The sequence below is a fragment of the Ranitomeya imitator genome, chromosome 5 (genome assembly GCF_032444005.1).
Source record: "Ranitomeya imitator isolate aRanImi1 chromosome 5, aRanImi1.pri, whole genome shotgun sequence".
In the NCBI taxonomy this organism is placed as follows: domain Eukaryota; kingdom Metazoa; phylum Chordata; class Amphibia; order Anura; family Dendrobatidae; genus Ranitomeya; species Ranitomeya imitator.
Window position 1 is genome coordinate 659,529,761 of NC_091286.1, and position 123,442 is coordinate 659,653,202.

General features: G+C 46.2%; 1 protein-coding gene across 5 annotated transcripts; it reads left to right on the forward strand.

Annotated features, from left to right (window-relative positions):
• Positions 1-9,502: 9,502 nt before the first annotated feature.
• Positions 9,503-83,317, forward strand: PLA2G7 (phospholipase A2 group VII). Of its 5 annotated transcripts, none has more exons than XM_069728198.1 (12): positions 9,702-9,813; positions 43,619-43,696; positions 50,080-50,232; positions 55,186-55,336; positions 58,717-58,810; positions 59,406-59,474; positions 61,210-61,363; positions 61,530-61,643; positions 64,132-64,223; positions 65,557-65,727; positions 76,405-76,553; positions 80,910-83,317. In XM_069728198.1, exons 2-12 carry the CDS (start codon positions 43,661-43,663, stop codon positions 81,020-81,022), a joined length of 1,296 nt encoding a protein of 431 aa, XP_069584299.1. In that variant the 5' UTR covers positions 9,702-9,813; positions 43,619-43,660; the 3' UTR covers positions 81,023-83,317. The 5 variants fall into 5 exon arrangements, with proteins under 5 accessions (XP_069584302.1, XP_069584299.1, XP_069584298.1 ...); XM_069728197.1 differs by lacking the exon at positions 43,619-43,696 and adding an exon at positions 49,068-49,194 and having other exon boundaries at positions 9,717-9,813; positions 80,910-81,830; XM_069728201.1 differs by lacking the exon at positions 43,619-43,696 and having other exon boundaries at positions 9,503-9,813.
• The last annotated feature ends 40,125 nt before the right edge of the window (positions 83,318-123,442 follow it).

The window sequence follows — 123,442 nt, forward strand, 5'->3', positions numbered from 1 at the left end:
CTAACTGTGTCCTTGTGGGTCCGGGGTGCGCATGCGCCGCCTCTGTGGCTTCGGACCATTATGTTTGGGCGGCACCCGGCGCGCGGCACACAGACTCCGTCTCTCTGACGGCTCTGCCTACTTGCGTTCCACGGCCGCTCCCGTGATGGTTCTTCGGTGGCCGTGGCGACGACGCATGCGCCGTTGATACCGGATACCGCTGGACACCAATGCGAGGAGATCTGCATGTGTGGGCGCAATTAGCAATTAAGTTTCTTTGAGTTGTCATTGGCCAGACATTGTATAAATAGTTGGAACCCCCCCCCCCAATGCACGCCTCCTGAGGAAGTCTCGACGAAACGTGCGTTGGGGCGGCAGGGACCAACCTGTTACTGGCACTTCGCTCTCCATTTACTTTGTAAGTATATCATGTCTCCATTTGCAGCTTTGCATCGCATTGCATGACCTATTTAGGTCTTTATATCTGAGGCACTATGCACTTTGTCCTTTGATGCTATGTTCCTAGCTGTTAGAACATGCATATTGACACATTTCGTCTTGCTACACTATATTGACATTTTATGGAGCATTGAATTCCTACTTATTGTCTGTCAAGGGCATTAGGTGCTGGTCAGTTTGTGTTCTGTTACTGGTTTCCAGTGGTTCTTATTTTAATGTGTGTATTTTTTAAAATATATTTTTGTGTGTATTATCATTAACAGTAAACAGTTTAGCAAATGTGGCATATCTGGCTAAGTGAACCTCTTTCTCTCCACAGTTAAGGACACGTACTGGGACCCTCCCCTTGCGGACATCAACCACCCCTCTGGCTGTCAGGATTGTGGGCCTACTATCTGAATACACAGGTTCCACCAGGGCCTGGTAGTCTTTACCTCTGAGGCCTATTGCTGCCCGACACCAAATTAACATTTCACTCCTGGGGGGTATTGCAATGGGGATCGGATAACTCACTGTGACACGTCCAACTTCCTCACCAGACAATTCTACCTGTTTTCTCTGCACCAGGGCTCTGATTTCTTTTTGCAGAACACGTTGCTCACTGGATCCAGCAGTTTCAGCCACCTGTTGTAACAAGACAATAACCTCGGCAAGACAGTTTTCTATGACATTAGTACCTAAGGTCATCATGGGGTTACATTCTCGTCGGTCAATATGAACGATTACCATTCCTTGGGCCTTCAATTCTACCCGCCTCTACTTAATGGTTACCTCCTTGTACCCCACATGTGGCAAAGGCTGACCATTACTGGCTACTATTGTCAAATTACTATCTGGACCATGGGTAATGTCTGAGTCAGCCCAATACCATTTGTAGAGAATGTAAGGCATAGTTGTCACCTGAGAGGCGGTGTCCAGTAAAGCGTTCATTGGGATACCGTCGATCACAATGGGGAAGACTGGTCGTCCTCCTACGTACTTGGCTCGCCTGTTTTGTGGGCCTGCTGGTCATCCTACTCCTGGGTGTTGGCCCTCTGCCCCAGGGGTCGCTCGTTTAAATGGCAGTACCTTGCGATGTGTCCTGCCTGGTTACAGCGGCGGCAGATGGTTTGTCCGTCCTGATCATAGCGGTCACTGTCTCTTCCTCTGATCAGTGGGATCCTCTTCTGTCGTCGCCAGGGGACATCATCCGGACTGGAAGCCAGCTTGATTTTCTCCTTTGGGGATTCCTGCAGGGACTGCACGGTCCTGGCTTGTGCAGCGATGTTTTTAGTCAGTTCCTGGACCTGGAGGCACAGTTCTGCGGAGGGATCATCATCCAGGATCTGTGCGTCGGCCTCAACGGGGACCTGAGGAACGGATGCCACCTCCTGGCTGTATATAAGGGCTGGATGCCTAGGGGGCACTGTGCGGCTGGGCTGAGGTTCATGCAGCACCCGGAGGGCCTGGTCTTTAAATTGTGCAAAGTCCAGGTCAGGGTTTTGCAAGGCCAGAATGCGCAGCTGTGTCCTGTGGGTGTTAGACAGGAGTCCCTCAATGAATTGCTCTTTTATTAGTTTTTCCCCATCCTGCACGCTGTTGCGGTCAACCTGTTTGATGGCCCGTAGTGCCTCCTAGAGATTAAGGGCATAGCCCGTATGCTATCCTGTCTTTGTTTGCACCCAAAAAACCTCATTTTGATTTCTGCAGCGGTGCCGGTGTCAAAAGTGGTTTCAAGTTTGGCAAATATTATTATTGTTTATTTATACAGTGGGGCAAAAAAGTATTTAGTCAGTCAGCAATAGTGCAAGTTCCACCACTTAAAAAGATGAGAGGCGTCTGTAATTTACATCATAGGTAGACCTCAACTATGGGAGACAAACTGAGAAAAAAAAATCCAGAAAATCACATTGTCTGTTTTTTTATCATTTTTTTGCATATTATGGTGGAAAATAAGTATTTGGTCAGAAACAAACAATCAAGATTTCTGGCTCTCACAGACCTGTAACTTCTTCTTTAAGAGTCTCCTCTTTCCTCCACTCATTACCTGTAGTAATGGCACCTGTTTAAACTTGTTATCAGTATAAAAAAACACCTGTGCACACCCTCAAACAGTCTGACTCCAAACTCCACTATGGTGAAGACCAAAGAGCTGTCAAAGGACACCAGAAACAAAATTGTAGCCCTGCACCAGGCTGGGAAGACTGAATCTGCAATAGCCAACTAGCTTGGAGTGAAGAAATCAACAGTGGGAGCAATAATTAGAAAATGGAAGACATACAAGACCACTGATAATCTCCCTCGATCTGGGGCTCCACGCAAAATCCCACCCCGTGGGGTCAGAATGATCACAAGAACGGTGAGCAAAAATCCCAGAACCACGCGGGGGGACCTAGTGAATGAATTGCAGAGAGCTGGGACCAATGTAACAAGGCCTACCATAAGTAACACACTACGCCACCATGGACTCAGATCCTGCAGTGCCAGACGTGTCCCACTGCTTAAGCCAGTACATGTCCGGGCCCGTCTGAAGTTTGCTAGAGAGCATTTGGATGATCCAGAGGAGTTTTGGGAGAATGTCCTATGGTCTTATGAAACCAAACTGGAACTGTTTGGTAGAAACACAACTTGTCGTGTTTGGAGGAAAAAGAATACTGAGTTGCATCCATCAAACACCATACCTACTGTAAAGCATGGTGGTGGAAACATCATGCTTTGGGGCTGTTTCTCTGCAAAGGGGCAAGGACGACTGATCCGGGTACATGAAAGAATGAATGGGGCCATGTATCGTGAGATTTTGAGTGCAAACCTCCTTCCATCAGCAAGGGCATTGAAGATGAAACGTGGCTGGGTCTTTCAACATGACAATGATCCAAAGCACACCGCCAGGGCAACGAAGGAGTGGCTTCGTAAGAAGCATTTCAAGGTCCTGGAGTGGCCTAGCCAGTCTCCAGATCTCAACCCTATAGAAAACCTTTGGAGGGAGTTGAAAGTCCGTGTTGCCAAGCGAAAAGCCAAAAACATCACTGCTCTAGAGGAGATCTGCATGGAGGAATGGGCCAACATACCAACAACAGTGTGTGGCAACCTTGTGAAGACTTACAGAAAACGTTTGACCTCTGTCATTGCCAACAAAGGATATATTACAAAGTATTGAGATGAAATTTTGTTTCTGACCAAATACTTATTTTCCACAATAATATGCAAATAAAATGTTAAAAAAACAGACAATGTGATTTTCTGGATTTTTTTTTCTCAGTTTGTCTCCCATAGTTGAGGTCTACCTATGATGTAAATTACAGACGCCTCTCATCTTTTTAAGTGGTGGAACTTACACTATTGCTGACTGACTAAATACTTTTTTGCCCCACTGTATAGCACCATTGATTCCATGGTGCTGTACATGAGAAGGGGTTACATACAAATTACAGATATCACTTACAGTAAGCAAACTAACAATTACAGACTGATACAGAGGGGCGAGGACCCTGCCCTTGTGGGCTTACATTCTACATTCTAAATATCTGCTTAACAGTTCTTTTTTTCCATATCCGGCCAGGACTTCACTTCTCTTAGAGCTGAGCCAATTACCGTATATACTCGAGTATAAGCCGAGATTTTCAGGCCAAAATTTTGGGCTGAAAGTGCCCCTCTCGGTTTATACTCGAGTCACGGTGGGCGGCAGGGTCGGCGGGTGAGGGGGAGAGGGCGCTGAGGCATACTCACCTAGTCCCGGCGGTCCTGACGCTCCCTCTGCCCGTCCCACGGTCTTTGGTGCTGCAGCTCTTCCCCTGTTCAGCGGTCACGTGGGACCGCTGATTAGAGAAATGAATATGCGGCTCCACCTCCCATAGGGGTGGAGCCGCATATTCATTTCTCTAATCAGCGGTGCCGGTGACCGCTGATAGAGGAAGAGGCTGCAGCACCGAAGACCGTGTGACAGGCAGAGGGAGCGGGACGCCGGGAGTAGGTAAGTATGTAATATTCACCTGTCCGCGTCCCACCCGCCGGGCGCCGCTCTGTCTTCGCGTCCTCTTGCTCTGACTGTTCAGGTCAGAGGGCGCGATGACGCATATAGTGTGCGCGGCGCCCTCTGCCTGATCAGTCAGTGCGGAGAGACGCCGGGACGAGACGCTGGGAGCTGCAAGCAAGAGAGGTGAGTATGGCTTTTTTTTTTTTTAATTGCAGCAGCAATGGCACAGCTTTATATGGCACAGCTATGGGGCAATAATGAACGGCGCAGAGCACTATATGGCAGAGCTATGGGGCAATAATGAACGGCGCAGAGCACTATATGGCACAGCTATGGGGCAATAATGAACGGTGCAGAGCACTATATGGCACAGCTATGGGGCAATAATGAATGACGCAGAGCACTATATGGCACAGCTATGGGGCAATAATGAACGGCGCAGAGCACTATATGGAACAGTTATGGGGCAACAATGAACGGTGCAGAGCACTATATGGCACAGCTATGGGGCAATAATGAACGGTGCAGAGCACTATAAGGCAGCTATGGGGCAATAATGAACGGCGCAGAGCACTATATGGCACAGCTATGGGGCAATAATGAACGGCGCAGAGTACTATATGGCAGCTATGGGGCAATAATGAACGGCGCAGAGCACTATATGGCAGCTATGGGGCAATAATGGACGGTGCAAGCACTATATGGCACAGCTATGGGGCAACAATGAACTGTGCAGAGTACTATATGGCACAGCTATGGGGCAATAATGAACGGCGTAGAGCACTATATGGCACAGCTATGGGGCAACAATGAACGGTGCAGAGCACTATATGGCACAGCTATGGGGCAATAATGAACGGCGCAGAGCACTATATGGCACATCTATGGGGCAATAATGAACGGCGCAGAACACTATATGGCACAGCTATGGGACAAAAATGAACGGTGCAGAGCACTATATGGCACAGCTATGGGGCAATAATGAACGGCGCAGAGCACTATATGGCACAGCTATGGGGCAATAATGAACAACGCAGAGTACTATATGGCACAGCTATGGGGCAATAATGAACGGCGCAGAGCACTATATGGCACAGCTATGGGGCAATAATGTACGGTGCAGAGCACTATATGGCACAGCTATGGGGCAATAATGTACGGTGCAGAGCACTATATGGCACAGCTATGGGGCAATAATGAACGGTGCAGAGCACTATATGGCACAGCTATGGGGCAATACTGAACGGTGCAGAGCACTATATGGCAGATCTATGGGGCAATAATGAACGGCACAGAGCACTATATGGCACAGCTATGGGGCAATAATGAACGGTGCAGAGCACTATATGGCACAGCTATGGGGCAATAATGAACGGTGCAGAGCACTATATGACACAGCTATGGGGCAATAATGAACGGTGCAGAGCACTATATGGCACAGCTATGGGGCAAGAATGAACGGTGCAGAGCACTATATGGCACAGCTTTCTATGGTACATCTATGGGGAAATAATGAACGGTGCATAGCACTATATGGCACAGCTATGGGGCCATAATGAACAGTATGGAGCATCTATTTTTATTTTTGAAATTCACCGGTAGCTGCTGCATTTTCCACCCTAGGCTTATACTCGAGTCAATAAGTTTTCCCAGTTTTTTGTGGCAAAATTAGGCTGGTCGGCTTATACTCGGGTCGGCTTATACTCGAGTATATACGGTAATTGACCAGTTAAAATGTTGACCTTTTTATGTTCTGTCAGGGGATATACTTCAAATAGGCTGTAGAACCTTTCTTTAAAGTCACTTAGCGTATGGGACTCACCTGAATATTGTGGCAGCCAGGCCGCTCCAGGTATATAGGGCATGGATAGCGGCATTATAGGAGCTGTTACTGCGGTGGGGTCTAGCCTGTTTGCAAGAGCTGCTGGCACTGCGGGGCCTGGTGGCATTATGGGACCTGCGGCTGCGACCGCCGCCAATTCTCCTCCTGGGTCAGACATGTCCCTTCCCCCTTGCAGAGGCCCGACATCTCTCCGGCGCGCGGTCTGCAGTGGTTCCTCCTGTGCGCTGTCAGTTGCTTCTCCTGGTCCTCCTTCGGGGGCTTCCCGGCGTCCTCACTTGCGGCTCTCCTCTGCACGGCGTCCTCACTTGCGGCTCTCCTCTCAGCATGGCACCCGCTTCCTCTTTGCACTCTTTTGCTGGCTCCACCCACGAAGGTATGCCTCCTTCTTCCCCTCACGCTCCACGCGGCGCTGGATTGGTGGCTTACAGGCAAATTGTCACAGTCTATGGCACACAGTACCTGACAATGCCAGGGCACGAAATCCTGTTTGTGACACCAAAATGAGTCGCCCGCAAGGGACTGGGGTACTCGGTATCGGGTCTGGTACTTAAAGGGGAATGTCACGGTGGCGGCGACCCAGTCCGTGGCCCTGGGCTCCCATGTTAAAGGGTAGGTCTTTAAAGGGATTTCGAATAAAGTTTGTGTTCGTGACGCCACCTGTGGTATTCGGTCAGTGGAGACCGACGCTGCTTAAAGGGGTCCACTGGGGTGATGTTAAGACAGCTAAGATGGTATAACTTCCCACAGGTGAAGTATGTCCCCAGGGCTCCCAGTGTATAGATGAGGATAGTGAGTGGTGCAGTAAAGAACGGAGGATACAGGTGTGCAGTCTCTTTACCTGGTTTACTGTATTCTTCAGGCAGCCACAGTCCAGGGCACCAGATCACAGGTACAGGCAGGGTCCGGCCGGCTTGGAAGCTAATTCAGAGTCCCCTTTACCAGGTGTAGATGAAAGCCTTCCTTTTAGCGCGGTGGTGTTGTAGTCCCTTACTGTCTATGGCTTCTGGCAAGGTCCTCACAGTTCTCTCTGTCCTTCATAGAAGTGGGACACAAACCCGTATGACAGGTGGCTCGAGTCTTTTTATAAGGTCTCTATCACGACCCGGGCTCTATGCGCCACTGTGTCTCCTGGGTGTTATGGCAGACAGGTTATATGTAGTCTGCTGTCCTGCCGGTTTCTGCTGTGCCACTTAGAGTCCGACACAACCTCGGTCTGCCGGCTACCGGTATCTGCGCTCTGAAAGGGAGGTAGCCCAATGGCAGCTGTCCTCCCCTGTTGTTACTCGCCTGTGTTTCTCTCTCCTGCACACTCACAAAATGATGTCCTTTCCTTCTGTATATCACTATCCAGGAGCTGCAGCACTTTTTCGTGGCTGCACGGCCCCTCTGCTTCCTTCCCCTCTGTCTCTCTGACAAGAACTAACTCCTTTCCCTCAAAACCAGAATTTATATATAGGGAAGCCATCCATAAACTGGATCAGGGCTTCCCCTTCTGGCCTGGAGTATGAACATGCTATATGCTTTGTGGTTACCTGATAAAAGAGATCTTCCAAGCATGACATCACTCTCCCCGTGAGGAAAGCAACGCCACTGTGACAACCAGGACCCTGGGGTGTCACAATTGCATGGTAAACTGAAATGTCATTCCAAACTGAAACTCATCCTGGAAAAAAACAAGCCCTCATACGGCTATATAGAAAGAAAAAATAAAAAGTTATGGCTCTTGGAAAAATTGAAAGAAAAATAAAAGTGCACAAATTACAAATTCCTAGGTTGCTAAGAAGTTAAAAGCAGTATTAGGAGGCTTAAAAACTCTCTTAATACGGTACCTGTTGGTTCAAATTCATAGTACATAGGTTGAAAAAAGACCTAGGTCCCTCAAATTGAACCTTTCTCCACCAATTGTAAACTCTATTGTCACAAAATTTTCTTTAACCCCGGACAGGATAGTACGTCTGAGGTCAGAACCCCCGCTTTGATGTGGACTCCGGCGTTGAGCCTGCATCAAAGCTAGGACATGTCAGCTGTTTTGAACAACCGACATGTGCCCACAATAGCGGCGGGTGGAATCGCGAACGACCCGCCACTATTAACTAGTTAAATGCTGCTGACAGCGGCATTTAACTAGAGCATCTGGCCATCGGCAGAAATGAGCTCATCGCTGACCTCCGTCATGTGATCGGGGGTCAGCGATGCGTCGGCATGACAACCAAAGGTCTATTGAAGACCTCTATGGTTGTTGATGCTGGCATGCTGTGAGCGCCACCCGGTGGTCGGCGCTCATAGCAAGCCTGTAATTCTGCTACATAGGGGCAATCTATTCTTCGCTCCTATGTAGCAGAGCCGATCCAGTTGTGCCAGCTTCTAGTCTCCCATGGAGGCTATTGAAGCATGGCAAAAGTAAAAATCAAAATGTTTTAAAAAATAAGAAAAAAAATATATATATAAAAGTTTAAATCACCCCCCTTTTGCCCCATGCACCCATTCAAGATAAAACAATTAAAAAAAAAAATCAAACCTACACATATTTGGTATCGCCGTGTTCAGAATTGCCCAATCTATCACTAAAAAATTTAACCTGATCGCTAAACGGCGTAGCGAGAAAATAATTAAAAATGCCAGAATTACTTTTTTGGGATAAAATGCAATAACGGGCAATCAAAAGAACATATATACACCAATATGGTATCAATAAAAACGCCAGCTCAGCACACAAAAAATAAGCCCTCATCTGACCCCAGATCACGAAAAATGGAGATGCTACGGGTATCGGAAAATTGTGCACATTTTTTTTTTTTTTAGTGAAGTTTGGAATTCTTTTTGCCACTTAGATAAAAAAGAACCTATACATATTTGGTGTCTATGAACTCGTAATGACCTGGAGAATCACAATGGCAGGTCAGTTTTAGCATATAGTGAACCTAGCAAAAAAGCCAAACAAAAAATAAGTGTGTGATTGCACTTTTTTTTTTGCAATTTCACCGCACTTGGAATTTTTTCCCCGTTTCCTACTACATGACATGCTAAAACCAATGATGTCGTTCAAAAGTAGAACTTGTCCCGCAAAAAATAAGCCCTCACACGGCCATATTGACGGAAAAATAAAAACGTTATGGCTCTGGGAAGGAGGGGAGTGAAAAACGAAAACGAAAAAAAGCTAGGGGTCATGAAGGGGTTAATAAGTGTTACACATCCATGACGTGTAGTTTCACCACACTTCCTGATAGGTGCAGCAAATTTTTTTTATCAGGGTGTATTTGGAAATGAGTGAGTTCATTATGTGCGTTCATAGCTGTAGGTGTTCAGAGAGTTTACAGACATGACTTATGCCCCAGTAATTCGCACCATGATCTAATCTGTGAACTTCAAGGAAAGAAAAGTTCAGTCCCTCCCCCAGTCACCAATGAAAAACTTCAGGAAAGAACTTGCACCCTCCCCTCTGATGCACAGTCCAAGCCCTGCCTGAGTCAGCTGGAGGCAGTCACAACACAATATATCACAATGGTGCTGCAGCAGTGAGAGCCAGGCCAGGATTACAGCTACAGCTGGGAGGACAGTCCCTGCCAAGTCTGCTCTCAAGGTTTGTAAAAAACTTTTTTCATATACTTCTATACATACAGCAGATCAGGAACCTACTCACTGCCGTGCTGTGTAACTGCAGACCCTTTATTAGTCCTGAACTTGTGGCTATCCTGATGTTCTTGAACTATGCTCCAACTCCTGACTGCCTGCAGTGGAATGTAGATGTATCAGTGGCAGCTATGCTACATTTTACTTTGGAGGAGTAGGGAAGGGTAGTAGTATTTATTTTTTTAGTGTCACTACATTAACTTTCCTCCAATGGCTACAACACCACTGATCTGAGGATATCCTGCATGTGCCATGAAACGCTTTTGATCACTTTTATTCTTTTCTTATCAATTAGACTGGTCACAATAATACGAAGGGTGTGATCTAATTACTAAAACATTTTTCATAGTTGGCATAGTTGAAAAGAGAGACTTGTGCACAGTGTCCAACCTATAAACCTGATGTGTTGATCCGAAAGAAGGCAAAAATCCCATGAGGTAGATGCTAATTACTAGAGTTGGTGCAAATCGATTTGCAGGACCAGGTCCATTGCCCTCATCAGTAATCTGTGGCTGCTAGATGGGAGCCCTGAGAACCACCTCCTGCCTTACATGCATTTGTCGCTCTTCCTTAGACTACTCGAATTGGTGCTACATCATCGTTGTGGCGTAATGCTCATTTGACATCGTGCCAAGACACTTAATCAAAAGAAGGGCCGCAGATTCTGTCAGGTAGACAGTGACCCCTTTAGGCTATGTGCACACGTTCAGGAATTCATGCAGAAAATTCCTGTGAAAAACCGGACATTTTCTGCATGAAATCCGCAAGAAAACCGCATGCGTTTTTTTCCGCGGTTTTGACGCGTTTTTGCCGCGGTTTTGACGCGTTTTTGCCGCGGTTTTTTTCGGACACTTCCCAATGCATTTTGGAGTGGGAAATCCGCAGAAAAACCGCAAAAAGATAGAGCATGTTCGGATTTTGTGCCTGATGCGTTTTTTTTGCGGAAAAAAACGCATCATGTGCACAAAACATGCGGAATTCATTCTAAATGATGGGATGCTTATTGTATGCGGTTTTTTTGCGGTTTTATAGCGTTTTTATCGGGGAAAAACCGCGAAAAAACCATGAAAAAAACGGAACGTGTGAACACAGCCTAAGGCTTTTGTCAAGCAGTCAGAGATTACTGACATAGCGGAGTCAATTAACAGCCACTCTACTGATTGCTCAATATTATCATTCTTCTTCTTATTATTATTATTATTATAGCGCCATTTATTCAATGGCGCTTTACATGTGAGGAGGGGTATACATAATAAAAACAGGTACAATAATCTTGAACAATACAAGTCACAACTGGTACAGGAGGAGTGAGGACCCTATTAAGATAATAAGAAAAAATAGGAATTTATAATATATCTCACTGTATGATTCCATCATAGACTCTGTTACTCATAACCTGTACTATTAGATTTATTGAGAGGCATCCAGGCCCTGCTCAAACTTTAGAAACTCAGCCATTGCATGTTGTGGCAGAGAGTTCAATAGTCTCATTTCTTGCATTGTAAAGAATCGTCATCTGTGATGATGATTAAACTTTCTTTCCTATAGAGGATTCCGTCTTGTCGTCAATGCAGTAAAAATATCTTTAAAAAGATCTCTATACTGTCCTGTCATATATAAGTATACTGTAATTAGATTAACCCTAAACTGAATATCCCAAAGTTTCATAACCTGTCTCCTGCTGTTTACCCTTTCCCTTAGTAACCCTGGTTGCTCTTCTCTGAACAAGCTCTAGTTCAGTTATGTCCTCAGGCTGAGTGCACACGATCCGGAAGTAGCAGCGTTTTGGACACAGGTGAATCCACATATGTTCACTGAACCATCGGATTCACCGCAAGACAAATTGACATGCTGCGGTCTGAAAAGACGCACTGCATGTCGGTCTCCGCAGGTGAGCCACGGGGGTCTGTGGACATGGGATTCCTAGAAATCCAATCCGTCATGCTGTAACATCTGGCTGCTGCAGGTTTGATGCTGCATAAATACATAGTGTCAAACCCAACTGATCATGTGCACATACCCTTATACACTGTAGACCAAAACTCTACAAAAAAACTGTGGTCGCACGTGTGACTTGTCTGAAAGCAAAACTATGTCCTTGTCATCTATGCCTCTTTATCACATATCTTGGCAGAAGCTGCCTGGTACTGGTCACTAAAGTAGAATTTGCTGTCTACCAATACCCCCAATTTTTTTTCAGTGATGGGTTTTGCCAATGTTTTTTAACATTTAATACATAATTTAGTATTGACCTCATACTTCTCTACATTAAACCTGATTACAGTTTCTTAGCCCAAGCCCACAGCTACCCTATACTTCTCTGTAAGGCTAGGGTCATATTAGCGGGTCAATTATGATAAACACGGTTGAGAAGACAGAAAAAAAACTCTCCGTCTTCTCCATTCTGTCAATCTGTGGAAATAGTACTGCACTGAGATGTCATCTGAGTGCAATCCAGTGGTTTACACTGACTTATTGATTTGCATAGTGGAGTATGATCCGAGTATCAGATCCTTCTTAGGCTTGCCGCAATTTTTTCTTCTGACTCGGAGAAAAAAATCGGAGTTTTGCACGACAACGTAGAATATCATTAGTCTGAGTGCACTGCGATATTTTGTCAGATAGCACTCGTGCTGGTAATGCAGTCGTCTACACAAGCCCTAATAATAAACTATTACTGTGGGTACTGGAAAGTATTCATACCCCTTTAAATTTTTCACTCTTTGTTTCATTGCAGCCATTTGGTAAATTCAAAAAAGTACATTTTTTTTTTCCTAATTAATGTACACTCTGCACCCCATTTTGACTGAAAAAAAACAGAAATGTGGCCATTTTTGCAAATTTATTAAAAAAGAAACCCTGAAATATCACAAGGTCATAAGTATTCAGACCCTTTGCTCAGACACTCATATTTAAGTCACATGCTGTCCATTTCCTTGTGATCCTTGAGATCTACTCCTTCATTTGAGTTCAGCTGTGTTTAATTAAACTGATAGGACTTGATTTGGAAATGTGTGTGTGTGTGTGTATCTAGATATAGATATATATAGATATATATATATATATATATATATATATAGATCTATCTATCTATCTATATATATCCTATATAAGACCTCACAGTGCATGTCAGACCAAAGGAGAATCATGAGGTCAAAGGAACTGGCCAAGGAGCTCAGAGACAGAATTGTGGCAAGGCACAGTCTCTGGCCAAGGTTACAAAATAATTTCTGCAGTACTCAAGGTTCCTAACAGCACAGTGGCCTCCATAATCCTTAAATGGAACAGGTTTGGTAACACCAGGAGTCCTCCTAGACCTGGCCGTCCAGCCAAACTGAGCAATTGTGGGAGAAGAGCCTTGGTGAGAGAGGTAAAGAAGAACCCCAAGATCACTGTGGCTGAGCTCCTGAAATGCAGTAGGGAGATGGGAGAAAGTTCCATAAAGTCAACTATCACTGCAGCCCTTCACCAGTCGGGCCTTTATGGCAGAGTAGCCAAACGGAAGCCTCTCCTCAGTGCGAGACATATGAAAGTCCCCATAGAGTTTGCTAAAAAAACACATGAAGGACTCCCAGACTATATGAGAAATAAGATTCTCTGGTCTGATGAGACGAACATAGACCTTTCTGGTGATAACGCTTAGAATTATGTCTGGAGAAAACCTGGCACTGCTCATCACCTGCTCAATACAATCCCAACAGTAAAACATGGTGGTAGCAGCATCATGCTATGGGGGTGTTTTTCAGCTACAGGGACAGGACGACAGGTTGTCATTGAAGGAAAAATGAATGAGGCCAAGTACAGAGATATCTTGGATTAAAACCTCTCTCTGAACCTCACATAGACGAAGGTTTATCTTCCAGCAAGACAATGACCCTAACCACACAGCTAAAATAACAAAGCAGTGGCTTCAGAACAACTCCTTGACCATTCTTGACTGGCCCAGCCAGAGCCCTGACCTAAACCCAATTGAGCATCTCTGGAGAGACCTGAAAATGGCTGTCCACCAACGTTCACCATACAACCTGACGGAACTGGAGAGGATCTGCAAGGAAGAATAGAATGGCAGAGGATCCCCAAATCCAGGGGTGAAAACTCATGGCTGTATTAGCTCATGGCTGTATTAGCTCAAAAGGATGCTTCTACTCAATACTGAGCAAAGGGTCTGAATACTTATGAACATGTGATATCGCAGTTTTTCTTTTTTAATAAATTTGCAACAATTTCTACTTTTTTTTTTTTTTTTTTTTTTCAGTGCAGAGTGTACACTAATGAAAAAAATGGATTTTTTTTTTATTTGCCAAATGGATGCAACGAAACAGAGTGAAAAATCTAAAGGGGTTTGAATACTTTCCTAACCAACTGTATTATTAGTAGTGATGACCTTACAGAACTTAGTATCCTCTAATGATTTTTGACAGTCCTATTATTTACTTTAGCCGAGAACAATAACGTGGAGTTCTAATCTATAATTGGCTTAAAATGTTCTCTGGGAGTTAAATATTGAAGCCTATTTTGGGGGGCGTGACAAATCTTGGGGGGAAGGGGGATTCATATAAAATTATTTTATACAGCTTCCCCAGACCACACATCCTTTTTCCAAGAGAGCAGGGTGCAACCACGTGGTCTGCTCTGTCAATCAGTAAAAGAGGTCTTTGATTTTGTGTATTACTTCTGGAACCCAACAGCAGCTCCTACGGTGGCTCTGTACTCTGATCGATGGCTGCAATAGCACACACTTATATATTGGGAATATTTCAGAGTTGGTATTATAACTGCTAAACCCAGAACCTTAACCAAATGTTTTGTGAGCCTGAAATCCCTATTATGAACATAAAACTTCAAGGAAAGCAAGTAGGATGGTGATGTTGGAGTATCTGTGTGATTAATGACATTGCTTAGAGTAATACAATCTTCCTTGTATAGATGTCATTTCCATGTATCATCATCATCGTCTCCGTGATTCACAGCATTACACAATTCATCCTTTGGGATACGTAAATGGAATTACATAAACAGTCTGCAGATTTCAGTGCTTGGTTGCTTTAGTTGCAGGACAGGATTTCATATTAACCCCTTTCTGACATCGGACGTACTATCCCGTCGAGGTGGGGTGGGCCCCTATGACCACCGACGCGATAGTACATCCAGCGCGATCGGCGGCGCTTACGGGGGAAGCGCGGCCGATTGCGGCCGGGTGTCAGCTGCCTATCGCACTATGTGCCAGGAGCAGTCACGGACCGCCCCCGGCACATTAACCCCTGGCACACCACGATCAAAGATGATCGCGATGTGCCGGCGGTGCAGGGAAGCATCGCGCAGGGAGGGGGCTCCCTGCGGGCTTCCCTGAGCCGCCCCCCGCAGCAACGCGATGTGATCGCGTTGCTGCGAGGGTCTTACCTCCCTCCCTGCCTGCTCCAGACCCGGATCCAAGATGGCCGCGGATCCGGGTCCTGCAGGGAGGGAGGTGGCTTCACAGAGCCTGCTCAGAGCAGGCACTGTGAAGGCTGTACTGCTCTAAGTGAGATCAGTGATCTGACAGAGTGCTGTGCACACTGTCAGATCACCGATCTGTGATGTCCCCCCCTGGGACAAAGTAAAAAAAAATTTTTCCAAATGTGTAAAAAAAAAAAAAAAAAAAAAAAAAAAAAAATTCCTAAATAATGAAAAAAAAAATATATAATATTCCCATAAATACATTTCTTTATCTAAATAAAAAAAAAAAAACAATAAAAGTACACATATTTAGTATCGCCGCGTCCGTAACGGCCCGACCTATAAAACTGGCCCACTAGCTAACCCCTTCAGTAAACACCGTAAGAAAAAAAAAAAAGAGGCAAAAAACAACGCTTTATTATCATACCGCTGAACAAAAAGTGGAATAACACGCGATCAAAAAGACAGATATAAATAACCATGGTACCGCTGAAAGCGTCATCTTGTCCCGCAAAAAACGAGACGCCATACAGCATCATCAGCAAAAAAATAAAAAAGTTATAGTCTTGAGAATAAAGCGATGCAAAAATAATAATTTTTTCTATAAAATAGTTACTGTATGTAAACCATGTCTCAAATCATGTCGGGTTTAGGAAGGAGAAAGAAAAAGCCGGTAATTGAATTACCGGCTTTCAAGCTGTATAGCGCTGGAATAAATATTAATATATATACATATATGTGTCATATATGTGTCATATATATATATATATATATATGTATATATATGTATATATATATATATATATGTATATATATATATATATATATATATATATATATATATATATATATATATATATATATATATATATATATTTGTGTCCACATTTATTCTACCTATTCTACTGGAAGCTGTCAGTGTGATTTTACTGTACACCGCACTGAATTACCGGCTTTTCTCTCTAACACCGCTGCGTATTTCTCGCAAGTCACACTGCTTGTCCGTGTGTAATCCGTATTTTTCACACTTCCATAGACTTTCATTGGCGTATTTCTTGCGCAGTACGGTGACAAACGCAGCATGCTGCGATTTTGTACGGCCGTAGAAAGCCGTATTATACGGATCAGTTTAATACGGCAGATAGGAGCATGGGCATAGAGAATAATTGTGCCGTATGTTTTGCGAGTTTTACGGACGTAGTTTCTGCGCTCTTATGTCCGTAAAACTCGCAAGTGTGACGCCGGCCTTAGGGTTTAGATTACATTTACAGTTGGGAATAGGGTTGGGATTAGGGTTAGGGGTGTGTCAGGGTTAGAGGTGTGGTTAGGGTTACCGTTGGAATTAGGGTTAGGGGTGTGTTTGGATTAGGGTTTCAGTTATAATTGGGGGGTTTCCACTGTTTAGGCACATCAGGGGCTCTCCAAACGCGACATGGCGTCCGATCTCAATTTCAGTTAATTCTGCGTTGGAAAAAGTAAAACAGTGCTTCTTCCCTTCCGAGCTCTCCCGTGTGCCCAAACAGGGGTTTACCCCAACATATGGGGTATCAGCGTACTCAGGACAAATAGGACAACAACTTTTGGGGTCCAATTTCTCCTGTTACCCTTGGGAAAATACAAAACTGGGGGCTAAAAAATAATTTTTGTGGGAAAAAAAAAGATTTTTTATTTTTACGGCTCTGCGTCATAAACTGTAGTGAAACACTTGGGGGTTCAAAGTTCTCACAACACATCTAGATAAGTTCCCGGGGGGTCTAGTTTCCAATATGGGGTCACTTGTGGGGGGTTTCTACTGTTTAGGTACATTAGGGGTTCTGCAAACGCTATGTGACGCCTGCAGACCATTCCATCTAAGTCTGCATTCCAAATGGCACTCCTTCCCTTCCGAGCCCTCCCATGCGCCCAAACGGTTGTTCCCCCCAACATATGGGGTATCAGCGTACTCAGGACAAATTGGACAACAACTTTTGGGGTCCAATTTCTCCTGTTACCCTCGGGAAAATACAAAACTGGGGGCTAAAAAAATAATTTTTGTGAAAAAATGATTTTTTATTTTTACGGTTCTACATTATAAACTTCTGTGAAGCACTTGGTGGGTCAAAGTGCTCACCACACATCTAGATAAGTTCCTTTGGAGGTCTACTTTCCAAAATGGTGTCACTTGTGGGGGGTTTCAATGTTTAGGCACATCAGGGGCTCTCCAAACGAAACATGGCGTCCCATCTTAATTCCAGTCAATTTTGCATTGAAAAGTCAAATGGCGCTCCTTCGCTTCCGAGCTGTGCCATGCGCCCAAACAGTGGTTTACTCCCAAATGTGGGGTATTGGCGTACTCAGGACAAATTGTACAACAATGTTTGGGGTCCATTTTCTCCTGTTACCCTTGGTAAAAAAAAACAAATTGGAGCTGAATTAAATTTTATTGTGAAAAAAAGTTAAATGTTCATTTTTATTAAAAAAACATTCAAAAAATTCCTGTGATGCACCAGAAGGGTTAATAAACTTCTTGAATATGGTTTTGAGCACCTTGAGGGGTGTAGTTTTTAGAATGGTGTCACACTTGGGTATTTTCTATCATTTAGACCCCACAAAATGACTTCAAATGAGATGTGGTCCCTAAAAAAAAAAATGGTGTTGTAGAAATGAGAAATTGCTGGTCAACTTTTCACCCTTATAACTCCCTAACAAAAAAAAATTTTGGTTCTGAAATTGTGCTGATGTAAAGTAGACATGTGGGAAATGTTACTTATTAAGTATTTTCTCTATCCCCATGATGGCACCACGGAGAGAGGGGTCCGCCCCCAGGGACAGGAAACCTACAGATGAAAAAGGGCGTACCTCTCTCCCACATCAGTTGGTTTCCTGTCCCTGACGGGGAACCTACAGCACGTACCTGAAGGATTATTCGTGGGATTCCAGGGAGCTGGCCGGTCGGTTCCTGACAGGGGGCGCCCTGTCACGGCTGGGTCCAGCAGGTTTTCGCCCCCCTTTTCATCCAACCCTGAAGCACCACCACGGGGGTCGGCGGGCCCTATGGGTGAGTGTTGCTGGGGGAGGCAGTGAAGAGGATCGAGCCTGCCTTCCCCAGGGAAAAAAAAAAAAAAGGGGGAGGAGAGAGGCAGGTGACGGCGGTCACCGATACAGCCTCTGTACCGCTATTCGGTACATGGAGGTAGCGGCGGCTACGCTACCATAGCAGGCGCAGGAGCGCTAGATCGCGCAAAAGCGCCTCATGTCACCGCTGGACACCGCCGCCCAAACCGGAAGTGCGGGCCAGGGCGGAACGATAGAACGCGCGCACAGGCGTCCCCGATAATATCTTCCCTATAGGGCGCCTGTGCCGCGAACCGGAAGTGACGCGCGCGCATGCGCAGATGACCGCTTCTGCCGGCGGCAAGTTTAAAAATCAGCGTTCTCTAAGGAGGAAGCGTGGGAAACCCTCTCTTTGCGGAAACCACTATGAGCGATAAAGAGCAGCAAGAGGCACAGGAATGTGCACAATCATCACCTGAGCAAGTACTGCGGCATCCGCGTTCACAGCATCAGCGCAAGGGAAACGCTTCCTCCCAGCAGCGCAGCAGCAGCGGACGCTCAGGGTCACAACGCAGCCGAGTCTCTGGGAAAAGTACGCGGCCGGCGACGAATCCAGTGGATATAGTCCCGAGGCCAGAGACGGTATCTCTTAGTCGTAAGGGGTGAGTGATCTGCGTGAAAGTAATAATGTAATACGAGATTACTTTTTTCTCCTAGGGAAAAAAATGTACAGGCAAATCAAAGCACAAACAGTGTGCGATATGTTCGGAAGAACTACCGTCCTCATGGGAAAAAAAGCTATGCGGGTCCTGCATAGAAAAAACCATTCAGGAGGAATCTCCGGCGTTCGCATCAGACCTGAAAACACTAATAAAGAATCAAGTTGAGAGTGCCCTCAAAGGCATTAAAATTCCGAGGAAAAAACATAGATCCGGTCATAAGTCTCCCGAATCCAGTGTAGAAGAATCAGAAAATGAAACATCTGACTCTAATGACTCATCGACATCCGAGACCTCTTCACTATCATCAGAGGGGGGACGCAGTTGCTTCCCCATCGAGGAGACAGACGCACTGGTAAAGGCCATCAGAACAACTATGGGTCTGGTAGACGAACGTCCTAAAAGAACAGCACAGGACATAATGTTCAGCGGACTAGAACAAAAGAAAAGAAGAGTATTTCCAATAAATGAGAAAATTCATTCTTTGATCAAAAAAGAATGGAAGAGACCGGATAAAAAAGTTCTATTGACCCCCAAAAGGAAGTACCCGTTCGATGACCCAGCCTGCTCATCCTGGAGCAAGGCACCCAAACTGGATGTGGCCATAGCAAAGGCCTCTAAAAAATTCGCCCTGCCCTTCGAGGACATGGGCACACTAAAGGATCCAATGGACAAAAAGGCAGACACCTTTTTAAAAAACTCCTGGGAAGCAGCAGGAGGGGGTCTAAAACCAGCCATCTCAGCCACCTGCACGGCCCGTGCTCTAATGGTATGGCTTGAGCATTTGGATTCGCAACTAAAAGAGAAAGTCCCAAGAGAGACAATACAAAAGTCAGTGTCCATGATGAAAGGGGCAGCAGCTTTTCTGGCGGACGCTTCGGTGGACTCAGCAAGATTATCAGCCAGGTCGGCTTCTTTCTCAAACGCCGCAAGACGCGCCCTGTGGCTAAAGTGCTGGCCGTGGGACCTGCAGACAAAGACCAAGCTTTGCTCAATACCTTGCGAAGGTGAATTCCTGTTTGGGTCAACGTTGGATGACATCCTCGACAAAGCAGGAGATAAAAAGAAATCTTTTCCCGGGTTCCCCAACCAGTCATATAGGCGCTCCTTTCGGAACAGAAAGTTCATGCGCAGAAGACCTCCAAAAGGAAATAAAGACGGATGGGAAGACAGAAGAAACAAAAACAGGGGCTTCTTGTTCAACAAACCCCCCCCCTCCAGATAATAAAAAATCCCAATGAAGGTACTCCCCGGGTCGGAGGGAGACTAGCCGAGTTTCTTCCAGCCTGGGAAAGAATTTCAAACAGTCCTTGGATTCTAGGTATTATACGAGAAGGCCTCAAATTCAAATTTCGTGTTCCTCCCGGCAACTCCTTCATGGTAACGCCTCAAAAACAATCACTCGAACAGTCAGCTCTCCAGAAGGAGATTCTGAGCCTAATCCAGAAAGATGTATTGCAAGAAGTTCCATACCAGGAAAGAGGCACGGGTTTCTATTCTCCTCTCTTCCTCCGCAAAAAACCGGACGGATCGTACAGAACGATCATAAATCTCAAAAAACTAAACAGTTTCCTGGAGATACAACATTTCAAAATGGAGACAATAAAATCTTGCGTGAGAATACTCTTTCCTTTGTGTTTCATGACTGTTCTAGATTTACGAGACGCATATTACCATGTGCCCATCCACAGAGATTACCAAAAATATCTCAGACTGGCAGTGAATATCCAGGGGGAAGTAAAACACTTCCAATTCCGGGCTCTCCCCTTCGGGATAGCTATCGCTCCTCGGGTATTCACGAAAATAATGTCAGAGGTAATGGCCCACATACGGGAACAGAATATCCTGATAGTTCCCTATCTGGACGACCTCCTCGTGGTAGGGAACTCATTTCAACACTGCGAACAACAGTTGAATCTGGTCATTGCTTCTCTGTCGAGTCTAGGGTGGCTGCTAAACATACCCAAGTCCAAAATGGTTCCATCCCGGGTACAGGAGTATTTGGGGATAGTCCTAGACTCGATCACGCAGACATGCTATCTTCCTCAGGAGAAGGTACAAAAAATGACACAGGCAGTGTTACAGCTGACGGTATCCCCAGTCACCACTCTGAGGAGAGCAATGTCCCTCCTGGGCTCTATGACTGCCTGCATTCCGGCAGTTCAGTGGGCACAACTTCACTCCCGGGATCTACAATGGGAGACTTTAAATTTAGGCATATCTCTGCACGGAAATTTAGACGGCAGTTAGGTATTTCTCCAAACACGATACACTCCCTAGCATGGTGGGCAGACCCAGGGAATCTAACCAAAGGGGTTCCTTGGGCGCTACCGACGGAGAAGATTCTAACGACGGATGCAAGCCCCTGGGGCTGGGGAGCACATATAGGCGATCAAGTGGCACAGGGGAGTTGGAACAAAAGTCAAGAGCTAGACTCTTCCAACATGAAAGAACTGCTAGCGGTAAAACTGGCCCTAACACACTTCCTATATCTCCTTCACGGTCATCATGTAAAAGTCTTTTCGGACAACCAGGTAGTGGTTGCATATCTAAACCACCAAGGGGGAACCAGGTGTCGAGCTCTGATGGAGGTAACCCAATCCATCTTCCACATAGCGGAACACAGTCTAAAGTCCTTGACAGCTCTCCATTTAAAAGGCTCAGAAAACCAGACTGCAGACTTCCTGAGCAGAACATGCTTAAAGCAGGGAGAGTGGGAGCTAAACCAATCGGTCTTCGATCAAATCGTGAATCTCTGGGGCCTACCGGTAATAGACCTATTCGCGAACAGTCAAAACCGCAAAGTAAAAACATTCTGCTCAATCGATCCCCGGGGGAACCCTGTAGCTCTAGACGCATTGACAATTCCTTGGAACTATCACCTTGCTTATGCGTTCCCTCCAATGTCACTCATCCCCTTAGTGCTGAGGAAAATTCGGGAGGAGGGGACTACAGTGATACTAATAGCGCCATTCTGGCCCCGCAGAATATGGTTTTCTTGGCTAAGAAAAATGTCCATATCAAGTCCATGAGTTCTACCAGACACGCCGAAACTTCTGTCCCAGGGTCCAGTATTTCACTCCAATGTAAAAAATTTACACATGACAGCGTGGCTTTTGAAAGGAGGTTGCTAAGGGACAAAGGGTTCTCTCCTAACTTGGTGTCCACTCTATTACAGAGTAGAAAACCCGTAACCACTAGAATATATGGGAAAGTGTGGAAAAAATTCACGTCAGTATCAGGGGCAGACCCGTCTGGGGAAATTCCTATAGGGAAAGTCCTTGAATTTTTACAGAAAGGCCTGGAAAGAGGTTTGGCTACAAGCACCCTAAAGGTTCAGGTAGCGGCCTTGGCAGCACTGTATAATTATGATCTGGCCAGAAATCGTTGGGTCATGCGATTTATTAAAGCCTCATCTAGGTCCAGACCCATTCCCCTCCACAACTCTCCCCCATGGGATCTAAACCTCGTACTAAACGCTCTAACCAAACCTCCCTTTGAGCCCCTGACAGAAATTCCTTTAAAGATCTTATCTCTAAAAACCACACTCCTAGTGGCCCTAACCTCAGCTCGTCGTGTCAGCGATATACAAGCATTATCTTCATGCCCGCCCTTTACTCAAATACTTGATGACAGAGTCATTCTAAAAACTGACCCGGCTTATCTCCCGAAAATAGCGTCACAGTTTCATAGAACGCAAGAAATTTCTTTACCCTCCTTTTGTCCCAACCCAAAAAATGAGGGGGAAAAGACACTGCATACCTTAGATGTAAAAAGATGTCTGGTCCAATATCTATCAGCCACTAGGGAGTGCAGGAAGGATAGGGCTCTGTTTGTCTGCTTCCAGGGTCCTCGGAAGGGACAAAAAGCATCGAAAGCCACCTTAGCGAGATGGATAAGAGACGCCATCGCCCTATCTTACTCATCCTGTGGGACAGCTATCCCAGAGAATATAAAGGCTCATTCGACCAGAGCAGTGGCATCATCCTGGGCGGAGAGAGCTGGCGCTTCAATACAACAGATATGTAGAGCGGCCACTTGGTCTTCCCAGTCTACATTTTTCAAGCATTACCGCTTAGACTTGACCTCCTCTGATCCTACCTTTGGGCGAAGGGTTCTAGAGGCAGTGGTCCCTCCCTAATAGCTCTATCTATTCAAATCTCTCCGTGGTGCCAACATGGGGATAGAGAAAATGGTAGTTACCTGCCGATAACGGTATTTCTCTGATCCCATGATGGCACCCGTATATTCCCTCCCTTTTCACACACAGGTGTGCACATTATAATGTACTAGTAATTAATTTTAGTCACGGTGCCTCTGTTAAGTTAGATTGGTTGTTTAATTTGTGCAAATATTGAGTTGCAGCTGAAGTTCTGTATAAGGCTCTGTAATCCAACTGATGTGGGAGAGAGGTAAGCCCTTTTTCATCTGTAGGTTTCCTGTCCCTGGGGGCGGACCCCTCTCTCCGTGGTGCCATCATGGGATCAGAGAAATACCGTTATCGGCAGGTAACTACCATTTTTGTGTGATATATCTCTGTGATTTAATTGCATAAAAATTCAAAGTTGGAAAATTGCGAAATTTTCATAATTTTCGCCAAATTTCCGTTTTTTTCACAAATAAACGCAGGTACTATCAAAGAATTTTTACCATTGTCATGAAGTACAATATGTCACGAGAAAACAATGTCAGATTCACTGGGATCCGTTGAAGCGTTCCAGAGTTATAACCTCATAAAGGGACAGTGGTCAGAATTGTAAAAATTGGCCCGGTCATTAACGTGCAAACCACCCTTGGGGGTAAAGGGGTTAAAAGGAAAGGGATTGCCTAATTCTTTTGAATTTAATTTATCCTCTTCAAGACCTCTGACGTAAATGTATGTCAAAGGTCATGTCCCTGTCTTTGATGCAGGCTCAGATGCTCAGTCATCTTTCCCTGCATGCATTGCCATTTTGAGGTCTGGCCAGAGATTTTCAACAATGCTCAGATTTGGAGACTGTGAGGGTCATTGTAAAACCTTCAGCTTGCACCTTTGAGGTCGTCAGTTGTGGATTTTTGTGTGTTTATGATCAGTATCCATTTGTAGAAGCCATCTTCTTTTCAACTACAGCTTTTTTTGTTTTGACAGATGGTGTTTTGTTTGCATCAAGAATTTGTTGAAATTTCTTTGAATCTATTCTTCCTTCTACTTGTGAAACGTTTCCTGTGCCATTGGCTGCAACACAACCCCAAAGCATGATTGATCCATTCCCATGCTTAATGGTTGTCGAGATGTTCTTTTACTGAAATTTTGTGCCCTTTTTATCTCAACACATACCTTTGATCATTGTGGCCAAATAGTTCTATTTTAACCTCATCGGTCCAGAGAACTTGTTTCCAAAATACATAAAGCATGTTTAGTTGTTTTGCATATTTCTTATGCTGAATTCTATGGTCAGGAGAGGTTTTCTTCTGATGATTTTTCCATATTTGTGTAGGTGTCTCTGAACAGTAGAACTATGTACCACAACTTCAGAGTCTGCTAAATCTTTCTGAAGGTCATTTTCAGTCAAGGGGGGGGGGTCTGATTTGCCTCCAGCAATCCTACGAGCAGCTCTCAATGAAATTCTACTTGGTCTTACAGAGCTTATGTTCACCTCCACTGTTCCTGTTAACTGCCATTTCTTAATTACATTTTGAACTGAGGAAAGGACAGCTTGAAATTGCCTTGCAAGTTTCTTATAGCCTTCTCCTGCTTTGAGGGGCTCCACAATTTTCATTTTTTGAGTGCTAGGCAGCTGCTTAGAGGTTGGGTTTGTATAAAGCTGTGAAACTTGCATCATCTGGCCTTTCCTAATGCTGAAAGTGAACAAGCCATAACCCTAAGTGGTTCATTAAGGTCTGTAACCTTGGTCAATTATCTGAGCACACAAATCTCCAAGGGTTCCCAAACTTCTGCATCAGCCCATTTTTCTTTTAGTATCTTTAACTCCTTCACGACCTAGGACGTACTCGGTACATCTTAGTTAGGAATTGCTTTTTGGCCTTGGATGTACTGAGTATGTTCAGGCGATAGGGGTGGAGCCGCATATTCATCACTGTAATGAGCGGCACCCTGTGACCGCTCATACAGGAAGAGCTGCGACGCTGAGAGGATGGAAGCGCCGAGGGAGCTGGGTAAGTATTTTAATGCCAGCGGGCGGGCGCACAGGGGGTGGGAAGGGGGAGATTACCGGGAACTTTATTTTAACAAAAAAAAAAATTTAAAAAAATGATTTTTCATTCCTTCTCTCCAGCGAACGCTGCTTGGAAGGAATGAATTCTGGATTCGGCGCCCAAAGCAGGGGACAGCGCTAAGGCTAGGGTCACATTGCGTTAGCGCAACCCGCTAGCGCTAAACGGGTTGCACTAACGCAATGTTTTTAATGTGGCCGCGTCCCGGTAACGTCCCCGCTCTCGCAGATCCCCGATCTGCGAGAGCGGGGAACGGACCGCGGGCGCGCCTCGGACGCTGCAAGCAGCGTCCGCGGCGCGCCAGGAAACACCGGCGCGTCGCTAGCGCGTGCCGAACATGGCACGCGCTAGTGCTGCGCATTCCCATTGCCGTGAATGGGCGCGCTAACGGACGTGTTGCACGGCGTTAATTTCGCCGTCCGTTAGCGCGTTCCCATTAACGCAATGGGAACCAAGCCTTAACTCTAGCGCTGTCTCCTGCATGGTGCGTGTGGTACCCAGTCGGCACACGGCTGCCGCACGTGTGCCACACTGATGTGCCATGTGAGCACATGGACACGGATAACTCCGGTACTGATTTTTCCGGTACCGGAATTATCTGGACGTGTGGGACAAGCCTGAGGGGTCTAGTTTCAAAAATGGTGTCACATGTGGAGGACTTCCACTGTTTAGGCAAACCAGGGGCACTCCAAATGCAACATGGCATCTAATTATTCCAGCAAATTTTGCATTCAAAAAGTCAACTGGCGCTCCATCCTTCCAAGCCCTGCTGTGTGCCCAAACAGTAGCTTTGGCTACGTTCACATTTGCGTTGTGCGGCGCTGCGTCGGCGACACAACGCAAATATGAACGCATGCACAAACGCTGCGTTTTGCAACGCATGCGTCGCTTTTTGCATGGTTTTGGGCGCAGGAAAAACTGCATCATGCAGCGTTCCCTGCGCCCTGACGCATGCGCTGCAGCGACGCATGCGTCGCAAAACGCAAATGCAACGCATGTCTATGCGCCCCCATGTTAAATATAGGGGCGCATGGCGCGTGCGTCGCCCTGGCTGCGCAAATGTGAACGCAGCCTTTCCTACACATATTGGGCATTGGAGTGCTCAAGAGAAATCGCACAACAAATTTTGGGGTCCATTTTTTTCCTGTTACCCTTCCAAAAATAAAAAAAAAATTGGGTCTAAAGTAAAATTTTAGTGAAACTAAAGTTCCTTCCACATTCCAAAAATTCCTGTAAACCACCTGAAGGGGTTAATAAACTTCTTGAATGAGATTTTGAGCACCTTGAGGCTGTGTGCACACATGAAAAACAGGAGTGGAAAAAAAAAAAAACTCGCTATGGTAGGAAGGACTTAAGACGGGGCACACTACATTATATGGCTTCATGGCTGTGGTACTATTACACCAAATGGAAAAATAAATGGTGGAAGTGTGGAGAGATCTGTACAGCTCATAACTGCTTATACTCTGAGGTAACTTGTGTCATTACTGCAGCCATTGCCTCATACTGGGCCCCTCAGGATGCTCCCTCCCTCATAGCCCCCACACTGTACATCGGGCTGAGGGTCGCTCTGGCTTCCTGCCTGTGGTTACCTAATGGCTGCTCTGCTCTGACACTGCACAGGAAGCCCCGTCACACACTTCCTATCTCCCGCCCTGTGTCAGCCCTGTCTCTGTGTGCGGGGGTCTCTGTGCTGCTCAGCGCCCAGTGCGCCCGCCCTGATGCCCCCGCTGTGAGGTAACGGTAATTATAGTAATCACCAGGGCGAGTAGTGACAGGATTGGGCGGGAAATATATAGTGACGTCATGGTCGTGTGTAAACGGGGCTCCCCACAGCGGTCCGCAGGGACTAGTGTGTGATATACGATGATATTATATATACAATGCACAGTGTGTATACACACTGCTCTATAATATCTGTAATGTGCTGTATGTAATATATATCACACGCTGTATAGTATTATACACAGTACACTGCAGACATAATATATGTGTAATGTGCTGTAATTATATAGTCATATGTAATGTATCACACGCTGTATAGTATACACAGTACACTGCAGTATAATATGTGTAATGTGCTGTAATAGTGTGTATATAGTCATATGTAATATATCACACACTGTAGAATATACACAGTACACTTCAGGATATGTGTAATGTGCTTGGTGTGTTCCTAAGTAATATATCACTATACACAGTACACTAGTATATGTGTAATGTGCTGTATGTAATAGTGTATATTCCTATGTAATATATCACACGCTGTATAGTATACACAGTACACTACAGTATAATATGTCTAATGTGCTGTAACAGTGTGTATATAGTCTGTACAGTATACACAGTGCACTACAGTATATGTGTAATGTGCTGTATGTAATAGTGTGTATATTCCTATGTAATATAGCACACTGTACAGTACACAGTGCACTACAGTATATGTGTAATGTGCTGTATGTAATAGTGTGTATATTCCTATGTCACACACTACACTATACACAGTGCACTACAGTATGTGTATTGTATATGTCATGTGCTGTATGTAATATTGTGTGTATATTCCTGTGTATGTGATATATCACACTGTACACTACAGTATAATATGTGCTGTATACACATGTGTATGTAATGAGGGGCTGTGTGTAAGGTCCTGTATGTAATATAGTGTATAATGTGCTATGTGTGATATACTGTATAGTGTATAAATTACGTTGTGTAATGTATTGTGTATTACATAATCTCTACATTATATGGGTGCGCTGGTTGAATTGTATATAGGTTTCATGTACTATATGTGGTATATAGAGAAATCTCCGCTATCTAAAGTCTGAGGACAGCTGTACTCTGCAGTTTTTCTCTATAGTCTTCTTCTGAAAAAAGCGCATGGGGAAAAAAAAAACGCTGTTGCATTTTTAATCCCAGAATCAAAGCTTTTCTGTATCTGTACTATTAAAATGCATTATTATATGGTGTGCTGGATGTGCAATATATAGCGTGTTGTATTCTGTGTGTGCATTGTCGTGTTCTCTGTGTGCGCTATCTAGCACGTTGTGCGCTGTGTGTATTATGGTGTATAACATTGTACTGTATGGTTTCATATACTATATAATGTATGTTGTGCATATTATATAGTGTGATGTTTTGAATAATTATAGTGCTTTTGTAAAAAGCACTATATTGTTATTCCACCGTAGTCAACTTATTCTTCTTCTTATTATTATTCAGTCCGCAATTAATGCGGCCCGAACCGCTGCACGCACAGACTCCAGTGAGGTGTCATTTCGAAGCCAGCGTTCCTGGCAGGTGTGCTAAGTATTTTTCGTGTTGATCGGATTTGTAGTTTTGGCGCAATTTGCGTTTGAAAATGTTGTCTCAATGCATTTCAATAGGGAAATCTTGCCATAAGCTTATAATGGCAGTTATTTTGAAATTGCCTCAGAAATCAGCCCAACTGCCACCTGGCTGATTAGCTCATTGATATGCGAAGTCAGACCCAGTTACTATGCCAACGCCTATGAACTCTACATGACCCCACTAGGACACAGGTTTGTCAGATAATATCAGCTCTTAGGCTACGTTCACATTAGCGTTGCGCCGCTGTTGCGTCTGCGACGCAGCGGCGACGCAGCGGCGACGCAGCGGCGACGCGCCCCTATGTTTAACATAGGGGACGCGTGCGTTTTTTGGGTGGCGTTTTTCGCCACGTGCGTCGTTTCCGACGCTAGCGTCGGACGCAAGAAAATGCAACAAGTTGCATTTTCTGTGCGTCCGATTTTTGTCAAAAACGACGCACGCGTCGCAAAACGCGCGCGTTTTTGCGCGCGTTTGCGCGCGTTTTAACATGCGTCGCGCGTTGCGTCGCCGACGCAGGGCGGCGCAACGCTAATGTGAACGTAGCCTTAAAGTGACCCGCGCACCAAATCGGACCCTGAGGTGCCAGCCCACCAAATTGTTACCTGAGGTGTCCAGCCCACCAAATAGGAGGCCGAGGGGCCCCAACCACCACATCGGAGGCCGAGGGGACCCAACCACCACATCGGAGGCCGAGGGGCCCCGACCTCCAAATCGGAGGCCGAGGGGCCCCGACCTCCAAATCGGACCCTGAGGAGCCCCGACCACCAAATCGGACCCTGAGGGGCCCCGACCACCAAATCGGACCCTGAGGTGCCCCGACCTCCAAATCGGACCCTGAGGGGCCCCGACCACCAAATCGGGCCCTGAGGGGCCCCGACCACCAAATCGGACGCTGAGGGGCCCCGACCACCAAATCGGACGCTGAGGGGCCCCGACCACCAAATCGGACCCTGAGGGGCCCCGACCACCAAATCGGACCATGAGGGGCCCCGACCTCCAAATCGGACCCTGAGGGGCCCCGACCTCCAAATCGGGCCCTGAGGGGCCCCGACCACCAAATCGGACCCTGAGGGGCCCCGACCACCAAATCGGACCCTGAGGGGCCCCGACCACCAAATCGGACCCTGAGGGGCCCCGACCACCAAATCGGACCCTGAGGGGCCCCGACCTCCAAATCGGACCCTGAGGGGCCCCGACCTCCAAATCGGACCCTGAGGGGCCCCGACCTCCAAATCGGACCCTGAGGGGCCCCGACCACCAAATCGGACCCTGAGGGGCCCCGACCACCAAATCGGACCCTGAGGGGCCCCGACCACCAAATCGGACCCTGAGGGGCCCCGACCACCAAATCGGACCCTGAGGGGCCCCGACCACCAAATCGGACCCTGAGGGGCCCCGACCACCAAATCGGACCCTGAGGGGCACCGACCACCAAATCGGACCCTGAGGGGCCCCGACCTCCAAATCGGACCCTGAGGGGCCCCGACCTCCAAATCGGACCCTGAGGGGCCCCGACCACCAAATCGGACCCTGAGGGGCCCCGACCACCAAATCGGACCCTGAGGGGCCCCGACCACCAAATCGGACCCTGAGGGGACCCGACCACCAAATCGGACCCTGAGGGGACCCGACCACCAAATCGGACCCTGAGGGGACCCGACCACCAAATCGGACCCTGAGGGGCCCCGACCACCAAATCGGACCCTGAGGGGCCCCGACCACCAAATCGGACCCTGAGGGGCCCCGACCACCAAATCGGACCCTGAGGGGCCCCGACCACCAAATCGGACCCTGAGGGGCCCCGACCACCAAATCGGACCCTGAGGGGCCCCGCCCACCAAATCGGACCCGGAGTGACCCCGCCCACCAAATCGGACCCGGAGTGGCCCCGCCCACCAAATCGGACCCGGAGTGACCCCGCCCACCAAATCGGACCCGGAGTGGCCCCGCCCACCAAATCGGACCCGGAGTGACCCCGCCCACCAAATGTGACCCGGAGTGACCCCGCCCACCAAATGTGACCCGGAGTGACCCCGCCCACCAAATGTGACCCGGAGTGACCCCGCCCACCAAATGTGACCCGGAGTGACCCCGCCCACCAAATGTGACCCGGAGTGACCCCGCCCACCAAATGTGACCCGGAGTGACCCCGCCCACCAAATGTGACCCGGAGTGACCCCGCCCACCAAATGTGACCCGGAGTGACCCCGCCCACCAAATGTGACCCGGAGTGACCCCGCCCACCAAATGTGACCCAGAGTGACCCCGCCCACCAAATGTGACCCAGAGTGACCCCGCCCACCAAATGTGACCCAGAGTGACCCCGCCCACCAAATGTGACCCAGAGTGACCCCGCCCACCAAATGTGACCCAGAGTGACCCCGCCCACCAAATGTGACCCAGAGTGACCCCGCCCACCAAATGTGACCCAGAGTGACCCCGCCCACCAAATGTGACCCAGAGTGACCCCGCCCACCAAATGTGACCCAGAGTGACCCCGCCCACCAAATGTGACCCAGAGTGACCCCGCCCACCAAATGTGACCCAGAGTGACCCCGCCCACCAAATGTGACCCAGAGTGACCCCGCCCACCAAATGTGACCCAGAGTGACCCCGCCCACCAAATGTGACCCAGAGTGACCCCGCCCACCAAATGTGACCCAGAGTGACCCCGCCCACCAAATGTGACCCAGAGTGACCCCGCCCACCAAATGTGACCCAGAGTGACCCCGCCCACCAAATGTGACCCAGAGTGACCCCGCCCACCAAATGTGACCCAGAGTGACCCCGCCCACCAAATGTGACCCAGAGTGACCCCGCCCACCAAATGTGACCCAGAGTGACCCCGCCCACCAAATGTGACCCAGAGTGACCCCGCCCACCAAATGTGACCCAGAGTGACCCCGCCCACCAAATGTGACCCAGAGTGACCCCGCCCACCAAATGTGACCCAGAGTGACCCCGCCCACCAAATGTGACCCAGAGTGACCCCGCCCACCAAATGTGACCCAGAGTGACCCCGCCCACCAAATGTGACCCAGAGTGACCCCGCCCACCAAATGTGACCCAGAGTGACCCCGCCCACCAAATGTGACCCAGAGTGACCCCGCCCACCAAATGTGACCCAGAGTGACCCCGCCCACCAAATGTGACCCAGAGTGACCCCGCCCACCAAATGTGACCCAGAGTGACCCCGCCCACCAAATGTGACCCAGAGTGACCCCGCCCACCAAATGTGACCCCGCCCACCAAATGTGACCCCGCCCACCAAATGTGACCCAGAGTGACCCCGCCCACCAAATGTGACCCAGAGTGACCCCGCCCACCAAATGTGACCCAGAGTGACCCCGCCCACCAAATGTGACCCAGAGTGACCCCGCCCACCAAATGTGACCCAGAGTGACCCCGCCCACCAAATGTGACCCAGAGTGACCCCGCCCACCAAATGTGACCCAGAGTGACCCCGCCCACCAAATGTGACCCAGAGTGACCCCGCCCACCAAATGTGACCCAGAGTGACCCCGCCCACCAAATGTGACCCAGAGTGACCCCGCCCACCAAATGTGACCCAGAGTGACCCCGCCCACCAAATGTGACCCAGAGTGACCCCGCCCACCAAATGTGACCCAGAGTGACCCCGCCCACCAAATGTGACCCAGAGTGACCCCGCCCACCAAATGTGACCCAGAGTGACCCCGCCCACCAAATGTGACCCAGAGTGACCCCGCCCACCAAATGTGACCCAGAGTGACCCCGCCCACCAAATGTGACCCAGAGTGACCCCGCCCACCAAATGTGACCCAGAGTGACCCCGCCCACCAAATGTGACCCAGAGTGACCCCGCCCACCAAATGTGACCCAGAGTGACCCCGCCCACCAAATGTGACCCAGAGTGACCCCGCCCACCAAATGTGACCCAGAGTGACCCCGCCCACCAAATGTGACCCAGAGTGACCCCGCCCACCAAATGTGACCCAGAGTGACCCCGCCCACCAAATGTGACCCAGAGTGACCCCGCCCACCAAATGTGACCCAGAGTGACCCCGCCCACCAAATGTGACCCAGAGTGACCCCGCCCACCAAATGTGACCCAGAGTGACCCCTCCCACCAAATGTGACCCAGAGTGACCCCGCCCACCAAATGTGACCCAGAGTGACCCCGCCCACCAAATGTGACCCCGCCCACCAAATGTGACCCCGCCCACCAAATGTGACCCCGCCCACCAAATGTGACCCAGAGTGACCCCGCCCACCAAATGTGACCCAGAGTGACCCCGCCCACCAAATGTGACCCAGAGTGACCCCGCCCACCAAATGTGACCCAGAGTGACCCCGCCCACCAAATGTGACCCAGAGTGACCCCGCCCACCAAATGTGACCCAGAGTGACCCCGCCCACCAAATGTGACCCAGAGTGACCCCGCCCACCAAATGTGACCCAGAGTGACCCCGCCCACCAAATGTGACCCAGAGTGACCCCGCCCACCAAATGTGACCCAGAGTGACCCCGCCCACCAAATGTGACCCAGAGTGACCCCGCCCACCAAATGTGACCCAGAGTGACCCCGCCCACCAAATGTGACCCAGAGTGACCCCGCCCACCAAATGTGACCCAGAGTGACCCCGCCCACCAAATGTGACCCAGAGTGACCCCGCCCACCAAATGTGACCCAGAGTGACCCCGCCCACCAAATGTGACCCAGAGTGACCCCGCCCACCAAATGTGACCCAGAGTGACCCCGCCCACCAAATGTGACCCAGAGTGACCCCGCCCACCAAATGTGACCCAGAGTGACCCCGCCCACCAAATGTGACCCAGAGTGACCCCGCCCACCAAATGTGACCCAGAGTGACCCCGCCCACCAAATGTGACCCAGAGTGACCCCGCCCACCAAATGTGACCCAGAGTGACCCCGCCCACCAAATGTGACCCAGAGTGACCCCGCCCACCAAATGTGACCCAGAGTGACCCCGCCCACCAAATGTGACCCAGAGTGACCCCGCCCACCAAATGTGACCCAGAGTGACCCCGCCCACCAAATGTGACCCAGAGTGACCCCGCCCACCAAATGTGACCCAGAGTGACCCCGCCCACCAAATGTGACCCAGAGTGACCCCGCCCACCAAATGTGACCCAGAGTGACCCCGCCCACCAAATGTGACCCAGAGTGACCCCGCCCACCAAATGTGACCCAGAGTGACCCCGCCCACCAAATGTGACCCAGAGTGACCCAGCCCACCAAATGTGACCCAGAGTGACCCCGCCCACCAAATGTGACCCAGAGTGACCCCGCCCACCAAATGTGACCCAGAGTGACCCCGCCCACCAAATGTGACCCAGAGTGACCCCGCCCACCAAATGTGACCCAGAGTGACCCCGCCCACCAGATCGGACCCTGAGGGGCCCCGCCCACCAAATCAGCACCTGAGGGGCACCCAAGTGTGAAAGTCTTGCAGGGGCAGCCCGGGCACCATTCCAAAGCACTATCTGTAGTTCCTTCAGGAAATACCCATCTAGTACATAGGTGTAATGTTCTTTGTTAAATAGTGTGGTGTATTGTGCACTGTGTATATTTTATTAATGTATCGTATTCTGTGTTAAGTCTGTTTTGTACTGTTGTGTGTGTATATTATATAGTGTGTGTGTATTATGTAGCGTGGTGTGTGTGTGTGTGTGTAAATCTAATAATATATACAATGTGTTGCGTGTAGTTTTTTGCATTATATAGATATGATGATCGTGGTGTATTACATATATTATACATATTATATAGTGTGCTTGGTGTGTAATATATAGCACTCTGTGTTGTGTGTGTGTGTATTGTATTAGTGTGTGCTATTCAGTATATGTGTATTATATAGTGTTATGTTTTGTGTATACCGGTATATTAGTGTGATGTCACATACCTGGTCTAGCCATGATTTCCTCGGACAGAACATGTACCCAGCATAATCTATGACGCTATACGCTTTTTTCTTTTTTTTTTTATGTGGACCATTTGGCCATAAAAAAAAATCAGAGACATGTCTTGTTTTTGACATGAGTTATGGATCAAAATTTCTCATACAAGTCTATGGATCTGTGAAAATGACAGACAGCACCCTGATGACATCTTTGTGATGTCCGTAATGTATAGGAGGAACATTGTAATTATTATTTTTTTTTTTCATACATGAAAATTATTAATGAATCACGGATGGTAAAATGTGACACGCTGATTAGTCAGACTGTTTTTTGCCGCCATGAAAAATCACTGATGCCTGAATGATGCTTTATGGTGAATAACATCTACTGTATGGTTTTATGTAATGCACAATTCCTTGTGTGACGTGCATTACATAACGTGACCTTCTGTTTACTACACATTATACCACTTCACTTCTCTCTCCATCGCTTATAGTGTGGCTACCCATCTTCTCTTGTGGGAGTTGCTCTGTGCTTCTGCTTTTGATTTTAACCATTTTAAAGGGAATCTGTCAGTTGGATCAATCCTTCTAAGCTTTGTATATGTGCACGTAGGTCATAGATAACTGAATAAAATGGTACCTTGATATCTGCTATCCGATGTAAATGAGCTATTAAGACCTATGGGCGGGACACAGATCTCCCTCCAGAGCTTATTATAAACGAAAGGTGGCGTTACCGGTGTGTGACATGTAATGACTGACAGTCTGCTCTCCTGAACTACATGTCTCTCATTGGTAATGTAACTGTTCATTTAATACAAGCTCTGGAGGCAGATTCTCAGGGAGATCTATTCTTCGCCCATCAGGGCCGCCATCAGGGCATGACAGCCGTGACTGGCGTATGGGGCCCGGTGAGCAGAGGGGGCCCGCATCGGGCCCCGTCTCATCTGGTCACCGGGCCCCCCCTGCAGGCGCTGCGACAGCTGCACACTATTGACGTGCGGGCCCGCACCCGCACGTCAATAGTTAACAGCCGCCACCCAGTCTGAGGCTGGCAGCTGAATAGGGCAGCAGTGCGCACTCGCCGGCGTCTGACGTCATTGTCAGCCGCCGGGCCCGGCGAGTGCGTCTGCGTGGAGCCTGGGGGGATCTTCGCCCGGCGCAGGAGCATGGCCAGGTAAGAAGTCGTGGTTTTTATTTTTTTCTTTGAGAGCTGCGATCCAGGGGGGCCCGGGGGGCAGGATGATGGACACACAGGGGCAGAAATGCTGGACACAGTGGGGCAGAAATGCTGGACACAGTGTGGCAGGATGAAGGACACACAGGGGCAGAAATGCTGGACACAGTGGGGCAGAGCCGCAGAAATGCTGGACACAGTGGGGCAGAATGGTGGACACACAGGGGCAGAAATGCTGGACACAGTGGGACAGAATGGTGGACACACAGTGGGGCAGAATGCTGGACACACAGGGGCAGAAATGCTGGACACAGTGGGGCAGAAATGCTGGACACAGTGGGGCAGAAATGCTGGACACAGTGGGGCAGAAATGCTGGACACAGTGGGGCAGAAATGCTGGACACAGTGGGGCAGAATGGTGGACACAGTGGGGCAGAATGCTGGACACAGTGGGGCAGAAATGCTGGACACAGTGGGGCAGAATGGTGGACACAGTGGGGCAGAATGCTGGACACAGTGGGGCAGAAATGCTGGACACAGTGGGGCAGAATGGTGGACACACGGGCAGAAATGCTGGACACAGTGGGACAGAATGGTGGACACAGTGGGGCAGAATGGTGGACACAGTGGGGCAGAATGCTGGACACAGTGGGGCAGAAATGGTGGACACAGTGGGGCAGAAATGGTGGACACAGTGGGGCAGAAATGGTGGACACAGTGGGGCAGAATGGTGGACACAGTGGGGCAGAATGGTGGACACAGTGGGGCAGAATGCTGGACACAGTGGGGCAGAATGGTGGACACACGGGCAGAAATGCTGGACACAGTGGGACAGAATGCTGGACACAGTGGGGCAGAAATGCTGGACACAGTGGGGCAGAATGCTGGACACAGTGGGGCAGAATGCTGGACACAGTGGGGCAGAAATGCTGGAGACAGTGGGGCAGAATGCTGGAGACAGTGGGGCAGAATGCTGGAGACAGTGGGGCAGAATGCTGGAGACAGTGGGGCAGAATGCTGGAGACAGTGGGGCAGAATGCTGGAGACAGTGGGGCAGAATGCTGGAGACAGTGGGGCAGAATGCTGGAGACAGTGGGGCAGAATGCTGGAGACAGTGACAGGGGCAGAATGCTGGAGACAGTGACAGGGGCAGAATGCTGGAGACAGTGACAGGGGCAGAATGCTGGAGACAGTGACAGGGGCAGAATGCTGGAGACAGTGACAGGGGCAGAATGCTGGAGACAGTGACAGGGGCAGAATGCTGGAGACAGTGACAGGGGCAGAATGCTGGAGACAGTGACAGGGGCAGAATGCTGGAGACAGTGACAGGGGCAGAATGCTGGAGACAGTGACAGGGGCAGAATGCTGGAGACAGTGACAGGGGCAGAATGCTGGAGACAGTGACAGGGGCAGAATGCTGGAGACAGTGACAGGGGCAGAATGCTGGAGACAGTGACAGGGGCAGAATGCTGGAGACAGTGACAGGGGCAGAATGCTGGAGACAGTGACAGGGGCAGAATGCTGGAGACAGTGACAGGGGCAGAATGCTGGAGACAGTGACAGGGGCAGAATGCTGGAGACAGTGACAGGGGCAGAATGCTGGAGACAGTGACAGGGGCAGACTGAGACCCAGGGCAGAATGCTGGACACAGGGGCAGACTGAGACCCAGGGCAGAATGGAGATACGGGGCATGATTGGAGACACGGGGCAGGATGAAAGACATGGGGGCATGACTGGAGACAGATGGGGCAGTGTTGTGAATTCTGTGGCTGAATTCACTCCTGTGGTCACAAGTGGTACTGCAGCTTCTGGGCTTCCTCCCTCAGGTGTTCTGGTGAGCTCGTTGGCTGCCTTGTTATTTAACTCCACCTGATTCTGTCTTCCTTGCTCCTTGTCAATGTTCCAGTGTTGGATCTGAGCTTCTGGATCTTTCCTGTGGCCTGCTGCTCTGCTTAGATAAGTGCTTCTTTGCTTTTGGTGCTGTTTTTTCTGTCCAGCTTGTCTATTCGTTTTTGCTGGTAGCTCTGAGACGCAAAGGGTGTACCGCCGTGCCGTTAGTTCGGCACGGTGGGTCTTTTTGCCCCCTTTGCGTGGTTTTTTGCTTTAGGGTTTTTTGTAGACTGCAAAGTTCTCTTTGCTATCCTCGCTCTATCTAGAATATCGGGCCTCACTTTGCTGAATCTATTTCATCCCTACGTTTTGTCTTTTCATCTTGCTAACAGTCATATGTGGGGGGCTGCCTTTTCCTTTGGGGTATTTCTCTGAGGCAAGTCAGGCTTGTATTTCTATCTTCAGGCTAGTCAGTTCCTCAGGCTGTGCCGAGTTGCATAGGTAGTGTCAGGCGCAATCCACAGCTGCCTTTAGTTGTTTAGGATAGGTTCAGGTATTGCGGTCTACAGAGATTCCACGTCTCAGAGCTCGTTCTATTGTTTTTGGGTTATTGTCAGATCACTGTATGTGCTCTGATTACTGCACACTGTGTTACTGGATTGCCTTCATAACAGTACAAGGAGCCAGACTAATGATTCTCAATAGAGGGAAAAAAGAAGTTCCGACATCATTTTTTTTTCTCAGCTCTGTGTTCAGTCTTTTTTTTTCCCCTAGACATTAGGGTTCTTCAGGACACAGCTGTGGACATGGATATTCAGGCCCTGTGCTCTTCAATAGATAATCTCGTTATAAATGTACAAAAGATTCAAGATACAATTGATCAGAAATCTATGCTAGAACCAAGAATTCCTATTCCTGATTTGTTTTTTGGTGATAGAACTAAGTTTCTGAGCTTCAAAAATAATTGTAAGCTATTTCTGGCCTTGAAACCTCATTCTTCTGGTAATTCAGTTCAACAGGTTTTGATTATTATTTCTTTTTTGCGCGGCGACCCTCAGGACTGGGCATTTTCTCTTGCGCCAGGAGACCCTGCATTGAGTGGTGTCGATGCGTTTTTCCTGGCGCTCGGATTGCTGTACGATGAGCCTAATTCAGTGGATCAGGCTGAGAAAAATTTGCTGGCTTTGTGCCAGGGTCAGGATGATATAGAAGTATATTGTCAGAAATTTAGGAAGTGGTCAGTACTCACTCTGTGGAATGAATCTGCGCTGGCAGCTTTGTTCAGAAAGGGTCTCTCTGAGGCTCTTAAGGATGTCATGGTGGGTTTTCCTATGACTGCTGGTTTGAATGAGTCTATGTCTTTGGCCATTCAGATCGGTCGTCGCTTGCGTAAGCGTAAATCTGTGCACCATCTGGCGGTATTGTCTGAGATTAAACCTGAGCCTATGCAGTGCGATAGGACTATGACCAGAGTTGAACGGCAAGAACACAGACGTTTGAATGGACTGTGTTTCTACTGTGGTGATTCCACTCATGCTATTTCTGATTGTCCTAAGCGCACTAAGCGGTTCGATAGGTCTGCCGTCATTGGTACTGTACAGTCCAAATTCCTTCTGTCCATTACCTTGATATGCTCTTTGTCATCGTATTCTGTCATGGCGTTTGTGGATTCAGGCGCTGCCCTGAATCTGATGGATTTGGATTATGCTAAACGTTGTGGGTTATTCTTGGAGCCTTTGCGGTGTCCTATTCCGTTGAGAGGAATTGATGCTACACCTTTGGCCAAGAATAAACCTCAGTACTGGGCCCAGCTGACCATGTGCATGGCTCCTGCACATCAGGAAGTTATTCGCTTTCTGGTGCTACATAATCTGCATGATGTGGTCGTGTTGGGGTTGCCATGGCTACAAACTCATAATCCAGTATTGGATTGGAACTCTATGTCGGTATCCAGCTGGGGTTGTCAGGGGGTACATGGTGATGTTCCATTTTTGTCTATTTCGTCATCCACTCCTTCTGAGGTCCCAGAGTTCTTGTCTGATTATCAGGATGTATTTGAAGAGCCCAAGTCCGATGCCCTACCTCCGCATAGGGATTGTGATTGTGCAATCAATTTGATTCCTGGTAGTAAATTCCCTAAAGGTCGATTATTTAATTTATCCGTGCCTGAACACACCGCTATGCGCAGTTATGTGAAGGAATCCCGGGAGAAGGGACATATTCGCCCATCGTCATCACCACTGGGAGCAGGGTTCTTTTTTGTAGCCAAGAAGGATGGTTCGCTGAGACCGTGTATTGATTACCACCGCCTTAATAAGATCACTGTGAAATTTCAGTATCCCTTGCCATTGTTATCTGACTTGTTTGCTCGGATTAAGGGGGCTAGTTGGTTCACTAAGATAGATCTTCGTGGTGCGTATAATCTGGTGAGAATCAGGCAAGGAGATGAATGGAAAACGGCATTTAATACGCCCGAGGGTCATTTTGAGTATCTAGTGATGCCGTTCGGACTTGCCAATGCTCCATCTGTTTTTCAGTCTTTTATGCATGACATCTTCCGTGAGTATCTAGATAAATTCCTGATTGTTTACTTGGATGACATTTTGATCTTCTCAGATGATTGGGAGTCTCATGTGAAGCAGGTCAGAATGGTTTTCCAGGTCCTGCGTGCTAATTCTTTGTTCGTGAAGGGATCAAAGTGTCTCTTCGGTGTGCAGAAAGTTTCATTTTTGGGGTTCATCATTTCCCCTTCTACTATCGAGATGGATCCGGTTAAGGTCCAAGCCATCCATGATTGGACTCAGCCGACATCTCTGAAAAGTCTGCAAAAGTTCCTGGGCTTTGCTAATTTTTATCGTCGCTTCATCTGTAATTTTTCTAGCATTGCCAAACCATTGACCGATTTGACCAAGAAGGGTGCTGATTTGGTTAATTGGTCTTCTGCTGCCGTGGAAGCTTTTCAGGAGTTGAAGCGTCGTTTTTGTTCTGCCCCTGTGTTGTCAACCAGATGTTTCTCTTCCGTTCCAGGTCGAGGTTGATGCTTCTGAGATTGGAGCAGGGGCGGTTTTGTCACAGAGAGGTTCTGGTTGCTCAGTGTTGAAACCATGTGCTTTCTTTTCCAGGAAGTTTTCTGCTGCTGAGCGTAATTATGATGTGGGCAACCGAGAGTTGCTGGCCATGAAGTGGGCATTCGAGGAGTGGCGTCATTGGCTTGAGGGTGCTAAGCATCGCGTGGTGGTATTGACTGATCATAAGAACCTTACTTATCTCGAGTCTGCCAAGCGCTTGAATCCTAGACAGGCCCGTTGGTCGTTATTTTTTGCTCGCTTCGATTTTGTGATTTCGTACCTTCCGGGCTCTAAAAATGTGAAGGCGGATGCTCTGTCTAGGAGTTTTGTGCCCGACTCTCCGGGTTTATCTGAGCCGGCGAGTATCCTCAAGGTAGGAGTCATTGTGTCTGCCATCTCCCCTGATTTGCGGCGAGTGTTGCAAAAATTTCAGGCTAATAAACCTGATCGTTGTTCGGCCGAGAAACTGTTCGTCCCTGATAGGTGGACTAGTAAAGTTATCTCTGAACTTCATTGTTCGGTGTTGGCTGGTCATCTAGGAATCTTTGGTACCAGAGAGTTAGTGGCTAGATCCTTCTGGTGGCCATCTCTGTCACGGGATGTACGTACTTTTGTGCAGTCCTGTGGGATTTGTGCTAGGGCTAAGCCCTGCTGTTCACGTGCCAGTGGGTTGCTTTTGCCCTTGCCGGTCCCGAAGAGGCCTTGGACACATATTTCGATGGATTTCATTTCTGACCTTCCCGTTTCTCAAAAGATGTCAGTCATTTGGGTGGTCTGTGATCGCTTTTCTAAAATGGTCCATCTGGTGCCCTTGGCTAAATTGCCTTCCTCCTCTGATTTGGTGCCTTTGTTCTTCCAGCATGTGGTTCGTTTGCATGGCATTCCTGAGAATATTGTTTCTGACAGAGGTTCCCAGTTTGTTTCAAGGTTCTGGCGAGCCTTTTGTGGTAGGATGGGCATTGACCTATCTTTTTCCTCGGCTTTCCATCCTCAGACTAATGGCCAGACCGAACGAACCAATCAGACCTTGGAAACATACCTGAGATGTTTTGTTTCTGCAGACCAGGATGATTGGGTGTCCTTTTTGCCGTTGGCTGAGTTCGCCCTTAATAATCGGGCCAGCTCGGCTACCTTGGTCTCTCCATTTTTCTGCAATTCTGGGTTCCATCCTCGTTTCTCTTCAGGACAGGTTGAGTCTTCGGACTGTCCTGGTGTGGATTCTGTGGTGGACAGGTTGCAGCAGATCTGGACTCAGGTAGTGGACAATTTGACCTTGTCCCAGGAGAAGGCTCAACTTTTCGCTAATCGCAGACGCCGTGTGGGTCCCCGACTTCGTGTTGGGGATTTGGTTTGGTTATCTTCTCGTCATATTCCTATGAAGGTTTCCTCTCCTAAATTTAAACCTCGTTTTATTGGTCCGTATAGGATTTCTGAGATTCTCAATCCTGTGTCCTTTCGTCTGACCCTCCCGGACTCCTTTTCCATACATAATGTATTCCATAGGTCGTTGTTGCGGAGATACGTGGCACCTATGGTTCCATCTGTTGAGCCTCCTGCCCCTGTTTTGGTGGAGGGGGAATTGGAGTATATTGTGGAGAAAATTTTGGATTCTCGTGTCTCTAGACGGAAACTCCAGTATCTGGTTAAATGTAAGGGTTATGCTCAGGAAGATAATTCCTGGGTTTTTGCCTCTGATGTCCATGCTCCAGATCTTGTTCGTGCCTTTCATGTGGCTCATCCTGGTCGGCCTGGGGGCTCTGGTGAGGGTTCGGTGACCCCTCCTCAAGGGGGGGGTACTGTTGTGAATTCTGTGGCTGAATTCACTCCTGTGGTCACAAGTGGTACTGCAGCTTCTGGGCTTCCTCCTTCAGGTGTTCTGGTGAGCTCGTTGGCTGCCTTGTTATTTAACTCCACCTGATTCTGTCTTCCTTGCTCCTTGTCAATGTTCCAGTGTTGGATCTGAGCTTCTGGATCTTTCCTGTGGCCTGCTGCTCTGCTTAGATAAGTGCTTCTTTGCTTTTGTTGCAGTTTTTTCTGTCCAGCTTGTCTATTCGTTTTTGCTGGTAGCTCTGAGACGCAAAGGGTGTACCGCCGTGCCGTTAGTTCGGCACGGTGGGTCTTTTTGCCCCCTTTGCGTGGTTTTTTGCTTTAGGGTTTTTTGTAGACTGCAAAGTTCTCTTTGCTATCCTCGCTCTATCTAGAATATCGGGCCTCACTTTGCTGAATCTATTTCATCCCTACGTTTTGTCTTTTCATCTTGCTAACAGTCATTATATGTGGGGGGCTGCCTTTTCCTTTGGGGTATTTCTCTGAGGCAAGTCAGGCTTGTATTTCTATCTTCAGGCTAGTCAGTTCCTCAGGCTGTGCCGAGTTGCATAGGTAGTGTCAGGCGCAATCCACAGCTGCCTTTAGTTGTGTTTAGGATAGGTTCAGGTATTGCGGTCTACAGAGATTCCACGTCTCAGAGCTCGTTCTATTGTTTTTGGGTTATTGTCAGATCACTGTATGTGCTCTGATTACTGCACACTGTGTTACTGGATTGCCTTCATAACAGGGCAGGATTGGAGACAGATGGGGCAGAATGGAGACACAGGGGGCATTATTGGAGACACTGGGGGCAGAATTGGAGACAGATCGTGCAGGATCATGGGGCAGGATGGATACGATGGAGACAGATGGGGCAGGATGGAGAGATCACATGGGGAGATCGTATGGGGCAGAATGGATACTCATGAGGGCAGGATGGGAGAACATCTGGCTGACGCCAGGAATGAGACACACGGGGCCAGGCTGGGGGATATTATTAATACCATAGGGGCTAATTTAGGGATATTATTACTGCAGTGATGCATTTATTTTATTTTTTGAGTATACTGTTTTAAATGGGGGGCGGTCCTGTTACTGTATAGAGTGATACTATGTTGCCTTCTTCATGTGGTGTAATGTAGAAGTTGTGAAAAATTAAGTAATGTGTTCTGCAAGCGGAGCTCGAGATAACTGTGTTATTTCCTGCAGAGAGAAGTCCTGGCTGGATGAAATGATGGCGGTCTGTGCTGGATGAAAGATGAAGGACTTCACCTAGAGACGTCACTGGTGAGTCAGTGTGTTACCTATACACTGACACTATACACTGTATACAGAGCTCCTGTGTATAATTTCACTAGTGATCACTATATTATCTGTACACAGACACTGCATACTAAGTACAGATCTCCTGTGTATAATGGCACTTATGGTGATAGTATGGTGCTTTTTTTTAAATTACTGATCAGAATTGTAGTATTCAGTCACTATGTGGTGGTAGTATGTGGTCTGGACATGGTGTTGTGGTATTTGTTCCTTGTATGTGATATTATTCGATCACTGTGGTGGTAATATGTCATCTGGTCATGGTGTTGTGGTATTTGTTTCTTTTATGTGATATTATTGGTCATTTTAAAAATTGAAAAATAAATAAAAATATACCTAAATTGTATTGCATATTTTAACAAATATTTAATAGGTTACAGTAGAGTAGGGCCCGGCCAAAAGTGTCTACCGTGTTATGGTGGCGGCTTAAAAAATCTTTTGGCCAAAACAAAAGCTGCCAGCTATGTATGTGATCTGATGATGGGAACTGTTAATGTGTGATTGGTGAGAAGTGGAGATTTTCCAAGAGAGAGCGGTGGGACTGTGGACAGTTCGAGGGGTGGAGCCTGGAGGCGGGGCTGGGGTGGAGCCTGGGCGGAGTCTCAAGGGGGCCCCGAAAATTTTGCCAGTATGGGGCCCCGAAATTTCTAGTGGCAGCCCTGTCGCCCGTAGATCTTAACAGCTGATTTACATATAAGAAAAAGTGTGGTTTTCGCTGGAAAAAGACATCTGATCTCAGATATCAAGCTATCATTTTATTCAGCTTCCCGTGACCTGCATGCCCATAAAAACGGCTTAAAAGGGTTGATCTTAGGCTACTTTCACACATTAGGTTTTCAGTGTCAGGCTAAATCCGGGTTTTTTGAAAATTAGCCGGATCAGGCGAATGTTGCCGCCGGGTCAGGTTTTTTTCCCCATAGACTTGTATTAGTGCTGGATTGCACCGGATGACATTGCGTTTCATCCGGTTTTTGCTTCTTCCGGTTTTTTGAAAAAACATCCATAGCAACGTTTTTTGTCTCCGGCGAAAAAGCCTGAAGCGCCGGATCCGGCGCTTCCGGCTGTTTGCTAGAATGGGAGCCTATGGGATCCGGAAAGAGGCGGATCCGGCGGCCTGATCAGTTTTTTTAAAACTGAGCATGCTCCAAATTTTTTTTTTTTTTTTTTTTTGATCCAATAATCTGGATATGCTAGCCGGATCCATAAAAAAAAAACGGATCTGTCGCATCAGTTTTTCACAATCTGCGCCGGATCCAGTTTTTCCAACATTCACCGGATTTAGCCTGACACTGAAAACCTGATGTGTGAAAGTAGCCTTACTGATATATTCCTACTAGGGGTCTCTTCAGTACTACCATATAATGCCACAATATGGCTTCAAGGCTTCATGTGTATATCATGAGCATGGGCGGACAAATCATTGGTGCAACCTGTGCTTCCGTACAAGGGCCCAAGATGTAAGGGGACCTATTTCTATTTCCAGAGAAGAAAGAATTGTGAATTATAATGAGCTATTGGAGGTCAAAGGGCCCATGCATTGTTCCTTCTCAGTGGCCCTTTTCTGTCTTTGTCCGCCCGTCATGAGAGCACAATTAGTTGTCACATTGCCAGCGCTATGTTCTCTTGTGTTTTGTTTCTTGTGGTCTCTGAATGCCAAGATGGACTCCGAGGACGTAATAAGCACTGAGCTGTGTACACTAATGATAGTCTTTATCGAGTCTCGTGAGAGCAGTCCGCAAGATTACAAGCCGTTCAGTGTATTCAAAACTAGTTACAGGCCTTGCGTAATCTTCTGATATCGAGAAAGAAGAGGCGCTGCTGCCTGCTAGGTTGTCAGGTATCGGGGCAATCACCTGATGCCAGGCAAATATTGTGTTCTTGTTCAATTAATATCCTGGCAACTGCATGCCACAGTGTCTCCCACCTTTGGAAGTCAATTCGTGACCAAAAACCAGATCACAAAATTGCTGCATTTTGCCGTAAAATGGGCGGTCTCACTATGCGGCACAAAATAGTGCCCATTAGCAGGTGTAGAAGCGCCCACAGTGACCTCACAAAAAGTCTACATGTAGCCCGGTCTAGAGACAGATGTCCTTTTCAGACCTCATATACCTGCCTAATTTCAAGGTCAGGAAAGATGGACAAGTGCTGCAGCTCCCCTCCACATCGTATGAGGCGACATAATGGCCCCACACACACACGCATTATGATGACCCCCAGACACGTAGCACAATGCCCCACAGTACTCACTGTGGCCCTCATACATTTTAATGCTCCCACAGTGCTTCTCGTAGAACATGATCACTCCACAATGGGCATAGCTGTCCCACGCTGCTCTATGGCATGGTGGTGAGCCTATGTGCAGCACCATTTAATGATTTCATTGCGTCTTTTCTGGTTAGGTCGGATCGTGGAGCAGGGAGTTGACGTCTCCCTGCTCCACCATCGCATTCAAGTGTATTATTATTATTATTATACATTTTTATAGCGCCATTTATTCCATGGCGCTTTACATGTGAACGGGGCAAATATAGACAAGTGCAATAAACAGGAGTAAAACAAGGCACACACAAGTACAGGAGGAGAGAGGACCCTGCCCACGAGGGCTCACAGTCTACAGGGGATGGGTGAGGATACACTAGGTGAGGGTAGAGCTGGTCATGCGGCGGTTCAGTAGGTTGAGGATCACTGTTGAAATCAAGTCATAGTGCCAACCTTGCAGAACCGCTCCCCTAATCTGGGCATGTCCCACTGGATCCGGGAACCTTAAGAGTGATTATAATTTTACTGTTCACCCAGATAGGACTTAGAAATGGCTGAGTGAGGTTTTTTTTTAAATTTCCTGAACATAATGTTTTCTGGACCCTGCCTGGTATGATGGCTCTGTGCACACAGCTGCTGATGTGTAAGGTCCGGTCTACGCTCTCCATGTTACTGGCAGATTAAGCTTTTTTTTTTTTTACTGTTCAGCTTTATGTTGTGTTTTGTTCAATATGAATGCACAGGCCGGGCCCTTTAAACCTCACACCATTGTGTTCACGATCTATAATGTTCTTTTCCTGACAAAGCACATTTACATTGATGTAGGCTACATTTAGCTGTCTAGTACGTGAAACAAGCCATGGATATAGAAGTACCCAAAATCAGAAAACCATATGTATTAACACAAGACGTTTCATCAGAAACTCTCCTGAGTATATATTTATTTCCCTGACCAAAAACGCATTGACTTTTTTTTAAATGAACGAAAATGAATGGATCCCGTTAAAGGATATGGACACACAGGATAGGTCAAAACATCGTTATCGGTGGAGTTACCAACCGATCGGCAGAATGGGGGATTATTACTCGCCTTAAGGTGCAGACAGACCGCCTCATAAATCGGGCAGAGATCAGAACGCTATTTGTGAACTGGTCAGCAGCTCTACTAACCTGAGAATCGCAGCTACACAGAAATACATGAAGCTTCCACGCTCTGGTAGGGCGAGCCGCCGGCCAGTCCATGCACTGTGTTCCGATCTCCGGCCAATTTATACAGCCTTTAGAATGTAGAGTGTAGGGGTTGCTGATTTATTTTTTATTTTTTTTCTGGCAGGACCATGAAGCGGCAGTTGGACGTCCAACTTGCCATGCCATTATGTAACTTGATAAACCTTTCCCAATCGATGCAGATTCCATTGTTGGGACAGCAAGTTATCGCCGATCCTACGGTGACTATGGTGTGTCAGATGTTCAGCATACACATACATGGAATCTACATATAAAACCAAAAAGTTGTTCATTGCCCGCCTGATGTGAATAAACAGGAATTTGCAGTTACTTTTAGTAAGCTTCCGAACAATGTAACGGAAGAACAGAACATTCCTGGATTATGAGTTTATTATTACGGTATTTTTTAAGTTTTCTACATGGACTGATAAGTTTTAATAACACAGGATTTGCAAATAAAACCAGTTCGGCGGCATTACCCAGCATGGCTCATCTTCCACGACTGCATTCCTTAGATGTGTATTATATAATTATTATATAATGTCAAGATTTTTTTTTTTCTACTGAACGTTTCAAAATTAGCAGATGAATTTACAGCCATAATTATTGGTCTATCTGACCTATATAGAAGCCGGTCATTTCTTCTGTTCCGGATCGGCCTCCTACACTAGTCTATGGGGAGAAAGGAAAATTGTGCACTGAGATTGAAAGTACGGTATTTGGCCTCCTTTCTGCTGCAAATGGGACTCCAATGGATTAATTACTGATTTAGCATCATAGAAAAGGTGGTTGCGGGCGGCTTGTATACAGTAAGCCCTGTATGTAATCTCAGTGTGTGATACAGTCTGCATATTTAATCCCAGAGCAAGATACCAACTAACAGAATTGGTGCTGCCGGCCTTCCCCGGTGACGCTTTCCACATGTATCACTTTGTAGTCATCATCAAAATGTTTCCGCACTGTGATCCTAAACTTCATCCTCCCTTATCTGTGTGCAAACACCTAGAAAATGGGTAAAGGAGCGACATCAAACATGTGACCAGATCACACCCACATTTATTGCAGTCGCAATGTGAGCTAGCAGTACATTAAGTATTCCAAAGCTGCTCCCCCTCCTGGAAAATGGAAAATATCAAACCTTTTTAAAATTATTTGATATACCATTAAAAAAAGTTTTTTTTTGTTTTTTTTTAAATGTAAACATTACTTCTTTACTTTTTTTTTTTTTTTATTTTATTTTTTTAATTATTGACATGGGCCGTATAATATATGGCACCATGATCGCGCAGGCTCATGCTGAGAGCAGTCACTATTGAGTGCATGTGACGGCTCTATGTGAGAGCTGACACCCTGCAGTGACGCCCACGATCGGTATTAGTAGCCCTGTGATACCGCTGTCAATAGTGACAGCGACATTACGGGGCATCGCAGAGGGAGGGCGCTTCCACTTTGCCCATAATAATAGATAAAATCATCCAGGGGGTGGCAGATTCCCTTTAAGGATAAAAAAGACTTTCAGACTGAGATTTTGAGCCCCTTAAAAATAGTATAGCTGACAAGAAGTAGCTTCAACAAACAGATGATCAGTCCAGAAAGATTGCACAGAAATTATGGAAAATTGCTCTTGTAAAATATATATATTTTTTTACTGTGGCTAGTAGAAGGGGGTTTTAAGCAGGAGCATATGAGACAACCCTTTTTTATCCCCTGGAGGTATCCTAACTAAATTGTGAAACTCTATGCTCTGCGTTGCAATATGAATGCTTGGTGATGATGTAGCTGTTTTTTGCAATCAAGGGCTCATACCCATGTCATGGTAATTGGCACATGTCATGTTGCATTATAGGAGCACCTGTCATGCTAGCCTTGTACATGAACTGATACAGTAGACTGGGTGAAGAGTGTGTTTTGGGATGGTCCATATCACAAGGTTCTCGCGACCTTTGATCAGTGTCTTCCGAATCATTCATTGGGTGAGAATTTGTGTTTTTCATAATTACTATTTAACATTTATCTGCCTTTTAAAACAAAATCTGTAGAAAAGCATGGTCTTGCTTGGTTTTGCTGCACTAAACTCCCACATTAAATTAAAACCTCTTTTGTGGGTTTACTCTTTTTCAGTGGTCGGATCCTCTTTATCCACATTCTGTCAGTACTATAGGAGCTGGAACCTCCCAGCATGTGCTACGCTTGCCATTGTCCAATGGCTTTCCTGTCCTAAACTGAAAGCCTGCCTCTTTGTTATGTGTGTATGCAGTTTGACAGACAGGAAAGTGACAGACTCCCATTCACTATTTCCTGTAGAGAGATAAAGACCTGCCCCCGCTTCCTGTAGAGGGGCAAAGACCCGCTTCCTGTAGAGGGGCAAAGACCCGCTTCCTGTAGAGGGGCAAAGACCCGCTTCCTGTAGAGGGGCAAAGACCCGCTTCCTGTAGAGGGGCAAAGACCCGCTTCCTGTAGAGGGGCAAAGACCCGCTTCCTGTAGAGGGGCAAAGACCCGCTTCCTGTAGAGGGGCAAAGACCCGCTTCCTGTAGAGGGGCAAAGACCCGCTTCCTGTAGAGGGGCAAAGACCCGCTTCCTGTAGAGGGGCAAAGACCAGCCCCCTGTCGAGGGGCAAAGACCCGCCCCGCTTCCTGTAGAGGGGCAAAGACCAGCCCCCTGTCGAGGGGCAAAGACCCGCCCCGCTTCCTGTAGAGGGGCAAAGACCCGCCCCCTGTAGAGGGGCATTTCCTGCCCCCGCTTCCTGTAGTATATTCATTGTCTTGCACCAACTTCTAAATCTTTCTGTAAGGAAATAACTTTGTGTAAGTAAAGGCATATTTTCTAAAACGGCGTAATATTTTTTTTTTTTTACCAGGCTCGGGAGAAATCTCCAGCCACCAGCTTTGTGACGCACCAGACAGCACAAGCGATGGGGAGTTACAGTAGCGTCCAGTTCTGCGGGATACCCCAAGGAAAAGGACCCCATACTGTAGGCTGCACTGACCTTATGACCGACCACACCATTCAGGTAAAACATATAACCTTTTGCGTTCCTTTTATGGAATTATTACAAACTACTAGTAGCGTAACTACCGGAGGGGGCGGAGGGGGTGTTACCCCAGGACCCATCACATGAAAGGGCCCACCCAGAGCCACGGATGCTTTTTCTTCATAAGGAAGGTGGCCCTCTGAGGTGTCGGGGAGCGAGCAGCAAAATGCCTCATCCCCTGAGAGAGACCCTGCACATGGGCTAGCATAGTCTGTCTGTGTAGTACAGGGCTATGCTCTGGTTCACGCACACAGGACCCCCCCTTGGTTCCTAGTGCCCACTATAGATTTACCATAGACACTGCCAGTCCCTGACCTTATCTTATGCTCTTCGCTTGCCCCAGCAAGTTGGATGACAAAATTGCCAGTGCTACTTATTAACTACCTGCCTGCAACCTTCAGCTGAGGGTGACCCGAATTTATTGGGTTAATTAACTTCAGGTAATCCATGTAAATGTGAGAGGATGGGGGTATCGTGCAAGCTGAAGGGGTGATGGAGGGAGGACCGGGAGCTGGGGGCCTTATTATACTTATTATTACGGGGAGAAGTCACCGGGAACCCAGCTGTACGACTAGTCTACAGCGCAGCTTAGTCCCCGGTAGATATTAAGTTATTTGTTTTTTTTTCTGAAATGCCACAGCGTTATAAAGGCAACCTCAAAAAAAAAAAAAAAAAGGCAGCACACTGTAGCGCCATAGCATATATCAAAATATAACATTAACCTGTATAGTAAGTGCCATAAAAACAAACAAAAAAAAGCAACAAAAAGGCAATCAAAACGTTGTATGTACCAAAAATGGTATCGATAAGAACGCGGGCTCGCCACGCAAAAATCAAGTCCTTGCACTGTTCTATCCTAAAACTAAAAAAGAAATGGATCCCAAAAAATGGCGACACAGATCAAATTATAATTCATTTTTTTAAATTTGAAAATAGCCTATTTAAAAGGGAAGAGTTCCCCCCTTAGGCCACATTCAAATGTTCAGAGTTTGGTCAGTATTTTACCTCAGTATTTGTAAGCCAAAACCAGGAGTGGAACAGAGTGAAAAGTATAATAGACACATATGCACCACTTCTGTATTTATTATTATTATTTATTGTTATAGCGCCATTTATTCCATGGCGCTTTACCTGTGATTTATCACCCACTCCTGGTTTTGGCTTACAAATACTGATATAAAATACTGATCAATGACTGAACTTGTGAACGTGGCCTTAGGGTACCGTCACACTATACGATTTACCTACGATCACGACCAGCGATATGACCTGGCCGTGATCGTAGGTAAATCGTAGTGTGGTCGCTGGGGAGCTGTCACACAGACAGCTCTCCAGCGACCAACGATGCCGAGGTCCCTGGGTAACCAGGGTAAACATCGGGTAACTAAGCGCAGGACCGCGCTTAGTTACCCGATGTTTACCCTGGTTACAAGCGTTAAACTAAAAAAAAACAAACAGCACATACTTACATTCTGGTGTCCGTCAGGTCCCTTGCAGTCTGCTTCCCGCACTCAGTGACTGCCGGCCGTAAAGTGAAAGTGAAAGCACAGCCGCTGTGCTCTGCTTTCACTTTACGGCCGGCAGTCACAGTGCAGGAAGCAGACGGCAAGGGACCTGACGGACACCAGAATGTAAGTATGTGCTGTTTGTTTTTTTTTAGTTTAACGCTTGTAACCAGGGTAAACATCGGGTAACTAAGCGCGGTCCTGCGCTTAGTTACCCGATGTTTACCCTGGTTACAAGCGAACGCATCGCTGGATCACATCGCTAGATCGCTAGATCGGTGTCACACACACCGATCTAGCGATGACAGCGGGAGATCCAGCGATGAAAGAAAGTTCTAAACGATCTGCTACGACGTACGATTCTCAGCAGGATCCCTGATCGCTGCTGCGTGTCAGACACAGCGATATCGTAACGATATCGCTGGAACGTCACGAATCGTACCGTCGTAGCGATCGAAATGTTATAGTGTGACGGTACCCTTAGACTCCCTATCAGAGACCTCTCACACAACCAAATTGGTTCTCCTCCTTCTTTGCACTGATGAGGAGAAAACACCCCGGAACATGTGTCTGCAAATGGAGTTTCTAGTTTGCCTTCTTGTCCTAAGTCAAAGTGATTAAGTTACCAGGTCTTTGTTGCTGCACAATAAAGAACATAAAAACAAAAATAAATAAAATGATTGCAGATTCTTTTGGAATTTGTTTTCACGGAAGAATAAAAAGTTTTCATTCTTGACAGAAGAGAAAGGAAAAATTAAAAATTTACGAGTGAAGAATTTGTGTCACATGGCCTCTTCTCCTCTATGCACGCTTTTTCACATACACTATGTTCTTACCATTGTGTAGTCCTATGTTTTACTTACATAATCTTGTTGCTCAATTATTAGGTAATTCATTTACAACCAATTATAAAAGAACGAGGTAGAGAATGACAACAAAGGCCACATGCCAATGAAAAAAAACATTATTACCTGAACTTAAAACATCAGTGAATGTACATATCCTTACATACCCAATGTGTAGTACATTGTGTACTACCCATTGTGTAGCTTTTCCTTTATAAAACACTTTTTTTTTTTTTTTTTTTTTTATATACAATGGATGGACGCCAAAAGCCACAATTGCAGGCATTTAAGTAAAAGAAAAAATTTCACCAGAGGTCAACAACACCTTTTTATAGACTGCTTAAAAAAAATCAATTTATGAGAAATCCACACTTCTGTTCATGAGGTGAAATGTTTTCCTTTTTTTTTTTTTTTCTTTTCTTCAAGAAGTTTTGAAAAACTTCTGGTGGAAAAACAATGGTTTGCCACATATTTGATGCAGAGTCAATGTTCGATTAAACGTCTGCAAAGAATGATTCGGGAAAAGAGACCTTTTTCAAAAACTCTGAAAAAGAAAACGTCCACGAAAAGGAGCGTTTTCTTGAAAAATTGTATGAAAAAACACTTGTGGGTTTCACAACCTATATACCGTATATACTCGAGTATAAGCCGACCCGAGTATAAGCCGACCCCCCTAATTTTGCCACAAAAAACTGGGAAAACTTATTGACTCGAGTATAAGCCTAGGGTGGAAATGTAGCATTTACCGGTGAATTTCAAAAATAAAAATAGATCATTATTTCCCCATAGCTGTGCCATATAGTGCTCTGCACCGTTCATATTGCCCCATAGATGCTGCACAGATGCCCCATATAGTGCTGTGTGCCGTTCATACTGCCCCATAGATGCTGCACAGATGCCCCATATAGTGCTGTGTGCCGTTCATACTGCCCCCATATAGTGCTGTGTGCCGTTCATACTGCCCCCATAGATGCTGCACAGATGCCTCATATAGTGCTGTGTGCCGTTCATACTGCCCCCATATAGTGCTGTGTGCCGTTCATACTGCCCCCATATAGTGCTGTGTGCCGTTCATACTGCCCCCATATAGTGCTGTGTGCCGTTCATACTGCCCCCATATAGTGCTGTGTGCCGTTCATACTGCCCCCATATAGTGCTGTGTGCCGTTCATACTGCCCCCATAGATGCTGCACATAAATCTGTGCTGCCGCTGCTGCTGCTGCAATAAAAAAAAAAAACACATACTCGCCTCCCTTGATTGCAGCTCCCAGCGTCCGGTCCCGGCGCCTCCATCTTCCCGGCGTCTCTGCTCTGACTGATCAGGCAGAGGGCGCCGCGCACACTATATGCGTCATCGCGCCCTCTGCCTGAACAGTCAGAGCGCAGACGCCGGGAAGATGGAGGCGCCGGGAAGATGGAGCGACGCCCGGCGGCTGAAACGCGGACAGGTGAATATAACATACTTACCTAGTCCCAGCGATCCTCGCGCTGTCCCTGCCTTCCTCCCCGTCTTCTGTGCTGCAGCATCTTCCTGTCAGCGGTCACCGGCACCGCTGATTAGAGAAATGAATAGGCGGCTCCGCCCCTATGGGAGGTGGAGCCGCTTATTCATATCTCTAATGAGCGGTCCCACGTGACCGCTGAAGAGGGGAAGACGCTGCAGCACAGAAGACGGGGAGGAAGGCAGGGACAGCGCGAGGATCGCTGGGACTAGGTAAGTATACCTCAGCGCCCTCACCCCCTCACCCGCCGACCCCACCACTACCGTGACTCGAGTATAAGCCGAGGGGGGCACTTTCAGCCCAAAAATTTGGGCTGAAAATCTCGGCTTATACTCGAGTATATACGGTAGTTAAAAACTGGGGGTTCCTGTGATTATTTTCTTGGGACGCTAATAGCAGAAGGGTATTTTAATGAGCACGCAGTACTTTTTTATTTACCCATTCCCACTAAGCCAATTTTTTGGTTTTTGCCTTTTTTTTTTTTCTCACTTTCTATCAAAAGCCACTATTTTTTTTTCCCATTATCATTGTCGTATACAGACTTGTTTTAGTTGTAGTGTTGTATAACGCTCCTAACTTTACCATAAAGCACTGAAAAAAAAAATCCAGTTGGGGTGAAATCGTGAAAAACAAGCCAAATCGACCTTTGTGTTTTGTTTTGTTTTTTCTTGTGTTTAGTTTGCTTCATTTTTCAGCAAGACCGGGCAGCATGATTCTCCAAATCCGTACGATAAGAGAGATCCCAAACTTTTATTACTGGTCATTAACATGTAAAAAATGTTTACACATTTACTACCACTGTGTTCGTAAATGGCCGATCTGTCAAAACATAAAGTAAATGAATCCCATCTGTAGATGTCGTATGGAGAACAAAAGTTAAAGTGCCAGAATTGTTTTGTTTCAGCCGCCGCAACAACACAAAAAAATGTAATAAAAGACGATCAAACCATCGTAACTACACCCCAAATAAAGTCAATATAAACATCAGCTTGGGGCACACAAAAAACCCAAGCCCCCACACAGCTCAATGTCTTGATATATATATATTTATTGTTGGTGCGTCTGCTTCTTCATCCGCAGGGAAGCTTCCTCCGGTTATTTTACCCATGTGTGGACAGTGATGAGTATGAGGAGGCCGTGTGGATCCCGAGGAGAGAGTACTACCTTGGAATAGCGGACATGCTAAAACTCAACCGTACGGTGATGGATGCTATCTTCAGCTACTATTTTGGTAGGTTTTACTAGATGGCATTTATTGTTTGTGTCACTTCTTATTTTGTCTTATAGGTTAAGGGTCTGTTCTTCACTAAACACTAGGATACGTATAATATAGCAATTTTCTAATATTCGTATCACAGACAAGTGCCTATAAATAATTATTAAAGATCTCGGTGTCCTGAGACCTCAAGGCAGACCTCTTATTTTTCTGGAGAAAGATGTGTAATATTATAAGGCTGCTATCCAGATGAATGACCATCCGCCTAACGCATACACGGCACACATCCCCCAGTGCTTACTAGCGGCCCTTCCCCCTGGTACATAAAAAAAGGTTCCAGGTGGGGGATCCACCTCTATAATGTCCATAGAGGTGTATCTGACCCATGTGGACGTTCCCCAGTGGTGACCTTCCTCTTGGAGATCTTCACCCTTTCTATATAAGCTTTTACGTAAAGTAAATGAAAAGTTAATGAAAAGTTGCAAACTTTTTGCACAACGCGGAGTTAAGGAAATAAGTTGCTCCACTCGCTGTTTTAACATCAGTTTGAGGCAGCTCTGCCACACTGGGTGTAGAGGAGGAGGTGGGGAGATGGGGCGTAACTAAGCTCGCCCACCAAATTCAGCAAAAGTGCTACTCACCCCTATAGATTTTCTCTGCATATCCACCGTACACTGTTTCATGTGTGATGCTGTTATGCTACTGAGAATAAAAACCTCGTTTTAGTTTTTAATCAGTTGATGGCTAAGCACATTTTTTTTCCGGTACATACATCTCAAAGAGTTTTTTTTTTTATTTTTTTTATTTTTTTTTCGGTCATTCAATTAACTTTTCTCCATGGCCATTTTTTTTATTTTTCACTAATATTTTGGGGATGAAGAGATGCAAGATCTCGTCCCGAGATACCAGGAGACGAGATCTCTGTGCCAAGATCTCAATCTGAGCATGCACTGCCCCTGATGGCCATTTTTTCGGAGGCCACCACATCAGAGCAATGGATGTGCGGGGGCCACCGGGCTTTCACAAAATGCTGGCGGAGCCCCCCCTCCCTGTACCAGAGAACACTGTCGAACCAGACTGGGATGGGATTTCCCAGAGGCCATCGCATCGCAGCAATGGATGTGCGGGGGCCTCCAGGCTTTCACAAAATGCTGGCGCAGCTCCCCCGCACCACAGAGCACCGCCGAACCAGCCTGGGATGGGAGTCATATCACCGGACCACCGAACACACCCTGTGACCACACTCCACCAGCGCTGCCGATTTCCCCCCCCCTCCACCCGTAAGCTGTATTTGGACTGTAAGACAGACCCCCATTTGACACATGAACTTTTTTTCGCTATTTTCCTTCTGAAAATTAGGGGTGCGTCCACTCTGTAACGTTACGGGGTCTACACTTCGTGGCTGAATTGCAGCAGTTCTTTCCACTTCTCAATAATATCACTTACAGGCAATGAGGGAAGATTTAGGAGTCATGAACAGACTTGTTACCACAGTGGCTTCTATTACAGGACTGTGCTGGTACCAATGAGATCTGCACCACCAGCCATTGTGTCACATGTTAGTAAAGGCAGGCAGCATGGTCGGGGGCCGGAGGTTATACATCGGGGGGAGGGACTGGATGTTATACACCGTGGGAAGAGGGGCCGGATGTTATACACCGGGAGAGAGGGGCCGAACCTTATACACCGATAGAGGGGCTGGACATTATAAACCGGGGGCCATGGGGCTGGATATTATACATGGAGATGGGGGAGTGGGCCTGATGCTATATACACAGATGCAGAGGGGCCGGAAGCTATACACAAGGAGGATGGCCAGATTTTGGATTTCATACACCGGAGAGGGACCGGATGCTATACACCGGGGAAGGGGCCGGATGCTATACATGGGGGTTGGGGGGGGGGGTTGAGGGGCCAGATGCTATAGATGGGGAGGGGGGGGGGGGGGAAAGAGGAGCTGGATGCTATAGATGGGGGGGGGGGGGAGAGGGGCCGGATGCTATAGATGGGGGGGGGGGGAGGGGCCGGATGCTATAGATGGGAGGGGGGGGGGGGGAGAGGGGCCGGATGCTATAGATGGGGGGGGGGGGGGGGGGGGAGAGGGGCCGGATGCTATAGATGGGGGGGGGAGAGGGGCCGGATGCTATAGATGGGGGGGGGGGGGGAGGGGCCGGATGCTATAGATGGGGGGTGGGAGGGGGAGAGGGGCCGGATGTTATAGATGGGGGGAGGGGGAGGGGCCGGATGCTATAGATATGGGGGGGGGGGATGGGGAGGGGCCGGATGCTATAGATGGGGGGGGGGGGATGCTATAGATGGGGGGGGGGGATGCTATAGATGGGGGGGGGTGGGGGTCGAGTGGCCGGATGCTATAGATGGGGGGGGGGGGGAGAGGCGCCGGATGCTATAGATGGGGGGGTGGGGGGTGGAGAGGGGCCGGATGCTATACACCGATGGAGAAGGGCCGGATGTTATACACCGGGGGAAGAGGGGTTGGATGTTATACACCGGGGGAGAGGGGCTGAACCGATAGTGAGGGGCCGGACATTATATACACCGGGGGACATAGGGCCGGATGTTATACATGGGGAGGGGGGCCAGATGCTATACATCGGGGGAGAGGGGCCGGATGCTATACACCGGGAGAGAGGGGCCGAAACTTATACACCGAAAGAGGGGCCGGACATTATACATCGGGGGCCATGGGGCTGGATATTATACACGGAGATGGGGGGAGGGGGCCGGATGTTATACACCGGGATAGAGGGGCCGAACCTTATACACCGATAGAGGGGCCGGACATTATACACCGGGGGCCATGGGGCCGGATGTTATACACGGAGTTGGGGGGGAGAGGGGCCGGATGCTATACACTGGGTGGAGAGGGGCCGGATGCTATACACCGGGGGGTGGGAGAGGGGCCGGATGCTATACACCAGCATTTTCTACCAAATGCTCAAATGCAGAAATGATTGCTTCTATATTTGGGAGCTTGGTACAGATGATTTGTAGAGGTTTTTTTAGTAAATGGGAAGCGATTATTTCAGTTCCCTACCACAGTGCACTTTTGGCCTCTAAGTGCTGCAGCTCGTTCCTGCAGATTGTGGTGTGTGCACAGACAGGAGGACTCTCATCAGCGACATCACCCATCAATCGGATGATTTCTCTCGGCTTCTCTAATCCCTGATGATTGGCTGTTACTGGAATTTGCTTCTAGCCCGACATTTGCACAAGACCTAAAAATATCACTAGTCCACCCTCCCCCCCCCCCCCCAGTAATGATGTCCCTAACTAAGCATACGGAGAGGGGTTGTCTTCATTATTGCTCCCTTGTTCTGCTCATGGAGGTGGTTACAGCAAGTCCTAAATATAATCAGTTCTTCTCTCTTACGTAGGATCAGTAAAGTGTCCTGCAAAGATGAACGCACCTTTCCATCCCGGAGAGAAATATCCTTTGGTTATATTCTCCCACGGCCTTGGGGCTTTCAGGTAATCCATCATGCGCGCCTCCCGGAGTATTGTATAGGACATTTTCTGAGATTTTCCTCCATGTTGACATGACGGCATAAGATGTAGAAACTCTGCAGAGATGGTTGACTGAAAGGGGTACTTTTTATTTTAAAAGATATGGAAAATTTTCTCTGTATTTAAATATATGTATTTTAGATTGAAATTAATTTTGATATATAGTCCCTAAAACAAAACAAATTTAAAAAAAAATGCATGTTTAGTGTTCTGACTGCTGCCTCCTTTTAAAAAGAAATGTCCATATCCTTTGAGCATTTATGGTATAGCCAAAGTTACAGCCACGTTACATCCGAAAACGTATGGCATTAACATTCTCCATACAGTTCCATGGAGAGTTGGACTCGCCTGCATGCGACCTTGCCCATTGACATCAATGGGAGTTACACAGAGAGCAGAGCAAACGGAGCAGATCACCCCTCACCATTGAACTGTATGCAGACAGTGGTCCCAGGGGTGCTCACTCATCCATCAAACATTTGCAGGGGATCCATCTCTTTAGCGGAGTTTAGCTTGGCTGTGCGTTGCCTTCTTCATTTTCTGCCCTTTTTCTCTGCAGGACATTGTATTCCACCATCTGCATCGCGCTGGCCTCGCAGGGATTTGTAGTTGCTGCGGTGGAGCACAGGTAAATATGGGGGCACACAGTTTGCAGCTAATTTTAATTCCACAAGTAGATCAGGTGTGGGTGTATGGGGCAGGCTCAGGAGCCGAGCCCGCTCCATACATGGCTGGTGTCGGCTGTGTTACTCAGCATCTGCTAGCTTTGTTACTGTTTACCCCTTTATATGTTGCTGTCAGACTCTGGCTGCGCCACTTGAACGGTTTGAAACTGCTGGCATTCGTTCAGACACCCATTCTTTCCCCCTTGGTACGATTTACAGGGTACTGATGATGTGATGGGTTATCATGTCCGGCATGGGCCTAATGAAGGTGCTTCTATGAATATTTATATTGTAGTATATTGTAAAAATAACACAATCTTGTAATATATAATACAAGCAATGAAAGGATTGCAAGGTCTAGTCCACTAATGGGTGTGGGGAGGGGTTATTAAAAAAATGTAAAAAATATATGCAAGAATATACACAAATGTAAAGTTTGACTCCCACTTTTTCTAATCCAAAAAAATAAATACCTTAAAAAAAATGAATAATCATATTGGTATCACCAAAACCGTAAAGGTCCAATCTATAAAAATATAAAATTAGAATTTGTCCACTACTCGGACAACTTCTTCTCAATCTGCATGTTTGCCCCAAGTAAAATAATAACACTTAAACTCACCTCTGGCGCCTTTCCATCGGTGTCGGCACTGGCTTTCCCAGGGATCTTGTGACATTGTCATGCAATCCCTGCTACCAAACAAATCCCAGACTTCCGGAGGAAGTAAGATCAAATCCCAGACGTCCGGAGGAAGTAAGATCAAATCCCATACATCCGGAGGAAGTGAGAGCTGCTGGAATGGTACTGGAGGTGAGTGTAGATGGTTTTTGTTTTATAAGGGGCAAACATACGGACTGAGAAGGGGTTCTTTGATTAGTGGACAACTGCTTTAATTAACCTATAATATAAACACTGAAAATAAATAAAAATTGAAACGCCAAAATTACTTTATTTTATCACTACACTTCTCCAAAATATGCAATACGAAGCAATCAAAATATGTTCCTCAAAAGGGTACAAATAAAAAAATGACAGCTCACAACACACAAAAACAGGTAGTCACACAGCTCCATCGACAAGAAAAATATTAGTTATGAGACACCGAAGTGATGATACTAGCCAAAATTTAAGAAGGGAATTTTTTTTTTAAAGCAGTAAAATTTAAGAAAAAGATATGAATTTGGTATCGATATAATCATTCATATTAACTGCATGGTGAACACGGAGAAAAAAAACAGAATTGTGGGTTGGTTCAATTTTTTTTTCTTCCCATTTTTCTGTCCATTATATGATAAAGTAAATGGTGAACTGGTGTCATCCAAAGCTACAACTACACCTCATATGGGAAAGTAAAAGTAAAAAACATTATGGCTCTTGGATTAAAAGTAGGAAAAAATCAAAGGGCAAAAGTGAAAAATGGCTGATTCTATAGGGGTTAAAATTATTTGGTGGATTCCAGCATTCCATACACTATATAAAAATGAATTAGAATCTTATGGTCCATGAAAACTTGCAGGAAATGTATTCCATGTGGAATTTCTATAGAATTACTGAGGTTGCAATCTACTATAATTTTGCATCAAAATCCACACGAAATATGTCACAATTTTTTGCGGATTTGTCAGGGGCATAAAATTTCAGCCTGTGCGACCCAGCTCTAAGATGTTTTTATTTTTTACATGGTTTGCTTTCGACAGAGATGAATCTGCGTCTGCCACATTTTACTTCCGAGAGAGCTCCTCCGCTGACACCTGTCAGGGGGACGAGGAGCATGAATGCATGGAGGAGGTTTGGCTGTACAAAAAGACTCCAAAACCAGGAGCGGACGAGTTTCCTCTTCGATATGAACAGGTATCAACTATTTGGGTCTGTTTGGGTTCTGTTCACATCTATGATGTACATTCATTCAGAGCCTTCATTGCAGAATCTGTCAGACACCTATCAGACCTTATTCTTCAGTGGATCTCTGATTGTTTCCACCATTTTATTTTTCGGTTCCTATGATTTTTATCTGTAGGTCCAGAAGAGAGCGGATGAATGTTTACGAGCCTTAGATCTCATGCTGGACATCAATGCTGGGAAACCAGTCACCAATGCATTGCCGTCCAACTTTGACTGGTCATTATTAAAGGTGGGTGCAAAAGAAGAACGCATTCTACAGATGCAATCAAAATTGTTCATTTCCCATTACAAACTTGGTTTATTTGCAAAATTTCCAAACTTTCTGATGTTTGCAAAATAAAAATCAATCAAACAGGACAATGAATATGACAAGTGGCTTCTCCAAATTCTACACAAAATTCCGCTGTTACGGACTACTTCAGTCTCAGAATTATTCACTCCTTCATGACTTAGTAGATTTCCTCTGGCTGTTATGACCTGCTGCAAACGATGTGTAGTCAAGACACCAAGTTTTGTCAGCATTCATGTCGAATTTTATCCCATTCCTAATGGGCAATGGCCTCTGGTTTTCTAAAATTCTTGGGTTTGCTGCAATTGCCTTCTTCAAATCCCACCAAAGATTTTCTGTAAGGTTTAAGTCAGGTGATGGTGATGGCCGCTCCACAATCTTTTAGGGCTTCTTTTGAAACCAAGGCTTGGTGGGCTGTGATGTATGTATGCTTTGGATCACTGTCCTGGTGGATGGTCCAATGACACCGAGACTTCAGTTTCCTTATAGAAAGCATGACATTTACTGCAAGGATTTCCTGATACTTAATCCATATTGCCCTCCACAAACTGCAGGTTTCCAGTGCCAGAGGAAATAAAGCAGCTTAAGAGCATTGCCAAGCCACCGCCATATTTAACAGTAGGCACCAATGAGCGTTTTCCATACTTCACTGTAGATATCACCAAGCCACCAACATGTTTACTGTAGATCTCAGACACTGCCATGCTTCACTGTAAGCATCACTGAGCCACCACCATGCTTCACTGTAGGCGAGGGGTGTCAAACTGCATTCCTCGAGGGCTGCAAACAGGTCATGTTTTCAGGATTTCCTTGTATTGCACAAGGTGCTAGAATCATTCTCTGCAGGTGATTAAATTATCACCTGTGCAATACAAGGAAATCCTGAAAAAATGACCTGTTTGCAGCCCTCGAGGAATGCAGTTTGACACCCCTGCTGTAGGCATCACTGACCCACCACCATGCTTTACTGTAGGCATCACTGACCCACCACCATTCTTCACTGAACTCATCACTGAGCCACTACCATGCTTCACTGTAGGCAATCACCGAGCCCTCCTAATGCTTCTCTGTAGCCATTACCGAATCACTACCATACTTCACTGCAGACATCATTTTGTCACTGCCATCCTTCATTGTAGATACAAACAAACGCCAACTTTGCTTCATTATAGGTATCACTGAGCCATCGCCGTATTTGACTTTAGGCAACACTGCGAAACTACCATGCTTCACTGTAGGCATCAGCAAGCCACTGCCATGCTTCACAGTAAGCATGACCAAGCCGCTGCCATTCTTTACTGTACGCATCACTAAGCCTCTTCCATGCTTTGCTGTAGTTATCATTAGATATAGGCGAAATTGAACAGTAAATTGCCCTACTGTTTGGGCACGGACACCGAACACAGACTTCACCTGGAAGTCCGTGTTACTGTTCTGGTTTGGGCCCCTGAAAATCAGGTTTTTGTCATGCTGTCAAGTGCATGAAAGCACAGCAAACACTGCCTCTGATTGGCGGTAAAATCATCAACGCCTGACAAACAGTCGCGGTTCCCACGCTGTCAAATGAGAGCGTGAGCTTGCAGCTGTGATCGGAAGTATAAAGTTTACCTCCGGTCATTAGTGTCGGCTCCCATCTGCCGATGCCTGCTGCCACTAATAACAGTGAGAGCAGGAGCAGCTGATGGGAGTATTCATCAGCCGAGTCCTGCACTGTAAATAAATAATTCAGAAAAAAAAATGGCGTGGGTTCCTCTGTATTTTTGATAACCAGCTAGGCAAAACTCGCTGCTGGGGGCTGCAACCCTCAGCTGTCAGTGTTGGCAAGGCAGGTTATCAAGAATAGAAGGGGTCTCCGCCATATTTTTTAATTATTTAAATAAATCATTTAAAAACACTGCATGGGGTCCTCCCCATTTTTGACAACCAGCTAAGCTGAAGCAGAAAGCTTCAGGGTCCATGAATATTGCATCCCTCCCAGCCTAAAAATAACCGCCCAGAAAAGGCGCATCTGTTAGATGCGTCAATTCTGGCGCTTTTCCCAGCTCTTCCCACTTGGCCAGTAACAGTGGCAAGTGGAGTTCATATTTGTCGGGTTAATGTCAAATTTGTATTGTCTGGTGACATCAAACCCACGGCTTTGTAATGGAGAGGTGTCTATAAGGCACCTATCCATTACTAATCCTATAGTTATATGGTAAATACACAGCCAGAAAGTCTTTTATTTTAAATAAAACAAAAGACACTTTTACTTTTTATATAAAAATAACAAACACAGTTATTCTGAATATATACTAGAAGTTATGAAGAGAAAACTTTTTTATTTTAGCATCATGATTTAGTTATGTTTTTCTGCAGGTTTGTTCTTTTACAGCTTTTCTTCAGTTTGTGCTTATTTTATGTTCTATTACCTTTCTTCTTCTACTTATAGGATTCTATTGATGTTCAAAAACTAGCAATCGCCGGACATTCATTTGGGGCAGCGACAGCGATTAAAGCTCTGGGGAGAGATTCAAGATTTAGGTAAGAATCTATATAAAGATCAGGAATAATCTATGTTAGCAAAATAATTACATCCAACATACACAACACAGGAGGCAGTATTATAGTAGTTCTATTCTTGTATATAGCAAGCAGTATTATAGTAGTTATATTCTTGTACATAGGAGCAGTATTATAGTAGTTCTATTCTTGTACATATGGGCAGTATTATAGTAGTTCTATTCTTGTATATAGCAAGCAGTATTATAGTAGTTATATTCTTGTACATAGGAGCAGTATTATAGTAGTTCTATTCTTGTACATATGGGCAGTATTATAGTAGTTATATTCTTGTATATAGCAAGCAGTATTATAGTAGTTATATTCTTGTACATAGGAGCAGTATTATAGTAGTTCTATTCTTGTACATATGGGCAGTATTATAGTAGTTATATTCTTGTACATAGGAGCAGTATTATAGTAGTTCTATTCTTGTACATATGGGCAGTATTATAGTAGTTCTATTCTTGTATATAGCAAGCAGTATTATAGCAGTTATATTCTTGTACATAGGAGCAGTATTATAGTAGTTCTATTCTTGTACATATGGGCAGTATTATAGTAGTTATATTCTTGTATATAGCAAGCAGTATTATAGTAGTTATATTCTTGTACATAGGAGCAGTATTATAGTAGTTCTATTCTTGTACATAGGAGCAGTATTATAGTAGTTATATTCTTGTACATAGGGGCAGTATTATAGTAGTTATATTCTTGTATATAGGAGCAGTATTATAGTAGTTATATTCTTGTACATAGGAGCAGTATTATAGTAGTTCTATTCTTGTACATATGGGCAGTATTATAGTAGTTATATTCTTGTATATAGCAAGCAGTATTATAGTAGTTATATTCTTGTACATAGGAGCAGTATTATAGTAGTTCTATTCTTGTACATATGGGCAGTATTATAGTAGTTATATTCTTGTACATAGGGGCAGTATTATAGTAGTTATATTCTTGTATATAGGAGCAGTATTATAGTAGTTATATTCTTGTACATAGGGGCAGTATTATAGTAGTTATATTCTTGTATATAGGGGCAGTATTATAGTAGTTATATTCTTGTACATAGGGGCAGTATTATAGTAGTTATATTCTTGTACATTCGGGCAGTATTATAGTAGTTACATTCTTGTACATTCAGGCAGTATTATAGTAGTTCTATTCTTGTGCATAGGAGCAGTATTATAGTAGTTATATTCTTGTACATAGGGGCAGTATTGTAGCAGTTATATTCATCAAAGGGTGCAGTAAAACTGTGCTTAATGCTGAGTATTATATGAGCTCACCATGTATGATGTGTCGGTGTTAGGTGTGGGGTGGCACTGGATTCCTGGATGTTCCCTTTGAGAGATGAGATATTTTCCACTATCCATCAACCTGTTTTATTCGTCAACTCTGAGAAGTTCCAGTGGGTGGATAATATTCTACTCATGAAGAAGATGGATTCCACCAGCGTACAGAGAAAGATGATCACAATCAAGTAAGTTTATACTCGCTCTAGTCTCTATCTGCAATATTTGCATGTTGGGTATACTAGTAATATACATGCAGTAGACTACCCTTTTTAAATGATATTTTGGCATTTTAGAGGTGAACTTCATACAACTCACATAAATAATCTTCTGTATAGAATATTTGTATGTTTATTTGCACAATACTATACAATGCATGTGTATGATAGGTGACTACTAGAGTTGAGCGACTTACTTTCTTAGGGTCGAGTCGGGTTTCGCGAAACCCGACTATCTCAAAAGTCGAGTAGACTGAAATCGGCCGATTATCGCCAAAAGTCGGGGATAGACCGAAACACGAAACCCAATGCAAGTCAATGGGGAAGCATAGTCGGCAGTGAGTGGAGGCCAGGAAAACACCTACAGTGCCCATTTTAATGGCGAAAACATCCATTCTTGGTACTGAAGCTTGTCAATCTTAATTTACCTTATAATAGTTGGGCACTGGAAATCTGGGGTCATTTGGCTAAAGTTGTGGTGGGTAGGGCTGGTTCAAGTATTTAGTAGGCCCAGGAAACGTGGACCACGTCACGACAGTGGAGCAGGGAGAGGTAAGTATTTCAACTTTACAAGTGCTGTGATCCTGAGCAAGCAGGTGGGCCCACTAGTTGGCATTGGCACTGGCACAGGGCCCCTCAAAGTACGGCGGTGTTTGCACGGCGGGGGCGCCTCCCACTGGCAGCAACACTTTTGCGTACTATGAGGGACCCTGTGCCAGTGACGTCGCCAAGGAGTATTCCCCCCCACACCTGATGAAGGAACCTGCACTTTCATCTGCACCTTCCTCTTTGTCCCTGTGTAAGGTGGTATGGTATGCGGGAAAGGGAACCTGACTTTCAGCAGGGTCAGATTCTGGCTGTGTAGCGTGCAAGGGGAATGTAGCGGTCTGGGTCAATGTACCAGCAGACTCATCTAGCACTGGCTGGGCAATGGGCAGGATGAGGAGGGAACACAGATATAGGCCCAAATAATAAAGTGGGCTAAATGCAGTTCAAAATTGGTAACAGGACTAACCAGACGGCATTGCTTTGTTCAGTGGAGGACAACTGTAATGAGAGGCTGACACAGTGAGTAGGCCGAAATCAGTAAGTAGTCTAAATGCAGTTCAAAATTGGTAACAGTAGTAAACAGGCGGCACTGCTTTGTTCAGTGGAGAACAGCAAGGAACGGCAGACACCGTTAGTAGGCCCCAACCAAACTAGTAGGCCAAATGCAGTGTTATATTAACAACTACTTAATGAGAGCCTGAAGATTGAAGCTCAGAAAAGTAAACCTGGAGAACACCTTGGAGCGGCAGTCACCGTTTGTAGAACCCAACCAAACTTGTAGCCCCACTGCAGTTTTCAAATTCCGATAGGCTGAAAACCTGACAATTGCAGCTCAGCTTTAAGAGGAGGAAAGCGGTATTGAGTGGCGCAGACACACTGGTAGTAGGCCTTACACCACAAAGTTGGCTCAATGCAGTTTAAAAAAGGTTACAGGGGTACACGGGCAGCATTGGTGTGGTCAGCGGAGGACAATTGGAAGGAGGGACCGCAGACAGATTTACTAGGCCTAAACTAAAAAAAGGAGGCTCGATGCAGGTTTACATAGGTTCCAGGGGTACAACATTGCTGTTGTCAGTAGAGGAGTATTGGAAGGAGGGATCACAGACGGACAAAATAGGCCTAAAATAAAAAAGTATACATTTCAAAAACCTGACCGGCACATCCAAACATAGACTAAGTGTGAACAGGTGCTGAACCTAGAGTCGCCAACTCGTATATAGTTAAGTAAATAAGGCAGCACACTGCAGCGCTAAAACATGTAAACTTGAAAACATGAAATTTGAACTGCATTACTGCACTAGAAATATGTAATTAAAACACCTGAAGCTAGGAGGTTTCACATGTACCCATTCAGATGGAGACGTTTATTCTCAGCGAGGTAAGGCAAGTTTAGGACCTGGTATAAGAGATGCCGTAAAGGGGCTACCAGGTACACATAAAATTGGCCATTTTTATGCGCTAAACGCTCTCATTTTTCATATTTCTAGTGCAGTAATGCAGTTCAAATTTCGTGTTTTCAAGTTTACATGTTTTAGCGCTGCAGTGTGCTGCCTTATTTACTTAACTAAAATAAAAAAGTAGGCTCGATGCAGGTTTACAAAAGGTTACAGGGGTACACAGGCAGCATTGCTGTTGTCAGTGGAGGAGTATTGGAAGGAGGGACCGCAGACAGACTTAGTAGGCCTAAAATAAAAAAAAGTAGGCTCGATGCAGGTTTACATAGGTTCCAGGGGTACACAGGCAGCATTGGTGTGATCAGCAGAGGACAATTGGAAGGAGTGTCTGACACAGTTGGTACTCCAAAAAAATAAATACATGTTAATGTCTCGCAAAAAAAATAATAAACAAGTGGCATACCTAGGTACAGTGGTGGGCTCCTCTGCTGACGTGCAGGCATTGGTATTTGGCGCAAAGTATTAACTGGTGTAAATGTAGGACAGGGCCCCTGAATATTTTTACTAGCATCATACATGTCAACAAATTGGTATTGGCAGTGCCATTGAAGGATTTAACCGCATAGACTAAACAGTGGTGGAGCAGTGAGAGATAATTTTGCAAGTGGTAGAGCACTGTTTGAGCTGGGGGGGGGGAGGACACTCTCTCATGGGCGGCGGTACTGGCCCAGGGCCCCTCATGTTACAACGGTGTGTCTGACGTTGGGTGCGCACCACCACCGCCAGAGACACTTCATTGTACTATGAGGGACCCTGTGCCAGTGCCGTCGCCCAAAAGTGGGCACACCCACCTCTTCAGACAAACGGCACTCTCACGGGTGCTTGCGCCAAGTGACCACGGCCCAGTGGTTGGAGTCGGCCCATTTAGGGAGGTTTAAAAATGTTGTATGCTGGACATACAGCAGCTGCAAATTGAGAAATTGGAACAGTTAGTAAGACCAGTCCAAAAGCAAGACCTTTTTACAGGAAAGCTAGGTGTCAGCCAGGAAAGGTGGTGCAAAATAATTAGAAATCCATGATTGGTTCATTTTAATGAAGGTTAGATCATCAACATTTTGGGTAGCCAGACGAGTCCTTTTTTCGGTCAGTATTGAACCAGCAGCACTGAATACTCTTTCTGATGGCACACTAGCTGCTGGGCAAGCAAGCTCCTGCAATGCATATTCTGCCAATTCGGGCCATGTGTCTATTTTGGATGCCCAGTAATCAAATGGGAATGACGGGTGAGGGAGAACATCGATGAGTAAAAATAGTTAGTAACCATACTGGACAAATGTTGTCTCCTGTCCCTTTGAATTGATGCTGCAGTACCTGTCCTGTCTGCGGTCATTGCGAAATCACTCCACAACCTTGTCAGAAAACCCCTCTGTCCAACGCCACTTCTGATTTGTGCACCTCTAACACCTCTGCCATGTTGCCCCCTGCAGCTCGTGTGAGAACAATCACCGCCGCTGTATGCTGGGAATGCCTGAACCAAACGGTCTACAAGAGTTGCTTGTTTGGTTTCCAATATTTGTTCAAGGTTCTCATGTGGCATGATATTTTGCAATTTCCCTTTATAGCGTGGATCTAGGAGGCAGGCCAACCAGTACTCGTCATCGGTCATCATTTTTATAATGCGGGGGTCCCTTTTTAGGATACGCAAGGCATAATCCGCCATGTGGGCCAATGTTCCAGTTGTCAATTCACTGCTTGTGCTGGGTTGAGGAGCACTTTCTGGCAAATCAACGTCACTTGTCTCCCTCAAAAAACCTGAACCTGTCCTTGCAACGCCACCAGTTTCTATTGCCCCTTGAGAAGCTTCCTCATCCAAAAAGTATTCATCCCCATCATCCTGCTCATCCTCCTCCTCCTCTTCGCCCGCCACCTCGTTAAGTAGACTTCCCTGACCAGACAATAGCTGACTATCATCAAGGCTTCCCTCGTCCTCGGCTGCAGACGCCTGCTCCTTTATGTGCGTCAAATTTTGCATCAGCAGACGCATTAGGGGGATGCTCATGCTTATGATGGTGTCGTCTGCACTAACCAGGCGTATGCATTCCTCAAAACACTGAAGGACTTGACGCAGGTCTTGTAGCTTCGACCACTGCACACCTGACAACTCCATGTCTGCCATACAACTGCCTGCCCATAAATGTGTATCCTCCCACAAATACATAACAGCACGCCTCTGTTCACACAGCCTCTGAAGCATGTGCAGTGTGGAGTTCCACCTTGTTGCAACGTCAATGATTAGGCGGTGCTGGGGAAGCTTCAAAGATCGCTGATCGTTCTGCATACGGCTGGAGTGTACGGGTGAACGGCGGATGTGCGAGCAAAGTTTGCGCACCTTCAGGAGCAGGTCGGGTAACCCCGGATAACTTTTCAGGAAGCACTGCACCACCAGGTTCAAGGTGTGAGCCAGGCAAGGAATGTGTTTCAGTTGTGAAAGGGCTATGGCAGCCATAAAATTCCTTCCGTTATCACTCACTACCTTGCCTGCCTCAAGCTGTACACTGCCCAGCCACGACTGAGTTTCTTGCTGCAAGAACTCGGACAGAACTTCCGCGGTGTGTCTGTCGCCCAAACACTTCATTTCCAACACAGCCTGCTGACGCTTGCCACTTGCTGTTCCAAAATGGGACACCTCAGGTGCAACAGTGGCAGCAGCGGATGGAGAGGTCGTGCGACTGCGGTCTGTGGATGAGCTCTCGCTTCTGCTGGAGGACGAGGAGGAGGGGTGGCGAATGCCTACAGCCAACTGTTTCCTACACCGTGGGCTAGGCAGAACTGTCCCAATCTGGCTGTCCCCTGTGGACCCTGCATCCACTACATTAACCCAGTGTCGTGATGGACACATAACATCCCTGGCCATGCCTACTGGTCCATGAATCTGTTGTGAGGTTTACCTTTCTACTGACAGATTGTCGGAGTGCATGGACAATGCGGTCTTTTACATGCTGGTGGAAGGCTGGGATGGCTTTTTTCGCAAAGAAGTGCCGACTGGGTAGGTCGTAGCGTGGTACAGCGTAGGCCACCAGGGCTTTGAAAGCTTCGCTTTCAAATAACCGGTAGGGCATCATCTCTAACGAGATTAGTCTAGCAATGTGGGCGTTCAAACCCTGTGTACGCGGTTGAGAGGATGAGTACATCCTTTTCCTAAGGAGAGTCTCTTGTAGGGTGAGCTGGACTGGAGAGCTACATATGGTGGAACTAGCGGGGGTGATGGTGGACATGGCAGACTGAAAGAGGGTTGGTGATAGTATTCTTGCAGTTGGCCTACATACAGTGTTTCCTACCACGAGCCTTGCGACGAAACCTCTACATTTGCTGCAGGTGGTGTGGTAAACGGTGGGCTTACAGTGAGGGAAGGAATGTAGCGTTGCTGACTAGCTTCATTGTGAGAGGGTGCAACAACTTTAAGGGACGTTTGGTAGTTAGTCCAGGCTTGCAAGTGCATGGTGGTTAAATGTCTACGCATGCAACTTGTATTTAGATTTTTAACATTCTGACCTCTGCTGAAGGTCCTTGAGCATTTCTTACAGATGACTTTGCTCTGATCATTTGGATCTTGTTTAAAAAAGTGCCAGACTGCACTCTTCCTACTATCTGATACCTTTTCAGGCATTGCCACACGTTTTTGGCCAGATACGGGCCTGCCAGATGGAAGCTGTTGCGATGTTGATGCCTGCTGCGGCTCCTTCTCCTCCACTTGAGAGCTACTGCCGGCTGCACCCTGTTCCCCCAATGGCTGCCAATCGGGGTCAACAACTGGGTCATCTATGACCTCCTCTATGTCCTGTGCACTTTCCTCTGTGTCACTGTGTAAGCCGGTGCTATAGCGTTCGTGACGGGGCTCCATAGTCTCATCAGGGTAAGATTCTGGATCAGTACACTGCGAGGGCAATGTTGTGATCTGAGTCAAAGGAACATCATAATAATCTGCACTCCATGTCCGATTCATCTTGTAATGGGCATGGCCTGTTAACAATTTCCCTTTCTAACCCAGGAACGGTATGTGTAAAGAGCTCCATGGAGTAACCCGTTGTGTCGCCTGACGCATCCTTCTCTGTTGTTCTGGGTGAAGAACACAAGGAAGCGACTTGTTCCTGACCGGGAGCACCCACTGACGACGCGCTGCTTTTAAATTTTGCACTTTGCCTCTAGCTCTTTCGCCTCCTCTTCGGAGAGTCAGCAAGGAAAGCCAAAACTTGTTCCTGTGCTCCGGCTTTAAAAGCGGTTTACCTACTCCCAGAACAGGGAGCGTTCGAGGCCTTGTGTAGCCAGACAATGACGCTGGCTCAACAACTCGAGACTTAGGTGCTATATTGCTTTTCCCTCGACCACCTGATGCTCCACCGCCACTACCATCATTACCAGCTGGCAATGACCGCCCACGGCCACGACCTCTTCCACCAGACTTCCTCATTCTTGGAAAAATGTAACCAAACTAACAAACGTTATATGGTACTGTAAAACCAGTTAGAAGGTGCACGCAAACTTGTTGTGAATTTAAATCTCCCTTGATAGGTGTGTGAGACTGCAGGGAAAATCAGGCCCACTGTATTACAGTACACAGCTTCAGTGGCAGACAGTGGCCAGCAGATAGATATAGATATAGATATAGATATATATATATATATATATATATATATATATATATATATATATATATATATATATATATATATATATATATATATATATATATATATATATATATATATATTTATTTATATATATATATATCCTATTATAGTGAAAAAAATTGGAACAGCATCCAGAGAATACCTTTAGTCACGGTGCAAAGCTCTTCCAGCCAGCAATCCAAATGGCCTCAAACAATACAAGAAAAAAAGAAAAGCAGCACCAAATAATAAAAAAGTGTGGACTTTATTGCCTGAACGGCGTGGCAACGTTTCGGATATCAAATCCTTTCTCAAGCTTGAGAAAGGAGTATGGCAGCAGTAAAAAGGACTGCTGCACACAAGTGTGAACAAATAAACAAGATAACTATGCAGAAAGAAGCAACAGGATTTTTGCTTTGAAAAAAGCAGTTGGTTTGCAACAAGCTACAGAGCTGATGCACAGAAATCTAGCCTCCACTGTCCCTGCAAACAAAAGGTGGTGTTGGACAGTGGAAATCACTACAGCACAAGCGGTTTGGGGGTTAATATTCCGTTCCTAACACTATCCCTGCTTCTGACGAAGCTGCAGCAACCTCTGCCTATGCTCAGATCGGCAGAAGTAAGATGGCGGTCGGCGTGCACGCCCCTTTATAGCCCCTGTGACGCCGCAGAAAGCAAGCCAATCACTGCAATGCCCTTCTCTAAGATGGTGGGGACTGAGACCTATGTCATCACGCTGCCCACACTCTGCGTCCACCTTCATTGGCTGAGAAATGGCGCTGAACGCGTCATATGAAACGCGACTTTGGCGTGAAGGTCGCCGACCGCGTGGCCGACCCCACACAGGGATCGGGTCGGGTTTCATGAAACCCGACTTTGCGGAAAGTCGGCGACTTATGAAATTTATTGATCCGTTTTGCTCAACCCTAGTGACTACTTATTGATCGGTGGGGTCAGATTGCTGTAACCTACTCCGGATGGCAGAATGGGGAACTTTTCCTCTGTTAGCGCAGAGCGTTGCAATAGGCTTTTTTTGGCAGCTTCACAGAGAATTTCTGTCGACTGGTGCCAGTCTCAGCAGTGGAACACCTAAAGATCAGTAAGTTATCGCCTATCCACGATCCCTTTTTTTTTTCTTAACCCCTTTCTGACATGTGACACACTATCCCGTCGAGGTGGGGTAGGCCCGTATGCCCACCGACGGGATAGTACGTCATAGCAATCGGCCGCGCTCATGGGGGGAGTGTGGCCGATCGCGGTCGGGTGTCAGCTGACTATCGCTTCTGACATCCGGCACTATGTGCCAGGAACGGTAACAGACCGCTCCTGGCACATTAATCCCCGAAACACTGCGATCAAACATGATCGCAGTGTTCTGGGGGCATAGGGAAGCATCGCGAAGGTAGGGGGCTCCCTGCGGGCTTCCCTGAGACCCCCGGAGCAACGTGATGTGCTCGCGTTGTACCGAACATCTCCTCCCTGCAGGCCCCGGATCCAAAATGGCCGCAGGGCTGCATCCGGATCCTGCAGGGAGGTGGCTTACCAGCGCCTGCTCAGAGCCGGGAAGCCTCTCTGCAGTGCACATCAGATGTATAAAAAAATTCCTAAATTAAGAAAAAAATAAATAAATAAAAATATTGTTCCCATAAATACATTTCTTTATATAAATTAAAAAAACAATAAAAGTACACATATTTAGTATCGCTGCGTCCGTAACGACTCGACCTATAAAACGGTCCCACTAGTTAACCCCTTCAGTGAACACCGTAAAAAAAACAAACAAAAAAAAAAAAGCAAAAAACAACGCTTTATTATCATACCGCCGAACAAAAAGTGTAATAACACGCGATCAAAAAGACGGATATAAATAACCATGGTACCGCTGAAAACGTCATCTTGTCCTGCAAAAACGAGCCACCATACAGCATCATCAGCGAAAAAATAAAAAAGTTAGTCCTCAGAATAAAGCGATGCAAAAATAATCATTTTTTCTATAAAATAGTTTTTATCGTATAAAAGCGCCAAAACATAAAAAAATGATATAAATGAGGTATCGCTGTAATCGTACTGACCCGAAGAATAAAACTGCTTTATCAATTTTACCAAACGCGGAACGGTATAAACGCCTTCCCCAAAAGAAATTTATGAATAGCTGGTTTTTGGTCATTCTGCCTCACAGAAATCGGAATAAAAAGTGATCAAAAAATGTCACGTGCCCAAAAATGTTACCAATAAAAACGTCAACTCGTCCCGCAAAAAACAAGACGTCACATGACTGTGGACCAAAATATGGAAAAATTATAGCTCTCAAAATGTGGTAACGCAAAAAATATTGTTTGCAATAAAAAGCGTCTTTTAGTGTGTGACGGCTGCCAATCATAAAAATCTGCTAGAAAACCCGCTATAAATAGTAAATCAAACCACCCTTCATCACCCCCTTAGTTAGGGAAAAAATAAAAAAATGTATTTATTTCCATTTTCCCATTAGGGTTAGGGTTATATTTATGGTTGGTATTAGTGTTAGGGGTGTGGTTGGGATTAGGGTTAGGGGTGTGTTTGAGTTGGGGTTTCAGTTAGAATTGGGGGTTTCAATGTTTAGGCACATCAGGGACTCTCCAAACGCAACATGGTGTCCCATCTGAATTCCAGTCAATTTTGCATTGAAAAGTCAAACGGCGCTCCTTCCCTTCCGAGCTCTGCCATGCGCCCAAACAGTGGTTTACCCCCACAAATGGGGTATCAGTGTACTCAGGACAAAATTGCACAACAACTTTTGGGGTCCAATTTCTTCTCTTACCCTTGGGAAAATAAAAAAATTGGGGGCGAAAAGATCATTTTTGTGAAAAAATATGATTTTATTTTACGGCTCTGCATTGTAAACTTCTGTGAAGCACTTGGTGGGTCAAAGTGCTCACCACACATCTAGATAAGTTCCTTAGGGGGTCTAGTTTCCAAAATGGTGTCACTTGTGGGGGCTTCAATGTTTAAGCACATCAGGGACTCTCCAAATGCAACATGGTGTCCCATCTCAATTCCAGTCAATTTTGCATTGAAGAGTCAAATGGCGCTCCTTCCCTTCCGAGCTCTGCCATGCGCCCAAACAGTGGTTTACCCCCACATATGGGGTATCTGCGTACTCAAGACAAATTGTACAACAACTTTTGGGGTCCAATTTCTCCTGTTAGGCTAGGTTCCCATTGCGTTAATGGGACCGCGCTAACGGACAGCGTTGCACGGCGACATTAACGCCGTGCAACGCGTCCGTTAGCGCGCCCATTAACAGCAATGGGGACGCGCATCACTAGCGCGTGCCATCTTCAGCACGCGCTAGCGATGTGCCGTGTTTTGAGGCGCGCCCACGGACGCTGCTTGCAGCGTCCGAGGCGCGCCTGCGGTCCGTTCCCCGCTCTCGCAGATCAGAAATCTGCGAGAGCGAGGACGTTTAACACGACCCCTTTAAAACACATTGCGTTAGCGCAATCTGCTAGCGCTAGGCGCTAAACGGATTGCACTAACGCAATCTGAACCTAGCCTTACCCTTGGTAAAATAAAACAAATTGGAGCCGAAGTAAATTTTTTGTGAAAAAAAGTTAAATGTTAATTTTTTTTTTTAAAACATTCCAAAAGTTCCAATGCTGTTGTTAAAATGAGAAATTGCTGGTCAACTTTTAAGTATTTTGTGTGACATATCTCTGTGATTTAAGGGCATAAAAATTCAAATTTGGAAAATAGCGAAATTTTCGCCAAATTTCCGTTTTTTTCACAAATAAGCGCAGGTAATATCAAAGAAATGTTACCACTATCATGAAGTACAATATGTCACGAGAAAACAATGTCAGAATCACCGGGATCCGTTGAAGCGTTCCAGAGTTATAACCTCATAAAGGGACAGTGGTCAGAAATGTAAAAATTGGCCCGGTCATTAACGTGCAAACCACCCTTGGGGGTAAAAGGGTTAATGGACAACCCCTAAAAAGCTTACATAATAGGTTTTGTTAATGGTGATCTTATTTATTTGTTGTTGTTTTTCTCTGTAGGGGCAGCGTTCATCAAAGCTTTCCAGACTTCACCTTTCTGACTGGTTACTTGATAGGGAAAATATTCAAGTTGAAGGGAGAAATTGACCCGTACATGGGGATGGACATCATTAATAATGTCACATTAGCCTTTCTACAGCGGCATCTAGGTGAGTACTCGCATGGCGTAGGGGGGACAGCAAGGCCAGGTCCACCATCTGAGCACAAACTGACCACAAGCCTCCTGACCTAAACTTCTACTGATGGAGGAACGTCAGGAGGACCCCCATACATCAGATGGTCGACGACATCCCTGTGATGCGTTTGGACGCCTTTAGCTTAAAGGGCAATTATTCCAGGCTCATAAAAGGGTTGTGTGGCTCCACACGCTAACACATCGGAAGGTGAGTGATGATGATGATCATGATGTTGCATCGGCCAGGACACATTCACGACTGGCAGGTATCATAAACATGTCCTAATTACTAGGATTAGTTGATCATGCATGTGTCCTGGTAGATGTATTATTATTATTATTATTATTATTATTTATTATTATAGCGCCATTTATTCCATGGCGCTTTACATGTGAGGAGGGGTATACATAATAAACAAGTACAATAATCTTGAACAATACAAGTCACAACTGGTACAGGAGGAGAGAGGACCCTGCCCGCGAGGGCTCACAATCTACAAGGGATGGGTGAGGATACAGTAGGTAGGGTAGAGCTGGCCGTGCAGCGGTTTGGTCGATCGGTGGTTACTGCAGGTTGTAGGCTTGTCGGAAGAGGTGGGTCTTCAGGTTCTTTTTGAAGGTTTCGATGGTAGGCGAGAGTCTGATAGGTTGTGGTAGAGAATTCCAGAGTAGGGGGGATGCACGAGAGAAATCTTGTATGCGATTGTGGGAAGAGGAGATAATAGGGGAGTAGAGAAGGAGATCTTGTGAGGATCGGAGGTTGCGTGTAGGTAAGTACCGGGAGACGAGGTCGCAGATGTATGGAGGAGACAGGTTGTGGATGGCTTTGTATGTCGTGGTTAGGCTTTTGTACTGGAGTCTCTGGGTGATGGGGAGCCAGTGCAGGGATTGGCAGAGGGGAGAGGCCGGGGAATAGCGGGGGGACAGGTGGATTAGTCGGGCAGCAGAGTTTAGAATAGATTGGAGGGGTGCAAGAGTGTTAGAGGGGAGGCCACAGAGCAGGAGGTTACAGTAGTCAAGGCGGGAGATGATGAGGGCATGGACTAGGGTCGTTGCGGATTCTTGGTTTAGGAATGTGCGGATCCGTGAAATATTTTTGAGTTGGAGGCGGCAGGAAGTGGAAAGGGTTTGGATATGTGGTTTAAAAGAGAGATCAGTGTCAAGGATTACCCCAAGACAGCGGGCTTGTGGGACTGGGGAGAGTGGGCAGCCGTTTACTGTAATGGATAGGTTCGTTGGGGAGGTCGTGTGAGATGGGGGAAAGATGATGAATTCTGTTTTGTCCATGTTAAGTTTTAGAAATGTAGTGGAGAAGAAGGATGAAATAGCAGACAGACATTGCGGGATTCTGGTTAGTAGGGTGGTAATATCTGGTCCGGAGATGTAGATCTGTGTGTCGTCAGCATAGAGATGATACTGAAAGCCGTGAGATTCTATGAGCTGTCCCAGGCCAAAGGTGTAAATGGAGAAGAGCAGAGGTCCTAGAACTGAGGTGAGGAGGTGGTGTGTGAGTGGGAGACGCTGAATGTACGGTCAGTTAGGTATGACGAGATCCAGGATAGGGCCAAGTCTGTGATTCCAAGGGATGAGAGGGTCTGCAGCAGCAGGGAATGGTCCACTGTGTCAAAGGCAGAGGACAGGTCCAGGAGGAGGAGGATCGAGTAGTGTCGCTTGCTCTTGGTGGTTAATAGGTCATTGGTGACCTTAGTTAGGGCAGTTTTAGTGGAGTGGTGTGACTGGAAGCCTGATTGAAAGCGGTCGAAGAAGGAGCAGGAAGATAGATGGGAGGACAGTTCAAGATGGACGTGTTGTTCCAGTAGTTTTGAGGCATAGGGGAGAAGTGATATAGGGCGATAGCTAGATACAGAGGATGGGTTGAGAGAGGGCTTTTTGAGGATAGGTGTGATTGAGGCATGTTTAAAGCTTGAGGGGAAATGCCAGTTGTTAGTGATAGGTTGAAGAGATGGGTTAGGGTTGGGATGAAGACTGTGGTGAGGTTTGGGATGAAGTGGGATGGGAGTGGGTCAAGTGCACAGGTGGTGAGATGCGATCTTGAGAGTAGAGTGGAGAGTCCGTCTTCTGTAATGGTGGAGAAGTTGGTTTTGAAGGTGGAGGGCTGGGTGGTTGGGAGGAAGGGCTCTGGGGGTTGTTTACTAAAACTGTCTCTGATTTTCTCAATTTTCTGCTTGAAAAATGAGGCAAAGTCTTCTGCTGAGATGAGTGGGCAGGGAGGAGGTGCTGGGGGACGGAGGAGAGAGTTGAAGGTGTTGAATAACTGTTTGGGGTTGTGAGACAGGGAGGATATGAGATATGAGAAGTAGGTTTGTTTAGCTGTGGCGAGTGTGGTCTTGAAAGTAGTGAGGGACTGTTTGAATGCGATGAAGTGCTCGTTGGAGTGGGATCTTTTCCATCTGCGCTCAGCAGCTCTGGAAGCTCGCCTCAGTTCTTTGGTCATGCTGGTGTGCCAGGGTTGTCTGTTGATTTTGCGAGCTTTGGTATGTGTGAGAGGGGCAAGAGATTCCAAAGCTGCAGCTATTGTGGTGTTATATAGAGCGGCAGCATCATCCGCATTGTGTAGGGAGCTTATGTCTGTGAGAGAGAGGAGGGATTCAGAGAGTGAGTGAAGATCAAGGTGTTTAAGATTTCTGCGAGGATGTGAGAGTTTGTGGGGTGGGGGTTGTAGACAAGGAGTGGAAAGGGAAGAGAATGTGAGTAGGTTGTGATCAGAAAGAGGAAGAGGTGAGTTTGAGAGGTTAGATAGGGAGCAGAGGCGGGTGAAGATGAGGTCCAGTGTGTGACCATCTTTGTGGGTGGCTGTAGAAGACCATTTAGTGAGGCCAAAGGAGGAAGTGAGAGATAGAAGTTTAGTGGCAGCTGAGAGGGAAGTGTCAATGGGGATGTTGAAGTCGCCCATGATGATAGTGGGGATGTCAGCGGCGAGGAAATAGAGTAGCCAGGTGGTGAAGTGGTCAAAGAAGGTGGTGGCTGGCCCTGGGGGACGGTAGATGACAGCCAGTTGGAGGTTGGAGGGTGAGTAGATGCGTACAGAGTGCACCTCAAAGGAAGGGAGGGTAACAGAGGGTGGCAGTGGGATTGGGGTGAAGGAGCAGTTATCTGACAGGAGAAAACCAACTCCTCCGCCATGCTTGCTGCTGGGGCGGGGTGTGTGAGAAAGGTGGAAGCCACCGTAAGAGAGTGCAGCAGGGGAGGCTGTGTCAGAAGGGGTGAGCCAGGTTTCAGTGATGCCGAGGAAGGAAAGTTTGTTATTGATAAAGAGGTCATGGATAAATGAAAGTTTATTGCAGACAGAGCGTGCGTTCCATAGTGCTCCAGATAGGGAAATTGGGGGAGTGGGGGCTGGATGAATGGGTATGAGGTTACTGTGGTTGTGAGGACGTGTAGAGGATCGTGGCAGGGGATTAGAAAGGAGTGTGGGAATGTGATGAGGAGGGCCAGGATTTGGGGATATGTCGCCAGCAATGAGGAGCAGCAGACTGAGCCGTTAGAAGGTGTGAGCTGGATAGGTCATGATGTGGCCGTGTGTGTCTGGAGAGAAAGGATTGTATGTGGGGGAATAGTTCTGTGGAGGAGGTGAGGTGGCTGGGGAGGATTGAGGAAGAAATGACTAGTTCCTTACTGGGTGGAGTGATTACAGGAGATAGGAAGAAATAAAGTAGTATGGGGGTGAATGTTAAAAGAAACCGAAACATTGTAGTGGTTTTCTATTCCTTTACCTTCCAGTCAATTCCAGTCCAATTCTAGTCTAATTCATAGCAATTTAAAAATGCAATTTCTAAGATGGTCAGACACGTCTGGTCAGACTCATGGCTTTGAATTTATGTGCACCTAAGGGCTCACAGCTGAGAGAGGGGATGTGGGCGTGTGTGTCCAGAGCACATGTTCACAGTTAAGCCAGGTCATAAAGAGGGAGTAGGGTAGATGGCTACTCAGGTATGCAAGGAAGACGCAAGAGAGGAGTGAAGTACATATGGATAGAAAATAACGGGTAAGGAAAGCATACTAGGTGGGAATTATATGCACTTCATATAGACAGAAAGCAGGAAAGCTGGGTGAAGCATACCAGGTGGGAATTATATGCACTTCATATAATATATCATGTATGCAGGCACGTTCACGTTTCAATTGGAAATAAGAGGCAGAAGATACAAACATAGGCTGGACCGACATCTGTCTGAGATGGTTTAATGAATCCTGAGTTGAGCAGAAGGTTGGACATGATGACCCTGGAGGTCCCTTCCAACTCTAACAATCTATGATTCTGTGGCATCGAACATCCCTTTCTAAGGTCTAGTTTTATTTTTTCACTTAGGGCTCCAGAAAGATTTTAACCAGTGGGACCCTCTCATCGATGGAGTAGGAGAATTTGTCATTCCCGGAACCAACATCGATCTACCTCCGGCACAAGCCAAGTCCTCCAAGTGACCTCCCAACAGTTCCCGATCACCAGTGTTGTAACCTATCTGCCATCAGAGGCACGGAGCTTGCACATCCCAAATGGACAACACGAGCTGAGACTACGTCATTCATTTTACAAAGGTTGGGAAAACGTCCTGGATCCATTTCTTTACAATGTTTGTTCCTCCTGGATGGTTACAGACTGTGGGGTCTGAACATTTGGATAGGTGTAGAAGTGTGTGATCCCCGTAATCTCCTACAAACTGCACTTTTTATGATTCTGGGAACCTGTATACACTTGAAGCAGAAGTGAGTTACTAACATGGGTATTGCTGTAATCCACATTCCGCCTCCGCAAAGGTTAAAGGTGCTGCTCTACGCTTCCCCTGTTCTTTACACTGCAGCTCCGCTTTGTCAGACTGAGTGCTTTGTTTAAGCAGAAGCTCGGCAGTGCATTGAGGGATGAATTCCATTACAGCAGGAACAGATCGAACTATAAGCCAGTAATTGCTGTAAAGATAATGGGGAAATCAGCCTTTATAACTGGGGAATCCGGAGAGCTGACAAAGACCAATAAGCTCAATGATTGCAGAGACTACAAGACTAGCAGGACCACCATGGACAAATGGTGCTTTATATAATGTATACATGTTCCAGGTGCCTGTTATGAAGAGTGTAAATTATGAAGATTTGGTATAAAACACTACTGTGTTCATGACGGCTTTACCAGCAACTCGTGCCTGAACACAGATTCCTGTGATGTTTGCACTATTATTATTAAGATTACAATAGAATGTTACCTGTTTCTGATAATGTCATAAAATGTGCACATAAAGGCTCCAGTCTAGGGGGATTCTATGACACTGCACGTCTGCAGGGGGTACTGGTTAGTAAGGATGCACTGGACGTCACAGGTGAGGCCGATAGTCCATTGGTTTCCCTACTCTTGCGCCATCAGTTTTATACTCGATGCAGAAGACTTGGCATGATCATAAGTGAGGCTACGCCTGAAAAACACCACTTAAATGGTTGATCTAGAACTTTTCCTTTTTTCCTTATGGAGCTAAAAACTACCTCCCTGTTCTGCCCTGCAACAATGTCTCTGGTGGCAATTCTCCTGCGTTCCATGACGTCACTACGACAGATCAGATCCTTCACGTCTGTTCTGTCTACGGGGTGCGTCACTACCAAACTCATGCTGATTGACAGTCGGCTCCCTGCTACCTAACTAGTGGAAACCGGCTGTTAATCAGTGTGATGCCACGCCGACAGAGCTGAAGGAACTGCTCTGTCAACGTGAAGTCACAGGAAGTAGGAAAATTACCGCCTGAGACGGCAGAGAACTGAACAGGAAGGTAGTTAGTAACCAAGTGCTTAGACCCCTAGAAGGGGAAGAAAAAATTCAGTTAGTGTGCTGTAACTGTACATAATTAGGGAAAGAGACCCTGTACCGTCCCTAGAGCTGGGACCCTAACTATCTTTGCTCCCAGAAGGTACCTCTAAAACTGAGGAGGTTTGGGCCAGAAGCCTTACTGTTCATCTATTATACCTAAACAGTCCCCTCCCCCCGGAGGCCTGGGGCACAAATGCTAGTGTATAAATACGTAAGACAAACAGGGATAACAAAAAGCAACATACAGACAAAACACTCACCAAAGGTAGAGAGGAATATAGGGATGGATAGGAGAGTACAAACCAAATGGGAATAGGATAATGAAGAAAGCATGCACCCAAAAAGGACATACAACAATCTCCAGCAGCAACTACAAACTCCAACTCCAGCAAGCCAGAAAGTAGACTTTCACTGGCGAGGTAGACAAGGTATGGCCAGATTTTTTTAGAGAGATAAAATAAGCAGGTCAGGAGCAGCTGTGAAAAGCAGCTGCATGTCTCTAAACAGCATAGAAATGATCATTAACCTGTTGAGCACCAAAGGAAACTAAATCCATATAATATGGGGAACAAAACACGCAGGCTAAGTGGAAGAAATGCAATTCACAATAGGTAAGGATCTCCCAACCCCAGATCTCCCAGGAGGACGTGGCACATTCGTGACATGTGCTGTCCGCGTGCACAACAGAAACCATACTGACAAATACTAGCCTACGTGTCAGTGCACACGAGTGATTTTTCACAAGGACCATTGCAGCATTCACTAATGAACACAATAATATGCAGCTTCTACACCCGACCACAATGTAGACAAGCACAAGAAATCAGTCATGTGTGTAATTGTCAAATGGGATTTACTTAAAATGTACATGACTCCATAAACTTTGCCTACAATAGTGAAATAAATAATGCCTTACTGATCCACCGCCACTCCTGTTACAGTTCTGACTGTGTCCTCCACCGGTCTCTGTACTTCAGGATCAGGTTGGACATGTGACCACGGCAAAGTGACATTGATTAGATGCATCAGTCACAGGTCAGCTTGGAGTAAGCAGAAAGTACAGATCCAGAGGGGGGCTGTAGGAACGCAGTTAAAGAAAGCCCCCCATGACTGCGTTGCCAAGGGAACGCAAGGGAGCAATTTTTAAATAATAATGCAGGGAGAGGGGATTGGTTAAGGGATGGGGAGGAGTAGGGGGGTGGTCCAGAGTTATGGGGCGGGTTATGGGAAAAGTGCGGGAAAGGGGGCCATTACTTTTGGATATCCGACCTCAGAAGACGTGGAAGATGTCCTCCGTCGACTAAATCCTTGGGCAGCTGAGGGAGATGGCGAGGTCGTGGCGTGGAGGCTGGCTGGAGGACCAGCTGGCGTCATTACTGGGCAGTCCGGGTGCCCAGGGGACCAGATCCAGGAGGACCCGTCCCCCGGAGCGCTTGTCACCGGAGATTGGTGGGCGCGGCAACCGCCGGCCACGGAGCCCCTCTCGGGACCCTGCGGAGTGTGCGGGCCGGCGGTCACCTACCCTCCCCGGCCCGTCCTCCGGCAGGAATCCACAGGCCGGCGCTGCTGGCGCTGGACAACGGCCGGGAGCAGCGGCGGCGCAGGCCCAGAGAGACGCGCAGGCCGCACCGGAAGTGCCTGGCGGAGTTCCGGGTCAAGGCTCTAACATGGCGGCGGTGAGCAGGAGTGGTACCCGGCGAGCAGCGGCGGTGTCTGCGGCACCGGCGACGTCACCGGCGACGAGCAGGGCGCGGCGGGGCAAGTGAGCAGTGGAGCAGCGGCGGGTACCTCGGGGTTTGAATCACCCCGGGGGCCCGGCAGGGGCGGCGCGGCAAGAGGCAGAGCGACGGGCAGACGTACCTCAACCCCACAGCCTGGCCCTGTACGGCGGGGGCGATCGTTGGCAGCGGCTGGGGCTCGTGGCAGAGCCCAGCAGGAAGACGGGTCCGGAGTCGGGCTGGTGGCGGCCAGGTCCAGGTCACCCAGAAGGTCCAGGGAGAGTTCCAGTTCGCCTGCTCTGGTCCCCCTGGTGACGAGGAGGCCAGGGGTGCGGGCCTGGAGCAACACAGCGGCGCAGAGGATTCCGGTTCCAGGAGCGACCCGCGGGAGTTCGGTGATCGCACGGCTGGCAGGGACACAGCACCTGCGCAGCTTAGTGAGTATGAGAATACTGTTGTGGGGTGGGATAGTGGTGCTCGGGCTGGGGATAGTTGGTATGGGGGGGTTGATTTGGCAGGGAGTGGGGGGCCCAGCACCGGGGGGGTCCCGGGGGTCAGGGAGCTTTTGGCGGGCATGTCCCAGATTTTGAGGAGATTGGATGGGGAGGCCGGGATAGTGTGCGGTCGTCTCCGTTAAGTGCTTGGTTGCCGGCTTCTGGTACTGGTTCGGGAGTGGTGGTCGGGTCCGGTAGGGCTAGTGGGGTAGAGTAGGCGTCGACGGTAGGGGTGTCGGTGTCGGTACAGACTGACAAGGATAAAGGGGACAGGATTAAGTTGGATGATAGAGCTAAGGGGGAGGTTTATGTGTGTTTCGTAGGGCCGTTAGGGGCTCATTTAAAGAAAGAGGTTAAAGAAAAAATATGGAAAGATGAATACGTAGAGATTTTCTCCTTGTTGCCCCTGGAGAAGTTCAATCTGGACAAGGGTAAGAAGGAGGATAGTAAAAAGTTGGAGGAGGAGAAGAGGCGTTGGCGGTTGATACCGCAGACGTTTGGGAATTGGCAGCAGGCGTTTTTCATTTTGGCAGGTGTTATAGGGGAAAAGTTTCCGGAGAATTGTGCAGGTTTGTTCTGCTATGTCGATGCGATAGGGGAAGCATAAAGGGCGTACGGGGGTCAGGCGTGGTTACGCTATGACGAGCAGTTTCGGCAAAGGAAGGCGATTAGACCTGAGATAAAATGGGAGCAGAAGGACATAGGTTTGTGGTTGAAGGTGATGGCTCCGACGCGGTTTGGGCAGTCCTTTCATGGGGGCGGAGGGAGTAGCGGTCAGCAGTCAGGGCAAGGAAGTGGGGGACAGGGGTCACAAGGGGCTAAGGACAAAACAGGGACGTGTTGGCAGTTTAATGACGGCCAATGCAAATACGGCAGTACATACAAGTTCAAGCATGTCTGTTCCCACTGTGGAGGGGCCTCACATGGAGTGGCCAAGTGTTTCAAAAAAGCAAGGGGCAAACCAGCAGTGGGAGGCGGTCATGGGGGTGACACCGTTGAAGGTTCTAAAGATGGCCCCTTATCTAAGTAGATATCCGGATAGAGAAAAGGCTAGGTTGTTGTGGGATGGTTTTTTGGAGGGTTTTAGGATTCCTCATCCAGCTCATGCTATCCCCTTTTCTAAAAAGAATTTGAGGTCGGCTAACCTTCAGGCAGATGTGGTTACGGCTAAATTGGCAAAGGAGGTTGAGTTAGGGCGCATGGCGGGGCCGTTTAGCGATTTACCTGTGGAGGGGGTGGTCGTTTCGCCTCTGGGGGTTGTCCCTAAAAAAGAGCCTAATAAGTTTCGGCTTATTCAACATCTGTCGTATCCAAAGGGCCAGTCAGTTAATGACGGGATAGCGGAGGAACTTTGCTCTGTGGTTTATACCTCCTTTGATGCTGCGGTGCAATGGGTGCGTAGGTATGGCACAGGTGCACTAATGGCTAAGACCGATGTTGAATCGGCTTTCCGTCTACTCCCGGTTCACCCCGATAGTATCCCGTTGTTAGGATGTTTTTGGAACGGGGGGTTCTATTTGGATAGGTGTTTGCCTATGGGTTGTTCGATTTCCTGCTCGCTGTTTGAAGCCTTTAGTACTTTTTTGGAGTGGGTGGTTCGGGTGGTTTCTCAGGTTCCGTCTGTTATTCATTACTTAGACGATTTTTTGTTTGTTGGCCCCCCGGATTCTTTGTTGTGCGGTAATCTGTTGGCTACGATGGAGTGGGTGGCAGGACAGTTTGGTGTGCCCTTAGCGCGCGATAAAACAGAGGGACCTGTCACGGTGTTGAGTTTTTTTAGGCATTCTCATAGACTCGGAGAAGATGGAGTGTCGCTTGCCTGAGGAGAAGCTATTGGCTTTATGGCAAGAGGTGATGAGATGCGAGAAGTTGCGCAAGGTTACGTTGAAAGAGCTACAGTCGTTGTTGGGGCGGTTGAACTTTGCGTGTCGCATTATGCCTATGGGCAGGATATTTTGTAGGAGATTGTCAAGGGCTACGGCTGGAGTGCGTTCAGGGCATCATTTTGTACGCTTGAACAAAGAGCACAGGGAGGATTTGGTGGTTTGGAGGCGTTTTTTGGACAGCTATAACGGTAAGTCCCTGATCCAACAGGAGGATTTGAATGATTTTGATTGTGAAATTTTTACGGATGCGGCTGGTAGTGTCGGATACGGGGCTTATTGTGCTGGAAAGTGGAGTGTTGGGGGATGGCCTGATTGGTGGCGCAAAGCGGGTTTTACAAAAAATTTGGCGTTGTTGGAGCTGTTTCCAATTGTGGTTTCAGTGTTCATTTGGGGCAGTACTTTTAAGGATAGGCGGATACGTTTTCATTGCGACAATTCGAGTGTGGTGTCGGTGATCAATAGTCTGTCTTCATCATCTCCTCCGGTAATCAAATTGGTTCGGGAGTTAGGTTTGCGGTGCTTAGAGTTGAATACATGGATTTCGGCTGTGCATGTTCCCGGCGTTCAAAATTCTATAGCCGATGCTCTGTCTCGTTTACAGTGGGAACGTTTCCGGGAGTTGGCTCCAGAAGCGGAAGATGCAGGAACGACATGCCCTTTTCATTTGTGGCAGATTGTTGCGGACGAGGAGGTCGGCTGATAAAGTCTTCAGTGTCCGGAAGGACGTGGTCAGGTTATGAGGCGTCATGGCATTTGTGGGAAGGGTGGTTGGAGCAATTGGGTTCAGTTGAATCGGATGGTGACAGGGTGATGGCGATTTTGCTTTTGATTGGATCGGCGGAGGAATGGGGTTGGTCTGTGTCGAAATGGAATAAATTTATAGCTGGCGTTGCTTTTGGTTTTAAGCTTCAGGGTTCCGTCGATGTCACTAAGGATTTCTTGATTCCGCAGGCATTAAAAGGTTTTAGGAGGGGTTTTTCAACTTGCGATACTCGACGGCCCATATCTTTCGGGATGTTGGAGCGTCTGGGGGTAGCATTGGGGGAAGTTTGTAGTTCTGACTACGAGGCGGCTCTGTTTCGACTGGCGTTTTCGTTGGCCTTTTTTGGGGCGTTGAGAATAGGGGAGCTAGTTTCCCCTAGCAGGTTTACAGCCGGGGGTTTGTTGGCGGAGGATATTGAATTTGGGTCAGGTGGGGTTGCCTTTTGGATTCGGCGGTCGAAGACCGATCAGTTTGGGAAAGGAAGACGTGTGGTTTTGGGAAAAGTGATTGGGGGGGCGATGTGCCCTCATCGGTGTTTGGAAGATTATTGGGGATTGGATCCAGATAGGTCTGGCCCACTTTTGCGGCACCATCAGGGTGAATTTTTATCACGGTTCCAGTTTACGGCAGTATTGAGACAAGCGTTGACGATTTTAGGCCTGGATCCCTTGTCATTTGGGACACATTCATTTCGAATTGGGGCAGCATCTGAGGCTGCTGGTTTGGGGCTGGGACCGGAGGTTATTCGTCGTATTGGCAGGTGGTCGTCGAATCGTTATTTATCTTATGTGCGTAATTGATTTTGTGGGAGTATTAATTATCGTTGTATTTTGCAGGTCGGACCCCACTTCTGGCGTGGATTTTCGGACATTCTTTTGTGCATTGGGGGGCGATTCGTGCCGATGTTAGACAAGATGGTAGGCAATTGGGATTTCAGAGGGATGCGGTGGTGGTCCGATGGTTGGGTTTTCGGGGCATGTCGTGGCGCGGGTTTTTGACCGAGTTTTCCAGATCGGTTAGTTTGGATCGTTCCCCGGACATTGTAGTGGTACATTTGGGTGGTAACGATTTGGGGTCTAAGCCGGTGAGAGAGTTAATTAGGGATATACGGTATGTTTTTGTAAGATTGTGGGTATCCTTCCCAGGGATGGTTACGGTGTGGTCCGACATAGTGCCCAGAAAAACGTGGAGGGCAGTACGCTCTATGAAGGGTATCAATAGGGCCCGGGTTAAGCTAAACAGGGCTGTGGCGAGTTTTGTTTCTCGTAACGGGGGGGTGGCGGTTCGCCACTTTGAGTTGGAAGCTGGTGTTGGAAATTACTGGAGGAGCGATGGCGTTCATTTGAAAGATATTGGCTTGGATTTGTGGATGTTGTCAATTCAAGAAGGGGTGGAGAGGGCCATGGCGATGGTGGGGCACTTGCGAGCCTGAGGTGTTCAGTGCTGCTCGTGGTTGGCGGGGGGCGGGGTTCTTGGAGTTGGCTTCATGGGGCTGATCTGGCTTTGGTTTACTGGCTCTGGACGGGGATTTTACCTCGGGAGCTTTGGGGTTGGTTTGCCCGGTAAACGGGTTACATGGTGCCCTCGAGCTGGTGGTTACGGCTGAGGGTAAAGAAGGGTTTTTCATGTTGGTTTTGGGCTTTTGCCTATTAGGTGCCAGACTTATTAGCTCCAAGAACCCTCCCCTCAAGTTTTTTATACAAATGTATAAATGGTTGTTTATGTTTGTTATTAATAAAATGGCCGCTGTGGCCAAATTATCCAAAAAGAAATAGTTGTCGTGTTTTTAATTTAGGGGTAGTAATAGTTCTGGGGTATAAAGATCGAAGGGGTAAGAGAGGCCTGGTATCTCGGAGGTCCCATCTTGGAATGCGCAGTCATGTCCAAGTGGTCCATAATCTGGCTAGACAGACATGTGAATGTTTTAGCCAGTTGCTAATCCCCATAGTGATTGGCTGCAGTGGTCACATGCTCATCCCCACCAAACAGGACAGATCCTCTATCTACTACACTACACAGGAGAGCTGACAGATCCTCTATATACTGCACCACACAGGAGATCTGACAGATCCTCTATATACTACACCACACAGGAGAGCCGACAGATCCTCTATATACTACACCACACGGGAGAGCCGACAGATTCTCTATATACTACACCACACAGGAGAGCTGACAGATCCTCTATATACTACACCAATACAGAGGAGGACAATTTTATATTACAGGATGATTTATGTAAACTAGAAGCTTGGGCTGATAAATGGCAAATGAGCTTTAATGGGGATAAATGTAAGGTCATGCACTTGGGTAGAAGTAATAAGATGTATAATTATGTTCTTAATTCTAAATCTCTGGGCAAAACCGTCAATGAAAAAGACCTGGGTATATGGGTGGATGACAAACTCACATTCAGTGGCCAGTGTCAGGCAGCTGCTACAAAGGCAAATAAAATAATGGGATGCATTAAAAGAGGCATAGATGCTCATGAGGAGAATATAATTTTACCTCTATACAAGTCACTAGTTCGACCACACTTAGAATACTGTGTACAGTTCTGGTCTCCGGTGTATAAGAAAGACATAGCTGAACTAGAGCGGGTGCAGAGATGAGCGACCAAGGTTATTAGGGAACTGGGGGGTCTGCAATACCAAGATAGGTTATTACACTTGGGGCTACTTAGTTTGGAAAAACGAAGACTAAGGGGTGATCTTATTTTAATGTATAAATATGAGGGGACAGTACAAAGACCTTTCTGATGATCTTTTTAATCATAGACCTGAGACAGGGACAAGGGGGCATCCTCTACGTCTGGAGGAAAGAAGGTTTAAGCATAATAACAGACACGGATTCTTTACTGTAAGAGCAGTGAGACTATGGAACTCTCTGCCGTATGATGTTGTAATGAGTGATTCATTACTTAAATTTAAGAGGGGACTGGATACCTTTCTGGAAAAGTATAATGTTGCAGGGTATATATACTAGATTCCTTGATAGGGCGTTGATCCAGGGAACTAGTCTGATTGCCGTATGTGGAGTCGGGAAGGAATTTTTTTCCCCAATGTGGTGCTTACTCTTTGCCACATGGGTTTTTTTTGCCTTCCTCTGGATCAACATGTTAGGGCATGTTAGGTTAGGCTATGGGTTGAACTAGATGGACTTATAGTCTTCCTTCAACCTTAATAACTATGTAACTATGTAACCACACAGGAGAGCTGACAGATCCTCTACATACACCAAACAGGAGAGCTGACAGATCCTCTATATACTAAACCACACAGGACAGATCCTCAATATACTACACGACACAGGACAGATCCTCTATATACTACACCACACAGGAGAGCTGACAGATCCTCTATATACTATACCACACAGGAGAACTGACAGATCCTCTATATACTACACCACACAGGAGAGCTGACAGATCCTCTATATACTACACCACACAGGAGAGCTGACAGATCCTCTATATACTACACCACACAGGAGAGCTGACAGATCCTCTATATAGTACACCACACAGGAGAGCTGACAGATCCTCTATATAGTACACCACACAGGAGAGCTGACAGATCCTCTATATAGTACACCACACAGGAGAGCTGACAGATCCTCTATATACTACACGACACAGGAGAGCTGACCGATCCTCTATATACTACACCACACAGGAGAGCTGACAGATCCTCTATATACTACACGACACAGGAGAGCTGACAGATCCTCTATATACTACACCACACAGGAGAGCTGACAGATCCTCTATATACTACACCACACAGGAGAGCTGACAGATCCTCTATATACTACACCACACAGGAGAGCTGACAGATCCTCTATATACTACACCACACAGGAGAGCTGACAGATCCTCTATATACTACACCACACAGGACAGATCCTCTATATACTACACCACACGGGAGAGCTGACAGATCCTCTATATACTATACCACACAGGAGAGCTGACAGATCCTCTATATACTACACCACACAGGAGAGCTGACAGATCCTCTATATACTATACCACACAGGAGAGCTGACAGATCCTCTATATACTACACGACACAGGAGAGCTGACCGATCCTCTATATACTACACCACACAGGAGAGCTGACAGATCCTCTATATACTACACGACACAGGAGAGCTGACAGATCCTCTATATACTACACCACACAGGAGAGCTGACAGATCCTCTATATACTACACCACACAGTAGAACTGACAGATCCTCTATATACTACACCACACAGGAGAGCTGACAGATCCTCTATATACTACACCACACAGGACAGATCCTCTATATACTATACCACACAGGAGAGCTGACAGATCCTCTATATACTACACCACACAGGACAGATCCTCTATATACTACACCACACAGGAGAGCTGACAGATCCTCTATATACTACACCACACAGTAGAACTGACAGATCCTCTATATACTATACCACACAGGAGAGCTGACAGATCCTCTATATGTTACACCACACAGAAGAAACAACAGATCTTTCAGCAGTCAGGGTGCAAACGATCCGGACGTGTCAGCACTTTGGATGCAGCTCATGTTCGCAGAGTCCAAAGCGATGCCGTCAATGAACGCAGGTGAACTTGCATGTGTTCACTGAACCATACGGATTCACGGGGTCCAATACATGCTTTTGGTGAAATTTCTCTTGTGGAGACTAGTATCTCCGCAAGAGAAACTGATATGCTGCGGCGCCTCAGAACACACAGTGGACATGGGATTTCTTGAAATCCTATCCACTATACTCTAACGTCTAGCTGCTGGGGGTTGGACACTGCACAAGTATGCAGCGTCCAACTCGCAGAGTTTACTGATCGTGTGCACATACCCTAAGATACAGATGTTAGTTAGGCCAGTACATTAAGCCTAAGGCCGGGGTCACACTTGCGAGTTCAATGCGAGAAACTCATGAGAGTCTCTAGCATCAAGTCCTGGCACTGCCGCCGGCACTCGTGAGCAGAGCGTGCAGCTGCAGAAATACATGCAGCTGCAAACTCCGGTCTTGAATGCAAGCGGCAGTGCCGGGACTTGATGCGAGATACTCTCACGAGTTTCACGCTTTGATCTCGCAAGTGTGACCCCGGCCTAAGGGTATGTACAAGTGCAGCACCCCAGAGACCTGGTCGTTGCAGTAATGTCGCTCTGCCACTAAGGGGAGTGATGGTACATCTGATGGCACTAAAGGAGTTCGCCTGATCAGGTATCACCAGTACACATTACACTTCACACTCCGGCTACTAGGGGGAGCAAAAGGCTTTATTTATTGGGCCACTCCTCACACTGGTAAAACTAGGGGTTGGATAGGAAGTTAGGCAGAAGCTGACTGGGTTTTGTCCAGGCAACATCCTGTGGCAGGGGGTGTTGCGGGGAAGATTAAGGGGGGTCCCTGTCAGGCGTGGGAACCTGGCAGGTACCTAGCGACAAGGCAGAACGTTACGGAGCCGCGCCTGCACTACCTTGCGGCGGCATTTAAAGAAAGGACACAAAGCGAAGGATATTGTGGACAGTGAGAAACGAGATCAAGCACAAAGGAGAGTATAACAAGCCCAAACTGAAAACTATAATTCCAAATTTCTCCAACATGCTCACAACCACCATGGGGGAGCCTATTTGAGGAGAAGTATCACTAATGAATACATATAGGACACTCCCACAACTAGCTTATACAGACAAAAAGGAGTACAAGTCCATACTAAAATAACAATTTTATTGAATACAAATAGATAGAAATCCAATATCAATTATGTTTATACAAATAAGTATACAAAAAGTTGCAAGCAAAAGAAACAGTGAAGGTAGCACAGATGAAAAACCAAAAAAAAACAAAAACTGATGCCAGATGTATTAATAAAGTGCCTAGTGCAACAGATAGAACCAGGGGAAGGGGATCAGGGGGTGTAAGGTACTATCGACTAATCAAAATCCATGTGGATACTCACAGAGCCCTGTACACAGGCTCCAATCAATCACATATTGTAAGTGATTGCACCAAAACCCCCCTTAAAACCTTACCTCTGGAGCTGGCACTCATAGAAGATCCACGCTGTAGCCCCAACGCGCGTTTTGCGTCAGCTTCATTAGGGGGCGGACACGAAGCGAAGGATATTGTGGACAGTGAGAAACGAGATCAAGCACAAAGGAGAGCCAGTAGGAGTCGTGCCCGGAGAACGGCAACATCCTACTGAGGCGCGTAGCCGGTGCCCGGAACACCGATGAAGTAACTGACTTTATGCCTTACTTCAAATACCGCAGGACAGTTAATTATAGGTTGGCTGTCTACCTTACATCACCTGAGCAGACATAGGGGGCAACCGTGGAGAGGGGTGTCTCTAGGGTCCCGGAAGAGCTCCGAGCCTACTCGTCAAACGGTTGCGTCCTAGCCATAACAAACCTGGGGGACAGAGAATAGAAAGAACGAGGACTATCCCGAATGCTCAGCAGGGAAGCACTACAACACACAGGCGCTAGTGGTAGGCAATGATTTCCACCTGCAAAGGGAACTCTGGATGTGCCTTCGGACCGGCCGGTCTCAGACAGCCCTGTTAGCAGTGCTCTGGATTGAGGATCCTGAAGTCACCAGTAAAGAGGTAAAGAGACTGCAACCCTGTGTCCTCGTTATTGTCTGCACCTCACACCATCGTCACCTACACTACTGGGAAGCCCTGGGGACATACTTCACCTGTGGGAAGGTATACCATCCAGCTGCCATCACATCACCCCAGTGGACCCCAAGCAGCATCGGTCACCCTGACAGAATACCACAGGTGGCGTCACGAAAACTTGACAGACTTGTTTCACCTTTTATTGGACGCCCCTTGGCAGGGTCAAGGAACGGGTCCAGCCACCGTGACAACCCCAGAACTGAGCCAGAGAGGACCGGTACCGAGTAACCCGCGGCCCTGCATCTGGGGGCGCTCCACACACGTTGCAGATTTGCCTGCACTAAATCTGCAGCTCTTGGCAGAAAACGCAGGTGCGGTTTTGGTGCGTTGTTGATGCGGTTTTCAGTGCCGTTTTTGATGCGGTTTTCAGTGCTGTTTTTAATGCGGTTTTCCCTGCAGATTGTCAAGTTTCCAAAACTTTATTTGGTGTCAAAAAAGCAGACAAACTTCAGTAAGAAAAAAAAAATGATGTAATCTCCTTGTCCAACCCCTTCTTCTTCCATCCTCCATTTTGTGAAAACACATCACAATGAGCGGAAGTATTTTCAACCATGACAGCGCTCAGCAGAGCGCAGAGCGTAGCCAAAATATCAGGCCGCAGATACAGCTCCGCAGGCCACACCGGATTCTAATGCTGGGGTTGCTGCTGCAAATACTGAATCATCATAGACAGCAGGTAAGCTAAAGTGCATGTTTTTTTTTTTATATAACGCTAACATATTCCGCAGCGCTTTAGAGACATCTTTATTTTTTTAAATATTTTTCACAGTGTTGTGTTCTAAAAAATATCTACTATATAACTGTCTAAGGGGTACTTTCGTCTGTCTGTTCCGGAAATCCCGCGTCGCTAATTGGTCTCGCCAGCTGCCTGTCCTGGCTGCCACGACCAATTAGCGACGGCCACAGCCCGGCCGAGAATTAGTCCCTCCCTACTTCCGTCCAGTCAGTGCCCGGCGCCCGCTCCATACTCCCCTCCACTCAGCGCTCACACAGGGTTAATGCCAGCGTTAACGGACCGTGTTATGCCGCGGATAACGCACTCCGTCGTTAACGCTGCTATTAACCCTGTGTATCCCCAGCTTTTTACTATTGATGCTGCCTAGAATTATGCGTTGAAGCAAGCAGGAGGGCGGCGGCGTTGGCTAAACATTGGAGTTTCTGGACACGGACCTAAAAGTCCCATCTGATGTGACTGCCGGTTTATTTTTTGATACCCTTTGTGTTGTGCCGGGTTGCTAAGGCCAGCATTATAGAATGCTTTAGATAAGACATGAAAGGTGCTGGACGCATATTATAGCGCCCATAACTGCTGACATGTTTCCTTATATTTTTGTGTGACATTTCTAATATTCTTTTTTGCTTCTTTGCAGATTTTTGGCCACAGGAGAGAGCTATACAGTACATCCCTGCACCTCCAATTTAGAGTTGGTAAATCCACCATCTCTAAAATTATGAGATGCACATGTACCATCATCTGGCAGAAGTTGCAGCCCATCGTGATGCCTTCCGCATAGGTGCAGTCGATGGCAAACATGTAAGGGTTCAGCAGCCACCACAATCAGGATCACACTTCTTTAATTATAAGAAGTATTTTTCTGTGGTCCTGATGGCGGTGGCTGATGCCCATTACAAACTTGTTGCCATTGATGTTGGTGCCTATGGTAGTACTGGGGATTCTCGGGTGCTGCGAACGTCACAGATTGGGCTGCAAATTCTTCAAGATGGCGGAACGCTCCCAGCCCCATGACCTTTGCCGGGTTCCACACATCCAGTGCCCTTTGTGATGGTATCGGATGAGGCATTTCCCTTAATGACAACCCTGCTGCGCCTATACCCACGAAGGGGACTGAATGCCCGGCAGAGGATTTTTAATTATCGGCTGAGTCGTGCACGCAGATATGTGGAATGCACCTTTGGGATCATGACTAGTCAGTGGAGGATCTTTCACACACCCATCCAGTTGGACACAGACACCGTTGATGCTGTGATAAAGGCTTGCTGTGTACTCCATAACTATGCTCGTGAGTACAACACTGACGTAGATGTGGAGTACCAGCAGCCAGTATTTAATCCAGTGGTCAACGTGCGTCTGGGAAGGCCGTCCAACTCTGGTGTGCGTGTGAGAGAATCCTTCACTGACTACTTTATTAGTCTAGAAGGTGCCGTGCACTGGCAACACTCCTGTGCTGGTGTTGGGCAGCCTGAGCAGCAGAGAAGGATGGAAGAACTATGACCGACCAATAAAAGATGCCAAGATCGGTACCAAAAGTTAGAAGTCAAGATCCCTATGAATCGAATTCAAGATCAAAATACAATTGTGTTTTCTGATTTTTCTTTTTTTTTTTTGCAAAAAAAAGTCAATTTGAATTTCTGGTTAATAAAAAAAAATTCTTTGTTACTTTCATGTTGTTATTTTTCTATATAATAAAATTTTTTTATGATTCTTCTCCATCCCATAATCCTGTGACCATATACCCATCACACAACCTCCATCCCATAGTCCAGTGCCCATATACCCATCACACAACCTCCATCCCATAGTCCAGTGCCCATATACCCATCACACAACCTCCATCCCATAGTCCATTGCCCATACACCCATCACACAACCTCCATCCCATAGTCCTGTGCCCATATACCCATCACACAACCTCCATCCCACAGTCCAGTGCCCATATACCCATCACACATCCTCCATCCCATAGTCCTGTGCCCATATACCCATCACACAACCTCCATCCCATAGTCCAGTGTCCATATACCATCACACAACCTCCATCCCATCGTCCAGTGCCCATATACCCATCACACAACCTCCATCCCATAGTCCTGTGCCCATATACCCATCACACAACCTCCATCCCACAGTCCAGTGCCCATATACCCATCACACATCCTCCATCCCATAGTCCTGTGCCCATATACCCATCACACAACCTCCATCCCATAGTCCAGTGTCCATATACCATCACACAACCTCCATCCCATAGTCCTGTACCCATATACCCATCACACAACCTCCATCCCACAGTCCTGTGCCCATATACCCATCACACAACCTCCATCCCACAGTCCTGTGCCCATATACCCATCACACAACCTCCATCCCATCGTCCAGTGCCCATATACCCATCACACAACCTCCATCCCATAGTCCAGTGTCCATATACCATCACACAACCTCCATCCCATCGTCCAGTGCCCATATACCCATCACACAACCTCCATCCCATAGTCCAGTGCCCATATACCCATCACACAACCTCCATCCCATAGTCCAGTGCCCATATACCCATCACACAACCTCCATCCCATAGTCCTGTACCCATATACCCATCACACAACCTCCATCCCACAGTCCAGTGCCCATATACCCATCACACAACCTCCATCCCACAGTCCTGTGCCCATAAACCCATCACACAACCTCCATCCCACAGTCCAGTGCCCATATACCCATCACACAACCTCCATCCCACAGTCCTGTACCCATATACCCATCACACAACCTCCATCCCACAGTCCTGTACCCATATACCCATCACACAACCTCCATCCCACAGTCCTGTACCCATATACCCATCACACAACCTCCATCCCACAGTCCAGTGCCCATATACCCATCACACAACCTCCATCCCATAGTCCAGTGCCCATATACCCATCACACAACCTCCATCCCATAGTCCAGTGCCCATATACCCATCACACAACCTCCATCCCATAGTCCAGTGCCAATATACCCATCACACCGTCAGACATAGAGGCCTTGTCCCCTTACACTAAAGTATATAAAAATCAGATTACATTTTTAAACTTTATTTTCCAAACAATAAAGAAATTATGACAAACATTGTCATTATTTTTTCAATATGAAGAAAAAATGAAGTGGGCCTTTTCTTGCCAACATGCAACTTGCCCTGTCAAATTATAAATTCTTGCAAATAGAATTGCATATTAATGCAAGTAGGTATAGTCCTGACAATACCCATAGGGGGTAGCTGGGTCTGTTGTGAAATTGAGAGTCGGTGATGGTTCCAGTCGTTGGGCATTTCCTCCTTCAGAATAAGTGCTGCCAGGCCGGTTGCATGAGTAAGCAGGCTCTCTTGCTTGTGTTTCCCTTAAGTGTGGTTTAGGTCGGGGCCGAAACAGTCCAAACACCTCATCAACACCTCGTCATGAGGCAGAATTGGAGCAGGGTCCTCCAAAGCGGTGAGGGACATTTGCACCATAGACATAAAAAGTGACTGCCTATCCGGTGGCAGTGAGAGACTCTTGCGAGCAATTGTCAATGCGAACAAATCGCAATGGTCCTCAATTGAGGATTTTTTGTTAGTAAATCTAGGGTATCATTGGCAATCTGTACTGTTTTATACTGGGCTCTCCTGCCACCAGATAGGTAGCTCTCTTCTCCGTTACCACAGCTTCTGCGGAACCAGATGATCCAACAGCTGGTGAAGTTGATGTTCCCGCAGCAGCTGCTGAACATGTGGCACAGCAGAAGCTGTGGTAACGGATGGAGAAATGGTCCCTCCCGCCCCAGAGGAACTGCCTGCTCCATCTTCTGAGGCGTCATCCACGGGAGGCTCAGGGAGAAATGTTGCCTTCAGTCCTGTGTGAAAAAAAGAAAACAATAATTATGATGGCTGCGGAGGAGCAACGTTTTGGGCGCAGCAAAAAAAGGCCGCTCCGTCCAAATCGCTGTCCACTTTTTTGCTTATGTGGTGATAACGCATGTTTTCATTTAACACATGCGTTATCACCACAGGCTATCAATACAATGTGCTAGTTATCTTGCGGAGTCAAAGCGCCAACGCAAGATAAATAGACATGGTGTGGTGTCAAGAGACTCAACACATGTGGTGCCGTAGGTCTGACAACTCCATCTTTGGAAGCATAGTGCTAACAGGATTTCTGAAAATCCTCTCCACTATGGTATAACATCTGGATGCTGCGGCAGGACACAGCGTTCAATACGCAGCCAGCTGTGCTACACCACATGGAAAGATTGATGAGGCTACATATAAGTGGTTTAAAAAATTCCTCCGCAATGTACGGCTTGTGATCAGGAACTGTAGCTCATCATAGAAAGGGAATGTTCTCCGGCTGGGGAGGATCCACTTCTGTCACATAAGTTAACATATTTATGGAACCGGCCCCTCACCTACCTCCATCTTTGCTTAATATCTTTCTCTAAAAAAACAAAACATATGTTCTCAAAGTACATTTTTAATAAACTCTAATATTAATTGGTAAGTAACATTATAATTATCAATTTGCAATTGCCTGTCACTGGAAAACGAATCCCACTCTGGATAAAGGTCCCTAAAAATCTTTGTCCAGCAATGGTCCCAACAGTACTTATCCTTATAGGACCCATCATCGGCATCCCAAATGGCAGGAAAATCACGAACCTACAATGAATAGAATAGTGTCATTAGATACTATATCCAACAGCGAAGTAGTCTTAAAGGGAACCGGTCACCCCCAAAATGGAAGTTGAGCTAAGCCCACCGGCATCAGGGGCTTATCTACAGCATTCTGTAATGCATTCTGTAATGCTGTAGATAAGCCCCCGATGTAACCTGAAAGATGAGAAAAAGAGGTTAGATTATACTCACCCAGGGGCGGTCCGATCCGATGCATCGCGGTCCAGGGCCTCCCATCTTCATAGGATTATGTCCTCTTGTCTTCACGCTGCGGCTCCAGCGTACTTTGTCTGTCCTGTTGAGGGCAGAGCAAAGTACTACAGTGCGCAGGCGCCGGGCCTCTCTGACCTTTCCCGGCACCTGCGCACTGCAGTGGATATTTGCCCCCGGCTACAAATACCAGGTCACAGCTGCCCCAGAAAAGGGTCATCTATAAGATGTGCCAATTCTGGGACTTAGCCCCTTCTCTTCCCACTCCCGAGTAGTGGTGGGATATGGGGTAATAAGGGGTTAATGTCACCTTGCTAATGTAAGCTGACATTAAGCCCGGTTAATAATGGAGAGGCCATTAAGACTCCCATCCATTATTAACCCTAGTAAGCTGAAAATAAAACACAGACAATTGAAAAAGTATTTTAATGAAAAAAATGACACTTTTTGACAATTCCTTTATCCTACGCTTAATCCACCTGAAGACCCTCGAAATGCAAAAAAGCAAAAAAAAAAAAAAAAAACCAAATTCATACTCCCTGTCTGCAGATATCCCATAATGAGTGTCCCATGACGATCTGCCATGGAGAACAGACACATCAGCAGATGTGTCTGCTCTCCACGGCTACAGCAACACACTGACAGGAGCTACGGCTCCTGCGGTGTGTAACTGCGCATGCGCAAGAGTTTACCAGAGTTCATTGACTTCGGTACTCTCGCTTTACGGCACTGCTGCGTGGGAAATTTCTCACGCAGCTCTAGTGCCGTAAAATGAGACCCCGGAGCTGCAAAACTCCGGTAAACTACGCGATACACTGCTAGGAGCTTCGCTCCTGGTAGTGTATCACCTGAGAGCAACCGATCGGCGTGGGACACTCGTTGGGATATCTGCAGACAGGGAGTATGGATTTGTTTTATTTTTTTGGAACTTTTTCCTAGGGGAGCGAGGGCTTCGCATACCTGTATGGTGAGTATGTATTCTATGTTATATGGTGTATGTACTGTCATGTATGCTACATGTATTGTATGTGTTATGTGTTTTACTTGCAATTGTACTGAGTTGCCGGACACAGGGACTACTCTCCCATCCTAATATCAGATGGGAGCAGTAGTCCCATAGTGCGACCTAATTGTACTAAGTCGCCGTATCATCGCATGGGGACAGACGCACACAGACAGACTTCACACACATATACAGACACACACATACATACATACATACCAAATCAATAACGCCCAACATCAATCCCCATGTGACGATAGGACTCCATGACGGTGACTTACGCCTTTCACTCCGCCCACACTTCCTCCCGCCTGACATCACTTCTCTCTGCGTTTTTGACACCCAAATCCGCAGCAAAACCGCTGACCTTTTTTATATCTGCAGTTTTGCTGACACAATGCAAATCTATGGGTGCAGAAACGCTGCAGTTCCGCACAAAGGATTGACATGCTGCGGAAAAAACGCTGCGTTTCCGCACGTTTTTTTCCGCAGCATGTGCACAGTAGATTTGGTTTTCCATAGGTTTACATGGTACTGTAAACCGCATGGGAAACTGCTGCAGATCCGCAGAGTCAAAAACGCTGCGGATCAGCGGTAAAAACCGCAACGTGTGAACATGGCCTAATAGTTCGTTTGGTAAAGCTGAACTGTCTGCTCTCCTGACATGTTTGTTTTAGTTGCAATCTTCCATGAACAAATCTGAAAAGGTACATTTAGAAGAATTGAGCATTGCTGAATGAACGCTCACTCCAAATGATCGGCCTGTAGGAACAAAAGCTAGTATGTCAAGTAGTTAGATCATTTTTATTGCCAAAAAAAATTGGCAGAAGCAGCCCATCGTCCCATGTTGTTTCGATACTGGGGTATCAATGCTGGAATCCAGTGGCTGGAGCACAAGCAAAAAAACAGCAAGTGGTAGAAGCAGGGGCGCTCTCTTGTTAGATATATAATGCAATGATGGCTGATGGAAAGCTTCTTCTCTAATGGAGATGATGGACTGGTAGTCTGGTCACCGGTTCCTCCATCAGCAGTCGTTTAATATCTAACAAGAGAGCGGATTATGTAATAAAAGAGGGTGCTGTGAATAACAAAAATAACAAGAATACACTATGTAAGAGACAGCACTGTACATAACAGCAGAGAAAGCTATATAATAAGGGACTGCCCCATACATAACTAGAGAGAATGGTATATGATAAGTGACGGTGTTATACATGATAAAAGAGGAAACTATGTAACTAAGGATAGTGTTATACATAATAAGTGAGTACACTATATACTACGGGACTGTGCTATACATAAGTGAGTACATTATATACTGAGGGACTGTGCTATACATAAAAAGTGACTACACTATATAATGAGGGATGGCGCAATACATAATAAGCGAGTGCACTACATACTAAGGGACTGTGCTATACAGAATAAGTGAGTACACTATATACTAATTGGCTGTGCTATGTATAATAAGTGAGTACACTACACTATATTCTAAGACACTGTGTTAAACATAATAAGCGATAACGTCTTCCTCCACCTCCCGTTCCTAAATCCATTATAAATCCCTTCCCAGTCCCACACCCCTCATTGTCCTCTCCCCCACCACCCCCATCATTGTCTTCTCCCCCACCACTCCCATCATCTCCTCCTCCCCGATCACCTCCATCATTGTCCTTTCCACTACCACCAGTAAACAATCCGAAGAGAATTGAGAACAATCTGAGCAAAAAAAAGTGCAGGAGATGAAGAATGTGGAACTAGACTAACTGCTAGACACAATAATAATTAAGTAATGAGTGAGGAATCTATGTGGCTTTAAGTAGGTCCAAACAAGAAACAAGATAGATTCCACAGCTTTAAAATCTGCAAAACAGGCAGAACACAACAGCAACCTCCGGTGGTAAGGAGTGGAAATGCAGCACAATTTTCAAGATAAACAATAGCAGCCACTAGTGGTCAAACTGCAGAAGAGCAACAGGTATCCTATTCCATGTAAATAAAGAAAATGTTTCCGACAATATGTTGTATGGGAACAGAACAGATCATTCTTTTCATCATCCTGTATAATATTAGAAAATAAGCTAAAATCAGCTCTTCTAAATAGAACTTTGGTAAAGTCAATATTAAATCAGTCAGCATTTTAAGATCTGTCACCATTTCCTGATCAGATGCTTGGACTGGTTGTCTAAGCTTGAGACTTAGGTTTTGGCTTTTATCCTAAGTCATGTGGCAGCGCTCGTTAGAGGGTCGATATTGAATTTTAGGATTGCTCCTTTCAATAGGTGGCATTACAGTTCTAGTCCTTTTCCCCTCTGAAGAAAGAATTTGCTTATTTCTCAGAGGAGCATTGCAAGGCTTAAAAGTCTCCTCACATTGGCATGTCACCTTTGACATGTCACTCTCCACAAGGGGAAACGTTACCTTTTAATCCCGGTCAGACACCTCTTGCCCAGCAAAACCAGATCTCACACTTTGCACCGACGAGGGGCAGTACCCAAAACACAGTGTGTGCAAATTGAGATTTTGTTTTTTATCCCAAGTCATGTGACAAGGCTCGTTATGGTCGATATTGACGATTAGGATTGCTACTTCCCATAGGTGGCACTAGAGGAGTTCTAGTCCTCGTCCAAAAGACAATTTGAATATTTCCCAGATGAACATTGCAAGGCTTAAAAGTCTCCTCACTTTGGGATGTCAGCCTTGACATATCACTCTTCACAAGGAGAAAATTTACCCCTTGGATATCAATGTGTGTGGTGACACAACCTTTTTATACCATTTCCATTTGTACTTTCAGTATTTCCAAACCAAAATATTTTTATGTCAGCAGGTATATGAGGGCTTGCTTTTTTTTTGCATGTCGAATTGTAGTTTTTAATTATACCACTTATTACCAACAGAGATGAGCAATTCATTTTGCCAAGAGACCATGAGAGTCACTGACTGAACTTTATTCTAATTATTATTGTTACATAATTATTTGTATCAATTAATATTGAGCAGGATTAAAGAAGCCCTGTTCCCGACAATGTTTTTAATGTCTTAATATATTACAATCTTTATATTATATGGCACTGTGAACTTACAATTGCTCCTTTTGCCCTACCCAGTTAAAGCGAACCTATCACCAGGTTTACCCAATATAAAGTATACAGACCTAGAGTAACTGTAGAGGGTTCAGACTCTTGCCTTCACAGGTTCTGGATCCTCAGGCAGAAGGAATTCTGACACGGCATCAGAGACGAGGCTGGATTCGGATAATGGAACAGGCTCCGACATTACGGAATCTGGAACACTAACCAGGATTAACGCAGGTTCCAGTATGGACGGAATGGTTACAGGGTTCAGGCACGGCTGGTGTGACTTCAGGTAACGCTAGTGCGGCTTCATGGGTCAGGTACTGCTAGTGCGGTTTTAGGGGTCAGGTACCGCCGGTGTGGCCTAGTGTGGAACTGTGCAAAGAGGGTGGCTTCCATTGCGGCATTGCCTAACACACTCATCCAGAGCAGAAGGGAGCAAGGCGAAGGACGCCTGAGTGAATGAATCCCAAAGAGAAGTGCCGAGATCTTTTCTTCGGGAAGATAGACCCAACGCATGCAGTGTGCAATATCATGCCCAGGAAGACTAGGCACTGGACTGGGATCAGAGACGTTTCTCCGTTGACGAGAAAGCTTAGGCGAGTGTGTTGAGAGTTATCTGAAGGCTCTTGCAACAATCTGGGTAGGACGGGCCTTTATCAGGAAGTCGTTAAGATAGGGAATGACTAAAATCCCTCTGGTGCGTAGAACAGCCATCACGATCTTTGTGAGCACTCTGGGTGCTTAGGCTAGGTCGAAAGGAGGAACTGTGAACTGACAGCGGGAGCCCTGGACCACGAAGCGCAGAAACCTCTGAGTGGCGCATATTGGAATGTAGAGGTAGGTGTTATGAATGTCCACTTAGCAAATGAATTGCTTGAGTTGCTTAGAAGCAATCACTGAAGGGAGGAATTCCATTCTGAAATGACAGAGAAAAAATGATCGGTTTAAAAGCTTGAGGTCCAAGATCTGGCACAGAGCTTTGGAACCACAAAAAGGTTTGAATAAAAACCTGAAAACCACTCCTGAGTAGGGATGGGTACGATGACGCCTGCCCAGAGAAGAGAAGGCCTGTGTGAAGACACGGTGGATCAGCGGGCGCCCTGGTCCGCTAGCCGAAACCGCATGGACCAGGGATTATCCCACCGGAAGCCCACTTTTTAAAAAATACTTTATTGAACCACAAAACAGGCAGATAACACATAGAACAGACCCAGCAAAATACCGAAAATGGTGAAAATTAGTCTCACACTTCCGCTGGCTTGCCAGAATAAAAGCATCTGTGACTTCAGAGTTTCCAGGGCTGACTACTCCACCTGTGACATGCACAGAGAGAAGTAACGACAAGCTTAGGAAGATGACAGTCATTGTGTTATAGGGCCAACCTGAGATCATAACCTAGTTTCTCCGAACATCTCCATGGAACCTGGCGACTGGCGGGTCTCATTCCAGGCCCCCCACAAATGTATCCATGGGACTCAGGCGACCGGTGGGTCCACATCCTGACTATCGCAAATGTATCCATGGATTTACAATGGTCAATGGAGCAGATCTGTATTGTTAAAGCCGGGGCCATGGTCCACTAAGCAGTAATTCTGTAGAATGACAAATCTGTGTCTCTCATAATGGAGCCATGCTGTCTTGGCTGCTGTCCTGTAGAAAGTCTATGGTTCTTTTTGGATGTCTTAGCTGAATCTCTGTCTGATGTCACTGAGGCATATCACCTCTTGTTATAGTTAGCAATTGTCCTTCATCCAGTATTCACAGGTAACGGGGAAGAATGGTGGTAAGACCAACTCGCATTGTTTGATTATGTAATCTATTCGCATAGTTTTTTCCAGGTCAACAAACTGGCCTGGACTATGTGTAATCAACATATCAGCATACATCATTGATTCATAACCCTGTATCACTAGTCATCCAGAATAAGAACACAATATGTTACAACAAATTGTCAACTTGCAAGTCAATATTACAGGCTTAGGCTGCCATCACACTAGCAGTATTTGGTCAGTATTTTACATCAGTATTTGTAAGCCAAAACCAGGAGTGGGTGATAAATACAGAAGTGGTGCATATGTTTCTATTATACTTTTCCTCTATTTGTTCCACTCCTGGTTTTGACTTACAAATACTGATGTCAAATACTGACCAAATACTGCTAGTGTGACGGCAGCCTTACACGAACTAAAGTGTAACCAGAAAGAAACACAAATTCAACAGTCAACATATAGATAACAGTATATTCTTCCTGGCTTGCTGAAAATAGATGTCTGGTTAATATAAAATGCTGTGTCGTCACAGCCTAATAGAATCCGGAAACTAGGGATGGGGAACTCAAGGGGCGAAACTCTGAAATTCCTATGGGGGAGAGGAAAATTCTAATTTGTAATCGGTGGATGTGATCTCCCTGACCCAGGCGTCGTCGACTATGGAGAGCCTCAAATCCCAGACAAAAAAGACGGCTGTCACCCTCCCCGAGAGAATTCCCAAGTGGTGGCAACCAGTCATGTGGATTAATTTTTTTAGGTCACGCCTGTGACCACACCCATTCATAACTAGTCACACCCATATCCACGTCCCAACCACACCCATTTAGCACTGCTGATCACAATGTTACATAGTAACATAGTTAGTAAGGCCGAAAAAAGACATTTGTCCATCCAGTTCAGCCTATATTCCATCATAATAAATCCCCAGATCTACGTCCTTCTACAGAACCTAATAATTGTATGATACAATATTGTTCTGCTCCAGGAAGACATCCAGGCCTCTCTTGAACCCCTCGACTGAGTTCGCCATCACCACCTCCTCAGGCAAGCAATTCCAGATTCTCACCGCCCTAACAGTAAAGAATCCTCTTCTATGTTGGTGGAAAAACCTTCTCTCCTCCAGACGCAAAGAATGCCCCCTCGTGCCCGTCACCTTCCTTGGTATAAACAGATCCTCAGCGAGATATTTGTATTGTCCCCTTATATACTTATACATGGTTATTAGATCGCCCCTCAGTCGTCTTTTTTCTAGACTAAATAATCCTAATTTCGCTAATCTATCTGGGTATTGTAGTTCATAAAGAATAATTATAAACAAAAAAATATGGCCACACATGATGCTCAATACTGTATAATGGCCACAGTGCTCCATACTGTATAATGGCCACACATGGTGCTCAATACTGTATAATGGCCACACATGATGCTCCATACTGTATAATGACTGCACATGATGCTCCATACTGTATAATGGCCACACATGATGCTCCATACTGTATAATGACCGCACATGATGCTCCATACTGTATAATGGCCACACGATGCACAATACTGTATAATGGCCATACATGATGCTCCATACTGTATAATGGCCACACATGATGTTCCATACTGTATAATGGCCACACATGATGCTCAATACTGTATAATGGCCACACAGTGCTCCATACTGTATAATGGCCACACATGATGCTCAATACTGTATAATGGCCACACATGATGCTCCATACTGTATAATGACTGGACATGATGCTCCATACTGTATAATGGCCACACATGATGCTCCATACTGTATAATGACCGCACATGATGCTCCATACTGTATAATGGCCGCACATGATGCTCCATACTGTATAATGACCGCACATGATGCTCCATACTGTATAATGACCGCACATGATGCTCCATACTGTATAATGACTGCACATGATGCTCCATACTGTATAATGACCGCACATGATGCTCCATACTGTATAATGGCCACACATGATGCTCCATACTGTATAATGGCCACACATGATGCTCAATTCTGTATGACTGCACATGATGTTCCATATTGTATAATGGCCACACATGATGCTCCATACTGTATAATGACCGCACATGATGCGCCATACTGTATAATGGCCACACATGATGCTCAATACTGTATAATGAATGCACATGATGCTCCATACTGTATAATGGCCACACATGAAGCTCCATACTGTATAATGACGGCACATGATGCTCCATACTGTATATTGGCAGCACATGATGCTTACTGTATAATGACCACACATGATGCTCCATACTGTATATTGGCCGCACATACTTCGTACTGTATAATGGCCACACATAGCTACTCCTACACACGCGGCTGCGCTCCGTACACTTTGCACACATGGCTCGCTCCGTATACATGTGGCTCCGCTCTGTACACATTCAGCTCCGCTCCATGCACCTCATACACACACGGCTCCGCTCTGTACACCTCGTACACATTCAGCTCCGCTCCACACACCTCGTACACATTCAGCTCCGCTTCATACACCTCGTACACATTCAGCTCCGCTCCATACACCTCGTACACATTCAGCTCCGCTCCATACACCTCGTACACATTCAGCTCCCCTCCATACACCTCGTACACACACGGCTCCGCTCCATACACCTTGTACACACACGGCTCCGCTCCATACACCTCATACACACACGGCTCTGCTACGTACACCTCGTACACATTCAGCTCCGCTTCATACACACACGGCTCTGCTCCGTACACCTCGTACACATTCAGCTCCGCTCCATACACCTCATACACACACGGCTCTGCTCCGTACACCTTGTACACATTCGGCTCCGCTCCATACACCTAGTACACACACGGCTCCGCTGCGTACACCTTGTACACTCAGCTCCGCTCCATACACCTCACACACACGGCTCTGCTCCGTACACCTTGTACACATTCAGCTCCGCTCCATACACCTCATACACACACGGCTCTGCTGCGTACACCTTGTACACATTCAGCTCTGCTCCATACACCTCATACACACACGGCTCCGCTGCGTACACCTCATACATTCAGCTCCGCTCCATACACCTCGTACACATTCAGCTCCGCTCCATATACCTTACACATCCAGCTCCGCTCCATACACCTTGTACACATTCAGCTCCGCTACATACACCTCGTACATTCAGCTCCGCTCCATACACCTCGGACACATTCAGCTCCGCTCCATACACCTCGGACACATTCTGCTCCGCTCCATACACCTCGGACACATTCAGCTCCGCTCCATACACCTCGGTCACATTCAGCTCCGCTCCATACACCTCGGACACATTCAGCTCTGCTCCATACACCTCGGACACATTCAGCTCCGCTCCATACACCTCGTACACATTCAGCTCCGCTCCATATACCTCATACACATTCAGCTCCGCTCCATACACCTCGTACACATTCGGATCCACTCCATACACCTCATACACACACGGCTTCGCTCCGTACACCTTGTACACATTCAGCTCCGCTCCATACATCTCGTACACATTTAGCTCTGCTCCATACACCTCATACACACGGCTTCGCTCCGTACACCTCGTACATTCAGCTCCACCGCTCCATACACCTCGTACACATTCAACTCCACTCCATACACCTCATACACACACGGCTCCGCTCCATACACCTGACCTCATACACACATAGCTCTGCTACATCCTGTAAACACCTCCTGACCCCACACAAGGCAGCTTACTTACCTCATCCAGCAGCACCATGGCAAGTTGGCAACCAGCACAGCCGAGTCCTGCAATCCACGGAGGTCCCGATCATGTGACCCCTGCGCACAGAGCAGCCAATATGTGGTGTGCTGTGCTCAGGCTGCTCTGCGGGTGCAGGGATGAGGCTGATCGCCTGATATTGCAGCACACCTCCCAACCACTGCGGGATAACTAATGTCCCACCCGGGATCGCGGGGCTGACTATCAAAATTGGGACAGTCCCGCTTGGATCCGGGACGGTTGGGAGGTATGCGTTAGACCTGAATCTTAAGGACTTGGCTTGACGTCCCAGTGAACGCCAGGAGGGGGCGGGCTTGAAAGATAGCCTCCTCCTTTCCTGTTGGACTGGAGACCGGTTCCTTCAGGAGGTTCCAGGTGACGAAAACTGCTGAAAGGAGCGGAACTAGAGATGGTGTCTCCTGGTGGGAGGTTTGGATTTCGGCTCGGGAAGAGAAGTTCTCTTACTGCCGGTGGTGTCAGAAATGAGTTATTCCAGCTTAGCTCCAAAGAGACGAGAACCCTGGAATAGAAAAAGAGATTTCGTAGAAGCCATGTCTGCATTCCAAGCCAGAGGATTCTGCGTATGCCTACGATGTTGCTGGCGGCCAAAGCGGAGCAACTGGTGGCGTCTAAAGACGTATAAAGTAAGTACTTCTGATTTGGTTTGCAAAATCAGCAAGGTCATCGGACGAGGCCCCAGATAGAATGCCCTGTCTAGGAGTATCGTACAGGCGCAGACCGACTTGGTTCCCCACATGGAGTCGAAGCAGAGGGATGCACCCACGGTCTCGAAGGCGGACTTGGTCAGGGATTCAATGTGCTTATCGGTAGGGTCCTTGAGGAAGGCACCTTCAGGGAGTGATAGGACCGTGTTTGCGGATAAGCGTGAAACGGAGGGGATCCACAATTGGGGACTTGGCCTATTTGAGGTCAGGTCCAAAGGGATACAAAATAGCCAAACGCCTCCTACCCTGGAAAAGCTTTTACGGGCAATCCCATTCCTTACAAAATATTCCATTAAACTCCTTGTGATTGGAAAATACTCAAGAAGCGGTGTTTCATTTTTTTTTTTTTTTTAGTAGACTGAGTGCTCCTGGGGGAATACTCCTCTTCCTTGACTCTGACAGTCTGATTAACGGCAGAGATCAGGCTGTCAACCATGTCCTGAAGTGTGGAGGTCTGATCTGCGTCTAGATTGGAGTCTGACTTGGAACGTAGAGTTGTGTGAAAAAGTGTTTGACCCTTTCTGATTTTCTACTCTTTTGCATGTGAGCCACACTTGTTTCAGATTACCAAATTTAAATAATAGATGAAGATAAAAGTAGACACAAAATGCAGTTTTTGAGGGTATTGATTATTAAGAGACAAAGAAATCTAAACCTACAGGGCTCTGAGGGAAACGGTGATTCCCCCTTCCCCCTTAAAACATAAATTAACTGTGATTTGTCAACAGTTTTGTTTGGGAAGCGGAGTTCAAATTCCCTAGCCAAACCCAGTGCTGATTACCGCCACACCTATTCTCAATCAAGAAATCACTGAAATAGGATCTGTCTGACAAAGTGAAGTAGACAAAACATCCTCAAAAGCTAGATATCATGTAGCCATCCAAAGAAATTCTGGAACAAATGAGAAAATAATTAAGATCTAACTGTCTGGAAAAGCTTATAAAATGACCCCAAGAGCGCAGTGACGGCTCATCCAAGAAGTAACAAAAGACCTCACAACAACATCGAAAGAACTGCAGGCCTCACTTGCCTCAGTTATAAGGCCAGTGTTTATGACTCCACCATAGGAAAGAGACTGAGCAAAAATGACCTGCATCGCAGAGTTCCAAGACAAAAATCACTGCTGAGCAATAAGAACAAAGGCTTGTCTCAGCTTTGCTAGAAAGCAGAGTTTTGGGAGAATGCTATGTGGATGGACGAGTCAAAAGTTGAACTTTTTGGAAGGTGTATGTCCCATTACATTTGACTTAGAAGTAACACAGCATTTCAGAAAAGGAACATCATACCAGCAGTAACATATGGTGGTGGTAGTGTTATGGTCTGGGGCAGTTTTACTGCTTCAGGACCTGGAAGACTTGGTGTGGTAAATTGAACCATGAATTCTGCTGTCTACCAAAATATTCTGAAGGATAATATCCAGCCATCTGTTCATGACCTCAAGCTGAAGCGCACTTGGGTTATGCAACAGGACAATGATCCAAAACACACCAGCAAGTGCAACTCAGAATGGCTTAAGAAAAACAAAATTAAGACTTTAGAGTGGCCTTGTCAAAGTCCTGACCTTAATCCGATTGAGATGCTGTGGCATGACCTTAAAAAGGCGGTTCATGCTTGGAAACCCTCCAATGTGGCTGAATTACAACAATTCTGCAAAGATAAGAGGGCCTAAATTCATCCAAAGCGTTGTAAAAGACTCATTGCCAGTTATTGCAAATGCTTGACTGCAGTTGGTATGGCTAAGGGTGGCCCAACCAGTTATTAGGTTTAGGGGGCAATCAAACATAGCCCTGTAGGTTTGGATTTCTTTTTCCCTTAAAAATACTTAATTTAAAAACTGCATTTTGTGTTTACTTGTGTTATCTTCATCTATTTGAATTTGGTAATCTGAAACATTTAAGTGTGGAAAACAAGCAAAAGAATAGAAAATCAGAAAGGGGGCAAACACTTTTTCACACAACTATAGGTTGGACACTGGCGCTACCTGAGGATCAAGGGAAGAGTCAAAAATGCTATAGGATTAAAAGGGTGAAAGTGGTCAAAAATGATGTTGAGAAGGCCGAACTTTTAAATTCCTACTTTACATCTGTGTTCCTAAGAAAGCAATTGTAACATCAACTGATCTTCACAGTGCCATCGAAGGAATAAAATAATCCACACTATCTATAAACAGAGAGATGGTGAGGGAACACATAACTAATTTAAGTGAATTTATGTCTCCTGGTCCAGATGAATTACATCCTCAGGTGCTTAAGGAGATAACAGAGGAAATTGCAGAAACAGTAGCCAGAAGTAGCCAGAAGATTGGAGAAGGGTAAATGTTGTCCCCATCTTCAAAAAAGGCAAGATGGAGCCAGGATCTGACAGGCCAGTGAGCCTTACTATTTGACCTGGAAAAATCTTTGAACAAATTATTAAACAGCATATATGTAAGTACTTTGATAAAAAATAGAGTAATTAACCAGAGTCAGCATGGGTTTGTAGCAAACAATTCAAGCCAGGCTAATCAAATATCCTTCAGGAGAACCTGTTGAAGGAAGGAGGTACCTAGTCTGGACGTGATGCCGGCTCCTTCTTCACAGTACAGAAGACAGCACCAGGAGCCCAAGCCAGATGACGGGATAGCTGAGATGGGTACATCTTCCTCCCTGAACCATTTTGGTTCCAGAGAGTAGATAACACAGCATAAGGAGCCTCTGGTGGGGTCACTGAGAAAAATGTCTTCCTTCTGGCACAGTCTAGCTATGGAAAACAAGCAGGATGAGGATGGGGTGGCAAGGGCCGTACACCATGGCGCCCCGAGATACTTTTGATGCGTTAGGGATCCTGCTTCACAGACCAGAGAGGGTACGATGTGGATCAGACCACACTGTTCTCTCAGTCTGTTAGGTGAGTAGTTACACCCTTACACCCTCTGGCCTGAGTAGAAGAATGTGAAAAACAAAAGGAAAAAAATGAATAAAACACAACAAAGGAAACTAAGGTAAAAACGTATCTTCCTCATACTGACGCTATACTAAAACTGCTTTGTGCCAGTTGGTGGATTTACCTTGCTGTGGAGACAACTTTTTTTTTTCTAATGTCAGGATACTAGCAGCATACACACATGGTTATTGAAGCAATAGAGAGACACACTGTGTATAAAGTACCAATCCAATATATTCAGACATTCTCTTCCTACTTTTATGACTGAGCTGTAAGCTCTGACATCCTCTCTCTCTACTGAATCACCCTAACAAGGCTGCTGCATTCCTTGCCTCAACTTTTATACATGCTTCGATAGTCCCTTCTGAATTAGCTACACTATACCATGTGATGTGATGTCTGAAAGGCATTACAGGAAAATAGAAAAAAATGGAGTCTGGCTCAACAGGACTGGATTTTCCTTTTGTTTTTCAAAAGATAATATAGTGCATACAAAAGAAAAATTTACATGGTCGACATGACCTAGTCGACGCGTTTCGACTGCACTATTTTGAAAAATAAAATCCAGTCCTGTTGAGCCTGACTTCAATTTTTTCTGTTTTCCTTGATGTGAGGCCAGGGTGAGGCCGGTGTCTGAGCCCTAGGTGGATAAGCATAGGGCAACTGGGTGAGCTGGAATCAAGTTTTTATAATTATTACAGGAAAATGGTCATGTTGAGCCTTCTCTTACTGATGCAATCTTGTGCTTTCACTAGGACCTGCACATTTCATAAAATTCGACAAATTTGATTTGCATGGAATTGGGTTGCTCATCTCCAATCCAATGTCGGAATAGGATAATGCCTATGGTTCAGGCATGCAATGTTGTGGGAGAAGGTTGGACATACTTATGGCCGCAGTACATGTTCTTCACAGATCCAATGATTAAATTAAATCTAAAACACAACTTTACTGAAATAACATCTTTTTAATTAAATACAACAGAAAATCTACAGAGCCTCAAATTTCCATTTTCTTTAAGGCATTTTACTAGCAAAAGTCAGGTGTTCTTATCAAGGATCGCAGGATCTTCTCTGATCATATTAAGTGCTAATTACAGGGACGATATCAAAGAAAAATAAACACAAACTAATAAGAAAAGTACAAGGTGCAAGAAAACGGCAGTCAGATATGTGGCATCTAATCAAGGGCTTATATCTATACTAAGAAATTATATCACAGGAAGGAATCAGGGAACACATTTTCTGTAGCTTGTGATAGTGGTCTTCAAAGCTTATTTATTTCCTTCTTCTGCAGCTGTCGCTGTTTCAGGGGACGGTTCTGCTTTGATAGACTCTGTGACATCTCTCTGGGATTCAGTAGCTGCAACAAAACCAGTCCAAAGAAATAAACATAAAAAGTCAGTTTTAGACAAGTATAATATAGGTAAAGTGTAAACTAAAGCTTCTGCCAATTAGCAGTAGCAAGATGAGTGGTCAGCTGAGGTCCCAAAAGAGAAGCTGAAAACAGAAAAATATAGATCGAATGTCGAAGGAGTGTTCCTCTTATCATGTTTTATCCCGTTCTGCAAGCCCCGAGCTTCCTTTTGGTTCATGACAGGTACAACAAGGCGACAGGCGTTGGTGGTATAATGGTCATCATAGCTGCCTTCCAAGCAGTTGACCCGGGTTTGTTCGATTCCCGGCCAACACATTACTTCTGGATGAACCTGGAGGTCCTTTGCAATTCTAACATTTTGTGACATGGTCTCCAATTAACACCGCGACTGGGTCGCTTTCTATATTACCTGGTCCACTATGCTTTCTAATGTACTCTAGTTCTACCGGCCAAGTGTGAAGTTGGTCTACTTTGTGTCTATCAATACCTTCCGGTCGATGAACTAGCAGAGCTCACATGTCGCTCCGATTTCCTAATCCTCCAAGACAAGGTGGTGCTTCATATCGTTCTATCAATCCTAACCAAGGTCGTTTCTTCCTAACGCGTAAATGAGGATATTGTCTGGCCATTTTTCTACCCATCCATCCTCCACTATTTCACTGTTATTCAGGCCTCGTGACTACCAGTCTCTACATCTTTCTTCCACCCTTTTCGATCCCCTTTCTGCTATTTTGGAGCTTAGCATCAGCCGCGATGGCAGTAGCCTATACCCAAGGTGTCTGTGTGCCTGAATCAACATGGCAAAAAAAACCCCTTAAAACAAATACCGTTTTACGGTGCATATAAATTCCATGTACTGTGAATTTCTAAATGTAATGAATAAAACATTCTGAAGTAACTATGCTATATTTTCCACTTGTAAAGTTTACCTTTTTTAAAACTAAAAAAAAGGTAAACAAACAGAGCAAAAATGATTTTGGTAACTAAGGACCATTAACCCCTTAATCCCATATGACGTACTATCCCGTCCAGGTGACCTGGGACTTAATTCCCAGTGACGGGATAGTACGTCATATGCGATCGGCCGCGCTCACGGGGGGAGCGCGGCCGATCGCGGCCGGGTGTCAGTTGCCTATCGCAGCTGACATCCGGCACTATGTGCCAGGAGCGGTCACGGACCGCTCCCGGCACATTAACCCCCGGCACACCGCGATCAAAGATGATCGCGATGTGCCGGCGGTGCAGGGAAGCATCGCGCAGGGAGGGGGCTCCCTGCGTGCTTCCCTGAGACGATCGGTACACGGTGATGTACTCACCGTGTACCGAGCGTCTTCTCCCTGCAGTCCCCGGATCCAAAATGGCCGCGGGGCTGCATCCGGGTCCTGCAGGGAGCACTTCCGGGTCAGGATCAGGCTGCAGCTCTAATCCTGCCCGGCTGTATGTAAGATCACCGATCTTACAGAGTGCTGTGCACACTGTCAGATCGGTGATCTGTGATGTCCCCCCCTGGGACAAAATGAAAAAGTAAAAAAAAAATTTCCACACGTGTCAAAAAAAAAAAAAAAAAAAAACTAAATAAAGAAGAAAAAAAAAAAATTATTCCCATAAATACATTTCTTTATCTAAAAAAAACAAAAAAACAATAAAAGTACACATATTTAGTATCGCCGCGTCCGTAACGACCCAACCTATAAAACTGGCCCACTAGTTAACCCCTTCAGTGAACACCGTAAGAAAAAAAAAAAAGAGCCAAAAAACAACGCTTTATTATCATAACGCTGAACAAAAAGTGAAATAACACGCGATCAAAAAGACGGATATAAATAACCATGGTACCTCTGAAAACGTCATCTTGTCCCGCAAAAAACAAGCCGCCATATAGCATCATAAGCAAAAAAATAAAAAAGTTATAGTCCTCAGAATAAAGCGATGCCAAAATAATTATTTTTTCTATAAAATAGCTTTTATCGTATAAAAGCGCCAAAACATTAAAAAAATGATATAAATGAGGTATCGCTGTAATCGTACTGACCCGAAGAATAAAACTGCTTCATCAATTTTACCAAACGCGGGACGGTATAAACGCCTCCCCCAAAAGAAATTCATGAATAGCTGGTTTTTGGTCATTCTGCCTCACAAAAAATCGGAATAAAAAGCGATCAAAAACTGTCACGTGTCCGAAAATGTTACCGATAAAAACGTCAACTCGTCCCGCAAAAAACAAGACCTCACATGACTCTGTGGACCAAAATATGGAAAAATTATAGGTCTCAAAATGTGGAGACGCAAAAACTTTTTTGCTATAAAAAGCGTCTTTTAGTGTGTGACAGCTGCCAATCATAAAAATCCGATATAAAAAACGCTATAAAAGTAAATCAAACCCCCCTTCATCACCTCCTTAGTTAGGCTAGGTTCACATTGCGTTAATGGGTTAACGCTAACGGACAGCGTTGCACTGCGAAAATGTCACAATTAACGCCGTGCAACGGGTCCGTTAGCACACCCATTGACAGCAATGTGATTTTCGGGTGTAGCGCATCGCTAGAGCGTGCCATTTTCGGCTCGCGCTAGCAAGGTGCCGTTCTTTTGTGGCGCGCCTCGGACGCTGCTTGCAGCGTCCGCGGCGCGCCCGAGGTCCGATCCCCGATCTTCCAGAGCGGGGACGTTAACGCGACCACTAAACACGACACCTAAAAAGACATTGCGTTAGCGCAATCCGCTAGCGCTAAACGGATTTCCCTAACGCAATGTGAACCTAGCCTTAGGGAAAAATAATAAAATTAAAAAAAATGTATTTATTTCCATTTTCCCATTAGGGTTAGGGCTAGGGTTAGGGTTTGGATTACATTTACGGTTGGGATTAGGGTTGGGATTAGGGTTAGGGGTGTGTCAGGGTTAGGTGTGTGGTTAGGGTTACAGTTGGGATTAGGGTTAGGGGTGCGTTTGGATTAGGGTTTCATTTATAATTGGGGGGTTTCCACTGTTTAGGCACATCAGGGGCTCTCCAAACGCGACATGGCGTCCGATCTCAATTCCAGCCAATTCTGCATTGAAAAAGTAAAACAGTGCTCCTTCACTTCCGAGCTCTCCCGTGTGCCCAAACAGGGGTTTACCCCAACATATTGGGTATCATCGTACTCGAGAAAAATTGGACAACAACTTTTTGGGTTTAAGTTCTCTTGTTATCCTTGGGAAAATAAAAATTTGGGGGGCTAAAAATCATTTTTGTGGAAAAAAAAAGGATTTTTTATTTTCACGGCTCTGCATTGTAAACTGTAGTGAAACACTTGGGGGTTCAAAGTTTTCACAACACATCTAGATAAGTTCCGTGGGAGGTCTAGTTTCCAATATGAGGTCACTTGTGGGGGGTTTGTACTGTTTGGGTACATCAGGGGCTCTGCAAATGCAACGTGACGCCTGCAGACCAATCCATCTAAGTCTGCATTCCAAATGGCGCTCCTTCCCTTCCGAGCTCTGCCATGCGCCCAAACAGTGGTTCCCCCCCACATATGGGGTATCAGCGTACTCAGGACAAATTGGACAACAACTTTTGTGGTCCAATTTATTCTGTTACCCTTGTAAAAATACAAAGCTGGGGGCTAAAAAATCATTTTTGTGAAAAAAAAAAAGAATTTTTATTTTCACCGCTCTGCGTTATAAACTGTAGTGAAACACTTGGGGGTTCAAAGTTTTCACAACACATCTAGATAAGTTCCGTGGGAGGTCTAGTTTCCAATATGAGGTCACTTGTGGGGGGTTTGTACTGTTTGGGTACATCAGGGGCTCTGCAAATGCAACGTGACTCCTGCAGACCAATCCATCTAAGTCTGCATTCCAAATGGCGCTCCTTCCCTTCCGAGCTCTGCCATGCGCCCAAACAGTGGTTCCCCCCCACATATTGGGTATCAGCGTACTCAGGACAAATTGGACAACAACTTTTGGGGTCCAATTTATTCTGTTACACTTGTGAAAATACAAAACTGGGGGCTAAAAAATAATTTTTGCGAAAAAATAATTTTAACTGGCTCTGCGTTATAAACTGTAGTGAAACACTTGGGGGTTCAAAGCTCTCAAAAGACATCTAGATAAGTTCCTTAGGGGGTCTAGTTTCCAAAATGGTGTCACTTGTGGGGGGTTTTAATGTTTAGGCACATCAGGGGCTCTCCAAACCAACATGGCGTCCCATCTTAATTCCAGTCAATTTTGCATTGAAAAGTCAAATGGCGCTCCTTCCCTTCCGAGCTCTGCTATGCGCCCAAAAAGTGGTTTACCCCCACATATGGGGTATCGTCGCACTCAGGACAAATTGCACAACAACTTTTGTGGTCTAATTTCTTCTCTTACCCTTGGGAAAATAAAAAATTGGGGGCGAAAAGGTCATTTTTGTGAAAAAATAAGATTTTTTATTTTTACGGCTCTGCATTATAAACTTCTGTGAAGCACTTGTTGGGTCAAAGTGCTCACCACACATCTAGATAAGTTCCTTAAGGGGTCTACTTTCCAAAATGGTGTCACTTGTGGGGATTTCAATGTTTAGGCACATCAGGGGCTCTCCAAACGCAACATGGCATCCCATCTCAATTCCTGTCAATTTTGCATTGAAAAATCAAATGGCGCTCCTTTTCTTCCGAGCTCTGCCATGCGCCCAAACAGTGGTTTACCCCCACATATGGGGTATCAGCGTACTCAGGACAGATTGTACAACAACGTTTGGCATCCATTTTATCCTGTTACCCTTGGTAAAATAAAACAAATTGGAGCTGAAATAAATTTTGTGTGAAAAAAAGTTAAATATTCATTTTTATTTAAACATTCCAAAAATTCCTGTGAAACCCCTGAAGGGTTAATAAACTTCTTGAATGTGGTTTTGAGCACCTTGAGGGGTGCAGTTTTTAGAATGGTGTCACACTTGGGTATTTTCTATCATATAGACCCCTCAAAATGACTTCAAATGAGATGTGGTCCCTAAAAAAAATGGTGTTGTAAAAATGAGAAATTGCTGGTCAACTTTTAACCCTTATAACTCCCTAACAAAAAAAAATTTTGGTTCCAAAATTGTGCTGATGTAAAGTAGACATGTGGGAAATGTTACTTATTAAGTATTTTGCGTGACGTATCTCTGTGATTTAAGGGCATAAAAATTTAAAGTTGGAAAATTGCGAAATTTTCTAAATTTTCGCCAAATTTCCGTTTTTTTTCACAAACGCAAGTTATATCGAATAAATGTTACCACTAACATGAAGTACAATATGTCACGAGAAAACAATGTCAGAATCGCCAAGATCCTTTGAAGCGTTCCAGAGTTATAACCTCATAAAGGGACAGTGGTCAGAATTGTAAAAATTGGCCCGGTCATTAACGTGCAAACCACCCTCGGGGCTTAAGGGGTTAAAGGGAATCTGTCAGCAGGCTCTTGCTATGTAATCTGACATTAGCATGATGTAGGGGCTTAGCCTGATTCCAGCTTTGTGTCACTTACTGGGCTGCTTGCTGCAGTTTTGACATAATCCCAGCTTTTTCTGCTGTAGCTGTGCTGACCTCTGTATAACTCACATCACTGATTTGCAGCTTCCTGTCTACACAGTCAGCAAGAAGCCAATCAGTGGTGGGGGCGGGGTTACACAGATTAGCTGGACTGCCTGGCATGGGATATCTAGTCCTGCAGTGATAATCTTCTGCTGATAAAACACGGATTGTAATGAAACTACAGCAAACTACTGAGCAAGTGACATCTGTTGTGAATTCTGTGGCCAAGCTCCCTCCTGTGGTCGTGAGTGGTACTGCGGCTGGTTCTGTCTATAAGCTTCCTTTGGTGGATGAGAGTGATACTGCGGCTTCTGGGTTTCCTTCCTCAGGTGATGAGGTTAAGTCGTTAGGTGCTGCTCTATTTAACTCCACCTGGTGCTTTGATCCTGGCCTCCAGTCAATGTTCTAGTATTGGTCTTGCTTCCTCCTGGATCGTTCCTGTGGCCTCTCTATCCTGCATAAGCTAAGTTCTGCTTGTGTTATTTTTGTTTGCTATATTTTCTGTCCAGCTTCCTATATTGGTTTTTTCTTGCTTGCTGGAAGCTCTGAGACGCAGAGGGAGCACCTCCGTACCGTTAGTCGGTGCGGAGGGTCTTTTTGGCCCTCTGCGTGGTTGTTTGTAGGTTTTTGTGTTGACCGCAAAGCTATCTTTCCTATCCTCGGTCTATTCAGTAAGTCGGGCCTCACTTTGCTAGATCGATTTCATCTCTGTGTTTGTATTTCATCTTTACTCACAGTCATTATATGTGGGGGGCTGCCTTTTCCTTTGGGGAATTTCTCTGAGGCAAGGTAGGCTTATTTTTCTATCTTCAGGGCTAGTTAGTTTCTCAGGCTGTGCCGAGTTGCATAGGGAGCGTTAGGCGCAATCCACGGCTACCTCTAGTGTGGTGTGTTAGGATTAGGGATTGCGGTCAGCAGAGTTTCCACGTCTCAGAGCTTGTCCTATGTTTTTGGTAAATGTCAGGTCACCTTGTGTGCTCTGAACTTCAAGGTCCATTGTGGTTCTGAATTACCTGTTCATAACAGACATCCCTGGAATCAGGCTCTTTGCCTGTACATCATTTTGTGCTCAGATTAGATAGCAAAAGCTGCTGAAAGATTCCCTTTAAACCATTAATCACCACACAGCGCAGAAAAAAAATAAACAAAAATATCTAATCATTAAGAACCAAAATATTTTATTAACATTAACAGTCAGTGTGTACAGGTCCCAAATATAGAAATAAATGTTATATACACTATATTAATCAACCCATTATAGTAAATAAATGGAGATATGGATTTTTACTGTGCTGCCGGAGGCACCAATGGATTCCTTGGTGCATATGATGAAAGTTTCCAGGAAGCAAAATAATTGACTGAGGTTTTGAGTGGTCAACGTGTTTCGAAGTACACATACTTCTTCATGAGGACAAACCACACCCAGAATGTGATTTTTCCTGATGAAGAAGTCTATGTACTTTGAAAAGCGTTGACCAATGAAAAACGCAGTCAATAATTTCACGTCCTGGATACTTTCATCATATGCACCGAGGAATCCACTAGTGCCTCCGGCAGAGCAGTGAAGATCCACATCTCCAATTACAGTGACGAGCAAAAGGAAACAATATTTGGAACTTTTGACTTTCAGACTCCATATCTCACCATCCACTGCGGCTTTGAACAAGGGACTACCATCATTTTAGACAATCATCTTGGATATCTCATACATAAATTTAACTTTCAGCTATTTAGCATGTGATTAGTTATGCAGATTTTTGTCATGTCGCTGCATCGTTACGGTTTTACTTCTAAAAATCCAATTTTTTATTGTTTTGTTAGTATTTGTAAATCCACCTTTGGTTTTCACCACTGCCCGACTCCTTCTGGGCATGTTCTTGATTAGATTCATACATGTCTCCACCGAAATCTGATCCCAGGTCTCTTCTACACATTCCCAAAGTTGGATAGTGGTCGCCTCACTTGAGTATGTATATAGCTTTTTCTTCAACTCCAGCAACAAGCGTTTGATTGGGTTAAGATCTGGGGACTTTGAGGGCCAATCCAGCACTTATACTTTATTGGCAAACAAATAGTTCAATGACAATCTCAACGTATGCTTCGGATTGTAATCCTGCTGGAACACAGTCATCCTTTACATACCCATAGTACTCGAGCGTACAAAGTAACTCATCTTGTAGGATACTCACTTATAGCTCAGCATTGAGACCACCATCGTTCCTGGTCAAGTATGCAATGCATTTGGCTGTGAAACAACCTCATATCATCAGGGATCCTCCACCAAACTTGACAGTTCCTTCAATTTCTTGATCCGTTGGCCTCTTTTCCCTTGTTTCTTCCAGACCCATTTGCATCTATCAGAGCCTAGTCTAATGACTTTTTTCTCATGGCTCCAAATCACACGTTTCTAATCTTTTACTGTCCACTTTTCGTATTTTTTAGCCAACTCCAGCCAACGCTTCTTATGACAATATTGAAGTCGAGGCATCTTCACATTTTTTTGAGCCACCATTCCAGACTTGTTTAACGCATGTCACATGGTGTTTGCATCGATGTCTGTGATGTCCCTATTACGAGCCACGAAGCATATAAGCCACCTCCACCTTATGATGAGCTTACTTGTTGACTACGATGTTTTGCCTGGACATCCACCTTTTGGCTTTTGAATGGATGGACTTCATTTTGTATTCTTCCAACGGTCATGGGCTCACATGATACAGTATTTCTTGGCCGACAGACCACCATCAATGAGCTGCATAATGCGGTTTCTCGTTTCCTGGGAAATCTTCATGGATGCTCCTTAATTTGAACAGGTGACTTTTTGCTGCGGAATCAACCTAATAATACGCTGAGCTATTAGGGAATGTGAGAACAAGTTGTTTAATCATATGCTAAATAGTTGCAAGTAAAATTTATGTATGAGATAGCCAAGATGATTGTCTATAAAATGATGGTCGCCACATGTTCAAAGCAGTAGTGGATGGTGAGAGATGGCGCCTAAGAGTCAAAAATTCAAAACATTTGTTACCCCTTTGTTCATCACTGTATCTACCAATGAATAACGCTCCGTGGATCTGCAGCAGACACTCGTAATTCGGCCCGGACAGTGTTGTGGAGACACAATCCTGCCGGGTATGCACATTCCTGTTGTGTCTTCCTCCATCCAATACTGGGTAAGACTCTATATTGCGACATTATTTTCCAGTGCTTCCCTCTGCACATCAACCCAATATGACATTTTCTACATCTGAGACTGTGATCCTCAAAAAGAGGCACACATAAAAAACTAAGTGCTAATCAATATGGCCTCTATTACTGCAGCCACAGAAACCGTCACTCAACTTTACCAGGTTCCCGAGTGGCGGTTCTGCACAGCATTGTTCACACTTACCTTGACCTCGGTGGTCACCTAAATCTTTTTCTTCTGTATCACAATCGTCAGTTTGGGATATGCTCTCAATTAAAGTGTTTTCCCCACACTCCTCAATATCTGCAGAGAATATATGATACACTATAGGGTGCACTGATGTGTAGCAGTATTAATAACGCAGGGCAATCAGGAGTACACCAATTCTGAAATAAACACCTATGGCCGGTTTTATGCATGCTTTACGGTGTGAGTAACCACCGTAATGTAAGGACGGTCCCGTGGGTCTACCGGCCTGAGGTCAAAAGA

Excerpts from the sequence above, each read along its gene's own strand:
- PLA2G7 (XM_069728197.1), top strand. The coding sequence starts at position 49,135 with ATGGTCCATATCACAAGGTTCTCGCGACCTTTGATCAGTGTCTTCCGA. Across the intron at positions 59,475-61,209 it reads GTTGCTGCGGTGGAGCACAG|AGATGAATCTGCGTCTGCCA; the intron begins GTAAATATGGGG and ends TGCTTTCGACAG. Across the intron at positions 76,554-80,909 it reads CTTTCTACAGCGGCATCTAG|GGCTCCAGAAAGATTTTAAC; the intron begins GTGAGTACTCGC and ends TTTTTCACTTAG.